The sequence below is a fragment of the Tyto alba genome, unplaced genomic scaffold, assembly GCF_018691265.1.
Source record: "Tyto alba isolate M040663 unplaced genomic scaffold, T.alba_DEE_v4.0 Super-Scaffold_23, whole genome shotgun sequence".
NCBI lineage: Eukaryota > Metazoa > Chordata > Aves > Strigiformes > Tytonidae > Tyto > Tyto alba.
In genome coordinates this window covers 10473575-10617753 of record NW_024881297.1, presented here as the reverse complement: position 1 = coordinate 10617753, position 144179 = coordinate 10473575, and the positions used below count along the sequence as shown (strand labels likewise).

Below are 144179 nucleotides of genomic sequence, written 5' to 3'. Positions count from 1 at the left end.
CAATCCAGGATAAGACATGCAAGCGCCAAAGCTTGCTTGGGACCCTGGAGAATCCTGAAAAGTTAGTCATAGTCAACACCTCAATTAACTTCATGGGTGGTGGTGCCAGTTTAATGATAAGAACACTAGTATAGTTCAGAAAGAGGTGGATCTAACTCTTCTGGTTACTTCCAAAGAAATTGCTTTGATTGCAGTCCTTCTGGTTGAAGCCAAGCTACAACGCAGACAGAAATGATGAAAATCAGTGGGTCAAAAGAAGAGAGAGACGAATGGAGTCAGAATCTTCTGGCCTAGAAAGCCTGTTAGAAAACAGAAATGCCCACTAAACTAGTTCTGCTTAACAATTCAGTTATACATACTCCAGGAAGCAGGACCCAGTGCCTCGGTTCTTCCTCCTTCCAGATGAGTCAAACTTCCTTTTCTGCCTCCGTGCTCTGCCTTCCCGACTGGTCCATTTTCAACAGGCAGCACTGAGAACGACTCTGCTGCACTACACTTACCTCTCACTGTGGCAAAACATCTCTGAAATCTCCAAGAAGTTTTGTAAAAGAGTTTAGGGACCAGACCCACAGTGCTTGTTTATAGGGAATAATCAGGGATTTAAAAATTATTATTATTCTACAAATTATAAAAGCCGCAGTTCATATACAGGCATAGATTTACAAAGAAGAGAACACTAAACAGAAAAAGCAAAAAGCCATCACATGAACTGCTAAGAAAACAGCCACAACATAAAGATTGCCACCTAAGACCTAAAAGTTAGTTCTTTTGTTTTTCAAAATCCACCTGCCAAAATAGATCACAGAGTAAATCCAGATCTGTTGATGTCCATAGAAGATCTGCCTGTGATGTCAGTGGTGCCAACATACCAACCCACAGGGAGAATAAAATCGGATCAAGTGTTACAGAGTCTTTCAGAAGGCAAATTCAGATGGCAATGGGCTTCAGTGGAGTGTGTGGCTGTCGCTCTGAGTTTTGAACTTCATTTCCCTGACAAATGAATACCCCTACAGAAAGCTCAAAACAAAAGATTTGTCAGATTATGGCACTGAGACATTAAAATACCACAAGATTAAATGAATCCTTTCATGCACCTTTTGAACAGGTAACAGAAAGTGCTGAAGTGTTCTCTATCTGAAGAAAAGGAAATGAAAGTGAAGACACATTTGCTGAAGTTTTTAGCAACTACTGAGTTGTACAATGATCTGGGAGACAGCTTTAAATCAGTTTGAGTATGAGCAGCTGTCTCACAGTGGCATCAGGAAGTCTAGGGAAGCAAAGAAACATCTCAGGCAAACACGTGAAGCTCTGCATGACTGTTTTTAACTCTGACCAGACTCCTAAAGTGCTTACTGACACCTCATTCAGAAATGTATGCTAAATGCTGCAGTCACTGTTAACTGCGGAACAGACAGAGCCAAAGGCTCATCTTTAGTATCATGACTGACTTAAGTAAAACCTCCCACAGATCAGAAAATGATCACTCAAATTAACAGGGATTAATTAACAATTAATGTTAATCCCTTTAGAAAGAGTAAACCCATGCAAATATAATTCCTTCCTTTGCCTATTTGGAAAGCTACCTGCTCAGAAAGAGCTTTCTATCAGTTACCTGGAATGGGATGATTAGCACAATTTCCCCAGAATTAGGTAATACTGATAAACATTGCACAACAACTATAAGAGACAAAATATTTTAAACAAATGAATATTCACTACATTGCAAACATTCAGATTAACATAATCAGGGTAGTAATTACCCCTCTTAGAAAATGACAGCAATATATGATAATGTTTAAAGTAAACAAACTGGATTTTGCCTATGTAAAATACTTTCACTGATTTCAATTAAACATAAAATTCCCCTGCATTTTCTGCCTTAACAACTATCCTGTATTTTCTACTACTATAAAACAAGTGCTACCTTGCATTTCAACGGCACAGGTAGGTTAGATATTATTACTTACCTCCTGCTTTTTAATGTGGTCATAAAAGCATGAGGTTTGGCCTTCTTTCTGTTGATTCATGGTGACCAAATATTTCAAATATTATTCTGGCTACAGTGCAGTTTTGCACACGCAGCATGTAAACTGCTTAGCACAAAAGAGAAAGGGCATCTGCAGGCCCATTTCCTGCCACTAACAAGTGAAAAGAAACAAAAAGTTTAATCCAAAAAATCAAAGAATTAGCTGAACTGTATCAGATGTGTGCACTTATGTACATAAGTCTAACTCCTGAAATTTTGCATAAATAAAAACTGCAGTTCTTTGTAATCTAGAAAATCCTTCAGCATCAAATGTATAAAACATACATTTATTAAAACACACTAAAGCCATGTGAATATAGACAGATCGACTTACTAAGTCTAAGAATATATCTGCAGAGGGTAGTCACATCTGTTAAAAATTCCTCAAATAATCAAGGACGGAAACATCTAGGAGGTGCTATCCAAACTGAAAAATTACATGACATGCTGTAGAAGATGCTATCTACAATATCCTATTTTGATTATCAAGTGGTCAGTACATCACAGGTATGAAATGAAAGAGCATGTTTCAGGGTTTTTCTGCATCAGAAAAAAATTAAGGATCAAACTAATTTTTTCAGTTTGCTTCTATCGAGGAACAACCATAAAAATATTCAAGGGAATATTTTAATAACATGAATGAAATAAAGCTCTGAGAAAAGGAATTAGAATCTGATTTTTAAAATCATTTGCACCAAAAACTGATGTCTGAACAATGTTGAAAGTCTGGGGTTTATTTCCTGATCATGCGAATTGCCTTACTTGCCAGCTTCAGAAGTATAAGCAGTTGGAATGAACAATAGCATCTGCTTATGGAGTTAAAAGTTTCACGTATATATCGTTTTCAGAATCATATCTTGACAATAAAAAGCTTCTTCTCACTCATGATTTCCTAGTGCGATACGATTAGCTCCTCAATGTTCAAGATACAAGATGTAACTTTCAAAGTTACACACCACAAAATGTGTTTACATTTTTTCAGACATATTGGTTGGTCACAGTAATTTTTTCTTCCTCTCTCTTGATTAGTATGTGTCCAAATGCCTCAGCAGCCCAAACATGAATGTGAATAGATAAGCTAAAATTTGAGATTTTCAGGAGTGGGGCAGTGCATGTTTTCACTTCTCCCCCTTTAAAAGTGTCAAATGCTTCCTGACACGCTTAGGTCCATGGAAATGGAACATATTTTCTCATTACATTAATTAATGGGTCTGCTTGGGTGGTATAATTCAGTATAAATTTCCTTTAGTATTCTGTCATACCTAAAAAGGATCTTATTTTTGTGATGTCTTTAAATTTTTATGACTTCTACTCTGTTTAGTCTGTGTGTAATCCTTCTTTTGAAACCTAATGTCCTAGAAAATCTGCAGGTTTTTCTCAAAACTGGCACACTCTCTAGTTCTTTTTCTTGCCTTCTTAGAACTCCATGCGAGTCCTTAAGGTGCAGTTCACAGCTCAGGGAATTTATGATTACATCGTCAATGTAAACTAAAGCACTGCGATATATTAAAACTGACAAGATGCTGTTCATTAATCTCTGAAATATGGCCAGGTGTGATGTAATGAAGAGAGGCTTCCAACTCAGAGAAGCCTAACTAACACAGCTCTGAGCTCAGCTTGATGGTGGCTTCCTTTACCTCATCTGGGAGAAGGACTGCCTGGGTGGGGACTCGCACTGGAAGCGTAACTTCAGAAAAATGTGGTTTGGGGAAAATGAGACAGGGTAATCCCTTGCCGTGCCAGTGCTTCTCAAACAGCTCAGCTTCTGCTTTCCTTTCATTTCCAGGTTAGAACACTAACTTGGTCGTGCTGTCATGAACCACAACTTCCCAAGGAAATAGTTTGATGGGCTAGAGGTACATTTTTATGTATGAAAAAGAGGAGCATTTTAAGTATTGGAGTCTCAACTAGTGGAGAAAGCAACATCAGGCTTGGAATGCAGAGCAGCATGCATTATACCTTGATCAAAACAAGGCATTAATTTGGTTGTGACAGTTTTAGTTTGGGTTGGTTTTTTGTTTTTTTTTTTTGGTTTGGTTTGGTTGGGGTTTTTTGTTTGTTTGTTGTTTGTTTGTTTGCTTGTTTTTTTAATGAATAGTTGCACTGTTTCAACACAAAAAAGGGCAAAGGCTTAAGAGACAAAATATAAGGGAAAGCTCAACATTCCCACATCATTCATTCAAACCTCAAAATAAATTCATAAATGTTATTCCTTAATTTTATTTCATTAACAATGTATGTAGAATATGTACTGAATAAAAATAAGACTTTGAAACTCATTCCTGCCACAGTAACGGAAGAGACTGTGAATGAAACTCCTATTCCTGAGTTGAAAAAGAAACAGCAATTTTTTCAAATATGGAAATAAAATGTGAAAATAAATCTTTTTACACTCCATGATTTAGCATTTTGCATTCATGCAACATGGAGGTCCACATCCTAAAACAAGTTATGGCCATTAAATGACTTTGCTCTCTGCAAATCATAACCAAGACAGCTATTGCAACAGCGCAAAACTGGTTGATTTTCACAGATTACTTGATTTCATCAATTTTATCCAGCTACAAATGACAGCTTTTGAGTACCAACATAGTTCCCACACTATACCCACCCTGGGAACAAAAGACAGCTCTTCTCAGAAAAATAGGGTTCGGGTAACCTTTGTACTGTCTTCTGAAATTTCTAGGAAAGAACGCAGAGCTCTTGCATTTTCTTCTGACCATGGAGATGTTATAAGGAGAAGGCTTCTCCTTTGAACTTCTCTTTCTATTTTTTGTTATTGTTGTTGTTATTGCTATATTAAAATCTCTCCTATTTATTTCAGAAGAGAATACTTCTAGCTCCTCCTAAGCTCCTTATCCATGGACAAAGTGAAAAAGACAGGATAGAATAGTAAAACTCTGTGGAACTGGAAGCAGACAAGGAAAAGATTAGGGGTCTGAAAAATGGCAAAGAAAAGTCAAATAGAATGAAGGATTATAAAGAAAGAAGGACTGGGAGGATAATGAGCCCTGAAGACAAAGTTAGGGATATGAACAGTAACAGTCTTCCTTCTATTTCATTGCTGTGAATCATTTGTGAATATGATAAACGTAAATACTATTTAATACATATCCCTAGCCAGGCATTTTACAGACTTTTTTTGCTGGTATCACTACTGGACACGGCACTGAGTAGTACCAGTAGCAGAACAGCAGTCAGGATCAGTGCCAGTGGCAGTTTCCACCCCTGTGTCAAACTACGTACTACTTGAAGCCACTTTCTGCACTACTGTGTTGTAGTAGCAACAATTGTGAGTCCCATATCTAGTTTGCACAGAACTATCCAGGCTCTTAGATAAACCTATCTATTCGCTCTTATCAGAATCCAAATCTTAGTAAAATAGGACTCTTCTGTGTCAACTATTAGAAGATATGCCCTCCTCTTTCAACTGTTTCTATGCTACTATGCAAGCCCCCAAATCATTGAACACTATCTTTAAAAGAGAAGTTACATAACTAAATAGATATGAATACACTGGAATTAGTTTGCAGAAGAATATTATATCTAAAATCTTTAATGTCTAATGTATTTACTGTATCTACACTCAGGACTTTGAACTATTTTTTGCAAATATTCTGGCATTTTAGTTGCAGAAGTGATTTAGGGGAAAAAAAACATTAAGCCGATACTGATGAACATTCCCAGAAAGTGAATCATACATTTAACAAGAAACCAGATTCTCAGAATTGTATTCATCCATTAGATCAGAAATTTCTCTTCTTGCCTATGTTATCTATCAGAACTAAGTTTGAATATGATGTCAAGTAAGTACTGCACTGATTTGTTGGTTATCTTTATTTTAACTATATATCTCTTATTTAACTACATTAATTGAATTAGATGTATAAAAAAATACAAAATTACTCACTTCAACCACTAAACTTGAGAATATCTTAAATCTTGAGAATGGCTTTGAACTCATTCACAAATAGACAAAAAGGTGATATACATCAAATAAAATATCCCCTAATAAAAAAATCAAAATCACTCAGCAGTGGTCAAGGTAGTGTCGCAACTTCCTGTGTTAACATTACATTCTTGCCCTAAGATAACATTACATCAATTCCTGCCTTGAAAGACAGTGTGACACAAGAGTTCTTGCTTTTGCTAGAGGTGTACCACTCATGTGCAGTTAGCCCAGGATACTTAATACAGAGCCATCTCATTCTTCCACTGGAGTGTTTTCTATTACAGAAAAGGCATTTGGTAAAGAAAGAAATATTTCTTGTCAGCTAAGTATTTGAGAAACCAGTAATTGTGAAACAAAAGTACTCCAAAGCTGACACGGTATTCACCATATCTTGACGTATCTTTTTTTTTTTTTTTTTTTTTAATTTAGATTTATCACACTTCAAGACTAAGAATGAAATTTAAATTCTCCTGATGCTTAGCCAACAATATTCATTAAACTACTGAACCTTGTAGGCCTCGTTCTATACTAATGCCACATTCATTAAAAAACACATTAGACCAAAGCATGATGATAAATATATGGTCAGTACATTCAGGTAAAGGTGGACCCAAAACCATTAGTGAATTAGTTAATTAATCCCAGGCCCTGTAGAAACTTGGATCCATCATGAAAATAACTGGTAGAACAAATCTTTAGATAGGATACATACTCATACTCTCCATCAGGAAAATATTAAACAGAAAATTTCATCCACAAGAATTAAAATTATAGAAACTGGTTGTAGCCTTAGTTCAAATAATCAGGAACCATTTATTCAATTTCATTAGGTTTTATTTGATAGACTGTAGATTTTTTTTAAGCTAATATGAGTCTGTTATCCTTCAAATATGAATGTGGTTTCCAATAAAATGACAACAGAAGCCTCTGAAGTTCATGTTAATTGCATACAAGGGTTTTTTTAAATTGTTCATAGCTGTTCATATCTATCAGAATGGATTTAGTACAATTCCATTTACTTTAAATCACCATTATCAAATGATACTGCAGGAATCTGAAAGCTTAGATACTACTATTTAAATTTTTTTTTTTTTGAGACACTAACCAAATACCAAATTACACACATAAGAAATAATTCAAGACTTATTCTGAGTCAGACTTTACTCTCAAAAGTTCACTGATTTATGGTGAATGAAATCTACCTCTTGTATTCTTGTATTATGTATGTATTTCCACAGTCTCTATTCTTCCCCTGCAGCAAAATGATTATGTATTTAACATCAACTATCTGGAAATAAAACATTAAGCAATAAATCAGAATACAACAGATTACTGTAACTATTTATGATAGTAGTCAGGGAAGGGATTCACTCTTGATGGTCTCTGAGACTGTAATAGCCTTCAACTTTTAAAAATGTGACTGCTGTCCCAGATCTCAGATGGAGAAAACCACTATGAATTACAGGTCTCTTGCAAGCTCAATTAACAGAGCTCTGCCAAAATCTTTTCAAGGATACAGTGTTTTCAGTATCGTTGGCCAACAAACCCAAATCTCAGGCACAGTTGGAAATGAAGATTTAATTAATTACCTCTTGATAGCTACCACAGCTCTTGTACAGATGCTTTATTCAGATAAATGAATAGCAAGTCAATACTGCCTCCTGCACCTAAAATCTACTGTTAATATCAGAAATAAGCAATATTCCTCAAGAGTATGGCCATTAAAACTAGCCTGTCTCTCTTCTATTTTCTCCTTTGCACTTAGCTACCAAAAAACTTCTGGGCCAGTTTTTATGTTCTAAAATTAAATATTCACACTCATAATTTGTACCTCTATATCACCTTCCATCCCAAGTTTCAGATAACTTTGAAAGGGCTAATTAATTCTCAAAATATATAATAAATATTACATCTTACAGAACCTGATTTTCAATGCTGATTATTCCAACCTCCGAAAACACACCACTTCTGTTACTAAAAGAACGTGGAGACTGAATAACCTCTAAGGCTGAAAAATACACACTGAGAGGGTGCTCAACAGATATGGCAAAAACATGATTGGAATTATCCAATAACTTTTTCTTGCTCTGTGTTATCTTAATCATTACTCTATACTGAGTTCTGTATGAACTTCCACTGCTCACAGACAGTTTTTGTTGTATAACCCCTCTTTATCTGAAAATAGTCCATTTTCTCTGCAGAAGCCTGTCCCACTCCACTCTGCAGGTCCCCCAGAGCAGGGCTGTATGACTTATGGAAAAAGATTTGAGATATTTATCCATCTGTGCTTGCACACCTCGCTACTCTTCACAATAAGTTTAATATGAAACCTCAGGTGAACCAGACAGCTTTTCTAAACATCTGTGGAAGTTTGTCATACGTATGCTCACACACTATTTGCTTGTTGAGATATCCAAAAGCTGTCATGGTCTTAAAAAAGCTAGCTTCTATTGAAACAGAATCCTTCTCTAAACAGAGTGGGAGGTTAACCAGTTTCATTCTATCTATTTCTATTCTTTGATTTTATCTTTTAATATTAATATTCTTAAGACCACCCATCAGCTAATATGTTTAACAAAACTTACTCCCTAGTTATCTGATCAACAATTGCAGTGAGGTGTAACTTCCTAAAAAGATGCATGCATTTTAAGGTAATTATTTAAAGTCCTTCTTATATCATGGATCATCATACTTGAATTTTTTTATATAAATATTCAAAGCAATATAGTGGTTATAAGTTCACATTTAAGATGGAGTGACAATTTAGCATGGAGTTCAACAAGATGCTTAATACCAACTAGTCCTATTCAGATTAGTTTGCAAATAGCAATCCTCAAGCTTTTAGAAGAGGATTTTTAAGCAATCCTCAATTAATAAAAAAATTCATCCTCTCTAAAACTTGAAAACTTAACTTGATGTGATTAAAAAAAAATAATTCCTATGCAATATACAAGGATTACTGAATTATCTAAAGCTAAAGGAATGTGAGAGGACTGTTTGTGGTGGACTTTATAGTGTTAGGTTAATGGTTGAACTCGATGATCTTAAAGGTCTTTTCCAGCCTAAATGATTCTATGATTGGGATTTTTTTTAAATTCTGAGGGAAAAAAAATGCACGAACAACTGTTATATCTCTTTATCCTACATTGCATATGCTATTTGTTTCAAACAAATTCCAAATGAAGGAAAGCTAAAATGGAGCATTGCTAAAGTTCTTTGAGGCCTCAGAAGATTGCAAAGAAAAAGGTGTTCACATTAAAGATCAGAGATTGAAATAGCTGACATTTCATTCTGGATAGAGTACTACAGTCTAAAGCATACAGACACATTCTGAATGTATTACTGCTCTGAAAACGTAGCCTCTACCGCATGGAAGGAAATACAGGATTAACAGCATTAGCTCCCAGAGCAAAATCTATGACTTGTAAAAGCACATAACGTATGCTATACATTGATTAAATAAAAAATTTTCCCTACAATTTAATTGTCGTATTGACACCACCATGTCACCAAGTCTCCTAAAACGTGTCACCGGGTGGAGGCGGGCACTGGGTGCTGCCATCCCGGGCAGGGCCCCCGTGCCGCCCGCCGAGCCCCCGGCTGACCCTGGGAGAACAGCTCTGCAGTGCCCATTTCGCACGCTGCACATCACCCGTTCCCCTGCAAACTTTGCTCTGCTTAGGATTTAACCAAAAGACTTCTCAAATACCTAGTACTCATTACCAAAAATGTGTACCCTAAACCAAGACCAAAGTTGGCTGAGCACAGAAAGTGCATAAACAGGTAACATGAAATCAGCATGTTCTCTGCTGTCCAGCTAAGAATGGAATCTACGTGAGATGTTACTCCAATATAAATATTCTTGATTTTTTTTTTCCCCTCTAACTAGCAGAAGTATACAACTGAGAAGATGAGAAAAGAGTTAAGCATCGCTAAACAGTGAGAGACATACGCATAACTCACATGCCTTAGGAAACAGCTGGGAAAATTAATCTGTAGAATGAAGAAGGGAGATGAAACCAAATAACATCCAATTTCAGCTATCTAGAAAAGAGTAATTTTCTGAGTCTAAAGGCTACTTTAACATGCAATTTTCCAAAGGATTACTTTATTTTTCAAAAAAAAACAGAATTTCAGAGAGCAGTACTAATTGCTCCTATAAATTTACATCATAAACCCAATCACCTTCATGTTTCATCAAAAACTATTTGATTTTCTTTTCTTGGATTTTAATACCAAAATATATAGATTCTCTCAATCTTACATTATAAGTTCAGAGGGAGTCCTTTTTAATAAAGTGTAATTGTATTAAGTTATAGGCATAGTCCAGCATAGAAAGCACTATAGGAACAAACAAAAATTACATTACTTCAAAAATATGCAAGCTATGAATCTCTCTCAGAAGCGTACATATAAGGCATATAAGATTCTTGAAAGTTGCTGTGTGTCCTTACCTGTTTTCTAACTGCAACAGAATATTTTGTGTAGTGGAAGGTACAGTACACAATAAACCTAAGGAATTTCAATAGAGGTAGGAAAAAAAGTCCAGAGAAATATAAAATACAGTTACATGTTGACATTTTCTGGCAGCTGTACCCCCGTGCGTTTGTAACAAGACCAGACCCATATAGACCTTAGAAGAATCACTTTAAGACCATTTTCCCCCTCTTCTTCAAAATGAGCTGTAAGTGAAAGCAACAGTGAAGAAGCAAAGGAACATAACCTACCCTGCATAAAGCACTGCATGAAACCATTTGGGACTCTTGTCCAACACATTACTGTTACGGTTGTGCCTTTTCAGAAGATGTGTAAGTACGTATAAATGTGAGTGTGCGGATGTGCATTCTCCCATGCATCTATACATTTACATAAGGAGACATTTGCTTTACCAGTCAGAGATTTACAGCACTGCACACGTTTTTAACACAGATCCAAGACAGGCCCGGTCAGCGCTCTGTTAAACTCTTCTTGTTTACGCTTTGAGAGGAGTAGTTTGTCCAGAGAGAAGAGACTAGGTTTGATGATAACAGGGAAAACCAGGCATTTGAGAAAACACCCAAGTGTTAGGATCACAAGGATGGGTATTGAGCATCTGCTGAGGAAAATTAACATCAGTTCGATTTTTATCATTGTGCTGTCTATACTATGGTAGAGCCTAAACACTCCATTTGATTTGCAGCAGTGTTATTCCAAACAATCAGGTTAAAAAAAAAAAAAAAAAAAAATCATTGCCACACGGCCAGATAGTTTCAAAGACTCCATTGGGTGAAAAGCCAGGGAATACTTTCACACTCTGAAGTAAAAAGAAAACCCCTGCAAAAGAGGGTTGGTTTTGTTTAGCGTGTCCCCCCTGCCAAAATGCACATGTTCTGGGGAACAAAAACTAGCTATCTTTGTCATTTCTTGTAAAAAGTAAATTAAGATGGTTATTTTTCTCTCCAGCCTTCAAAAGCCTATGCACTTTTGTTGCCAGGACCCTAACTTGTAGATTGGAAATGTAAAATGCTTTCATCTTAGGCAGATGCAGATATGAATATTTTATAATATCATGGCAGCCGCAAAATTATCCAACTAATCTCATGAAGATTAATTTCCTTTGCTTTCAGTTTTTCAAACTGTGATTTCCTCTTCTTATAAGTCTCATAAGCAGATCACAGTATTCTGGTACTTGATGCATCTTCAATTTTCTCCCATGAGAAGTGACACATTCCTCAAGTTTGTGAGAGCAGAAAAAAACTTCTAACCTAAAATGAAGAGCCAATTTTAATGAGGAAGAATCACCAAATTAATGATCACATCTCTAATGGTTTCCAGTACACACTTGTCTTGAGTTGTCCAGTACTGTCAGTCCCCACAGCCAGCGTGTGCTTTGAGAGACACCTGCGTGTACATGGCAGGAAACAGGGGCCAGGGCAGCCATTAATAATTAACGAGGGATGAGCAAAGCAACTGGTAACAGTTAACGCAAGCCTTCGCGGGCTGCTTTGAATGGGTTGCTCTGCATTCCTTCACAATGAACAGGGAAAGCTGTGATTGGCTCCATATGACTGGCAAAGGTGATGATAACATGACTTATGAGCAACCTGCCAAAAAAAGTATTTATCTAGTGATATATTATGTGTACACAACCAGAGATGCTCCTCTAGAGGCACATCACACGGTAGTTAAACACATAGTTTAGTAAGGTGATTATAAAATCACCTCGATACTCATGTAAGGAAAGACCTTTTACAGCCACAAGGCAACTGCAGATAGCAGAACTCTGAAGAAAGCAGTGGAGTTTACTTACTTCCAACCTTTGAAAACAAATCTCTATTAATCTCAGACCTTGCAACCAGTGGAACATGCCAAAGTAATTACGCAGGTATCATACTTATATCGACAGAATTTTCCGAGACGAAAGGAACAATTGCATTTGTGTCCTACTGTGTGCCACATTACTGCAATGCTCTCCTCTTGGCTACTTCTGATCTTTTCCAATCTGTTGTAGTCTGGATTCTCTCTTAGTAGTTGCACTTTTGGTTGTTTCCTCTTTCAAGTTAGTTACCAGATGTTGTTCCTTACCAATTTTTTCCCTGTCACGCTGCATCCTTCTCCTGAACTGCTACACCATTCCCTTCTATGTTTCCCCCCCACTATTCAACTCACAATCTAAGTCGAGATTTTGAAACCTGTTGTAAATTATATTAATTGGCAGTTCTTTCCTGCAGCTGTGTGCATTTCTTAAGACCACATACTTACAGGGCTTGGGGGGTGTGTCTTTTTTTACCTTCTTTGGACAAATTTTATACTGAACAAAGCTGCATCTGGTTCCAACACCAGCTGAAGAGTCATGCTGGTACCTTTCAGGGGTCCTAGCTGGGTCAGGTTTATAATTATTTTGTACAGTATTCAAGTGGAAGCGATATCCATTGGAAACTTAAAAGGAAAACTGGTTTATTCATAACATGCTTGAATACTTCATACCGTCATGGGTAGCTCACCAATTATTTCCTACTTGCTCAGTGCAAAAATACATTAACAAATAAAGAGATTTTGAAAATCTGAGACATGAGGTTGTCTGGAAAAAAAAAAATGAGGCTGCATAAGCATGGGCAAAGAATTTTATTAGCCCTGCAGGAAAGTTTCTCTTTTAATTTTAGAATCAATGCAACCTACATAGTTTAGAAAATAATTATTTAGAAAATAATACAGGTTACCTTAAAATTATGGTATTCATTTCCACAGTTCCCTTTTTAATATGGCCTCATAAATTAAAAACAAAATCCTAAAAATATTCAAAGAAAATGAGATTAAAACCTAGAAGTCAGACCACAGCATTATAGCAGGCCAAAATAAAATCCTGAATCTATCCAATATCTTTGAGTTCTAACAAAATCATTCAAAAAATGATACTATTTCTTTATATTTGTCCTACAAAATCAGTAAGAAAGAAACTGGGAAAAGAAAATTAGAGGATAACACCTTTCATCTTAGATATCTATTATAGTGACTTTTTCCATTTAAAACTGGAAAAAACAACTAGCTTTGTTGGAAAATGATAAAGTGCCATCAAAATAATTTCATTTATACATATATCTGAACCAGGAAGCTCAAAACCACTGTGACAGTATGACCGTAACTAGTAAGGTTGACTGTAGAAGGCACATTTACTCTGACATCTAATTCATATTCCACAGTAAAGTTGACCAGCATAAAAGCTAGATTGCAAGTCCAAGAGATATCTGTAGTCATGCACGTGCTCGTTATGTCTCACATATTTTCCAAGAATGTCTTCCCAGAGTAAAAACAGTTGCAGCCTTCTCCTGTCTTATGTTCCCAAACCTGAGATAGCTGAAGACAAGGAAGTAAAAGATACGGAGGAGGTAAGGGTCATAGATACGTGATGGGTTGTCCCTGGCTGCGTGCCAGGGTCCCATCAAAGCTGCTCTATCACTCCCCTCTGCAGTTGGGCAGGGGAAAGAAAATCCAACAAAAAACTCGTAGGTCAAGATAAGGACAGGGAGAGATCGCTCACCAATTACCATCATGGGCAAAACAGACTCCACTTGGGGAAATTAGTTTAATCTATTACCAATCAAATCAGAGTAGGGTAATGAGAAATAAACCAAAATCTTAAAAAACACCTTCCCCCCCCGCTTCCCTTCTTCACAGGCTTAACGTTACTCCCAAACTCTCTACCTTCTCCCCCTGCAGTGGGACAAGGAATAGGGGGTGTGTGGTCAGTTCATCACCCATTGTCTCTGCTGCTCCTTCCTCCTCAAAGGAAGGACTCCTCACACTCTTCCCCTGCTCCAGAGTGGGGTCCCTCCCACGGGAGACAATCCTCCATGAACTTCTCCAACATGGGTCCTTCCCACGGGCTGCAGCTCTTCACGAACTGCTCCAGCGTGGGTCCTTTCCACGGGGTGCATCCTTCAGGAACAGGCTGCTCCAGCGTGGGGCCCCCACGGAGTCACAGCCTCCTTCAGGCTCCCACCTGCTCCAGCGTGGGGTCCTCCATGGGCTGCAGGTGGGTATCTGCTCCACTGTGGACCTCCACAGGCTGCAGGGGCACAGCCTGCCTCACCATGGTCTTCAGCACGAGCTGCAGCGGAATGTCTACTCCAGCGCCTTGAGCATCTCCTACCCCTCCTTATTCACTGACCCTGATGTCAGCAGAGCTGTTTCTCTCACATATTTTCACCCCTCTTCCCAGCTGAAGTTGCTGTTGTGCCATCTTCTCTCCCCTTCTTAAATACATTATCCAGAGGCGCTACCGCCATCACCGATGGGCTTGGCCTTGGCCAGCAGTGGGTCCATCTTGGAGCTGGCTGGCATTGGCTTCACTGGACATGGGGGAAGCTTCTAGCAGCTTCCCACAGAAGCCACCCCTGTAGCCCTCTCGCTACCAAAACCTCGCCACAAAAACCCAGTACAAGATAGAAGCAGAGAATAAACCCAGTGACAGATATACCTGAGATCCCAGTCCCAATGTAGCCTACTATATTCAGTGATCAGTGAAGCAAATGAAGCCTTGCTCATTGCAAGATCTGTGTCCCCCCATCCCTGCTCCCCTTCTCCGCCACCCTGTAGCACTCTGGATCTCTCCTATACCCTTTCTCCTCTTTTATTCATTACTTTCTTTTGCTCATGTCTTCCCTGAACTTATTATTCTATACATTCCAGAACATTTTTCATAGCATTTTTAAAATTTTCTCTCCTATCCCTTTCACCCATGTACCTGAAGATACGTCACACCTCCCATGCCAACCTCCATTAGTAGCCGGTTGAACAGCAGCACATGCTACAGCTGGCTTGGAGGTGTGGATGTGCTGCCTGGCCAGTCAGTACCTGTTTGCTGACTGGTCAACCATGGAACAAATAACACAAACGACTGTCGAGCTCAAACAGATGCTTTTCCTTCAATGAGAGCACTAATGGTGGTCTCCACCAAGTTACAAATTTCCGCAAAGATTGTAGGAACATGGCATCCTTCAAACCTCTATCCTGCTGCCAGATGTATTTTAAATTAGTTAGTGTGTTCAAACGATATCTCATTTGGTAAATTGTGGAAATACTGAAAAATGTAGTGTGTACAAATGGTTGTCTCCGTGCATAGAAAAACACCTTTCATAAACGTTCTGGCTGCATTTCACATTCTGTTGGTCTTTACTATACACTTGAAGGTAAACAGACTGATAAGTACCTTTCTTTTCATGTCCAGTAGTAGAAGAATGATGCCACTTACTCCAATTCTTACAGCTCGTTGAGCTGTCAGACTCTATTGGCAATCTTTTCACAACTTTTAAGTGACAGTATACTAACTAGTTTATAACTGAATACTAAAACGCATCCAAAATAAAAATAAGTTAATCTCAGTTGAATTCATCTGTTTTAACAATAGATTTTATTCACATTTCCTCCAATAACATATATTATAAAATTAGGCCAACCAGTGCACTATTAAAACAAGTACCTATGTCACTGATTTAAAATTGCCTACACACTTTTTCTTTCACTTCCTTTATTACCAGGTTTCTAAAACAAAGTTCCTGAAAACAAGGAGTTTGGACAGGATCCTCAGTTTAAATTGATGAATGCTTGACTGCAATGAAGCTCCACTGTTTTATACCAGCAGATCTAAGAGTTGTGCACAAAATATTGTGGTTTATAAAGTAATATTGTTACAATTAAATTAACATGCAATAACACAGAAATTATATGCATTTTTTAGGATTACACATAAAACCCTGACAAGAACAACTTATCTGAGGCCTGTCGCTGTCCCAACATGGCTTTACAGTGATTCACCAGCCTGCTAGCCAATTTATAATAAATTAGAGAGCTTCAATTGCATCCAGTGTTCAAAAACTCTTGGGTTCAATTATCATTCAATCAACTAATAAAAAAGATAAATATTTTTATCTTTTAATAGAACTTGCATTATTGATTAGACTGTGTGGTTTAAATCAGCTCTGGAATTTCGACAAATAAATAAGAAGTGTTTTACACAGCCAGCTGCACATCAAAAGTAATTTTGCAACACAAAAATTTTCTGGCCAGACCTGCCTTTTAGACAGTTATAGATCCCAGTGGAGGCATGGGAAGACCAGAGTTCAAACTCAGTTTACTATGGCAGTTCTCCCAGCTCTGAATCTTAGCCATGTGACTGGCAATGCTTACTGTCACCACAGGGGAGTCTTAAAAGGGAAAAGTGGTAGCTCCGACATTCAAAGAAAAAGCAAATACTACCATACATAACTCATATAAGAGCAGAATGTTTCTTAGTAGAATTCCAAGCTATTTCTTAGCATTATGCAGGTATCTCATAGTTGCTTCAGAATGATAGCAGACACCAAATAAATATTATTACACAGGAAAGTGCATTTTTCAGCTTATCTGCCTCACTGAGCGTACCCTGAATGAACTACATACGCCTTGAGGAAAAGGTAAGAGACACAACAACTACGTCTGCATTAGCAAGCAGTGTGGTACAATTGATGTGGGTCTACTGAAGTAACTAATGCTAAAGCATCTACTGAAGTAGCAGTTACTATAGTGACAGCATTGAGGACCTGACATCCCTGCATATATGCACCTTTGGAGGCTTTCTGTTTCAGGGTTGCCCTAGTTTGGGGTTGTGGATGGAACACCAGTAGAACCTGGAGTGTACACTAGGTGCACTCCTGGAGCACAAGTTCCACTTGAAAGCAATCCAGCTTTTGTCCTCTACGACTTCGTTGTGATACAAACCAAAAAGGCAGCAAGTGGAGATGACTCTGAGGTTTGTTTCAAAAACATACTCATGATCTGAATTGTAATATACATGTACCTGAGGTGGAAAAGCACGAAAAAGTGTTCCAGGGTAAACAAACCAGCAGCTATTACAATAATTCTCAAATCATGGATGTATATCATCACAGCAAAGTATTCATGCAATGGGTGGAATACGTCCAAGTCCTATCTTACTGCCAATGCAATGTCTGGTACTTGCTTGCATAAGTGGCATTTTTAAATTTTTTTAGTGAACTCTTCAAGTTCTTTTTTCCCAAATTCAAAATGATTCAACAAGTTCTACCTATTTATGATCTATTGTATTTTTTACATTAATTGTAATGTAGGGAGATTTCTTTCTTCTGTTAGCTTCTTTCAGTGAATTATTTATACTGTATTCAGCATCATGAACTTAAACACACGGACTACCTGTTTATATCAATATAACTTGAGTATTTTTAACCAGTCTGGAGTCAAATAAGAAAAGGGAGTCCTAGCATTGTAACCCACTATTGTTCAGATTTACCCCTATAATACATTTCTTATATACCTATACACCAATAAGCAACTTATTGGTGTAACACAGAGGTTAGCTATAGAGAATTTTAAGGGACCAGGCAAAGATATAGCACTTCTCCATAACTGGGGAGTATCACAGATGAGGAATGACAGTAAATCTAAATTCAGGATGCTGCCATTATACTGTTCTGGCTGTTTGTGAGATCAGCCAGTCTATACCAAATAAAGCAAGAGCGTCTAAATCTGACCGGTGCACAATAAAAGCCAAGATGAGTATAAATGCTATTGTCATAGATGTTTGTTGAGAAATCAAAATACAGCGTAATAACGCAAATGGGATAGTGGGATTTGTGAGGAAAAACTGCACAATTCCCTAGGTGATTTCTATTTACATTTTTGAGGGAGCCAAGTATACAGTTTTATATGCCAAAAACACATGAAATATAAGCAGATTGACAAGATACTTATTTTGTAGCAGTTTTTGGGAGCAGTCACCAGAACTGACCCAGTACTGACCCAAACAACCTGTATTTAGGTTCCTCGGTTTTACTCATTCATACAAGTGGAAGTAATGACCTCTTCTCAGCTCATGCATAATGGTGATTAAGCATTTAATCCGAACCTGTGGCAAGCTAGTGAGCATAGCTAATCACAAATTGGAAGAACTGATGTATTCACAGGCTGACACCGCAATAAGAAACATCATATACTATGTCTTCTGTCACTTTTGAAACTCTACAAACTCATAAATGCAAAATCATAAACTATAATAGAAGATTACAGTTAATGAACAAGACAGACACTTTCTATCCAACAAATTATTGAGATTTTGTACAGGTATTTTCATAGTCAAATTTATCTAGCTGCTTTAAAAACAGATGGAAATAATGCTGTCATATGGCAGCCCATTTGTACAGCATACGAATAGACTTGGAAAACTCTCCCTGCAATCGTTTTCAGCTTTGCAATTTTTTAATAATTCAACATCCTTCTAAACAACAATACAAATGCTACTGACACATCTCCTCATAAAAAAAGTGTCTTCGACTCTGTATCAAAGCTGTCAGTCAGTGATAGCCATGACAATACGGCTTTGGTATTTAAAGATGTTTTCACTGTCAAGAGAAGAAAGTGTTAAGCTGAACAGAATGTTTCAAGAGTTTCAGAGAATACAGGAATTTTTTATCTTTAGGTCACTCTTCACCTCCAATCAGGCCATCACTAGCTGGTGCGACAGTGACTCCTGCAGAATGGATTGGTGTTTTAACAGTAACTAGCAGATGATCGATCATATCATTAAAGTTATTGCTATTGTTGCCAGCATTTATGAAAAAGCCAGCCAAGAGTTCAAAGATTGCATGGGCATAAAAAACCCCCAGAGATTATATTTCTTCAAATTACTTTTATAATATATTTTAAATCTACACTGCTGACGGCACTACAGTTGAAGTATAAGAACATTTAAACTTGTTTCAAGAAGCTAACTCCAGGACAAGAAACAATTCTGCTGAGGTATCAGCGAGCATGGTATTTGGTTAATTATCCTGCCAAAAAGCAGAGTGATTAACCTAGCTAAGCGCCAAGTATGGGGAACATTGTACAAACATGGCTACGTGTATTGAACCTGTTCTGTATAATCACCAGATTACAGGGCTGTCAGTCGGCTGTGTGCAGAGAGCCTAAATTCATATGCAAAATGATGGAAAAGCTGGCCTACACAAGATATGTGTACAGAATAAAATAATGAATTTTGGCAGGACATAATTGTAATTGCTGAGTCAAAACAGTTGTCATGTTTCTTAAAACAATTCAAGAGACATATTTCTGACATAAAACTTACATATAAAATCATAATTAGGCTATTGCTCCCTATGCACTACTGCCATTTATTTTTAAAAGAGTTGCAAAATTTATTTTCAAAGAGAAAAGCAGTGTGCCATTTTCACCTCTCAGATCGAGAAAGTTCACATGTCCTGAAGTTCTGAAAAAAACATTGCAAACATTTCAAATGGTTTCGTTGCATGGTTTTCATCTAAAAGAAATTTTCAACATTCCCAAATTGTAAAAGTTAGGAGGCAGGAGGTTCATAGGCAAGACTACTTCAAGTGCTTCACAGCTCTAGCTATTTGGGTTCCATGCAGTACAGGTTTTTATCTGTGGCAAGATTATATTTCAGTGATACAGCTTGGCAGCGGCACTAGAAAAAGCTATAAAGATGAGAGGGTATGTCACAAGGTCATAGCCCTCAGAAAGAATAGGACTATTACTCTACCACAGGTAGGCACCTACCAATCTGATGACAAAATAAAGCATTGCTATTATTTCTAAGAAATCAGAAATGTCCCATTAAGGAAAATGGAACTGAATGAATTTTTTTTTTCTTGTTAAGGTATTTTCTATAAAGAAAACATTGCTGATAGAGAAACCAAATTTTTCATTCAAAAGACATAAAAAGAAGAGTAGGTCATTCTCCACATATTTCAAATTCTATTTTCAGTGGGAAAAATATAGCTTACATATAGCGTACATCATATTCTCTCAGATTAGGAAAATCCCTACTTGGAATCAGCTCTTCATAGTTCAATGGTAACAGTCAAACTGAGCCTCTGTGTGAGCAAAGAGGCTCACCAAGGTATTCATAAAGGAAGGAAAGACAAACTTGTTAAAAAGTTAAAGTCAAAAGAAGGATAACATATTTTGATTCATTCCCCTGGTTGCAGCCCAGTCAAAGGGACTGCTGTCCTCATGGGGAGGGTGAAAAGACACCAGTTCTATAAAAGCCCAGAGGGCTAGAAGTGGATAACAACCAAAAGTGATGGCCTGAAGCCATCAGTACATTTCCTTCATTTACAAAAAGAACTTCAATATGTGCTTGAAATGCTTTGTTTTAATTTGTTAGCTGTTCTGCAAAGATCTCTTGATAATACAGAATGTTTCCACAATAGATGTTGGCCAGAACAAGTTTACTCTAGAGTTTTACTCTATCATTGAGCATTTACAAAATAAAATAAATTTAAATAAGTAAGGTTGGCCAAATTCAAACCACAAATCAGAAAACCACCAAGTAGGACCATCCTCTCTGCCAAAGCTTAATGTGACCTAATGGGAGAGCTGTAAGAGGTTAGAGTTGGTTTTTATGTAGCTTCATGTAATATTTGGCAAACCAAAGGGGCTGGGCCAGGACTCCTGATCCTTAAACAAACATTTGATGTAATTTTTTTTCACTTTTTCATCACAATAATACTCTGCATTCTGCCCTCTTATGACCTCAGCCCCCTTTCCCCAGGGTGGGTCGGATTTAGAACCTCCTTCTTCACTTACGAGTGCCATTTGAATCAGCCCCTTCCAGATGTGTTTCACCTCCACCCACAACAGGCCCTGCAGGTCCAGCAAAGTGCAGAGAGGGAAAGGACCGCGGGGAGAAGGAGCCGTGCCCTGGCAGCACATCAGTTGGCTTGCAGCTTCTCCCTGAGTTTATTATTCATAGCACTGGTGGGAGGGCAGGGGGCAGGGTGACTCACACAACATCTTGTCTAAATTGAAAACCAATACCAATCCACACCCCTGCAACCGAGAAGCAGAGCTGCGGTGGGTCACTGTGGTCAGTTTTGCTTCCAGTGGATGTCTGGGCCCCAGGGACTTGCTGCTCCAGGCTAAGCAGGTCACTCATTATCATTAAAACACGAGAGAACAGCAAGTATATCTTTCCTTCCAAACCCTTCAAAGAAGCGATCTCCACTGCCTGTTCTCTCCGAAAGAAGCTACATTAATGTTTGTGGCAAAAGTGAGAGGCCATGTGTAGTAGTCTCTCAAATTATTTTTTTATTTGCATGAAATGTATTGAGAACTGTATAAAAAAATCCCAGCGTTACAATTTAGTGACACTCCAGTAATATGTAAATTTAAATAACCACCTTAGCAGCGTTGATCCAACTAGAAAAAGGAATGTTACTTAGCCTGAACTCCACAACATTTCAAATGTAAGAGAACAACAAAATTATGGTCCTAACTATAGATTGAAAGAGTGCTGTAGTAAGGAAGAAATAAAGTGGTACTTTCTTTCAGGTACTGTTATAGAAAAAACAATAGTTTAACTGTATTGAATCTAATAGTAAGGCGTTTGCTTAACAAAGTAAGAGTTAACACGCTGCTTCAATCCTATTTTAAATTAAAACCCCAGTGGTTTTGCCACCATCACAGAACTTCACTACCTCAAGATCTTCAACAGCAATTATATGACTTTTTTAACCTGTCCCACTGTCCTCGCTTTCTCTCACTGCTTAACAATTCTGTATAATCTCGCCTTCAGTGTGCCCCTCAGTGTCATTTTTGATGACCAAAGACCTAATCCTGCTGTCAGCACAACCCACCCCGAAGAGGAGTAATGGCAAAGAAAAGAACTGCACAACCCCGGCACCTGGAATAGGTGCTCCCGGCTGGATGGGGAACTGGGATGGGGATCCATCAGCGCTAGCCCAGGGCTGCCAAGGAACCTGCTTAGTTGAGGAGCGATGGGACGTTCCCGGGATGCTCAGGGTTGTTTCGGTCCCCTGGAGCGAGGCCAAGGCAATGAGGACGGTAGGAAATGGTCCTGCCTATATGCTGCTGCAACTTCTACTTCCCAAGCGCTCCTTCCAGCCAGGGATTCAAGAGGGAGGAGACGTTCCGCTTCCTGCTCAAGAGTGCCACAGTGGCCCCAAGCGGTAAATAAGGAAAACTTCAAGCAGAAACCTGCAAGTCTTCCTGCCGCAGAGCCAAATCCTAAATTAAAGGAATGTGTGACAAAGCTGCCAAAAGTGTGACACTTGGCAGCTCTCCCAGCTGCCTTCTACTACTTCCCTTCTAGTCCCCAAAGTATCTGTGATGTGAGTAAGGGGCACGCTTAAGTAGCTGCTGGCCCTTTCCCTCTGCAACTGCTTGGAAGAGGACTCTTGGCTTCTTCAGGCGTCACTGGGTTAAGGTAGAGAATGTGGCTCCTGGGCCCTCTGCCCAATTCCCATTCAGATGGTGGAAAGCAGCATAGGAGATGGCTGGCTCTTACTGAATTGGGGAAAGCTTCTAACAAAATTAGGCTCCTTTCTTCACAAAGCTACACAGAAGAAAATAAAGCATCAGCCAAGAATCTCTGCCCTTGCTTTCTCCCAACCTTTATGTCAATAGGAGTTAACTCTCACTGAACTATATACCAGCTAAGGACAAGGATAACTCGCTCCCTTCACATCTGTTTTCCAACGCGGCATCCACCCCAAGGCACTGACCGTGCCTTCACAACCTTCTTTCAGTACCTTCAACCCCAGCACCGTGGAAGGGAGATATGCAGGCTTTAGCTGTTTTCCCTGCAGGTAGCACACTCACTCTTCACCCAAGTCACAAAAGCCATAATTAGAGAAAAATCTCTCCCACCTCACCCTTACTTATAAACTGTTTCCATCTGGCTAAAATTAAGTTAAAATTCTTTCTTCTCAGCTTAGATTGATATTTCTAATATTTCATTTCCAGAAAGGGGAAAACCCAGCAAATTACCAAAGTGTTTCATATTATGTTACACCCTCCATTGAACTGAATATCGCACTGTCTCCCTTCCACGTAAGGATAATTGTGGTTTATCCACTATCCTTAAAAAAGTGTGAGTATATGCCATCTTTTACCCTAAAAGTAGAGCACTGTACAAATATGCAGGTATTCAATCAACACAGCTAGCTATAAGCTAATGGAAAATGACTACACGCACAAAAGTCACCTCACAGAGGAGCAGAATAAAAATGGAAATATATCTCAATTACCAAAAGGATAATTTAATTATCAAAAATATAATTTTAGTTGTCACAGATACATACACACATTATTTCTAAAATGTTCAAAATATGTGGGCAATGCTTTCACACCTTACTACTATCATGAGGGGCACAGGCATGCAATTATTGATTCAGAAAGAAAAGAAGTGCTGCATTATTTCACATTAACTCTTGCAGTTCTTTGGAACGTCCCATCCCACTACTAATCTGACATGATTCTGTTGAATTTGAGATACTTAAATATGCAACAGCAACACCAAACAAATGGTAGCTCTTTATTTTGTATGTTTTTACAGACCAGAAGATACAGCTTGGTCTAGGAATTTATGTTCTTATCCCCACCAAGTCACTGGCTAATTGTGTGAAATCAGCAAAGTCTATTAATCCCTGCAATAACCCTTACTAATAAAAAACTACCTTTTGTGACCTCTGAATAAAATTTAAGATGATGTTATTGCTGCGGTGGCCTGAGGAATTTACAGATAAGTTTAAAATTGACAGAGCTACATTAGGGAAACAACTTCTATACTTCTGAACAATAGACAGATATTTATATAGATGATATAGATTAGGAGGTATATTGAGACCCAAATCCATTCTTTGAGTAGCCTATTATTACAAAGACCTTTGAGAAAGCTGTAGGCCAAAGTAAGATCATTTGTTTTTCAGGACAGATGTCTTTGACAACTGGTCACTTCACAGATATATTTTAAGCGTGTTTCAATATGAAATTCTTAATTGTATCTTGTCAATGTATTTTTAATAGAAGTTGTCTTAACAGGGAAATGTACAGAATCCAGTTTAGTATGGAAGACAGTAATTTATCTGCTGGAAAGTCCATTGAAGAATAACTGGAAAACCACACATCTTTCCTTTTTTAGAATTTTGGGTCTCAGTGCCAAAACCCAAAAGTTTCTATTCCTACCTGTCATCCCTAAAGAAGTAATTATACAAAGAAATTGTACAGAGTTTTCATATTCCTCATAGTTCTGCAAATGAAGCCACTTTCCATCTTCCTAAATTCGGAAACTTCACACAAAAGTTAAGGCTCCTGTTTTCCAAGAGTCTTTCTCCCAGTTAGTGACACAAGTTCCTTAGGAGCACAACTTTGCTGAAATGCTCAAGCTCTGTTTGCCTGCTTATGCATCTCAGGAGCTGTACCTTTTCGAGAGGGATTTCAAACTGGAAAATTGGCCCTCTCAATCAAGATCTGACCATTTGCCCTCCATAGAGGGTTCAGAGCCTAGTAGAAAGCTGCCTCACTGGAACTAGAAAATGGAAACTGGAAATAGGGAATCACTGTCTTTATGTATATATTTCTTCCCTTAGTATTCTTTGAAATATTTAGTCAAAAATTATCATCTGCTTATAAATTAAGGATGGTTTTTAAGCATAGGGTTGGGGTTTTTTTCTTTCAGAAATTGAATTTCCTCCCTTTTATAAAAAATTATTAAAAGTTTGAGGGAATGGAATACTGAGAAGTAATGCCTTAATACAAAGTGAAGATTACACCAGCCTATACTCAGGCCTCTCATGAATTGGTGTTTAATGTTCAGTGGCCTCCAATGTAAACTGTATTGTATGGGTGAAAAGCAGCATATCAGCACATAGTACAGATGCTTCCCCTGAACTCAGTTTGTTTCAGAACCCTAAAAAGCGCTACAGCTCGCCCTTACACCACAAATCACCTAAGCATGGCAAGCCCAAAGAGTATGAAAGCACTGGCTATCATTGCACAGCCTGCTATTGTATCACAGCCCATGAAAGATAGGGACAGAGAACAGTAATTTTTTACAACTGTACAGAACATTCAAATTGCTTAAACACCGAGATTTCACAGAACAGGATCAGAGAATTAAAACTGCTATTCTACACATCCCAAACAAAAGTAGTTCAACGACACAGTGGTACCATAATTGCACTAGGGGCCCTGTCAGAAAATTATTGAATAGCTGAAGCATTAGGTATTTTAAAATTTATTATATTTTGTGACCAAACTGGCAACTGCAGAGGGGTTGGGACTATATTACAGTGTAATAAAAACCTCATAAAACATTTGAACAAACTCACACATCTGCAGAGAGATGGGAGGTATTATGTAATGTAAGTCATTGCTAAAGTCACCTCTCACCCTCCTAGCTGCTTCAGGAGCAAGGTTCAGTATAAAGTGCCTCTGTGGTTTCTCACTCTGTCTCATTCACCCCCCACCCCCAACACACTCTCACGCTTGGATGTTATTTGCAAAAGTGACACCCTGGGTTTGGGGGTGGTTTGGTGCTTTTTTCCAAAGAAAAAGAAAAAAGTTGAAAATAAAAAATGAACCATTCTGGAATTATTTTAGTTTCAAACAAACAAGTGTAGAGGCACAGGAAGTCCAAATCTCATTTTATCTTACTCCCCATACTAAGGAAGTCTTGGATACAGGTCTTTCCTTTAACTCATATCTAACAACCTCCAGAGGATTTCACTGGATTTAATAAAGAATATTCAGTGGACAAATTCTTGACCTACATCCTAGGCTGGCATTCTTATTGTGTTTGTTCTTAGAAAATTTAACAACAGCTCTACAGCATTCCTTTTGCAGATTGCCAGAAAGCTTATGTCTCAATTATATGCAAATGTAGATGATAATGTGTGAGGTAGGATCCACAATTTCACTCAAGGGACTACCTCAAAACCAGTCCAACAATCAACAGTCCTCTGTCCAAACCACAAAAGACAATGAGAGATGAGTGCTTAGAATGTTTTAAAAAAATTATGGCCGCCAAATTGTTTGAAGGCAGTCAGGAATGTATACTGAGGACTCATTAGAGTTCCTCCCTGGCTGCTCTCTTCACTGCAGCATATTCAGATCAGGTCCCAGAAGGCCCTTGATGAAATATTAAGTTACTGAGCTGGAAAAAACAAATATCTTCAAAGTTTCATTTCTTTCATTCTTGATTTCATACTGACCTACTCTGAGACATGACACAACATGGGATATGGAACACTCTGCAATGCAAAACAGCATAACCACCACCTTTCTTACTATTGAAAATATGGTTATTTTTGCCAGCTGAAGGCTGAGCAAAGCTTTGTAAAACTCTGAAATCCTTTGTAGCCTGGTGGTTTATGTGAACAGATATTATCTTAGAATACTGAAAACTTCCATGCGCTTTGTTGTTAATTTACTTCTTTTCTCTTTAGCTTTTATCTTCTAACTTAATAAACACATTTTCACTTATAAAGGTGCGGACCAACAGCACCAATAGCCCAAACTCTGTAAGAAGTAAAGCCACTCCGTAAGTGGCATTATATGCTTATTCCTCCTCTCCTAGAAGGCTCCAGGGAGACCTTATAGCGGCCTTCCAGTACTTGAAGGGGGCTACAGGAAAGATGGGGAGGGACTCTTTGTCAGGGAGTGTGGGGATAGGATGAGAGGTAACAGTTTTAAGCTGAAAGAGGGTAGAGTTAGATGAAATATAAGGTAGAAATTGTTTACTCTGAGGGCAGTGAGGCGCTGGCCCAGGGTGCCCAGAGCAGCTGTGGCTGCCCCCTCCCTGGAAGGGTTCAAGGCCAGGTTGGACGGGGCTGGGAGCAACCTGGGCTGGTAGGAGGTGTCTGTCCCTGCCCGGGGCAGGGGGGGGTGGAACTAGATGATCCTTAGGGTCATTTCCAACCCAAACCATTCTATGATTCTGTAATCCCATTAGTAAGAGTATTCTAGCACAGGATAACGAGAAAGGAGATGAATGCCTGCTAAATTCTACATGTAACGGTGATTTCTAGGCTGCTAACTTGTTCCTGAAAAACAATTCAAACAACCTCTTCCCAACTTTGAAAACATTTTTCAGAGCTATCATGAGATAAAACAAACCATGTATTAAAAAAGCTGCTTATGACATCTAAACTCCAAATAACGTACCTATATCTCTCCCAGCTACTAGAACAACGAAAGGATAAATTTACACAGTACCTCTTGTTCACCAAGCTACCATAAAATCGTTTTGTGATCATGGGTTGAAGGAGTTCTAAACTTTTAAATGCTTTTTTGAAAGAGACTTTGAAAGAGGAGTTTCAGCTTTATCAGCTTATCTAATAAAACCAGATTAGCTCTTCTTTGAGACTCTTCCTCTTAAATCCCCAAGTTTGGGGTTTTTTTTCCAAAGTCAAGTGAGTTCTGTGATCCACTGAGCAGCAAACCATTACACCATATAGTGTAATGGATACAACTGGGTGCAATAATGTTTGAGTATGAGGGACATTCACAGCTTCTACTTTTGAGAGTTCTGACTGAAGACTTTTCAATGCCTGTGATTGGTAAAGCTCAATTACTCCTCCAGTGGTTTTGAAAGATCAATGTACACTTCAAAATTACAGTACAAGATCCCATAAAATCAGCTCCCGGTCTTACAATTTTGGGAGCTGGACTCTGTAGGGAATGTGTTATCTCTGCTCAGTCCTTTAGACAGATCATTGCCACTATGATTCCCACAAGAATTTTAAATAGTTCTAGACTAGTCACAGCTTCACCAGTTTATAAAGCATTCAAGGAACCAGTATGTTGGTTTGGGAGTACAAAAGCTTAGCAGTACTGTTGCCATCATGCTTTCTTTCCTAATCACCTCTTGGCATGGCTGCTAAAAGAGTGATTTATGTCAGTAGTTTATGATTGTCTCACAGCAGTTCCAAATTAAACTTCTGTCCAAGATAAAGGCTACATATACAAAACAATTTTAGCTTTAGCTTTAAATTACTTTTGTTGACATTAAAAAATTTGAAATGCCAGTAATGAATGAGATACTTTCTAGGGTCCATATAATTTTTCGGTACTGAATATTTTAAATAATCATTGCTAGTCTTCCAATGTACAGAACAAATCAAGTCACATAGACATGTTTACATGCACATATATATAGCCCAGTACCCTACCTGAAACCAGTCATGGTGAGTGTTTATGGGAAAAAAAAAAATAAACAGGCAAGCATAAGGAATACTTCTCAGACACATTCTCCCACATCTAGTCATGCTCAACTTCTAGAGTTTCTGGCTTATTCATGTCATTCTCCTTCCCTTTCTAACAGACCATTAGAAACAATTTGCAGCAGGAAATAGATTTACAGAGCACTACCGTATATAAAAATATCAAGTTCAACAGATAATACAATACAAAATTCCCCCTGAATTCAGTGGAGATCATTAATGTGTTACGGTTCTATAAAGGAGGTTTTAATTAAATAAATACAAAATAATTATGAGAAGTATAGTTCTAAACCTTGAACTCACAGCAACTTAATTTAAAACCTGATGTCAGCTGAAAAGTCTTGTGTTCGCTTCAGCGTGAGACAGATCAGATTGTAAAGATTTGGGGAGCTGATGCACAACACAACTACTACATCTTAATGAATTCTATAGTAATGTACGTTCAAGATATCTCAAAGAGTTGCTAACATTCCTAATAAACAACAGTGACAGTGTTTTCTTATCTCTGGATAAACTGGTATTTTTTTATTTAATTAAAATGAAGTTAAAGTAATTAGTCATTGACTTCCACTTTTGGTTGGAAAGGCTATTTTTTAAAAGTTTCAGTGCAAGTTCAGTAAGTACTTCATATGCCACGTAAGTAAAATTGCATCTTTAATAAAGCCTCTGATGGAAATGTTCATATATTTTTCTAATGTAGAAACAAGCTACTTAGAAGAATGTTTCTTTTCATTATTGTTCCCTGTTTTATCCCACTTCCTGGCTCAGACCCCAATATTCAGTCTTAAAAAAAAAAAATAATTCTTTCTTACAAGTTGCCAGTTAGAGCACACTTCAAAACATTTGCAGAATTTTTTCTACCTGTTGTCAAGCATCACATATAGCCACATGATGTTAGTGCCCAGTCATTAGAGATGCATCAAATGCCATCAAGAAGAAAACTTTTTTTCAGCTCTAACTTAACGTTTTCTCTAGTGCAAAAGTACCAATAATTTGATGTTTGAGTACGTTCTAAAATACGATTAGCATATATTTATCAACAAAAGCATGTGTTCACTTTTTGAAGTCAGAATATCAGTGAGTTGCATCTTAGAGCAATGCATACCCCAGTGCTTCACAGTAGCACAGCACACGCTGTTACCATTTATGTACTGAAAAATGTATATAGGGCATTTGTAACCCTGAATTGTGAAACACCATCAAAGCTGCCAGAAAAAGTCCCTTAAAAGTAATGTGACGTCACAAATAAAAACAAATATATAGATATTCAAGGAAAATAAGTTTTGTCTTAAAAGGTTTAATCTCCTTTAAGTGAGATATTTTGCACCCTATTAAGATTGCAGAACTCCTAACTTCAGGGCACAGACTATGCGTAGATTTCTTTCAAAATAAACAACATAAACTACATATAGAAAAATGGTCATCAGTGGTTCTTATCGTGCATTCAAGAGCAAAGAGGGACTATGCACAAATATTAGTGTCTTACTATTAAAGTAAATGCCATTTACAAAACTGCATTTTACTAATTGTAGAAATCACACAATGTAGTTTAAAAGACATTTTACAGTATTCTTGGAGGAAGTAAATCACTGTTCTCAGTAACCTGGCTTGTTCCACTGATGTGCAATAAGGAGCACAACAATGTACGACTGTTGTGCCTGAGCTCCTTGGCTGCTGCAGACTATAGAAATTCTGTTGTAGTCAATTAAGCCACTTCAATCGATATAATTATACCAGTGTAAACCTGGTATCAACTGTGAGAAGATTAGTCTATCTTAATACTCCTTCAAGGAGGTATAAATTGATATTATCTAAATTAGCATATAAAATATTAATATACTTCTATAGGCATATAAAAGATAGAAGCGAGGACTGGAGTTGATGACTTAAGAGGTGTCTTCAATACTGTAACTCGATCATTACAACACACCTCCCTCCCCCCAAAAAAGTTTCCATTACTATAATTGTCAAATGAAATTCTAAGTTAATATTTAATGACGTTGCTTTGTTTGTGACTTAGCAATAATGACAAGCAATAGGAACAAAATGAATTATGCATTCTAATTTAGGGTCCATCTGCTCAGTGGAGAACCAGACAATGGGAAGGATTCTACAACAATCTTTTTGAAATTGTATTCAAAATAGAGAATGCTATTCCTCCACAGAATATAGAAGGAGGATAAGTACCCCACAGAATAATGTACTATTCTATTAAATTTTACAGCTTGAAAAAATGCTGTAGAGTATTAGATATTTCTATTAAAGTTGGGTTTGGATTTTGAGGGGTTTGTTTGTTTAAATCTCTTTCTGCCTTCATATTTGAAATATTTGAAATTCTAGACTTAATGGCAGCATGTCAGCTTATATTAGTTGAGGACATGCCCTCTTGGGAAAAAATGAGTTCTGGTAGCATCACCACCTCAGTCTTGCAGTTTAAACTGTTCATTACTCCAGTTCATCCAGATTCCAAATTCTGAACTGTTAGAGAACAGCACTTCACAGAACTGAAGAAAGGAAGCAAACCTAGGTTTAAATAGGAAGTATTCAATCTCACTCCACCTACCACTACTAATTGGAGCTGTTTGGGCAACTGGTGACTGCCATGCCTGCATGCCACACATTTTTCACCAGCAACAAGTCTTACCAGAATTTGAGAAGAGGTGATGTAGGGGCCACTCTGGTACACACATCAGTGACTATCTACCTAGCTTTTATACCTGCATAAAATATGCCACAGCAGTGTCCAGCAGCTTATTAGCAGGCCTGATATCTGCTGAGTATGTAAGAAAATTAACATTTAAAAATTCTCTACCTATTAGTAGCATTACTCCACTATAAAATGAGACCCTGACTAGAGATTTGAAACAACAATGTTGAAAGTGATAATGAGAAAAGTCTACAACTACAAAAGCTTATCCAAATTATGCTTATAACTTTTTTGATATTAAATAAACTTGTGAATGAAGAAAATATAAGTCCATGTTCTGAATTCTTCACTCGTATCAATTAGACTAAGTAGTATTGATGCACCAAATTCTGTATGAGTGCTGCTAAAGCCCCACTGATTCAAGCACATAATCTCAGTCAGCTGGGTCTTCTGCAGCAAGAAAGTAGGTTTTTTAATTATTGAGAGACATGATCTATTTGTACATAAAAGAGCCAGGACAGATGATAAGATGGTAAATTCAAGCTTATTTAGTCCATATGGTCCAAGGAAAAAACTTATCTGCATCAAACACTCATATAGCAAGGGACTTAAAAGACTTACTTGTGATTAAATGGTTAACTGTATTCCCACTGCCCTTCAGAAGTGTGAGAAATCCAGGAAGAGAGGGTGGAGTAAGCTGAAAAGAAGTCAGTTGCTCATGAACAGTTTATCCAATTCAAAAGAAAAATGAGAATTATTTACAACAAAAAGGGAATAAGTGGAAGTCACAGTCTGTACTTAATCTATTTGTATGGGATTTCACATTGAGGAATGTATTGTTTACCTTTCAGGAGGAGCAGCAATCATTACAGTAATCTCAGAAATATATGAACTCTATTAATACACATTTTAATAGCACGGCCCATAAATTACCATTCCAATTGACAGCAGAGTTTTGTAGAGTCACATTATGACAGGGATTTCCTTCTTCCCTTATAACATATCTTTCTCCTACAAATAGGGCTGTGGGGACCATCCCCAAGATCCATCTTTGAGAAGGATCTTCTGTGCTTAGTCATCTGCTCATTTTTAGATGACTAAGCACCTGCCACCTTTCCTCAGGGCCCTAATCCAAAAACAGGTCAAGAAAACTCAAATTGTTCTCCTTTTCCCAGCTTACCAGAGCTTGTAAGACAATGACATTGAGCCTGAGTCACAATAAACATACAGATGCAACTTCACAGAGCTTTCACAGAGAAACAGAGCTATATTACAGAAGGTACTCACTGAAACAGCTCCCCAAACTTTATTTCTTTGCCATGCAGTGAAAACCACAGTCCCAAGCCGGCTATCTCAGTTCCTTAGCAATGTTTGGTGAGAGACAGGCACTTCAGAAAAGAGTCCTTGAAGGGAGCAAGTTGAGCTTGGAGCTGTGTAAGGCTTGTCTAAAACAAGTGCCGTGGAGATGGAGTCCTTTCATCCTCACCCACCACCAACACACAAGGCCCAAGTTCACTAACCCTTCTGATCCACAGTGGCTTGAATCCACATCTATCACTTGCATGGCAGATCTGACAGGATGCAAGAATAACAAAAGCTAAGGGAGGAAAATAGTTTATTGATTTTTTTGTGTTAAACTGACCCACCTGAGGGAAACATTCATTGAACCAGCACATGGACAAGAACCCAATTTTCCTCCATTCCTAGAGTCATGCCCAAAAAACTAGAGTATTTTCTTCTGCTCTTTTTCATAAACACACACCTGTGACTCATATTAATGGCTAACTAAAATCAGGTGTGAGAGATTCTATAGATACCCAGAGGAAACGAACCAGTGAAAATACAGGTTCTATGTTTTTCTGATACAGCCAGCTAACAGAGTAGGCTTTCTGGAGATCAGAAAATTGCATTAGGAAACAGAGAATGGCTCTTCGATAACATTTAAGCCTCTAAACTGACTCTGTGATCTAGGCCAGAGCTTTTGCATAGATATGAGAATAACTTAAGCTCCTGGGGCTCAAATGAGCCCAGTGAAAAATTGTTGCAGATTTTCTGGTACATATATTTCTTGGAATTTTGATCACCTAAGCTACATTCCAAAAGATGGAGAAATTGATCCACTGTCGTTATACCTATTTTACATAGTGTTTCTGTCAAGTTCTAAATTATCACAGAAGAGATAGCTTTAAGTAAACTATCTGAAGGGCCATCAGAAATCTAGCAAAACAGAGCACTTTTCTGGCACTCTTGGGTTTACCTCCCATGCATGATAAGCACACTGAGACAAGATGGTCAACTGAACAAAACTGATTTGCCATTAATAGAAACTCTGTTTTTTCCTGTCTTCTGAAGCCAAAAGGACATTGTTTCCTCTCCTCATGAAAGACTGTCATAATTTACCCTGGTAATAGCCTGGTCTTCAGAGTATCTTACATTAAACACGTTACTATTATTTTTAATATTATTTTTATAATTAATTATATTTTTGTATTGCAGAAATTACTTTAATTTTATTTTGGCTTCTTATTTCCCATATGTAACTTTCTATAACTGGTATATAGCTTCATATCTGCTATGAACATTCAACTAATGGAACAGGTGACTCACTCTTTTCTGTCATTAGATTAAAACTGATTAGTCATTTCATGTCAAGAAAGGAGTTGACATGGTGCAATTTACTGGCACCCATCCCTTGTCTTGGAGTTTCTCATCACAGTCCCTTCCTCATCTTATACGAGGATCATGGAGATAGGAGGTATAAGAGAAGGCAGACTCTGTTAGCTTTCTGCCACATAGCGAATATTTCTCCCATAAAAACACCTCCTCCTAAGTGCTCTCGGTATTGTAAGCCTCCTCAGTACAATGGAAAATATAGTCTTTGGTTTTGGTACAGATTGGTTTCTGCAAGTTTTGACAAGATTGTCCATCAAAGTCAAAGCTAAGCAGCTGTAATGTTCTGCACGTTATACTCTCTGAACATTTTGACTTCAGAAAATCTGATGCCATTCTATGACCTGTACTCCTTATTTCCAGATCAATAAAAAGAACTTTCTACTCGATAGCCATCTCTGCCACACAAAGTGTTGAGCAAAGGCTAGAAATTAGGTCTCTGATATGTCAATACAATATATTAAATGCAGGTTAATGAGATTGACTTTAGTCTTTAAGTTAAGTAATTGATAGACACGCAACAGTCCTTTAAGACTGTTCTGACAAACATTGTGTGCATTACTTAATGTTACTTTTAGTTGTACTACTGACTTTCGTGAGACTCATTCTGCTAAACGTGTATGAGTAACAAAAAATGCAAACCGTTGCTATTTAGATTAGCATGCCAAGACTAAGCAACTTCAAGCGTAAACCGAAGCATTCGGTATCCCAGCGCCTTTTGCATGGTCCTGCAAAGTTTTTTGGAAGAGTTAAACACAAAATAATCACACAAATCCTGAGGCTGTAAATTGTAATTAGAAGTGAAGTTCTACAGAAAAAGGAGCCTGCTTGATTTTCCCTCCCTATAATAACAAGAGGGAACAGTAAGTGTGCGATTGGGGAAGATTAAAAAAATAAAAGTCTGCTGAGTTTCTCTAACAGTCTCAAATGTATTTCAACAACTATTTTACTTTCTATTATTTTATATTACAATACAGATAACCTGAAAAAATGCTATGTTTGGAGACTTAATGAATAAACCATTGTAGAAAGTGCAAACGTAATTTTCACTACACACATCTCTTCTATCTTCTCGTGTATCAGCCAACACATCCCTTTACTATTATTTACACAGCATTCCTTGAGAATGACACAGCACAATGATTTCATGTTATCTCATCCACTCATAGAGTTATTAAAAACGTATGCATTACAGCAGTTATAAAAAAACCAAATTTTGGTCCTAACCCTTTGAGTGGAAGTGTCCTCAAGTACACTACCACTGACAAAACCCCCTGATTTTGAAAGCTCTTTTCTCAGCATTAGCAAAATGTAGCCTAACAGTGCCTTTACTGTAGTCTTGCATGAAAGTAATCACTTTTCTGTACTTTTCCTATGACAAATTTATTTTTCCTATATGCTTTTACTGTCTGGTGCAGTTGGCATGGCTTGACTGACAATGAGCCAGAAAGATGTGAGTGTAGGGAAAACTCGCAGTGCTCTCAGCTGTTGGCACAGTGGAGGGTAAGAGCACAGCAGAAGTGATGCATTCAAGCACAGCCCTGTGAGTATTACCTGCCTGCCAGCCTGTGAACACTACTGGCAGTACATGTAAATACAGATTATTCACACCCTTGTAAACTAAGAGAAGGTGTTGGAAACTAACTGCATAGAAAAATGTAACAAAATGGTGTAAGTATTCATCAACTGTAGGAGCAAGGGAGTGCTGTGATTTGATCCCAGGGTTTTAAGAGGTGAAGTAAGTAGATTTGCAAACTAAAATGAATCACAATTCATGCTTAAAGCAAAAGCTTTTGTTAAGGATGTTAACGGCACATCTAGTGTTTTACTGTGTATTGTTATGGTGGAGAGTAGAATTATAGCTCTATTAGGACACTAATTCATGTGTTGTTATTATTTGGGAGACCATCTTTAAATCATGATGCCATAGTGGAGTCTTACAGAGACCACCTTAATAATTCCATCTACCTATTCTGAAGGTAGCATAATGCCAAAGGAAATACCAAAGTTGGTGGCACTGAATAATAAATTCATATGACAACAACTCGTCCTAAGCCTCCAGAGTCCTGGTTCACTACTTGCTGGGCATTAGTGATTTGAAGGTATCACTACCTACATTTTTGAGTTTTAAGACTACATTCAAAGAAATTTTGTGAATTTTCATTCATGCATATGAAGCAGAAATAGTAAAATATTTCTCTACTAAACCTGTTCCTCTGCTTTCTAAACAAATCCTAGTTATGCACTTGCCTTCAGAAAAGTAACTTAGAAAAATCTCAGGAGTACTGAAAACACACATTAAAGAATTATTTTCATGCTTTGGAAAAAAGGGGGGGAAAATCCCATTGTCAGATGAAACAAAAAATAGTTCTGAATCAATTAAGTTGAATAAGAATACACTCATCATTTCTATGATTTAAGAAAGCCCAGTAGACATGATAATGACACATTATGGGAGGTAGCAGAAACATACAAGCAAGACAAGGTAATTACCCAGTCCAAAAAATGCTTATAAAGTTAAAGTCTCTTTCTTTTTACGTCAATGGTGTTCAGTAAGCTATAAAATCCAGGAGAAAAAGCAAACGCATACTGTAACCAGAAGATGACACAGTAAACCAGAAGATATCACAGTTCAAGAATTTTTCTCAGTAAATGCTAAAGCAGACTCGGACAGAAGAATACATCCATTAAGATCAAAAGCACTTTCTTTCTGGAATCAGTGATGACAGAAACCAAGATAAATATGACACCTATCTGACTAGCTTAGGTGTAGTTGTAAGCAGTGTTGGCCAATAACTGGATTTAACACAGTTTATTTAAGATCCAGTAATGGTTGAAAAGGAATGGCAGGGAGGAATATAAAGGAATCTTCTGCAAATACAGTCAAGTAGATACCAAAGCTAGAAGTGGAAAAGCTTTAGAAACTATGCTACTTGTGATATTTTTGAGAAGCGGGAAATGACAAGTAAGTTCTGTGGCAAGAAGTTTATTTTAATGGAACAGCAGTAAAAGAAATGACACAGTGGAAGCATTTTGTGTGGTCCTGTTCGTATTTTCACTGGATGGACAGAGTGCTGATTCCACCATAAGCTTTTATTAACAGCCAAATCCGACAAAATGTGATTTAAAGCTAAAATATATACATATATAAATTGTTTATTATTTAAATTTCAAAACAAGTATAGCATTCAGACTAAGAACTAAGCTCTTGCCAATATTATAGAACATAACACTACGAAGGTTATATATCAGTCTAAACATTTTCTCAGTGTCCTGTGATGGGAAAACAGTTAGGGTCTTTCCCTCCCCCGCCCCTTTCTCAAACATACTCCTCCCTCAAAAGTTTGCTTTTTGGGATTAGAGAAATGCAATGCTTAATTCTCAAATCATAATGTTTCTACCCTCAATTGGCTTCACATTCTAAGAAAATCCTGCCAACAACCAAATGTTCAAGAACTTAAACCACTGAAGAATGTAGAAATGGCAGCATCAAGTAAAAGTACAAGGTCCATTTAGTTCAACCACCTGTCCCTGACAGGAGCCCCTGAGAAGTATCCGCTGCGTCCCGAGATACTTTCAAGCACTTTCTGGTGCTTTGGAGGGTGCTCTGAACATGCAGCATCCCCTCCACTTCCTTGGTTTTCCATCTTTGATACTTTGAACCTTACACCACTTTTATCACATTTGTTGTCCCCTGTAGTCACTCTGTTTCTCCAAGCATTTGTTTCCCTTATCCCTTCATCCTTTTCCAAGCAAAAGTTCTTTGGTCTTGCTAGGGCTTGACACCATTCCTGTTCCTAAAAATGACCTGGTACAGACCAATGCCAGCAAGCAAATGCCTAAGGAAGAGTGTAAGAGGACAAGCATGTAATGATATTTCACCCAGTACTAAAGAAATCTCCAACAATTTATAGCCTATGTCTTCTGTATTTCATAATCTTCAATTGATTTTTCTCCCATGAATTTGTTCAGTCACGTTTAGAAACCACGCAAGCTTTAAATGTCTACAACCTGCTGCAGTCAGGAACTACACAGCTTAAATACAGCTTTGAGAAGAATATTTTATTTATTTTGAACTTTTTATCTGCTGATGGAGCTTGATATCTTCATTCTTGCACTGAAAAAGACATTGGGGGGGAGAGAAATAAAATCAATTCCTACTCACTCCATAGTATTCATCATTTTAATCAGTTAATTTCACAGTGCTCAGTTTTTAGCAGACTGCTTTTTAACAGGTATGTGAAACAAGAAATAACAACCAATGGAGAGATTGCCTTGAAGTAGCACTCCTCTATCCCAACTCACCCATCCAGATGGTAGTAGAAGTTAACATCAAATAGATGGGGAAAGACTTTCTATGCCTGATTATCTTCCAGGGTGAACTCTTCTTTTTTTTTTTTTTTTTTTTTTTTTTTTTTTCCCCGCTTTAATTTTGGTTTGAGTGCTTCAGGACCACCAGAGCACGAAAGACTCCACAAGAACAGATTTGTCTTTGTCAAGTACTTCCTTGCCTTCATCAGAGCTTTTGGGTTTAGGAGCTTTCGGGTTATCAGTTTAGAAACTTCTGATAGCCCTAATGCGCAGTATTAAGTCTTGTATTTGCTGGCCAGATAGATAAAGTACGTGAGGTTTGTATTTTGAGACAATAAAGATGGTTGGAACACCTATCTAGCAAAGAGAACATCACATGACAGAAGATACCTGCTTTTTAACAATTTTGAATACATTGGGCAGGTCACAGCCATACAGCAGGAATCAAGAACAACCAATTAGCCCCAAAAGGCCTTCAGGAATGAAGGCTGGGTTGAAACCCAGTGAAAAGCTGGGGGGGTAAGAAAGAAGAAAGAAAAGTTTAGTAGTAACAGAGCTTGAAAAATAAGAGTGTGAATAAGTCTGGCTCGCACAAGTAGTTAAGGAGAACTGGGCAGGAGGAGTGTACTTTGCTTCTTTTATTACCACGCGGTCTGCACACTAGGGAAGCAGATTCTCAGCATGGTGATACAGACAGTGGTAGGTTAAAACTAAGAGAACTCTGTGACCGTGCTGCTCTAGCACAAATCTCTGGTGTAAGCTATACACAAGTATAAAAGAACTGAGGTATTTCCAATACAAATGCCCCTGACAGACTATACCTATACAGAAAGCTACTTCAACTAGTCTGGGGAAGCAAATACATTATTTTAGAAACTCTTTGACTCTATAAACTCCAAATAAAAACATTAGTTAGCTACTACTATAGAGAATGAATTTTAACCCAAATGGTAAGGTCCAGAAAAAGTGACAAAGCATACTGTCCAGAAGATGGTATTTGGTGAAATGTGAAAAATTACCCAGGGTTAACTCCCTCACAAATCTCTTCCGAGTTTCTCAAAACTTAGCCAAATTGCAACTCTTAGCTGAAATTTCCCATACCAGCTGTCTGCCTCAGGCTGAATTTATTTTGGAAAACTCCAGCCAAAACTATTCAGCCATTTCTGAGAAATACTCTCATACAATCTTTTATTTGGAAAGTTTTAGCACTCTAATGCTTTACAGTAGAGTTTCTGAAATTAGATGGGACAGGAGAGAGAAGAGAAGATATACCTATAACCATTTATGAAAATCTGCCCAATTTTGGCCAAGCCTAAAAATGCACACTCCACAGAACAATCCTGAACATGATCTGGTGTGAAGCTATAGAGCAAAGTTATCCTTTTCCTACAACAGCTGTTTCCAGGTATTGTGTCCTTGGGCTGGGCTGACTACTATAACCAAAAGCAGAAAAATCTCTCCCCTGTGCTCACAATAAATCTCATCGTCTTGCTACTTCAGCAGGATGGGAAGGGGGCTGACAGGCAGAATATGTATCATGCGATATGGGAAGGAAGCATGTGGTATTAGTTGGGACTAACTGGAAAAGGAAGGAAAATCTTCAGAACTGAGCAGGGGGGATAGAAGTGGGAAGATTAAGTGATTTGGGGGAAAAAACTGAGGAAACAGGTATTGGGTGAGAAGGATTATGACTAAACAGGGTACAAAATGCTGCAACAGTGAATCTGGGAAAGGGATAGAGAGAGATGAGAGCTCTGGGGAAGGAGGATGGGAGCGTGGGGATAACTAAAGGCTCGGGTAGGAAAGCGCTTAGACTCGGAGATGAGTCTGGGCCCAGTTTGAAGACTGGGGAGGAGACAAGCACTGCAAATGGGTGAAGCAGGGTCCAGAGATGATGACTTCTAGAGTAAGAAATTTAGGGCTGCCACCAGAAGCCAGAGAAATAGACTAAGTGAATGCAAGCTTTTGTCCTCTAAATAGCTGAATTACATTCAAAGAATCAAAGCTGGTTTGTTTTTTTGTTTTTTTGTTTTTGTTGGTTTTTTTTTTTAAACAGGCCAACTCCTTCAGCTCTTCTGCCTTCAGCAACATCTGAGAACACTAAGTAAATAATGAAATGCAACAGCCATTAGCTATTTTGTTTAGTCGATTCTGTAAGCTAGATATTGTCCCGCAGGCAATATTACCTAGGTTTCTTGAATATTAGACTGTAGCTCCTTTTGTTAAATACTCCTTTTAGTTTAGTAGTGCCTTCAGTTAGAAGGACGTGAATTTTTTCATTACAAATCTCATTTCGCTTGAATTGACTAATTAGCTAATTTTACATTAGCTTAAAATTTTTTACCTCACGTTATAAACATTATTTTTTCAGGGGTTACTTCCCTTAATTATTAAAGAATAAATTGATGAAAGATACAGAATTGTTCTTACTAACCTTGTTTCAGTAACCAAAATCAATTCAAGGAACTGCATGGATATCCATATAGCGCTCTTAGTGACCTTTTTGCTGAAATGTAATGCCAGGCTCTCTGTAGAACCCAAACCGAGTGCTTTTCCTTCTCAACCTGCATTAGTTCAACGGCCAAAATTCAGTTCAAACAAGTAGCAGTGAAAAGTTTAAGCACTACTAATGCTAAAAACACACCTCCTAGCTCTATATGCAGCAACCAGCAAAACTACTGCATCCATGTCCATCCTCACTTTTAAGTCAAGTCACTCACCACAACCCATCCCACCGGCAGTTACTACCCCTCAGGTATGCTGACTACACGAGTGAATCATTCCATACATTGGAGATCAATTCCTAACTCTAAGGGGGGGAGTAGTTAAAAAAAAAAAATAAAATAAAAATCACCACACTGTTAGCTCAGCTGCCAGATCTAAGTCATCATTGGGCTTTCCTGAAGATGGGGGAAAGATGACCAGTCAACAGTGTGATGATGGCAGGCATCATCAGTCAACACTAGAACTGAATCTATAGCCATAAACCATCTCATAACTTAAGTGTCGTGAAGCTCTGATGCTCTCATCTTACACAAGTAATTTTTACCTTCCGATTTGAAAAGATTTCACCAAATGACATGTTCAATGCTACGTTGCATGTGTCTGGAATTTACTCCTAAAGGAGTTTTGTTTATAGAAAGAAGCCTTTGAGAAAGAAATTTTCAAAACTGCTCCAGGTCAACATGTTTTTATCTACATAACTGGGAAGTCACTGATCCCATTTAATTTACTTGAATTAAAGTATTAAATATTGGCTTAACTGTTCCCTACTATAATTAATAGTGGTAATTCACTTCAGTGGGATCAGAGTTCAGATATTTAATGCTTTCAGCGATCCCAAAGTTACTTTCTCATTTCATATATAATTATGTCTGGATTATATCCTCTAGCAGCATCCAGTATTAGCATCATTTTCATTACTTGGGGGTTTTCCCCCCTCTTCCATTAAACTAAACCACACTAATACTGTTGACTGGCTGCAAGAAATGTTTATTCTTCAGTGCAAATGGAGAAACTGTCACAAGTAATTGTTAGGCTGACGTAAAGCAGCTTGTTGAAATGTCAGCCCGGAACTCCAGCAAATACGTCATGTGAAGGATTACTTAAAATTTACTTCAATGAACAATGTTTAATGATGGCTTATACAATTTTATAAAAGCACCTTAACACCTTTCTGATCTAAAGCAGAACACTTAAGTATTCCAAACCAACACCAGACCACCCAATACCTTTGCCTGGAAGACTCAGCAATCCCAACTTTGGATGGCAGTGTACATACTCTTAATACTATGAACATTTTAATTGCATTTAGATTATCATCTTATGCTCCAGCAAAAACTTATTGCATTTAATTAGAGAAGTAAAATAATGCAGTAGTTAAACGTTTAAAAAAAACAGCTGGTTTTGTATATACATGCAAAGGAATGCAAAGCATTCTTGTAATCAATCAGTGTTTAATAACCATTTATCTATAACAACACAATTTAGGAATAAAAGCCCAAAGGTTATTACTGATTCAACAAGTCAGGGTCTTGAAGCATAGCATTCTACTGCACGTTACAACCACATACTCTTCAGAGACCCAAACCTGCATTTCCATGTAAGCAAGCATGTGTTGATGTCACTATGGGGTCACTCCAATAATCCCAAAGAATTCTGATACGTTCCATTTAAGCTGAGGAGCTGGATGGTAAACTCAAGTAAAATAGCCACTAAAAATGATCTCCGTAATTCATTCACATACCAAAACACAGTAACAGCAACAATGACGAATTATTCTTTCGGTTAGACCTGGCATAGCAATGAACTCTCGCTTTCTGTACCCAGATCCACCCTGAAAATACGAGTTATAGAAAAACCCACTGGTCATTTTGAAACAAAGACACATATGTATGGTTGACAATGTCTAAAATCTTCAGGATTTCCTGAGCAGCTTACCACACTAGGTTCTGACTCTCCTCCTTTCTTTATAGGATGTCATGCGATACACCTGCAATTACTAGGTCCAGTTGTCACCCTGACTTACTGCAAGTAGCACCCTGCTCTAGCTAGACCAACTTAACCTCACAAGGTGGTGGTATAAATTGCCCAAGCACCTGTTTCACTTGCAGTTCCTGACCCAAGACAAGTACAATTATTGCCAGCTATTGCTTTGTGAGAGCTGTGGAATTTCCAAGCCATGGCCTGCCGCCTAGAGATGCGGTTCACTTCGTGCTCGGTGAAGCGATGATTTACCTTCCCAATAACGGGTAGCTCTCCATGGTCCTTCAGCCTCTTCAATCATTTCACTTATTACACACAAATCATGTGTTTTTGCTGATCAGTATGGGTGATCTGGACATCTGGCACTCTTTCTAGTGTATAAACAGATTTCAAGCCTAAATCATGTTTCAATTACTTCCCTTAAACTATTATAACAAAGATGAAGAAAAACAGGTTCCAAGAGTAAGACTCACTTTGGGTTTTGATCTCTCATACTTTGTTCGTGTCCAGTTAAGCCTCTGATTTTCAGAAAACTACCCACATGCCAAGTGTTCAGTAAGCACCTAGTCTGATAGTCCTCATGTTGGATTATCAATAACTTCAGTGCCAAGCACTCCACAGCTTAGTAGCGTGCCTGTTTGGGAAGACTAGGGCAACTACAGAATTAGGTAGCAAGTGATGCTTCAAGCAGGTCACTCGTGTCTAAGTAAATAAGGGTTCAGTCAAGAGCCATCTCAAGTCTAATGTATGGAGTAGCTATACAAAAAAAAAAAAAAAAAAAAATAAAAAAAAAATCAACAGAAGTCCAGTATTCTATATTTATATCAAACAAGGCATGGAAAATGGCACGTACACCAATCTTCGAGCCAGACTGCAAGCTATTAATGATCTCATGTCAAGTATCCCATATAAAATGTAAGGTAGCTTATCCCTCTTTCACTAAACAGTACACTGTGCCTTTTTGGTAAGGGAAGAGCAAGCACTAAGGCAAGAACTGAAGAGCTTCAGTTGTGTACCTACAGACACAGTGTTGGCAAAAGTATTTGTGTACCTACAGACACAGTGTTGGCAAAAGTATTTGTGTACCTACAGACACAGTGTTGGCAAAAGTATTTCCCCAACAGACTGAACAAGCAGCAAAACCCAAAATACAGTTTAAACTTTAAAATAGAATTACATACAGAAATTGCATTACTGCAAAATTTGTCTTTAAAACAGTAACATTATCTGAAAATCTGCTTCATGGAATAAGAGAAGATAGACAAAAGAGATATGGCTTCAAATTCCAGCTCTGACCGATTCCCTATGCAATCTTAAGCAAAACATAAATGTTTTGCTGTTCTCCATTTTAGAAATCAGAAGCAGCAAACACCTTGTTTCTCCACCTAATGTCATCTGCCTATTTTGTTTACGCTGTGGTACTGAGAAGACACACAGACATGACTTAGCCAAAACAGTTACTCTCATTCATTTCAACAGGAGTTCCTCAAGATCCTGGTCACTCAAGGTTTAATCTAAAGACAGGCTTTTTCACTTACACTAGGGAATCAAATTTCTGCTCTACGAGGCAGAAAGATCTACTGTGGTATCTTTCAAAAAAGTTTAAAACCCCCTAAATAACACTGTTTGAAGGGATGACTCAGGTCACTGCCAAGTCACAATTTCTCAGAACAAATACTCTTCCATTTTGTCTCTCATTTATTTCAATATTACCTTAATCTTATACTACTCAATATTTATCAGATGTTTCTCATACATGAGAAGATGAGAAAGACTACTAAGCAACGACATCTTAGATGGCAAAACAAAAGGTATGGAAAACACAATCTGGTAATCAGGAAGTGGTATTTGCTATATAATACAGCTAATCATAGCAATTCACACATAATATACTAACAGTCTGTTATTTACCCCTTTTTATGGTACTCTAGTTTTCCAGTGAGTCCATTTAGGATTATAAACTGCTGCCTGCTTTTACAGTGAGGGACAATGCTCCAGCTACAACTATGGGTGGGGCAAGGAGGAAAATCCACATGGCACATGTTAAAACAAGATGATGCCTACCTTTCTTTTCTCATCTACCCTGTAATTCTGCTTTAGATACTGCAATTAAACATAAAAGTATACCCTGAACTTTTATACCTTGCCTGAAGTTAGAAAACCACCAACTTTCCAGCCATGATGTAACTTGCAATTCTCTTTTTCTTTAATATTAACAAGTGAAGAAAACGTAAAAAATGCAAAATTTAAAAGATTGAGGGAAAGTCATCATGGCATAACACTACTAGTCAGAATACAAAGATTTGAAAACCTAAGACTTAGAAGTAACTATAATTCAATATGCAAAAGGACTTAACCCAACACTGCTGAAATTAATGAGCACTATTCCATCAGCTTTAACAGAAAACAATTAAGTGCTCATCCACTTTCTAGAGTACATTTTCAAAAACACAAAGCAGGCTTTAGTATTGACAGAATAAAGGTGGCCTCCTGGCTACCACTCCTCTCCCTGACAGCATGAAGCTCTAAAGTTTTATAACACTTGAGAAACAAACAACTCTGAACCCCCCTGGTTCAGTTTCTTGGATAGTTGCTACTCGATAAACTAGCTGATTTTGATACTGCTACAAAATCATCCACTATAATCTTAGTCTCCAGCTGGAGAAGAGCACCAGTGTAAAGAAGGTATCTGGCTTTATAGACAAGGTTTGTAAAAACAAACTGTTGGGAAAGTCCTGTGATTTGGGACAGGGGAAAACAGCCAAAGCTTCTGAACCATCTTTCACATAGGGACATACCTATAATATACTGTTCAGACCATTGTTTTCATAAAAACAGTTACCCAGGAAGCATTTAACCTTTATTAACATAAAGTATGGTCCATTATTGAATACAAAAATACACCCTCTCCCCATCTCTAAAACCTTTAGATCGGACACATTGCTGATTTGAATTCAATTCTAAACTTTGAATATCTTTAGTTAGCAGTCAGCTTGCTAAAAACGATGCTAAGATTGTATGTTTTTATTTGTCAAATAGCAACAAAGTCTTTTCCAAGCATACAGCTTGCAAAATGTTCAGAATTTAATAAAAGCTCTCTTTTTCCCAAGGATCAGAATTATTTAAGATCAGTTGTCCTTGTAACCAGTATACCTTACTCTCTCATATTTGGAGAAGCAAGTCAAAATACTCACATAACTACCTTAAGGTTTAGGCACAGAGTTTTAATTCATAGCAAGCCACATTTGTGAATATCTGATTATTTTTTCCTTATCACTTTGAAAAAGCAGTCTTGTTTGCCCATAATGAAAAAAAGGTATTAAGCTAGCAACATTTTGACAACCTGTCTCTTCTTAGCATCCCCTGAAGCTAACATTTGTAAAACCACCTCATAGGGCAAACAGATCAATTGTTAATTTTACACTTTTTAGAAATCTAGCTCTGTATTCATTTCTGCTGAGAACCTGACAACTTGAACATACTAAAGGCTACAGATTCCCAGGACTTGTCTCCTTCCAAACAGCAGCCAATGTGTGCATGTGGGGAAAAATGAAAACAAAATAGTTATGAATGTAAGTTATTGCAGGATGCAAAGGAAATTTCTTTTTCAGACTGAGCTGGAAGTGTATATGAGACACAAATATATCAAGCTAAAATGTTATTCCCATTTTCACTAAAAACCTGCAAATTCATGATCAACATCAAAATGGTTCTAGTATTCTATTAACATTATTTATACATGAGTCTAAGAATGTTTATCGTTGTGATTTTTCACTGCAAAGGTAACTCATTCTGGCTTTTCTTTATGTTTGCAATTTTGGATCTCTAGCACACATTAGAAGCTAACTGTAATTTACAGCACTTGTTAACACATTCCAAAGCAGCATGTAGTAAGGCAATATAAGCGCCGTAACTAAATTAACATTACGAGACCTTTCTTTTCTCAAACTGCCTTTGCAAAAATTGGTATGCTTATCAATTTTGGTGCTTAGTCACATAAAATGGCTCTTTCAAGTGATAAGATTCCAGATAATCATGTCTGAAAAAAATGAACAAGAGGAAAAAGTAGCAGATAAACACAACATATGTGTAGTAACTTCCTGCAATGGTTTGGCAGACCAATGTGTTTATCCCAATTCAAATACCAAGTACTGTATTAATACACAAAGGCGGTAACTTGCTTTATTTTCAGACACGATCCTCTAGGATCTCATCACTTAAAAATCAGCAGCCTTATGTGACCAAGCACCAAAAATGTTAAAAACCAAATGTACTTGCACAGACAATAAATACCAATGCAGTATATTTACAATTGTTATGAAACAACATAGAAAAGATTTTAAATGAATTTAGAATGGCCTCTGCACTTGTTTTCAAGTAACACTGAAAATCAAAGAGCAAGACACAAACTGTAGTAATGAGTTTGCATTTTTACACTGCCTTTCAGGCATGGTCATATATTATTTTGTCAGCAGCAGTTGAAAGAGCTACTAGTTGTACTCTCCCTTTTAATCTACTCCCACTTTCATCATCATGACTTACTATTCACTGCCACAGTCTTACTTGCTTCCCCACAATACTAAGAATATACTTGTTTTAAGGAGCCAAGGAAGGACCAAGGACCTAACTGTTTCACAGATGCAGTTTAGCAAGCAGTCATGGAAGCATCTGAAGAGGCTCTACCACAGAGATTGTTTTTTCTACCTTATTGCCAGAAATTAAGTATTGGAAATATTCCTACTCATAGAAAGCAGACAAAGCACACGTTTTCCTTGCAATGTTCTTTACTGTAAAACACATTACAGAAACTCCATGCTATGAGTCTGAGATTACCTTGTGTTATACACTTGAATTCTCAGTACTTTAGAAGGTGCATTGGACCTCCAGATTCATCCCTACTGTTATTGTATGATGTTGGAGCATTCCTAACTCTCCTCCTGTTTTGAACAGCTATCACATTTAGATGACCTATACTCAGTATATCTATCTTAATGGCTATACTGTATTGAGTAATTTGGAAAAGTTCGGTTTTCTTCATGTCATTATCATCTTCATCACATTATCGGTCACTGAACCAGACTCCCCAGTGAAGTGGTCACAGCCCCAAGCCTGACAGATTTCAAGAAGCATCTGGACATCTCTTAGTCACACAGTTTAGCTTTAGGCAGTCCTGCAGGGAGCAGGGAGTCGGACTCAATGATCCTTACGGATTCTTTCCAACTTGAGATGTTCTATGATTTTATGATCTATACGAAGGCTAAACACAAGCAGACAGTCATTAAGCGGAGAAAAAAAAGTTACACAGAGAAGGGTACAATATATTAACATAAGCAGTGATGGAGAAATACTACTGGCAATGTCTTTAAACCAACTCTGTGGAAGAAGAATGCTCTTTAAAAAGAGCAACTTTAGGTAAAGGAATGAACAGTAATGCTACAGAACAAACTATTTCCATGCATGATCAGTAGGGGAAGAAATCACATGAAAAAAAGAACCATATTTTATCAAATAAATTATTGATTCCAAGCCACAGGTATGTTCTTTTAAAGCGCACTATTTTTCCTCACAGATAGTACAAAAGCACTCAAAGACTCCAAGGAAAACCAACACACAATGACAGACTACAACATACCGTAACACAAGATTATCTTTATTTCAAAATTGTACAAAGTATAAACATAGACAGACAATTACACTGAAGTAAACCCTGCTCTAACTATATGAATACTTAAGCAATGATACTGCCATTAAAAAATGCCTTTATTATTTCTCATTAAGAAATTTTATCTTATTGAGCGATACATCATGAAATCGATCGTTGTACATCTAGGGAATTTACCAATAGAGCTCTCTTCCACCGGGGTGTACACTTTGATTTGTCTCATGTGAGTGTCTCTTCCATTTTGGTGATTAGCTAGAACAGCAATCTGAATCATAAATGTGCGAATAGGCTTCTTATGGGTATCTGTTAAAGGAACATGAATCCAGCCGCTTGGTTCCACTAATTCAAGTTGCTGCCAAAAACAAAACAAAAAAGGTCAAACATTCAGAAACAGTTAACATACTTAATATAAATTATCACATATTAAACTTACTTCATAGAGCAGAGTCTTGCAAATCAGATTTTAGTTACTTTTTCAAATGAATTTGAAATAGTACAGTTGAATACTCATAGCTAATTTACTGCTGGTGTAATTGGATACAAATTAATTCCATTGACTACAGTTGTGTTTGCTTCTGCCTGTCAGAATCTACCCTTCATTTTGTGCCTTAAATTTAAAATAAAAATCAATAAAAAAAAAAAAAAAGACTTGAGTATAAATTCAAGAAAGTCAAAGTAGTACTATTTGGATCTTGTTACTGAAGTACACTGCTCAAAGATAACAGAAAATATGCACATTAAATTGTTTTATCTAGGCACTCTGAAGTAAAATATGCTATAATAACTTACGTAAGAAACTAAACCCACACAAAGTCTGGATTTTCAGATATCTCTTAGATTATTAGAGGGACTGGGGAAGAGGAAAAGGAAGCTGACAGAGGAAAAAATACAAGGTAACTCACAGCTTTTCTCACTTATGTGTCAAGACTAGCCAACTAGCTGCACAGACATTTAATCACATTCTAAGGTCCATTTTGACTTGGCTTTTATACAACAAACCAAGTATAACATGATTATTTTTTTCGTTTTTAATTTTAATCCTACAGAAACCAATGTCAAAGCAAGCAAAGAAATGCATTTCATTAACTAAACCACATCACTGACACATCAGCATGCTGAAATCAAGCTAGATGCTATGCAGAACTGTGGTAACAGCTTTTGTTTAAAGCTGAGTTGCCCAACTTCAAAGCACAGCTCAAAACACATATGGAAGAATACACAAGTAAGCGGAAGTCTTGAGGGAAAAGAAAAAAACCCAAAACAGTTGTCCACAAGCAAGTGGATTTCATGCAGCTAAATAAATAAGACTGCTGTTCTCAGCAGCCGAACTCCTCTAAGGAAGATCTGTGCTTTGGGCAGCTCAAAATTCTCATCTTTATACTGCATGACAAACGTTCTGTCAAATACCTTGCCTTTGCTGAAGCTTTCAAAAGACTCATCTGAGAGCTACTGTTTCAGAGACAGTAAACACCCTGAGGCAATGACCCACAAAAAAGTTTGATGACTACTTTAAGCTTAAAGAGAGAAAAAAAACCCTCTCACACCTCCACCTTAAAAAAAGAAAAATCCCCACAACCCAGAAGTGTCCACTGCTGCAGGCTCTCCAACAAATAATTTCCAAAGCATTCAATTCACTAAACCTTAGCAGCAAATCTTTTCACTCTAGGAGCCAGATACTTCCACAAACACACATTCGCTTATTTGTTGTAACCTTGTCCCTTTCAAAAAACCTTCAAATATTTTTTTTGCATAGCAAATTTCAGGTAACAGTTGGCTTTACAAAGTGATAAAAATGATGTATTGTTGAGGCAGGTTTACAAATGGGAAATTTATCATGGTGAAGTAGTAGTCAATGGTTTCAGCAAGTGTTCTTTCCATCTCCATAGTGAACAGAATGGATGAGAATCCCAGTAATATTTTATTCAACTAGTACAAAGGTAATGTGGCTATGATTTAGTGGAGAATTAAAAGGTTACTGCTAATTACACTTGTGTTATAACATTATCCTCATAGTTTACAAATTTTGACTGCCGACTCAAAGTGGAAAATTTAAGTTCCAAAGCTGTGATATTAAGATTTTTATGATTGGATCAGTATGAAATGGATTAGTTAATACAGTAAAAAAAAAAAAATGTAACACTTTCTGTAGGTTGACATCATTGGTTTCAGACAGATCCAATACAGTTCAGGCTTGCATGCTTTATTGGGAAATAAATTGCAGAGTGAAATAATGACTCCACCTCCAGAATCAAGAGAGCTACCAAGGGATTGGCAAAATTGGACTATTTGGACAAAAGGAAGCTGGATGCTTATTAAATTCACAGAGAAAAATCACATCTTTTATTTTTAAAAGAATTAAGGTCAAAAAGGTAAACACTGGAAAGGTGAGCATTTTGATCACATATTTATCAATGCTTTGTTTCATTCCTGATCAACGGGAGGTGGTCATATGCTTTATTTCTAGCATGTCATTTTTCAGTCCTGCTACAAAGGCGACCAACTTCTTCACAAGCCTTTCTACAGAGATGGGACAAGTAATTTTTACATCTGTAAAACAGGCAACTGCGGCATTAGGTTAATTAGATTAAAATATTCCCTAGTTCCAGATGTCAAATATCACATCCTTTGAGCCTGATTTTTACTGTCCCTAGTAACATACAGTGTTTAACATGAGGTTTAGCTCCCACTGAGTTCACTTGCAATTGTGTCTGCATTTCTGCAAATTGATAGGAGTTCTCAAACCAGCCACTAGAGCACACAGCGTGAGCAGCCACATAGGAAAAGTTGAGTGCATCATGTAAAAACACCATGACCAAGCACAGATCGCACACAATTAATCAACCAACATCCAACTGTCTTAGCCACAAAGCCTTTTTTTAATTCCTGAAATCTCTGCTTCGCTTATGCCACATGCTTTAACTTCTGCAACAGATGAACACACATCCTTTACTGTACAAATCCTGGACTCATCCTCAGAATAGACCTCCTTCCCCATTCCAGTCAAATAGCTGCCTCTTGGACAAAGCATGCAACACCTGTGAAGAAGTTGGAGGCTATATGATAATGTATTAAACACAAGAAGTCTGAGTTAGACTGAAATGTTTGAAAGAATGGAGCACTTGATTTTTGCCCTCTAAATAACATTACTGTTCCGTGACATTTTTTGAGTAATTTTTTTTTACATTGATAGTTCAGTAAATTGATTAAAACCTTGAGACCCACTCAACTAATGAAGTTTAAATACAACAAAACTATTATTATCTGAATACCCACTAGAAAAGGAAGTAGTATTTTGCCAGTATAATACACACATTTTCTATGACCAAAGGAATGTTACAAATCAGACAGACACACACACATGCTCCTAAATTCTTCTCCTCCACATCTGTCGTGCTCTTTCAGAGGAGTGAGACAGTTTCTTTTTCCAGAGGGCCCATGTCCTTCACCATGGAGAAGGAACGGGACATGGGAATAGGCGGTGGTGGTACAAGACAAAATGCTGCCCACTCTTAGTTCAGTGTCAGCACCCAGATCCAGCCGTCACAGTTCCTAGCAGAAGTGGGATGAAATATGCAGCTCTACTCTGCCTGAAGCATTCCCAGTGTGAACAGAATCTAAAGGAAGCTTACTGTGAAGTTTTAAGAAATTCCTATTAAGCCCATGCAAATGGCAATCTTTCAAAGCCTTGTAAACTGGTCTGGAAATTTGGGTGGATTTTTACAGGGAGGCAAAAGGCACATCCTCAACACAAAGGCTGAACTACTGCCAAATTTCAAATCCCTGCTTCAGAGCTTAGGGGCACTGGAGCATCAAAGAAGGACACCAGAATATTCTCACACAAGCAAAATAGCATACTTCTCACTAGCCTTATTCTTGGAACAGAACTGCTTTGGCTGAAACTTTCAAAAAAATTCAACCCAAAGCAGACAGCTGGCATGGAAAAATCTGTCTGAATTGAACTTTGGCAAAGTTATAAAGTAACGAAGAGTTAAGTCTTAAAATGGAAAGGGTCACGCGACCTTAAGTACAGGTGGCCCTAGCAGCTCTAGCTATAGTAAATACTATACTTTAAATCCATTTCAGTTGACTTTGTTGTCAACCCTGTTCTTTAAAAGCACTTGCTACTCTACGTACATACACGCACACACGTTTCACCCCAATCCTACAGTCCAAGTCCACTAGGAGAAAATACCAGACTAAGTTCCATCTGTATTTTTGCCTCTTATGTAGGTCATTAAGAATCAGTCACAACTAACTGGCTTCCAGAATAGTTTTAAAAATCAGCTATATTGTTAATTACCTGAGTGAAATTAAAAATTGGAAGTTTTTCTGTGTTTTACCAGAAAATGTTAAAAGGGAAATAAAGAATCAATACAAGTTCAATATTAGTAACTTAGGATAGTTTCTGTGGCTCTACACTAACCTCACATACAATATACTAAATTGCCAGGGTCTATAGGCTTTTGGGGGGCTTTGTTTTGGTTTGGTTTTTTATTTTGCTTCTAACACTATGCATTTTGTAACAATTGGTAAACAAGAACTTGAAAGTCGAAATAAAGGAACAAATGGATAAAAATTGAAATGGAAAAATCACTCACTTGCCTTTTGCTGCTGTTATGTACTCTTATCTATCTCTTCTGCTTTCTCTCCATTGCTTTCTTATTTTTCCAGTCCTCTGCATGTTACAGCTTTACCTATGGACATATACTCCACTCCAGTAATCCATGTTATTTTGAAAGCCAAAGGAGAAATAATGTTCTCGATAAAATTCTCCTCCCCAGACAATTTAATACCCCTGTTTCTTCACTTTATTGTATAGTCCAGGGGTTCTACAGAATTCCATACACATTTGGCAAGGCTACAATTGCAATTAATGGGTGTTCTACCACAGAAGATGCAAACCACACAACAAAATAAAAATATATAAAGAAAAAATATCCAGGCCAAAGCAACTTGAGACTATACTTCAGAAAGACGACTGAACAGAAGCCTAGAGCTTTTAAGAGGAAACTTGTTCTACACTGGTGTTGCTGGCCTCCTTGCAGGATAGGAAAGCACACATCCAAAGAAGGCTTTTCTATTGTACTTAATAATCCTACTGAAATTGAACATTGACCTCTTTTCCATACTCAGTAATATTCTGCTTAAATTCTGTGGTGTCTTCGAAGTGGCATATAACTCAAACTGCTACTTCCACTAGGCTTATAAACCCAATCCAAGCTGCTTGCTGTATTTGCAGTAGGCTATCATCCTTGAAACAATACATGATTTTTCTTGCCCTGTGAAGATACCTTTGTGAAGATACAGAAAGGAAAAAAAAAAACACTGTAAGTAGTTTCATATTCAAGATCATTACAAACACATCCAGAATGTATGCTCCCAGATTTCAGGGAAATAAGTTCCTCTGTGCATATATAAGAAGAAAGTGCAGCCTGTTTTCTTACCCTGGAGAAAAAAAAATCCTCTTCTCCACAGATGCACTGACGGAAAGCTGAGAATTACTGCTGCCATCACAGCTTCAGCATGATTCTGGTATGTCGGTACCTCATCACATTTCCATTTAATCATCTGTATATCTACATCTATATGGCAACATGTATTTCTAGTGGCTGCCTCTAAAGCAGGCTGTGAAACCAAACAGCAGTTGATTTTACTCCTCCTACTTTTCTCATAAAGCTGTTAAAGATGCTTCTATTTTATTGTAGGGTCATTGCTACCTTTGAAATTAAAAGTAGTGGCTAAATGATCTTCACAAATATATTTCTATCTATGCGCTTAGATAGTTCTTACCATAAAGTTATATAAAAAAACATAAGCCTTTCAAAGCAGGTGTTCTCAATAAATAGTGTATTCTTCCAAGCAGATGATTATAAAACTAAGTTCCAGAGGAAATAAATGCTATTTTCAGAAATGAAGTGTTTATCAATACACAGACTTTCTTCAAGTTGAGTGATCAAATATGGGAAAGTCTTTTCCCTGTTTAGCCATTGTTTTTTTTTTACAGCTATCCAAATGTGTTTTTACAACTGGCAAGGAGAAAGAAGGGTGGATACATTTCCAGTTTTCTCTTTCCATAACTGCCATGTCCTACCATATAGCTACCGGGATTCAGAATCAGTAGACTTCTGCATATTTCCAAGTATTGGAACTGTCAACACATGAAGTAGCAGAGCTTGGGCTTCAGCCATCACTTCACTTAGGAAGGAAGAGAACCAGTTAATAGCAGTGATGCACCAGTTCCAGCAGAAAAAATGAAGCTTGTCCAAAAGAAACTTCACAAGTTCCAAGTGAGTCAAAGAAGGGACACCACATTAGCAGCTTAACAAGAAACACAGAAACATGCTCAAAGGACCCACTGTGAAAAGCACGCTTCTTTTCTCTAACGAAGCAACGACCACCTAGGGAGGTGGCTCTGTGGTCTTAATCAGTCACCTCCTTAAACAGTCAAGAAATCTAACTTCAGTCCATTAGGTAGAAGTTTTCCATTTTTCCAAATAGTAGTTCCTGAAGAGTCTAGAGGAGCACAGTCCATCCCTCAGGAAGATGTGGGCAGACGGGAGACTAGTTGAAGAATAAGCTATATTAAGCAGTGAAACCTGTAAATTTGATACATCCCTATCATATCTACGCTTTTTGTTCAAATGAGCCAAAAGAAAGAACTTTTGAGAAGATTGAAAAAGAGAAAGGTCAAAAAGATCCTTGCAAAGAGTTTTATAGAACCTTCTTCTTCAGACTATTTTGCTCCAGATTAAAACAGTAAAAAATTAACCAATGCCCAGGTGTTAGAAAGTTGTATCCAATTAAAATAAGGACAACTAAACACACAAACCAAGCTATAAAAAGTTTACTGATACAGATTACCAAAATAAATATTTGTCACAGAATATGTATCTGAGTCTAAAAGTGGCACAGAGATCAACTAGACCACAGAGACCCTGAAAATATACTAGAGAAGTGCTCAATCAGCTCAGTGTAACAGGGAAACACTATGAAAAATGACAAAATATTAGGCCAAATTTTTGTGAATGCACTATATTTGACTTAATTTTGCACAGATCAGTTTTCAACACATTTTTGCCAAGTTTCTCTCAGAATCATTTGTACCCATATAAATAATCAAGTGCATCAAGTGTGCCAATTCAGTTTATGCAATGAAGCTGCAAGTGCCAGGGTATATATGTCCATATCACCCATAGCCTGTCTTCATTTCACTCATTTCTGAACTGCTGAATGAAGCGGTAAAAAGTCTTGCAAAAATTAAATATTCTTTAGAAAAAAGCAACACTTCTGCTTTATTATATCAAGCAGAAGCAGTTCACTGTCATCTTGAGGATCACTGTGAACATCTGGTAAAAGGCAGACATCTAAAAACCGGAGTTACAGCCTCTGACAGGGAAGGAATCAGCTAAGGCAATGTTATCTCACTACAAGAATCTCATCCTTTAAAATATGATTGACCAAGTTTTAAATACACTTGACAAGTTGTGAAAGACCAACAGACTGAGGGTGTAAAAAGGATTCAAACCACAGAAGATTTTTTTTTTTTTAAAACAATACTTGGTAAATTGTGTAAAACCATTAAGTTGGAGGCTAGTGTAATGCTTGGAACTACAAATGTAATGCTTCTACACAGGTATCACTGAAAACTTGCACATAGTTTTTACACGAGACATGTAACTGGATGGAGATCTGCACAGATCACTGACACAATGCAAAAAAACCTTATGAACAAACCTGTCTATGGTCTGACCCGAAATTTATTCGAACCATGCCCCGCCTCTCTCCTCCAGCCCATTCCCATCACTACCAACCTGAGCATCACTGAGTTTGTCATGGCTATCCAACAAGACCTGTGATACAGAATTGCCAGTAGGCATCCCCTCTGGGAACACAAAAATATGTTTGAAGAACTGGAATTCTTCAAAACAGTGTCATGTGTAAGTCCGATACTGCCTAGTGGTCTCCCACATAAAAGCCAACCTTCATCCATTCTGATTCCCTTATGATTTAACACCTAAATTCCTATGCTTTCTTAAAACAATGCAGGTTCAATCATAGGAGGTAAACTACACCACCTCTAAGGATCACAGTTACCGTAAGTAAACAGCTACTCTACAAAAGTGTATTGATAGGTTCCCAGCGTGGGTAACCAGCGAGCCATATACTCCTCACATGGTGGGTGAAGGATTAGCATCTACGATGCCCAAATAGAGATTCTTATACTGCCTTTCCAAATTTCATGTTTGAATTATATAAGCAGCACAACACATACTGACCAACGTCAGTGGGCTATATCACATTGCCACTTCATAGATCACAAAAACAGGCATGTTTCTGAAGTAAGCAGATGATGTTAATTGAGCTATGATGTAACCTAAATGTCATTTAGCAGCAGTGATTCACCAGCCAACTTGTGAAATTATTTCATTGACTGGTCTATTCTGATATCCTTTAGAATGAGAGGTACTGATTAGAATTTCCCCATATGGTAAAAAAACAAGGAAACACTTGAATTGATTTTGCTGATTAAAAAAATGTAATCTCTTCCTAGATGTACTTCATTGACTCAGAAAGAATTTCATTACTACAACAGGAATAAACTTATGAAGAATACAGCATTGAAATTTAATCCATGAAATGTTTAACTGGGAAAGGCAGGTTTTGTATTACTATTGCCCTCATGGTTTGTCTTTGAAATCTTCTGAAATCAGGTGAGGAGCATATAGGAGGACAACAGTTGAGTCTTAGACATGAGGGAAGTCTCTAGTGAGTAAGTATACACATAAGACTACTGTCAAATAAGAGAACATGGGGTACAACTGCACATGAGGCGGAACACCAAGAATTTTATGACCTGGACTCACAGGACAAACGGCTGTTTCAAGAATATCAAGTGCTAAAGAATCATTAAGTATCGATGCCTGCAAAAGGGCCAAAGCTGTGCTGAACTGCCCACATAAAAACCTCCTGACAGATGGAGTCACTTTGGTGGAGGTTGAGGCCCAGCGGGTCGGGGCGCAGGCGGCGGGGCCCCTGTCCGTGGTACTTAAGCAACCACCGCCCGGCCCATCGCGCTCCCACCGCCGCAGCCGCTCACCCAACTCACTGGGAACGCCGGTACAGTCAGGTACAGGCAGCTCGAGACACAAAGAAATAGCCTGCCAAGTGCTCAGGCACTGTGGATTTGTCAGCCACAACTGTCCTAATTGTCACTTCAGAAAATATTGTGTGCTTAACTCTGGGTGGCAGAAAAAGATCAAGAAAAAGGAAAACAAACCAAAACAAAACAAACTATCTTTGAATACTTCATCCTCTAGAATTTGGCTGAAAACAACTCTTCATTTCTAGAAAATGTGTCTGCAGAAACCATCAAGAATTTGTCACAGATTGTTTGCTAGGAAAGTCTCTCTGGAAAGAACAGAACACTGTTTTCACACTTCCTGTGCCATATACTCTTTTTTTTCTAGTATGTTCTGTGAGGGACGATGCATAGGCAGTTCAAAATTCATTACAAAAATATATGCCTCTATATATATAACGTTTCAGAGAAGGACAAAAACATTAAATAGGCTTGGACAGTTTGCTCTCAAGTCCCACATCTTTAAAATCCTATTCTTTCTGTTGAGTGAGGTCACTTGAACTTCCACATAATAGAATTTATGTCGGACACATCCATAAATAAAATCTCATTAGAGAAGGACGGCCTTGTCTGTGTATGTTTTAAATGCCAGCCATCCTATCCACCGGAACTTAAGTAAAATACAAAAACATTCTCCCTGTCTCTTTGGAAAGCAGAATGATCAAATTAGCAAATATAGTGACAACACAGTCTAGCATGGGGTTCCATATGTGCATGTATATGAATAAGGACTAAAACTCCAAAGCAAACCTTCAAACCACAGCAAGAAATCATCTAAGTTTAGTTTGGTTTCAGCTGAAACAGATTCCATCTTAACAGGAACAGAAGAAATAGTCTCCAACTGATACCATTCATAACAGCTGTGAAATTTTGAATCTTTGATTTAATGAAAAATGGTATTCACAATTTATTTAAGGATCACTCAAGAGTGGAGGAAGGGAAGGCAAACATACCCTAAGCTCACTATTATTATTCTGCTGGGACCTACGTCTCATTAACTAGCTGCCACAATAGACAGGAACGCCATACCTTTACAGGTGCGCTGATATTGAACTTTAAGAAGACTCCTGGTTATCAGGGGAAATCCTTCAGACCTACAGGGACTTAGCTCCAATGTGAAACTCAGTTACTTCCCTTGAGCTTGGCAGATAGCATGCTGAAGCTGAAAGAGCAACAAAAAAATTCTTGATTTTATGCTTTAGAGTGGTGGCCTGGCTGACAGGGTCAAAAATAGGTAATGCAGCCCAAAACAAGCTTTCTGCTTCACAGCTTGCTGACTTCTGGTACCTAAGTTGTTTAAAATCTAAGTTGCAGACATGCTGGAACAGACTGCATCTGCACAGTCTGGTCCTAAAAATTAATGGTGGAAAAGCTATAGTTTACTGCAAGTCCTTAAACTTTCCAAAATTCCAGCATTCTGAAAGAGGGATGAGATATTTCTTTTATTTTCTTTTTTTTTTTTTTTTTTTTTTTAATAAAAAACAGGGTACTATCCAACTGATATTATCAGTAGCTCAGGGTATTATAGATGCAGATGGGAGAAAGTAAACAACACATTTTTTAAAAGCCCACAAAAATTACTAGAAACATATAGCTAACACTGCACATTTAGAAAGAAGTGCAAATCTCATTTAGTGGAATCAAACATTTTGTACCTTTTGGGAAGCACTTCAAATCATAAAAGCTTATCTCACTGCAGTGTTTTTCCATTTTATGGAGAAGTAACTAAGGAGGACGCGCCATATACACAAGGTAACAGGTAAGTATCCCACTAAGTAGGAGCCTGGCAGGTGATGACCAATTAATACAAGTCATTTTTGGTATGCTGTGTGACAACACAGAATAGAACCAGAAGATTCTCTAACAATTATATGCTTAAAGGATCAACTGTTGTAAAAATAGAGCAAGCAATAGTATAAACATGGCAAATGTGATTCGTAGCACTGTTTCTTTGAAAACCCTTCTAGGAACTTTTACCTGATCAGAAGACAGAAAAAAACCCCAGGGAGACTGCTTTACAAAAAAAAAGCGTGAAACAAAACGAAAACCCCTACGATTTCCCAAGTTCATTCCAACAAATGGCACTATCTGCAAACTTTCTCGTCACAAGGCAAAATACAAAATAGTGACAGAACTATCAGAAACCCCTATCTGGTCAAGTACGTGGTCCAAGGTTTTCATAACAAAGGAAACAGGGCACAAAGTTCTTCAAAATTACTTAAGACAACACATTACTATCCTTTTTATTCAAATTCTTATCATAGCCATGAATTTGAGTTCCTCCTCGCCACCCCGGGCACTGAAAAGCCCTAAGATTCTCCGATTCTTGCACCAAGATCTAAAATCCTTAGTCCGTCTTCAAAGCAGCATCCCTCCAAAATAAGGACATCATCTCCTACCATTTCTAGGTGAGTCAGGCTGCTCTGAGGGAAGATAGTAGCACTTCGACCATGTACTGAAGAGAGGTAGGGGAAACCGGGAAGTAGGATAGCAGAAAGTAACGAGCTGATAGCTGCACAAATAGAACAGAAAACAGAGTGAACAAGAGCAGTGGAACATGCTACAGAGTCATCCAAAAATAAAAAACCCTCTTGAAGTTCAGGTGAGTTTACATTACAAATGGGACTGCTGATCGAAGAACAGGACAAAGTGTTAATATTGGCAGCTGCCTTTTATGAAAGGTGACAGAACATCACAGAATCCAACAAGAAAGGAGAGAATAAGCAGAATTTCCTGTAAGCAAAGAAACAAATGCTTTAACAGAAAATCCTAAAGTGGTTACTTGTTAAGCCATGACCTTATACAAGATGCCCTTGAGGCAAATAGAATTAAGAATTCAGAAACCAGGAGATAGAAGAACATAAAAGAAGAAGTCCTATCAATTTTTCCAAACCAAAACTGCTGGGTGCAAGCAGAAACAATATAAACGGACTGTATGGATGCACTGCACAAATGTATTGTAAATATAAGTTAAATGACTGAAAACACTACTGGGAAATAGTTAATCTTACAAAGGTGCAGAGATTTGAAAAATGGATGAAACCTGTACTTCCAATGTCTGCAGTTCCCATTCGTTCTAATGTATATAATGGAATGATATTATGTTTGTATGAAAGTGCAAAAAAAAAAAATCCGCTCATAATTTACCTTCAAAATTGTTTAGCTATAGCCAGGAAATATGTCTAGACATAGCTACAGCTAAATTATACAAAGAAAGTATTTGAAAAAAATCAGATTATGCAATGAATATTGAAGTGTCCGAAAATTAGCCACACTGAGTTAATCCCATAACAAATCTTCTTGAGTAACAGCAGAGATAGTCTAGTGACTATACTTCATGCCTTGCACTTTGCATCCCAGAGAATGCTGGAATGCTTCAGGAAATTAATATGGGAAATCAATAAGTATAAGAAAATGGGAATATCACGAGATTTTTAAAAAGTCAATAGTAGTAGTAGCTGCTAGCTTCAAGCACCGTTTATAAGTGAGGGGAAAAAAGTACATCTAAAACAAAAGAAAAACATCCCCCTCATGCAAAGGGCTCTTATTTCACATGGAAGAGAACTTGATTTCTGATCTTCTACACGGAGACAGGCCCACAAAACTGCATGGCTCTAACACTGTGCTACACAAAAAAATGTAGTTCCTGAGTGACTTTAATTGTTACGAGAAAGACTCCAATAAATTATAGAGTGCTACCAAATTTAAAAATCCTACTTATTCTTTACCAGCAAGAGGACAAGTTGTTGCTTTCTAAGACACAAAACCCGTGGGGTTAAGTGGAAGCATTTCTCCCGGTTCCACAGGAATGACTTGTTTCTGAGGAAAGAGAGAATGAAAGAGGGTTCCCTCTCCTAAAATAAAGGAATTTAAAGACCCTGAACCCATATAAATAATCCCCCAAATCCTGCAGAAGTATAGTATACAAACAAGTAAAACATTCTTGCATCTGGATAGGGACTCTGTGGATGCAGATACTCAGTAAATGTGAGTAGGACAAAACCCTGTAACTGCAACATTACTCAAGTTTGTTACAGCATGCCAGATTTCAATAAGCAAATGCAGAGTAACATTTCGCAAGAGCCAGAGCAGATGTAACGCTCAACTCAAGGAATATTTACTCATTGGAAACAAATGCAAGAGACTGTTGTGAAAACTATTTGTGTAAATTTAAGATGCAATGCAATGCCTCATCTGAGAACAATCCCAAATTCATAAACACGTCTCACTAGAGATACGTTTTCTTATGAATGAACTTTAAAAGAGAAGAAATAGGAATGTATCTGTCAGAGGTTCAGCTGGGGAGTTTTATGAGAGCCAGAATACACCTTCATAAATTTGCAAAGCTGGAATCAGTACTGTTGCCCAATGGAAGCATTTAACTTTACATCTACACACAATTTCTTTAACGTACTGAAACAAATGCAGTAGAGTTTTTACCTTTTGCTTGCGCTTTCTTACAAATGCACATGGCAGTGTGTCCTAAAAAACTCAAGGCTGGGTTTCATTGTTTAATGTGGAGGTTAGACTCTGGACTGCTTCTCTCAATCTAGGTAAATTCTATTTCTTGATTTTCTAGGAGTCAGATTCCTCAAATCACCATTCAAAGAATGTACAGTTCAAAAAGATATTCAGATGGAGCTATACAGTACTGGGCTAATGATCACCTTAATGCAACAGCATGTCTACTATACACAGCAGTCCGGAACAGTCTTAATGCTACATTCAACTGATGTAAGAATATCAGCTCCTCAGCATAAACTGTATGAGAATTGAAATAAAATTACATCATGTATGCTCCTGAAGAAAGAGAGGGCAGTGGAAAAAAACAAAACACAAGAATTACATAATTGAAAACGTGCTTCCCAATAGGCACACTAAGTCTTAAATCTAGAGCTACTGTTGGATATCATCTTACTCCTTAGAGATGTGAAGTCAGTAACAAGCTGATGGAATTGCATTACAAGTCTATGTGACTTCCTGTATATCTTGAAGTCCTGTGGGTACGTATGCTCTTCTGCTTAATTTAATTCCACTATGCAAGTAAATCTTTATCTCCTCATGACAGTCAGTATAAATAATAATAAAAAAAAAAGTATAGTAATTCCACAACAGAAGTGCTGGATTTACCCAAAGGGGATTTATGAAAACCCCTCCATAAAATATGGTGACCATCATAATCAAAACAGACCTCTTCAGAGGGAAGCCTACTTGAAAGTTTTACTAAATCATTTCTCTTGATACGGAACGGCAACTCTGTTTTCAACAATGAAAAAAAACCAAAATATGATGCGATTTAACCTTACCAATTATCCTCAGTAACATCATCTTGCTAAGTAGTAACAAATTAATCTCAATGTATGAGAAACAAATTAGGATTTTCTGCATTTAGTATAAATTATCCAAAAATCCTTTATACACACAGTTGAATTTGACCTCTGACAGATAGAGAGAAGACAATTTTTAAAAAGGACCATAATAAGAATTAGGGGCTAGACTCTCATGGTTCACTCAAAGGCTGTGACTGAGAACAGCATTCATAAAAAGCCTCAATAAAAACTGTATTTGTTAACATTCCTTTAACATGAGACATAAAACACTCCAGAATTCATTCTGAAATAAAATAAGAGTGTGAGATAAATCTAGTTTAGGAATTGGACAAAGAAGGCTAGAGAGCACAGGCACTCCAGACAGACACATACGCTACATTATTATTCTCATCCCACCCTCTGTTGTGTGTTCCTGCAGAAAATGGGAAAACCCTGAGAACGGTTTTTCTGATTCAAAGGCATGATCTTTGTTATCTTATTACAGAATAAGGCAGAGAACAGTCCTCAAATAAATAAATTATACTTCAGATCTACAGAAACATTTCCATGCACTACTTGAGATAAGGAACAGGATAAAAACACGTTCAATTCCCTCCCCCACCGCCCACTCCTCCCCTAAAAACTTAGCAAATAATACGAAGTAGACACTGTCTAGCAATGCTCTCAAAGCTCCTAGCAGACACGTGATCCCTGACCAAAATAACATTTCAGCAATCAAAGGAGCAAGACCTAAGCCTAGAAAGGACTGTCAAGATGACAGCTCAAAGCAACTGAATCTCTTGCTCAAGAACCCCATATTTGTTCTAGATACCTATCACTTGCCAGGTAGCATTTTCTTCTGAACCTCAAAGACTGCTTTAACTTGTCATGTGAACAGCATTTCTTTCCATTAACTACTCGCTTAATAACACTGTCAATTATCTCAGTTATCCACTAAACATTAAGGTTCAGGAATAAAAATTAAAAAAAAAAAAAAAAAAAAAAAGGATGACTGTAATGATCAAAGCCCCTCATACCTACATGAAATACATTTTTTTCATCTACTTTTGCCTGATGAAAATGTCTGTCTTCATTTTTAGAGATAAAGAATAAAATATTCAGTACTATGTCGTGGTTTGAGCCCAGAGGGCAACTGAGCACCAGAACACGTTTGCTTACCCCTTCCCCCTCAGGAACTGGAAGGAGAAAATACAACAAAAGACTCGGGAATCCAGATAAGGACTGGTAGGGATGACTCATCTATTACAGTTAGGGGAAAAAAGACAGACTCTTAGGGGAAAGAAAAAGAACATTAATTCAAACACTGACAGCAACAAGACTTATTAGACAGAGTAGGGTTGTGAGAAGCATTATCTCACTTTAAGAGCACCTTCCCCCCACCCCTCCCTTCTTCCAGGCTCAGCTCTGCTCCCGATTCCTCTGCCTCCTCCCCTGCAGTGGCACAGGGGAGGGGATGGGGGTGCAGCCAGTCCTGCCACTTCCTCCTCCTCCTCCGGGGAGGACTCCTCCGATTCTTCCCCTGCTCCAGCATGGTTGCCCTCTCACAGGGGACAGCTCTCCATTAACTTTCTCCGACATGAGGCCTCCCACAGTCCACAGCCCTTCCCAAGCTGCTCTGGCGTGGATCCCTCCCACGTGCTGCAGTCCTCCCAGCACCAAACTTCAACAGCGGGGGCTTCCCAGAGTCCTGGCCTTCTTTAGGCACAATAACCTGCTCTGATGTGGGGTCCTCCATGGGCTGCAGGTCAGCATCTGCTCCACCAGTGAGCTCCATGGGCTGCAATGGCACAGCCTGCCCTCTCACCACGGGCTGCAGGGGGTGGCCCTCTGCTCCAGAACACCTTCCCTCCTCCTTTCCTCCCTCCCCCTGCCCCGCTTTCTTCTACTGACCTCAGTGTTTGCATAGGTGTATTCCTTGCAACTTCAACTCCTTCTCCCAGGTTCCCCTTCTTAAATACATTATTGCAGAGATGCATCCACTGTTGCTAATTGGCTCAGCCTTGGCCAGAGGTGGATCCAACTTGGAGCTGGGGGAGCTTTGAGAAGCTTCTTGAAGGGGTCACCGCTGTAGCCCCCCTTTCCCCCACTACCCAAAACCTCCACCACTCACACAAACCCAGCACATACTGTTTATGCCTGCTAACACTACTTGTGAATTTATGAAAATTTCTGGTTGTTTGCTTTGGTGCTGGCCTGAAAGTATGGCACATCCAGTGAATTTTAAGAATCTGTTTGGGGTTTATTTTTTAAATCTTACTTAGCAGCAGCACCTGCCAACTTAGCCACAAGGCAATGCCTACTACAGTTAAATTGGATTGAGGACCAAATGGCTCCCAGTTTCTTCTACAATCAGGGCCACTTCCTCCCCCCACCTCACTGCTAAATTGTTAAAGAAGAGTGGTTAAGATAGTCACAGGATGTTCCCAGCTGCTGTTGCCTTCAAGTTGTTTAAATGAAACAGAAGATAAGGTGTGGTGTACCAGTTGACCAGCACTAGTTCAGATGACAGCACAAGACTTTCCTAGATCTTAAGTATCCTAGAAAGTTCCCATTTCTTCTCTATCTTCTTTTCTTATGCTTAACCCAAATTAAATATCAACTGCTGGATTTCCTCTTTGAAGGATTTTAATACTGTGCTAGTAGCAGCACCCAAAGGGATCAGAATCAATCTTTGATTTGACTTTTCTGCATGTATTTAGCACTTCTCACTGAAATTATCTAGTACTCCCTCTAAGGATTACTTTCCACAATTAAGTCTGTAAGGACAGTCAGGTAAACCAAAGTGATTATCTATAATTCACTGACTTAATCCTCCCAATCCACAGTTTGGGGGGAAAAAAAATAGCTCAAATGCCATTGCAAGGTATTTCCAACTGGCTAGCAACCTCTCCAGAAAGAAAAAAGCAGGAGTGAGCAAACAACATCTTGCTATCACCTTTGACACAAAAGAACTTGGTTCTAAATCTTTCTAGGAAGATGCTGGCAATTCAGTAATGGACTCCCACGATGTTGTTTTACATGTGGGATCCAAAAAGAGAGCAGATTTCTCAGGTCTGGGGAACTTCAAGGATGGCAAAGAGCATGGCTGTAGAATGTGGTAGCAGGGAAGAAAAAGAAGAGGAGATAGGTAAACAGCCCTCCAAAGCAATCTCCATGCAGTATGCAGGGCCCTTCAGTACAGAAAAACATAATTTCCTTTTCAAATACAGGTCTGCTGATATCAGAGAGCATTTCTCCAAGACCACCTCCCCATCATGATGTTCCCTAGAGATTAAAGAGTCGTCCCTTGTTTCAGACAATTCCTTCAATGGCACCTACCTTCTTGTTCTGCTAAATAACTGGTGAAGTCAGGTGTCTGGATTCCTCCCATAATTTCCCGCCCCCCCGTCCCACCACTCTTCCCTGAAAACCAAAAAATGAGACACACAGCAGGCAAACAAAGAAAGCAGATTTTCAGCTTCCCTTAGCTCAAACCTTGAAGCCTTACATGACCAGAAGCCTCTCTAAACATCCAAAAAACCCGTAACTGACAATCCACATAGCAATTTCCCCTTGGGGATACACACAATTAAAATTGTTACTAGAAGCTTCCCTTCAAATCTTCACAAGCAAGGAAAGCTAGAAGGGATGCATGAAGTTGTTACAGCAATTAACACTGTATGGAAATTCAGAGTGCAGGCATTCCCCCTGTCAATGATCAAAAAAAAAAATGTCTAACTGTGCTCAAACAACCTGTTGACCTAATTTCTGCAATGGACTGTAGCACATTAGCAAGAATTATAAAAACAGTAACATAAACTCTTCAGTAATTTGCTGTTTAACACAGAAGACCACACCTGGGTGGAAAAGCATTACCCTTTAATCTGAAAAAGAACCTATAGCTAAGAACTAGCCCATTACCATATTAATAACAGTAAGAAGGAAAGACATACACTTTTGTAATTACTTCACCAAAGGAAAAAACACACACATGTATATATAGTTCTGTGGTCATATGACATGATCTTAACCACAGCTGAGGGGGGCAGGAACCAAAAAAAACCCACAAGTGAAGTCAGTCTGCAGTATTTTTTTAGATAGATAACCAAAAGCATAATTTCTATACTGGCAAGCACATACTGACATCATTTGCCACTGGCAATTATGCCAGTAGAAGGACTATAGCAGTGTTTATTCAGTCAGGTAAATAGATAATTATCTTGAGTATCAAAGTAAACTATCACGCTTTACCTAGCTTGAACCTTATAATCTGATTTAAAATAATTTCCTTTTCTCTTAACTTTTATAAATCTAGCAAAAGAGTAGAAACTGTAATCATCTGTCCCTGCATTAAACAGTTCGCCTACTAAGGTCTCCAACAATATGCACAAGTGCAGAGGAATTAAAAACAAATGAAAAAATAGATGTTGCTTCGTGCTACAGTTTGCAATTGAATAGTACTACACATTTTGTAAACTATGGTTAAAACGAATTCTGATCAACCGAGGGGGTGATCTTATTGGGCACCATGAAGCCCTTCTAGATGAGTCTGCATGCTGAAACCCAGTAGAAGCTGTAATGCTGGATGCACTTGTACTGTTTTAAAATGTCAACTAAACAACATGTTTGCATTAAAAAGGGAGGGGGAAGGAAGGGAAGGGGTTAAAATACTGAAGTAAATATTTGAGTCTCTTCTGTTGTGTTATCATCTCCCCCTCCACCCACCCACCCACCTTATTCCTCACTCTGATGCTCAGTCTTCAAGCAGAACACTTAAATGAAGGGATAAGCATCAAGTTCTTTCTTGATATGGTTATTATGTTGCTAAAACCAAACCTCTGCTTGTTTCTCTTACTTCTTGCAGATAAACATTAATGCTTCAGAGGTATCTAGCGAGCCTATGCTGGTAAACTGAAATTAGAAATCCCTACAGACTTTGAAAAACCATTGACCAGCAAATATCCCAGTGCACTCTCCAAACACAGAACCTTTATTCCAACAGGAACTTTCAGTAAAAAATGATGTGTGAACAGCAGACACTGATGTTCACACAAGCATACTGCATACAACTCAGCAGGCGATTTTTCTGTTTTTTTTGGATTATGCCCTGGAGGTGCTGGCACAATGGAATTTCAATACCATAATTGCTTATTTCTCTGTGTGCCAGCCTCTGAAATAACAGGTAAAAAGAAAAAAATACACATAAACCAAACATTCTCTTTTTAAAATTACAGGAATCACAAAATAAAATGTTTTTAATTCTCTAGTTCAAACGTTGTAATTTATAACCATGACACAAATAGAGAAGAAGCACAAAAGAAGGGAAAATACAGAAATAACATAACGTTCCCAAGGTTCAGTTTACAAGGACCTCACACAAAGTTTTTTTTTTTTTTTTTTTGCAACTCTTACTAGAAACAGTATTATTTGCTAAAAATGCAGTAGCTGCCAAAAGCTATGATCCATCTAAAGCAAACATGTTTAAGATGGAAATAGAGTGTTAATGCTGAAGAAAGACAGAATTGAGTATACAAGTTTTCTTTAAAAAGTGTTGAAGCAACTGCAGTACAGTGTTAAGTTTGTTTTTCATCTTTCTGAGCAAAAATTGATTGCATTTGCAGATAAGCACCTAAATTAGAGAGAAGTACATTAAGACAATAACAGAAGTAATCAAATTTCAAACTTTCTAATTAAACCTCTTTTTCCTGCAGAAGGTTATTGGGAATTCAACACTAGCCTTGGTTCACATGATAGAACAATGGGAAAATTTTCCGAATGGTTGAACGCTAACCCTGACAAGTGTGGAGAGCCAACTACAATACATTATATGGTAGCATAACCTGCCACCCACGTTGCTGAGAGAACAGCTTTCAAACACATGCACCGAGCTGTAAAACCACAAAATCCCTTATTACACATTGTCCCTTACTTAAGGTGAAATACACTATTCCTCCCACCACACACACTTTTACAAATCTTGGTGCTTTTTTAAACCTTCATCTCTGAAGTTTATTTAGCAGCTAAATAGACTGTTTTTCAGACTTTTTTTCCAAATGCCATTTTTCCTGTTTTGTTTTCTAACCAAAATAAAATCATGTTTTTATAGTACACAGTGAAGCCTGTTATGTCTTTCGCTGTTGCCTTTTTTTTAATGCTACTTCCACCTGTGTGACATTATCCAACTTTTTAAAAGGAAATGTCTGATATATGACTAATTCATTTGTGAAGATTTATTTCTGGAGTGAAATATTTTCCTTTTTTTAATAAGAAGATACGTGACTCATCACTGGTAAAGTAAAAAATGGTTCCATCATGCTTTTGAGTAGAAGACCAGATATTCTGTTATTTACTCTGATTCTTTTCTATTGTTATGCAATTTGAATATATTCAAAAAGATAAACTGCCACAGTATGTGTGGTTATAGACACTGGCATTCATGTAAGACAACCACTGCTGTAGAATGACAAACATACTCCACCCTCATTACAACATGCTGTGGTTACTAGCCAAACATCTTTGCCTTTCCTGAAAAGGGTACATTATAATAAAAGCAAAACAAATCATACAACGAAACCTGAGATATGGTAAAAGTAGTAACAATTGTTAGAAAACATAACTCTGAACATGGCAAGTGAACTAATTAATGATTTTAGGAATGCATATAACCTCACCTAACAAAAAAAAGATCACTGAAAATTACTAGTGTATAAAACTTTCTTAGTTAATGATTCCCCCTCTACCCCCGCCACTGCACATGTCTGCTGCTTGAATCATTGCATTCCAAGATAGTTAGAGGATATACACAGTTTCTTCAGGGGTTTTCAGTTGCAACTTTGCTGGCAATGGGAATTTTATTTGCAAGTGTTTCTATTCTACTGACGAGGTCAATTAGTCCAACAAACTATTGGTTGTTCTGCCTGATAGCTCAGTGTATTTATTCAAGCAAGCACTTTTATAACCCACAATTGAATGCAGACAGTCACCCTTGTAAACACAACTGTCCACAGGGATTTTTCACTATGTTTTGGGCATGTAAAAGAAAAACACGCTTTTCTTCCCTTAGCCTGATAGCACACATAAGTTTGATTACGACTTGCATCAGGGAGTAAAGGGTGGGGGGGGAGGGTGCTACTGTTTTAAATATATATGATCTACTGTATGTAAATATACATATTTGGACCAATTCAGAGGAGCTAAGAGTCATTGAGTCATTTGATTGTTCTCTCTAGGAGCTCCAAAAACTTGGTAACACTATCAAAGAGACAGCATTAAAACGAAAAAAGCCATGGTTTAAAAGAAACAAAGAGATTCTATATGTAGCACAAAGAGTTAAAGGCTACATAAAATCCTTTCACAAAAGCCAGAAACACAGTGGTGTGGGGGATGAAATCAGCTGCAGAAGTTGATAGAGTTAAAAATTAAAAGACTATTCCACAGCTGTAGCTATAATTTTTGTAGGTCAGCAGCACAGCCATGCCACTGACAAAACAGGTGAGGAGGAAAAATAACAGACCCTAGTCTCACAGAACTTTTATTAACACATATAGGTACTCCCTTCATACAAAATCTTCTTGCAGAGGAGAGATCCTTCATTTTTACTAAATAGGAATGGTAAAGTGGCTAGTGTACATTGCTTTTCATTAATAAAATCTTCCCTGAACATATCCTTCAGGGATATAAAGAAGCTAAGGAAATCAGAAATCTTCCATGGCTGTATTCTACCACTTTGGGTATTATACAGATACTACAAAAATTGAAAAGCCTATTGCAACCATCTGGGAAGTCTGTAGTACAAGAGACAATCGCAGAGATAATCAATAAGAAAATATGGATTCCATAAAGCAATAAACTTGGTAAACAACACAGAAGTATACACAATATACTGAAGACTAATAGCTATTTAATCAATATTAGATACCACTGAAAACAAATACCTTTTCTGAAAAATGTTACCAAGAAAAGTTGAGTCAGTATAAAAAATTGACGAACAAATGGGAACAACAGGTTTTAAGAAGACTGGAAAGGGGAGTGCTTTGTTTTGGCTGTGTATGGTGCTTTACGTTGGTTTTGTGGGGAGGTTTTAGGTAGATGTAAATTACACCAGTACAAATCAGGCAACTCTAGACTGAATAAAAATGTCAGGCATTCACAATCTAGTACCAATGAATATCACAACTACAAGTTTCAACCAGTCAGGAATAAATTGACCACAACATGATGTGGACTTTGACTTGGGATATTGCTTCAATAGCACAGAAAATCTGCACAGATTACAAATAAATCAGCCTTCCAATAAGATGACTTATACTATTACTATTCTACAATAGTATTATTATCCTACATGCTTCAAAAGTGTTAGAGAATATGCTCATCTGGTTTCCTATACTATTCCATACTTGCTGTAAGGCTACAATTCCATACCTAATTTTTAAAGAAATACTAATCTAAAAAGTTCAAGTATTTCACACTCAGTCTCACACACAGAGCACTATCTGCAACCTGCTCCTGTGCACCAAAGGAAGGACTGAAATTTGTTTATTATGTTGTAATTAGAATACTATAGTGGAGGCTTGCATTAAAGCCTGTGAAAAATTCCATGACCTTGAAGGATGGTTTCCCTGCATGGATAGCATACTACTTTTTCATCTGAAGTTTTCAGCCATCCATAGCAGAAGCTTTTTTACAGAAGTAAAATATACAATGAGCAAGCTTTTCAATAAATTTCTACAAATCCCCCTAACTAGGACTTCGTGAACAGAAATGAGATGAAACTATGTAACCAAATACTCACTACAAGACAGGTATTACACAGCACAACATAAATGATTAGTATCAAATCAATTAGTAAGTTATCTTGCCTTTTTTCATTGGCAGTGGAGACAGAAGCTCTTTCACTTTTACATGAAAAATAATACACGTCTTCTAGTTCCTTTTCCATGCTGTAACTCATATCAAATAATTACAAAAAAGGTTATAATTCCAGGGAAGGCTTTCATGGATATGTACAATTTTGTGCTTCAATCAGTTCCTAGCCTCTATACACTTGAGTTCCCTCAAGGAAAGCGCTGTACTTCATCAAGTTCCTGCCTTACATGGAGCTGTTGCCACTTTTTTTCACATGGCTTTTCCTCTGCTTCAGAAGGTAAAGTCAGACTGACAGTATTAAAAATACAGGGCCTCTTTAACGTACTCCTGCCTAATTGAGTCCCTCTGTGGCAAGAAAAGGTTTCTCTGTAGATTTGTTTTTGAATGCTGGGATACAAAACAAGGAAAAAAAAAAAAAAATCTTTACATGCAACACATGCCCCAGCATAAAAACAGTGTTTAGTTTTCCTCTTTTCTCTCTAAGATCCAATAAAAGAGATGTTTGTTTCTCTTAAGATACCATTTCAGAAGGCAAGATATAAATGGTTAACAGTTTTATGATGTGTGAACCAAAATAATCATCCATTCTTCAGTACTGTTCTAGATCTAGCATGGATCTTGCTATTTGTACACACATACTTCATATGCACAAAAGGCTATTCTAGTAACTGCACTTCTCATGATTGCATAGTAAGCTCCGTTCCAACGTATTACCATTCCAGGGTATAAAAAGCAGGAAAAGGACAATCCTGTTCATAATTTCCAGTTTGAAGCATATATTAGTTGATTTCCATAAACACGGGAGTGATGAGCAAGTCATGTCATCTACAGAGAAGATGACACTGGCAGGGAACAGGGCTGTTATGTCATTAAATTAGCCTTTCTTTTGTAAAGAGAGGTTCACATGAACATGCCAGTTGGCAACTCACAAAATATCCCATCTGCTGGAAGGTAGAAACATGGAGTACCAACTGCAGCAAATGGATATAATCCTGTTTCCTAAACTTGACTCCTACCCTTGACATCAATCACAAGGCTTCATAACTAACCAATACCAGGGGAACCTGCTTTGCAGATTTCCAGTAATGGTAAATTTTAGATTTAAGGAATAGGTACTGACTGCAAGGCTGATGAATGAAATCCATACCCAACTGGAATAACAGCAAGATAACTATCAAAATGAACAAGCTGATGGATGACCTCATCTGCAGAGCATCCCAGAGACAAACAAGAAAGACTACAGTTTGAAATCCTATAAAACTAAAGCTTACTCAGTCTTTTCTTAGCATCAAGTGTAGTTTGCCGAAAGCAGACTGTGTATCTTTAATTGACGTTCTGAACCCAAGGAATAACTAGGGGTCAGAAATGCATCTCTTCACATACTGAAAAACAAATACAGAAGAATGGTTTCTAACCAAAGTACTTGAAGAAGCCTAGTCAAACAGTAACAGGCAGTTTCTAACGAAAGTACTTGAAGCCAAGTCAAGCAGTACCAACTCAGTACTCCATCTTCAGAGGAAAGCAGTTTAAAATGTACCTTAGAGATGTTTCATCAGACTCAGAAGCAGTGCATTTTCATGTTTCATTGGCTTGCAACAGCCCTATGAGTTAGCACCTCCTTTCTCCTTGATATCCAAGTTTACTCCACATACAGAAAACAGGTTGAGATTGCTAACTGCTGAATTTCAGAAAACGTCTAGACAAGTCCAGCCTCTTCACTACAATCACTGGATTCTGTAGGAGTAAAGAGATTACAATAGGGTCCGACTTCCTTAACTACCTCTTGGAAAAGCTGCCCAGTTGGGGTATTCCTCTGGTTGAGAATTCCCTGCCCTGGTGCAGAATCTCTTAAAAAGAGCGGCGAAGCTGCCCTGTCCGTGGTGCTCAGTGACGGTACCTGCCGCCCATGAGTGTGCCTGTGCTGGTCATGGCTCTGGAGCACCTGGGCACAAAAACACCAGGCAAGACCAAAAGGGCTAGAAAACAAACTGAAAACAAAACAGGCAGCAATTCAATCAAAGACAACAAAAAGCTGAAACAAAGGACTCGTACTGTTGCCAGCAAAGACATACTAAGATAACAGGGCTTTCACCTGAGTCTTCAAAGTCATCTACAAAACTGAGGCTTGTTGAAAAGGTTAAGTAGGCTTTTGTTTCAAGAGGAAGGCATACAGCAACTGAGTTAAAGCAAGCCTCCCACAATGCAATGTTTAATATTCAGTATCATTCTTTAATGCAAAATCTGAAACATAGGACCTCCAGTGACAAAGTGTCATTTTCCTACAGAAGGGCTCTCCATTGCTGCTCAGTGACAGAGTACTGCATACCTAGAAAGGCAGCTAAGCAGGGGAGCTGCCCTTCTCCTGCAGCAATGCTTCAGCCTGGATGGCTCCCGAAAGCAGCCAAGAGAAAACACCTTGCTTACCTAGGTTACACAAAGCCACGATGCTATCTGTTTGCAGATTTGCCCTACTGCATGAAGAGAGCACATTCACGGCCAAAGGCTTCCTTTCCCTGCCTTCAGTGGGGTATTTCTGACAATTTCCTTTTAGTTCTGAACATTAATACATCTTATCTGCCATGTGGATTATTAATACCCTTAAGCAATCTGAATAGCAGAGTACACACAGCTATGTCATGCACTAGCAACGGTTTGGTCCTATCAAAGTTCGCCAGTTTCTCTGAACTACACATCTAAATGAAAAATGTCATACTCCAAATCAAAAATCATGGGAAAGTCCAAAAAGTGTGCTGGAAGAACTAACTCTTACTGGAATAGAAAGGAAATTACACCTGTCTAGTTGCATCTTACCCAGTTACAGCCAAGATATGTATGTCACATTTGGTTGTTGAGTTCTCTACAGCACACAGCAGAAAAGAAGACTTTTTCCAGAGGGGTTCTGACTTTTAAAATAACTTTAATTTGGGGATTGAAGATCAATGGCTTCTCAGATGTGAACTAATGAAACAAGTAACTATTTTGAGAAAGTCTGACCCACACCTTCCCAGTGTCTTTTATATCCAAAGGTGGAGAACTGGCTGATACAAGAGTTCACAGGTGCCTTGCTTTGCTGTGTAAAGTCCTTACATTAATAGGCTAACTGCAGAAGCCATTGAAACTACTAGGTGAATATAATCTGAAATTCTGCCGGCACTTAGTATCACACCACTTGATTTTTTTTATGGCAAGATGAACTGCTGATGACCTAAATGTCTTAGACAGGTACAAAGGCAAAAAGCAGGTGAGCATTATTTGAAGAGACCAGAGATCTTTTGCAGCCAACATTTCACTTGCATCCTTTGCACTGGGTTATTTTTGTATCCTGAGAAAGTATAACAACTTAAGTCACTTACTGAAGAGTTTGAATGCTACTCCAAAAATGTCTATCTTGTCCATCCAGACTGGTTGCACCATTGTGTGGGAGAACTGAGACTGGAAGTGAGAAAATATTTGCTCTCCAAGCTTGACAGCTGTGATAAAAAGGCACTTAAGTCAGAGGAAAAGGCTTACTGCATACATCTTAACTGTAGTTCCCTCCATCTGAGCAAGGGAATAAAACTGCCAGATTATGACGGCTGTTCTCACCCATAAAATGGGGTACAAATAACTTGTTTCTCAGAGGGAAAAAACTTTTACTCAGAAATTAATTTCATCTTAGGTTCCAAAAAAAGACATGTCTACCTACTAGACCACTAACTAAAGCTAATCTTTTAAGAGCACATTGCATTTTTTTGAACATTAAACCATCAGGAAGAAAACACACGGAGGCATCATAGGACTTTCATTAGACACTATGAGCTGGGCAAGGATCCATGGAAAAATATAAAATTATTTAGCTGCATTTTCCACCCAGTTAATCAGTCCTGAAGCCAATGGAATCATTGTATAATTAAGATTTCTCTAAAGAGCTCATAACAGTTCACACTGCTTTAGTAACCTGCTTATGTGTCAGAGAAGCTCAAGAAAAGAGAAAGTTTCAAGACTGAAGGAAAACTTAAGGAACATAGTTTGAGTGTCAAGCAGTTTAGGAAATATGAAAATTGACAGCAGTATTTAACATTACAGTGGCAACAAAGTTAGTCGCTAGTATTTTACAGCATCAAAGTATTGTATGTCATAAGTAAGCAGCTTGACCATATTTTCTTCTCAGTTTTGAAGTAAAAAAAGTATACGAGCATGTGGTATGCATAGAACTACTGCTCTCATGCATCACTGTACAGTCATATTAATATACTATAAAAAAAAATAACAGTAACTTTTTTCATTTAGAAGTTACTTTAACTAAATATATTACGCATAGAATCCTGTGTTTAGCAAGAAAAAAAGCTAAATAAATATTGCCTGAGAAACTGCATAAGACTAACATGCTTATTATGCATTTTATTGTTTCCATAGATCTTTAATAACACATATACCCTCCAAAGTGGAAGTCTGTCACTGTATAAGAAATGTAAGTTATTGTGGTTATACATATAATGCTGTACTAAACATTATTATAAAGGGATAATCATTTAGTTGCTGGAAAAGGAGAGGACAAGCACAAAATCACTCTAATTAAGGACAATAATGACATCTAGTGGACACTCGGAAAACAGACCCACAGCCTAACAAGGAAAAGATCCAGGTGCTGTTACTGCTATACCAGGTGCAGCTCCCAAATTGCGACAATACAATTAAGAAGGTCAAAAGACAATTTGCAGCTAATGAAAGTCAAAGTAATGTGATGATTCATTTCTTTCAAAAGAATATTTAATTTAAAAAAATAAAGACCCTTCAATTTAAGGTTTAGGATAAAACTACTGGTCAAAACTTGAGAAAACATCACAAATCTTTGAAAGGATATAAAGACACATAGCACCAACACAATAGAGGCATACGTGTTTACTATACTTTCTATCCCCACTATATCTACAACCTTCTATTTATAAGTTGCTCTTGTTGGGACTTCAAACACTGAAAAACAAAGTGAAAACAATAAAAATCCCGAAAGTAAAAATTCAAACCACTATTTAGCATCTCCCTTTTCTCAACATTACAATCCTTCTGTCATTGTAAAACCAGCCATATAAGGGAGGTAACTTAAACCTTCCCAATACATCAGCCAGTAGCTGCTGAACTCCTGAGAAGAATCTGAAACATGAGGCTACTATAACTCAAAATTAGTGAATATACCTGCTTATGAGTAACCTGATTAGTTTACAAGGTGGACTTCTACAAAGATCATGTATTATTTTAAATCCACTTTTACAATTTACCAAAAGGCTAGCAAAACTAAGCAGTTAAAGCAATGCAAATCTGATCTCAGTCGTTCCATCAAAGAAACTTTTTTCTGACTGGAAGTGCCACCAAGAAAAAAATGCTGTTTTTGACCATTACAACTTTTGTAAATAAAAATATTAATAAAACACCACAAATCTATGTCCCATGCAAAGTCTTAAGCATCACACATCATGTCTACAGAAATGGAAATTAGATTTTTCCATCATATTATTAAAAACAAAAATGCAACATCCCTTCCAAAATTTCTACATCTTGGTGACTGCCCAGTATAAAAAAAAACACTGCAAAAGATTAGAAACTATACTCAAAAGTAAAACATCATTTAAGAACACACCTGATTGTAATTTACATTAGACTTCCAATTTCAATTATCTTGCTTGCTTTGTCTACAGTTTTGGAAAAGTTAGTGTTGCACTTCTGCTATCTCTCACCATCAGTAGTGGCTACTGTCAGCTATTGGCAAATAGGTAACAGATTCTCAGTCATGAAGATTCTCTAACCCGTAAAACAAACAAATCTTTGCACAACTGAGGATCAGGCCTTGTGTCACAATTTTTTTTTGCCAAGGTCTTGAAGTCAGTTTTGAATCAGATGCTACTAATTAATAAGAGTACACGTAGCCTCCCAAAAATGAAATCCAGACTCCAAAGATACTTAAGCACCATACACAGCCATAACTAAAACCTGTAGTTTTAAATTCTGATTCCTAGTGAGACTCAATAGCTGACCAACCCATTCATGAAAAAAAAAAAAAAGGATGAATTCAAGTTAAGTCTAAAAATGCAAGTATTTAAAAGCTAAGTCTCCCTTTTGAGGTATGTATTGTAGAGGGTTTTCAGATATTTTAAGTGAGATAAAAATTTAACCAATTCTGAACAGCCCTGTTTTGGAAAACTCCTCTCTTTATTCCATTACAGGATCTATATATCAAGTCCATTATAACCATGTTGGGAATAGGGCCTGATAAAAAACAGGAAGCACCCTAGAGATAAAAACTAAAAGCAAACATCAAAGAAATCCACCCATTTTCCCCCTCCAAGCACAATGCCATGTTTTACCTCCAAACCTGATTTTACTACATCAGCTGTCCTAAAGAGAAGACTATTTTAAGACAGAAAACAGAGCATCATTGACCTACCCGGATTTCCTGGAGATTATGAAAATTATTTCCTACTCTGACAGAGATTTTGCTTGGCGTGTAACTTTCATCAGATTTGTAGTCTGCATAAATACATAACGTCTTCACTGTTGTTTTTCTTCTGCAAGAAGCAAAAAAAGCTATGTAAGCATTGCAAAGAAAAATATTCAGGATGGGTTTGTTGCTAGTTTGTAATAACTAAGGATTTAAATGTTCTAAAACTTAATACAAGTGTGTCTACTGATTTATAAGAACCCCACTGTTAATGTGGAAAAACACACAGTTGCTTTAAGTTACACACACAGACTTGATTTTCACTGTTCTCCTTTGTCTGCCTTCAGAAGAGTCAGTATACCAAGAAACACAACAAAAGGCCAAGATGACAAATAAGCACTTGTATGTGATGAAGCATATGTTTAGCTTATCAAATATGGGCTCTATTACTATACCAAAGCGTTCTTCAGAAAGCAAATAAAAAAGGTGACAAACATCTAACCTCAACTTAAGAGTCTGATGAAAGAAAAAGGACTGAAAGCATCCTACACAATAGAACAGGAAAAGGTTTCTCAATCAACCGTTAAGTCATATAGGACTACTTTAAAGCAGTCATCTACCCTTCAAATTACACTCAAAGACGGAAAGTCGGGACAAAAATGTCACCCTAGATAGATAAATATGAAACTGTTATATATTACATACTACTAAACATTTCTTTCTGTTGCTTATTTAGATATTTAGTAACCACAACATTTGAAAATTTAATTTTTACAAATGCTATCTAACTGGCTTCTTACCAGCTGAGCAACAAGGATTAAGCCAGGCATCCTTGCACTTCCACAACTCCTATCTTGGTGAACGGTAATCAGTAGTTATACAAAACACCCTAACCCATATGGAGTAATTTTAATACCTAAATTGGATGTTCACCAAATGAGGCTGTGATCCATCTGACTGCCAGTAAGTTTCTAGATTGTCATCTCGTAACTGATCCACTCCAAATCCTAAGAAAAAGAAAATGTGATAGTCTTGAATGCAGACATCACAGACATAACTCTTCTTCATCTGTTACAAACTAAAGCACGTATCCTAAGTTATAACATATAAGGAAATACTTCTAGATATCCAAGTTGTGCCTACGTTTTTGTAACACAAAACCAAAAAAAGGGGAATCTGTCAAAGCTCAGTACTTGAGTATCTTCGCATGCCTATTTTCTACTGAAGTCTGAGAGGTTTGAAGCCATTCAACATGTCCTGAAATTTCAAACAGTTATGTAGTAATTCATACTAATTGCAAGAAAAACACTTCATGGGTAGGCTTTTCTACATATTCTATAATCTAACTGTTGAACTATAAGAAAATCATTAGCAGAGACCATTCATTTATTATAAAATTTTAGCCAAATATAACATTCAAGTAGTCTCCTGAAATATTTTTACTTTTTCAAGTTAGTAGCTAGAACAAGCCATAGATACAAAAAAAAAAAAAGACAGTAATCCTGAGAGTTAATGCTGTCACATTTGAAGAAACAACCCCAAACCTTCATTTTTCCTGATCCCTCATTATCTGTCCTTTCATTGATTGCCCACACTAGCTGCAGTTTTAAATCAGCAGTTGAAGTTTAATAAAAATGTAGTTTAATAAAAACGGCAGTAAAAAATTATCTTCACTCTGAAGCAAATAAACCATATGATATTTTTCTTCAAGTAAGATACCAGGATATCAGACCAAAGACATTCAGCCTGAGCATATCACTGTGACATAAAGGGATCATTGACTCCAGGCTTCAGCAAAATACCAGATCAATTCCCAACAGATATTTCTGAAACAGCAACTCAACCTCCTCAAATGAAAAGAATACAGATTTTCAGATATTTTGAGCAGGTATAAGGTAACATCAATGGCACCTCAGGACCATTTATGATCGTTCCATTTTACTTGCAGGATTTTAGGGAGCTACACTATAATGGCAGAGTCCACACAAAGTTTGGACAGAACATTTAGGCTGCCCAGTTGCATGGTTTTTCTAAGTTAAAAGTTTAAGATACTCAGGCAAAATACCAAAGCATAGAAACAATTACACAGCGCTTGGGTGTGTTTCTGCTCACTCAGTTTAGTTTGTTCACTGTACAAATGAAAAAAAAAATATGTTTTGTTACTATGAGGTACTTCCTCATTCTAGGATTTCTGATCTAGTTATAACTTTCACATTGCATCAAACACGGAGTGCATCAAAATTATTTGTAGTGGCTACCCATACAGCTTACACTACAGCAGTTTTACTGCTACGCTCTGTATGTATGTCTTCTTATAAAAGCATAAAGCACTACATATTCTAAGAAAAAAAAAAAAAAATGTACATTCAGCTTCTTACATCATTTGTTGTGATTTTACCTGGCTTACAGGATGAAAGAGACCAAACTGCTTGTGAGCCTATTTCTCTAACAGTACCAGTCCTCTCTAACTGCTTTGGATCAGCACCAGGTGGTGTCTTGTTTGGGGTAGTCATTTCTAGTAAAAGAAAACAAGTGAGTTAGTTGGTGTAATTTTCCCATCAAGCTAAAAATAAAGGGTTGTTTGTTCACAGAGACACTTTAATTCTTTGGCCTCGCACTTGTATAACAGTCTATGGAATAGCTGGTTTATACAGATATGTATACATTTTTGCATGCCTGTAGAACCTTTCCTTTATATATGTAATAAAATAATACATATCAGTAAGAAATCAAATATATCTTTAAATAAGAGGTTCCACATACATGTAAATTTTGTGTCCTTAAACATTCAGTACACGCTTGAAACACTCATAAGACATATTTGACTTGTATCATTCTAATTCACACATACAGAGTTAGTCAGGGTTTCAGGATTTGGGTTTTTTTTATGGTTTTGTTTGCTTTTAAGAAATTAAAACAGACCCTGTTGATTTAAAGGCTAGCAATACAACTTCATTTCCCCACCACACACACTTCAGAGTTTTCTTAATCTGCCAGTTCAGAAGCTAGAGCAAGCCTGTCTCTCCTGGATACTTCTTAAAAATAGGAAACAAGACTTTAAACAAATCATACTGTCTCTAATTTGGTAGGAGTTGGTTATTGCCACATTTATCCATGGTCCACTTCCTTAACTTCACAACTTCATCTGGAATCATTAAGCTGTGATTTGCACTGCTACAGTAATCACAGTCTCAACACCCGGACTACTGCTATACATATTACAACATAATCATGCTGTATTTTACATAGTATACAGCACCTTATCACATGCTAGAAAGTAGCTTAAAAGATTTTATTGTCAAAAAAAAAAAAAAATTCAAAGAAACAGAAGTTCAAGGAACTACATTAAAGCTTAAAATGAAACATAAAGCACTCAAGAGTCAGGGAATGAGAGCTGACTTCTAATCCTCCGTTAACATGTACGACATCATATTATGCTCTGCTAATCTCAGAAAAAGTCTTCCAGTACCTCACCTAGATAGCAAATGAGATACTGAACTAGGCTGGTATCCACAGGATCCAGACCTTACCCACTACAGAAAAAAAATCTGACGCAGTAATTGCATGTCTAGTAAAATCTAAGTACTGACAACAGCAAGTGTCACAAAAGGCCACAAACTGAAAGCCTTGCTTAGACACCATCCTCTCAGAAAAGCGGGTTGAATGCTACACAGCTAATCCTACAGATACCACATATACTCCTATCATTCACAGATAACCTAATCCTTATACCATCCAATTTAAAATACCTCATGCAACAACAGGTTTCAAAATCCTTACCCATGCAGAAAAGTTTCATTCAAAAAAAATACCAAATTTTAACTAAAATGAAACAAGCAATCCATATTGCCGTCCCTGTAACAAGACCCTAGCACATAAATCTTCCCTAGTCACTGCATTTAAATATAGCATTATCTAGTTTAAATTTTTTATCAGGTAATTACAATAGGATCTTTAAAAATGTGGCTGTTCTGTTGAATTGGCTACACCATAAACCTGTATATCTGTAGAACAGATTATAGACTAGAACAGAAAATAACTTATTCTAGTTGCTACTTAATACAGCTTTAAATTTATTGATAGTGACTTCAATAAAACACAATACCACAAGTATTCTAAAGAGATAGGAATTTAAAGTAGTCTTGGAAGAAGACTTATAAAACACTTAGCTCACAGCTACCTGAAAAGCAAACATTTTGCACAGTATCACAGAACAGTTTGGATTGGTGGAAGGGACCTTCAAAAAAATCACCTAGTCCAACACTCATCTTCCACCAAAATTCAAATTATGTTTATTAAGCACTGGGTAGACTATATCCTGGATTCATCAGTTTTAAAGCTCAAATCACCTACTAGTCAAAACTGCGCTATTTTGTTACTTTTGTGACAATGAATCAACTAAGAGAGGTTGAGTTGCATTCATTTTAATTCTCAGATTAATTCTAGAATTCGATAATGCTGTTCTTCCCACCTCTAAAAATATACATAGAAAATTCAACTTCACAAAGCTAAATTATTCATTTGATACAGAACATCTCTTTGGCATCATCACCAGCAAGTCTTCACACTCCTCTATCTTTTTGACTTCATGAAAAAATTAGCAAAAACTTCCAAGTCTGATAGTCACATCTTCATTCCTAAAAACAGCTATTGCCAGATTAATGAAAAAAACAATCTTAAGACATAAGGAGTATGCAAATATCCCATCAAAACCCACCAAAATAACGTAAATCACAGAAGTTACAGTGTACAGTCAGATTATCTCAGAAAATTGATTTCACATGCTTTTTAGAAAAATTACTAGAATTTTAAAGTATACAGAATCCCTTATGACAAAGATGTTGAGATTTCTTACAAGCTTCAGTGCACACAGAGGGAAGTTCTAAACACTGCCAAGATTTGTATTGCACTGGTTCACCAAAGTTTGAGGCACGCATTTCAGAGTTCTGAAATACATGGCAAGAAATGACATTCAAGTTTCCTACTGTCTTAAACTGAGCTTGTTTCCTTCTATCTAACAGGCAAATCAATGCAGGATCCAGATTTCAACTCCAAACCACTGCTGGCAAATAAGTCAGCCACAAATTGTGCATTACTGATGTGAAAGACTGAAAATCTTTAATGTTTGAAGTAATGAGTTGAACTAATCAAATCAGTTTTTCATGACATAACTTCTGTTTAACCAGCTCAGTAACATTACATTCCGAATAGCTTTGCCACACCTTCCCAATCCTCCAAGAATTTTAAAAACAGAAAGCTGATAGAAGTACTAAGGCAAAATAATACAGCAACAGGTCAGCTCACTCAAGTAACACTTTTGGACCTTTTGCTAGCAGAAGAACAAGTATCTCATTTTGGACAAGACACAAATACTTAACACATTAGAAGTAACTTAAGTTACCAAATAAAATAAAAAAACAAACATACATTTTTTTTAGCCCAATAAGATAATGGAATGATAATTGGTTTTTCTTATTTTTTTCAAGCTGTGTAAAAGCACGTAATCTGTCTAGAAGCCCTTCTCCCTGACATGTGCTGAAAAATGAAAAGAGACACTCGGTCTATAGAAGCACTGACTGGAAACACCTCCAATTTTCCAATTGAGTTATCCCAAGAGATCATTAATAAGGAAACCAACAGCCTATTAACAACATTGACATATTAATGTCTTAATGACACGATCAACACCACACTTCTGTTTTGCCACTTTCCACTATACGGTATGCATATCCTTTGGTCGAGACACGGCAGCAGAGGCTAAGCTTTTTTCCCCTCCTCCTTGAACGCTTTATCCCTTGGCATCTTCCTTAGAGAAGTTAGCTCTTTTCCAGAGAGCATCCCTGTAAAGTAGCAGCCATCCAAGATGTTTTAACAAACATACAGTTTATAAATAGGGTGAAACGGATTTAAATGGTTTGTCTTAACAGTTTTCACAATCAAGAGACAGGTCGTTCTCAGTATACCAGTGGAAGACACTTTTAAGAGGTGCATACCTAAAAGCAAACCCTTCACTAAGCACACACATACTCTCCTGCAACACACTAAAGAGGAGGTAGAGAAGGGTACATCGTGGTCCTTTCCTACTAGAGCTACATAAAAATCCAGGCCCAAGGACACATTTGCAGATTCCAAAGCAGTTTTCTTCAATTAATATTTCTAATTCCACCATGTCCGTACGCAAGAATTGTTTCAACATACACCCATAAGGACCTCAGAGACCACCGTCCTCAACAGATGTCTGCCCAACCACTTCTCTGGCAAAAGAGATTTCACAGTCTTTGTGGACAACCAGATTCAGTGTTTCATAAACCTAAAAGCCAAATGTTTTGCTTTAACATCCAACCTGAGCATTACCTTCTAGAAACAAGCATTATTACCTCTGTTGCTCTACAGAGAATTTGAAGACTAGTTAATCACCACCCTTTACATAGCAACCCTTTCACAGGCATGAGGGCACTCATCAAATTCGCTTAGTTTCTTCTGTAGTGTACCTATGCCTTTCAAGTTTCCCCTCACAAAACAAGTTTTATAAACCTAATATTCCTGCAGAGTCTAGAGATCTACATACTATGGTTAAAAAAAAAGACAAACAGCTGTACGATTTTAGCTAAGGCCCTTACTCAACAATGCAGAGTAATCACTTTCCTTGCCTTTGTATTTAATCACATCTGTTAACATGCCAAAATAATTTTTCTCTAGGACATCAGATTATCGATTAATGTATCATTTACTATGCACTACAGTGCTCAAATGCTTTTGGGGGATACTGTTTGCTGTTCAGTAATACCCCTTACACTAATTATGCCTTTGATTTTTCCTCTGTGTTCTCTTTCACCCTCAGTTCTTGTTAACTGAGCTTAATTACACTGATTCCCAATCTGCTATCAATTTTAAGATCATTTTGAGTTTTGACCCCAAATTGTACAGTGCTTCCAATCCTTTCAACTTGGCAACACATCAATTTTGTGTTCACCATTACAGAAAACAGTGAAAACACATTCAAAACAGAACTGCCTAGAAGGGCACTTCATGACATCCCTGTTTAAAAGTGAATTATTTACAAGTTAGCTTCAAAAGCAATTTTTCAACCAGCTGTACAAGTTCTCACAAAAATTAGTTTTAGACCACGTTTCAGTAGCTTGTTTTTAACATCAACTCAGACAATGGCAGAAACCCTGTAAAACAAATCATTTATATTCCTTCCTTACCAACTGCTACTGTTAAAAATAAAGTTTGATCCAGACTGTTTTTAACAAACCAAACTAGTCCATTTTCTGTTCACACATTGCCTTTAATTGTCTTCTACTTACTGACAAATTCTCCTCACAAACCACCTCATCAGAATCTTTCAGGGGATCAAAGCTCAGCTAGCTTTGCTCTTTTTTCAAAATTACTATCCTGATTGCATTCCTATCATATCATTTTATTCCGTTTTAGCAAGTATCTAACTACAACTTCTCCAGCAAAACCAAACAAAGAATGCACTGACTACGCCAGCATTTTTGCAACATCTATGATTTATAACACTGTCTTCCCTGTTCTTCTTAACAGAAGGGGATTTCATACCTTAGATTCCCTGACTTTCGTACTTGCACTACTCATTTTACCTCACAAACCCTTTTTCCTGCTCTCCTGTTTCATTGGACAAACCCTTGTTGGTTTAAGGCCTTTAAAGATCTGAAGACATATCTAGAAACTAGTCCCTGTCTATGCTTCCTATATTTTATTCAGAGGGAGAATTAAACAGGAACATTGAACATCCAAATTACTAATGTTTAGTTAATATTTAATAATGTAAGTGTTCAGCAGCAACCGATTTCAACAACTAGCTCACCTGTACGTTTGATCTCTCATTCTCTCAACACAATTTTAAACACCTATTATTTTTGACTCTGCCTTCAGTATATTGCCTTAAGCCTATTAGTGAAAATTACTTCAGTCTTTCATTTTCACAAAGATAAATATATGCCACTAAAAATTAGGTAATTAGAGCAACTGCAACAGAGAATTACGTTAGGAGTTTTTATACACGTTTCCCTAATCAATCTAAATAAGTACACTTTTTAAAAACGTATTTTTGTACAAGCTCAGATCTCCAAAGCTAACTAGTAAGGATATAAGCTGCTCTTTCAAGGATTTACATTATCCTTATAAGAACTTATATATACATATATATATATGCTTATAAGCACTTATTTACAACTGCTTATATTAAGTGAAAGCAGTCTTTTAAAAACCACAGTAACTCGAGGATGAAGCCAGTTTGACAAATCAAGCTCCTCTCAGGCGGGCTCCTTGGTAGCCCTCCCCTCCACGGCTTCGTCGCAGGACTTTTCATTCACGGTTTTAAGGACAATTCATTCGTTTTACAACAGCGTGTTATGGCCGGGTCCCCCGGGCCTACAAAACACTTCAATCCTGGAAGCAAATCAGCAACACCTACTCAGGAAACCCCCAGCCCGCGCTCTGAGGGGGCTCAACGCAAAGGCAAGAAGGCGGCGCTGAGGGGGGAGAAACCTAGGGTAGTGACCCGGGTTAGGCAGCCCCCTCACACCTCACCCCACGCCGGTGGGTGCCCCCCGCCCGGGCACGGCCGCGGCACCCGGAGGTGAGGGGCGGGAGAAGCCGCCACCCCTCCCGAGCCCCATCCTCCGGCTCCGGTGGTGGCGGGCGGCCATAACGCGCGCTCCCCTCACCCCTCCTTCTCTCAGCCCCGCGGACCGGCGTCCCCACCTGATACCACGAAGCCGCTGCGGCGGGTGAGGGGGCGGCAGGGCTGGCGCTGCGCGCGTTCCCCTCAGCGGGCGGGGAGGGGGGAAACATGAAGGGACGGGCAGACGGACGAATGACACACCTCTCGCGAAACGCGCCTTCTCCGCTGGCGTCACCCGCCGATGGCGTCACCCGCCGTCGCTTCCCCAGCGCCTCCCTCCCTCCGAACGGCCGCGGTTTCTCGATGGCGCGGCTCCTTTCCTTCCCCTCCTCTCTATGGTGCGCGCTCAGGCCCCTCCCTGCGGGGGCGGCGGCCATTTTGGCCGGGCGGCGGCAGCACGTTGAGCGCGGGGACGCGGGCTCTCCCCGCTACGGCCCGGCCGGGGAGCGGGGGCGCCTCGCTCGCCCCCCCCCCCCCCTCCCCCCATCTCCCGGTAAGCGGCCTCCGAGGGGGCGTAGGGAAGGGCTCCCCCCCCCCTTGCCGGGAGCCGCCGCCGGCGGCTTCCCGTGCTGCTCGGCCCCCGGGGGGGGGGCGGGGGGGGCTAGGTGGCGGCCTCTCCTTCTCCGGGCCAGCTGCCCCTCTGTCGCTGTCCCGGGGCCCACACGCCCCACGGAACCGGGGGCTCCCACTCGGCGTGGGCAGCAAACGCGGCCCGTGGGGGGCGGGAGGCCGCCCCGTCCCTGGCTGGCGCTGCCCGCACGTTGCGGTTCGTCATCGCTGGCGAGTTGTACGTCATTTTCCAGGGCTTGTCTCTTTTTTTTTTTTTTAATTTTCTTTTTTTTTTTTTTGGTCATCCCTACTGGGTGAAGAGAAAAGGGTTCTTTCTGCTGCCGGGTTCGGCCGCGGGAATCGCGCGCGTGGGGAGGCCCCGGGTGGGCTCCCCGCGCCGTGATGGCCGGGGTGTGGGGAAGGGAGAGCCGGTGTTCCCCTCCTGTGAAAGCGGGGGCCTTTGCTGGAGGAGAAAGCCGGGTTTTGCCTGATTCTGGGGAAAGTTAATATCCACGTGCGCGCTTGTGTGGTGAGGAGATCAAGGCTCCTTGCAGGTTTGATAAGGTCATGGGGTAAGGCTGCTTTTTGCCAGGTATACGTAAAAACAAAACCAAACCTCGGCAGGGCTTTTCTCTAGGGCCACGGTAACGTCTCCTCTCTGCAATGCTCTTGGTTATTTCACCTGCAAGTTTCTGTGACAGTTTCCAAGTTCTAATTTCAGTTTCTCTGCTGTGGTGTCCGAAACCCTAATCCTAAACAAGTGGTCGTGAAATAATTTTTGTAATTTTCATGTGGTAGATTGCTAATTTATGGGTTTATTCCCATGCATTTTACTTTGTTTTAAAAGGAAATGTTAAAGATTGAGTGATAATTGGTAGTGTTCAGCACCAGCTGAACACACCCACTCGTTATGCTGCGTCAGTATATTTGACCATATGCTTTTCATATTAACATTGTATTTATTTTCATATTCATGTTGTGCTTTATGAGTAATGTAAGTTAAATACAGTAGGGAAATGTGGGACTTGTTTCAACTTATTTTTGTACATTGTCTCGGTTTCTAAAACATGTCAAAACCTTAAGTATAGACCGGTTCTTAATTCTTAGTAGATTTTGTTTGTTCTTATAGCATTTACTATTGCTTCTGCTTTAACGCTTGTAGTGATCTCTTGTATGCAGTTTGAAAGTCTGTTCTTTCATTTAAACTTTCTTTGGATATTCTAGTTCTTGTTATGGAGTGACTGTAGTCCATTAGCAATGGATTGAGAGATAATTCTGGAGGTAATTACTTTCAGGGGGAAGCACACATACTACTTATTCTCACTTTCCACAGCATTTATCTTTGAGGTCTGATGGAATACAATTTAATAAAATGTTAACTGTTTTTCTTCAGAATGACTAAAGTATGGCTCAGTTCTGAACACAAATCTCACGTTCACATCATTTAATTGAATTGTCTCTGGTTGTGTTTCAGTCTTCATTTACTTTTCTTTTTAATGTTTCTTTAAGTCTGAAAGAGTCAATACAATTACCAGCCCTTGAGCATAATTCACTTGACTTACTAAATTCTAATATATCTCTAGTGCCTGTGAAAGAAATAAATATTGGTATTTCTTAAAGCACGTACATTACAGTTGTTCTACAAATCGGGCATTACAGTTGCCTTTTGTGATGGATAGCAAGGTCTGTTTGCATGTTGGTTGGGGTTTGGTTGGGTTTTTTTGTGTTTTTTTTTTCTGGTGTGTTAGCAGCATCTGTGCTAGAGACCCTAAGAACACTCTTAAGATGCTTATGATAACATGTTTTATGTCTTATTTTTAGACATCTTTTAGTGTTTGTATTAAGTTCCATAATTGGACTTAATGGACACCTTTTGGCTTCAATAAATGATACTGTCAAAGTCTTCAGAACTGTTTTTTTTTTGCTACCAGTTGTTACTCCTCTCATTCTTTCACCTGTGTCTCAGTCCCTCATTCTGGAAAGATTTTCTGTTGTCACTCCATCAGAACTCAGTAATTCAAAATAAGGCTTTACTCTGTAGTTAGTAATAGGTTAATGTTTTCACCCTTTCTTTTTGTTCTGGTCTTGGTTTGGAAAGCAGAAATACAGACATGAACTTAAATGCTTCTGAATACCAGTTTCTCCTGCCCTTAAACTGCTGACTATACTTAACAATTGCCGGTATGCTGTATTATAGCATATGCATAATGTCTGTGTTTCTGACTTGTGTTCAGTGTCTTGAGAGTTCTGCTGTCTGCACCTTGAAATCAGACAATTCTAGTTGGTGTGTTAAGCTAAATGCCACCATAATAACTGCATATAAATATGTAATAACATTAATTCAGTCAGGTTTTGGATGATGTTGCTAAGTTTTCACTAGACTATCAGTTTCAAGTAGAAATTCTAATCTTGTGGACGGTTATCATAGATATCAGGACAGTCTTGGAAATATTGCAGAAGTGACAGAAGTCACAAATATTTTTTAACTGAAAAATATTTAACACCCTTGCAGAGTTTTGGATAAACTGACATTCCATCAGGTAAATGGGAACAAGGAGGCAAGAGTGTATGTGTCTGTGACAGTTCATTAATTCTATTCCCCGCTCCGCCCCAAGGTACTTTATAAATGCTTGGTGCACATAATTCTGTGGCCCCTTCAAAACTCTTCAGCACAATGGCCATTTTCCCATTCAAGTAAGTTAGAAGAAAAGGGAAAAAAAAAAGTCTTAGGCTGTTTTCTTAATTTAGCAACCATGATCTGATTCATCAGTGGGTAGTAGTGTAAATTTTAGTCTGATTATCCCACTAAGATTGGGTGGAAAGCTTGCTGAGGTAGGTGGCAAAAACACATTGTTTAAGGCCATATTTGCCTTGGTCCTGTAGAGCAAACCCCATCCATACTCCTGCCTTGGTGCTTTAAGCCAAACACCAGGCCGAGAGTGAACGTCTGAGGAGTTTGGTCTGCTATCTGTACAGCTCAGGCAGCAGCCCTGACCAGAAGGTTGGGCAGGGGAGGCAGCTTTGTCTTCTAGAGCTTGCTTTTGTAACCCACAGGAATATTTACATACTAGTCAGAGCTAAGATAACTGGCAGGGAAAGCCCTGCCCGGAAGATAAGACAGCGAGGTCTGTCTGCTCAGGGTACTGGGCCACACAGGCCTTGCTGGAGAAGGGGCTGCCCCACATTAGGCACCTCCCTTGGGAAACCGAAGAGAGAGTGAGTAACTGGAGGACTTCTATGAAAAGCACTGAGATATATTCCCAAATAATATATCTTTATTTGGAGCACTGACAAAATCCAGTATCCGTCTCCTAGAAAATTACTGACACAAGCATCCTCACCGTTTTTAAGAATAAGACTTTCAGTTTCGTGTTTTATGTGTAAGAAAAATTTATTAAAGTGAGAATTGCAAACCTCTTATTCCATGTCTGTTGGCCTCGCCTATGGATGTAATTGCAGTGTTCAGCCCTACTTTGTCAGTCTGGTCTGACAATACAGAACTATAAAATTGTGTTTGTTTTGTTTCTGTTTGGGTTTTTTTCTTATATTCAGTCATTTATTTGAAAACAACTGTGTCATAAGGAAGTTTTGGCCTAGCAAATGTTAAAAGATTAAAGAAAAAACTGAAATACTGAAAGTAGAAACTGCCACAGCAGGGTTGGCAGCATGACTAATAATTAAATTTGTTTATATCTGATGAAGAATATCTTCAGACATTAATTTAAAAATACTTTGAAAATTGAAAAGAGAAATACGACTACCACTTAAAATAATAACTATGGTAATAATGGACTTAAAGATACAATATCATCTTAATTTCAGACCTCTGCTCCCTGTTAGGTGGCAGTCTCTTTTCCTTTCTTTCATATTGCAGTAGTATCTGTAGGATTCCTTCCAACTAAAGTTTGCGGGTGGGTTGGGGGAAGGATGGAGTTTAATGTGATAAATGTGCCAAACACTTATTTTATTCTTGCTCTCAGGAGATTGAAAGTCACAACTTTTCTTCATATAATAGCTGTATGTAGTAAATAGTCTCTAAACCGCTGCAGGATACTTTAGTTTGATGGAGCAAAGATGAACTGGACATCCAACAGAAAATACTTTCTGTAATAAGAAATGTTGCAATCCTTGGAAGGGTGTACACATGCAGACTGTAGAAACCTGAAATATCACAAGACTCCTTCCCAGTTATGTCTTTGAACTACTTATATATATTGTATTGAATTGAAATGATTTTGAATTGACATCATCACTTTATTTAGTAGCGTGAAACTGGAAATGCTTTGTACTTTATTTATGGTCTTTCTTTAGACCTAAAGAAAAATTAATTTGTCGTCTACAATACCTTGTAACCTTCCGAGAGCCTCCTAATTCAGTTGACTTTGTTCTGGAGCAAGAGCGAGTGGAGGGAGTTGTCCTTAGGTGTGTGTTGCTCATAGGAAGATAAAGTCATTATTATTATTGTTACTTTCAGTACTAAGTGTGAATATGGTAAAGGAAATATAGATGCACTTTAAAATCTATTCCACCTTTTTTTATCTATGAAGACTGAAATGTAAAATTCTTTGTCCTTCCCTCCCTTCTGCTGTAATTATTGACATAAATTCCCAGTACAATCCAATGTTTGTCAATGTGCATAATAAATATCTAAGCAAGGGAAGAGACAGTTATGTAGAGGAAAACTAGTAATTTCAATTCTTTGAGTGCATTTATTTGTGATTTTGGGAATACTTAACTGTCTAGTACTCCAAGACCTTACTCTTCTAAAAATAAAGTAATTTTATAAAAGAATCCCACTTATTTTTATTGGAATATATTGTAGTCAACGATACCATATTAAGAAAACCAGAATGTAAGTGTGGTTATTGGAATACTAGTGAAACTCAAATTAAAAAGAATCACGTATCATCATGTATGTCTGTTCACATTGTCTAGATTACTTTTCAATATACAACTATAAATGTTGACTTTGAAAACTGCCTTATATTTTACAGTAATTTAACCATAGAGTATTGGCATATAGTTTGCAACATTACAGTTATGATGAGATTCTTGGAGTAATAGTTGTGGTCACAATTTGACTTTACCAGATGCTGTAGCATGAATGAGGTTACTTTACACAAGGCAGCTTGTGAAACTGAAATTTGCAGCAATGTAGATTCTTCTGTTCTTACTATGACGTGCTTTTATTGGAAACAACTATATTCTCAGGTATAATCACGATTTTATTTTACGGTGGAGAAATAGGAGTGGAATGGAAAGCTGATGTTCAATATTTGTGCAGTTATTTACACATCAGTACCCTTACTACTTGTATCTGAGACTTTGCCCTGTCTTGCTTAAAAGAGGAGAAAATCAGATTATTTTGCATCTTTTTATCTCTGAACTCTGCTAGTAATAACTTCAGATACATATATTCTCTGTGCTGTCAGTAATTGTGTTCACTTTTGGATTTTTTTTTTTTTTTTTTTCTCCTTAAGATCTGGAAGACTCCCACTATTCCTCCTCATAATTGGTGTTTAACCCTAAATTGTGCATTATGGCAGACAAATTAACAAGAATTGCTATTGTCAACCATGACAAGTGTAAGCCAAAGAAATGCCGTCAGGAATGCAAGAAGAGTTGTCCTGTGGTTCGCATGGGTAAGAGATGTAATTTAACAAAGTTTCTAAACAATTGGAGAAGTTTTAAATAACGTTCTACTAGAAGGAGTTAGGGTTTTTTACAATTACTAGTTTTTTGTTTATCATTCATGCATCATTTCATAAAGCCTTTAGAAGTATCTCTGAAAGCATGAACGATTCTTAGTAATAGTGCCACTTTTGAGTTCTTTGGATGATCTGAAGCTTGCATGAACGTTAACCAGTTATGTGTTCCTCTGTGGAATTTAGTAGTACTGGCAAGAATTCTGATTCATTAGAAACTTTCTTGAGTTAATCTTCTTCTTTTTCACCAGGAAAACTTTGCATAGAAGTCACATCACAGAGCAAAATAGCATGGATCTCAGAAACACTTTGCATTGGTTGTGGTATTTGCATCAAGGTAAAAGTTTAGACTCCTTTACTTAAAATAAGATTTCCTTATTATGCTATTATATTTAGTAATGTGTACTGTAACTTCCAAAAGCAGTTTTGTTTCCCTGATTAATCAGAACTTCTTAATTGTTATTGTTTATAGAAAGTAAAGTACCTCATCGGTTTACTGAACCGGCTGGGGTGCATGGCCTGGGTTGTAACTTTTTGTTTGTGGCTTTGTTGATGTTTGATTTTGTTTGGTTTTGTTTGTTTGTGGCTATAGACACCTAGCAGTAGAAAGATGGTTTTGTAAAAGAGCTAGAGAATATATGCAGTGTGTCTTACTTGAATTGTAGGCTGACTAAGTTGCTAACTATTTACTTCGACAAATGTGGTATAGAACTTCTTTGGAAAGTTGACTGTGTAAATGAAAGTGAAGTAATTTGGTAAGAGTTATTTTCAAAATATTTAAACACACAGCTGGATGTGGTACAGACCATAGCATTTTGTTAATAAATTGTGGGCACTATTAATCTATAAATTTATTTCAATTACAGAAATGTCCTTTTGGAGCCTTGTCAATTGTTAACTTACCCAGCAACCTGGAGAAAGAAACAACGCATAGATATTGTGCCAATGCCTTCAAACTTCACAGGTATTTTATTGTTCAAATCAGTGTAAAAGAGACAAAAAAATTAAGTTTTAGATAGTCTAAACATAGCACACGTCAAGGTGTTAGTGGTTATTACCTCAGTAGCTTCCTTTTTGAATATTAACCTTTTTCTTATTAAAAAGTATTATAATAAAATTTTATTGCTCTTTTTACAGAGCTCCTGTTTATAAAGAACAGACTGCTCTTAAATCTTTCTTATGAGCTTCTATTTTTAAGGAATATTGATTTAATTGGAATTGTATATCGGCAAGTTAGCGAAGTAGGCTGAAATAATCAGCAAGTCTGAAAACAGGTTGTAACATTTACATTACCATCACATGTTGGTCATCTGATGGCATTAATATAATCTGGAGTTATTGATGTTGTATACAGGTTGCCTATCCCTCGTCCAGGTGAAGTACTGGGATTGGTTGGAACCAATGGTATTGGAAAATCAACTGCCTTGAAAATTTTAGCAGGAAAACAGAAGCCAAATCTTGGAAAATATGATGTATGTATCAGCAATAAAATAGAGTTGGCATTATAGATAGATGTGGTTATATTTTTTTCATTGAACTTACACATCTGTGAATGTGATAGAATTTGTGATTTATGATAGAATTGGCACTTTCCCTATTACCCACCAGTGACCTGCTCCACACAGAAACCATAGTAGCAGGATGTTGTGAAAAGCTTTTTTGCAAATTCTGTATCTTTCAAGAAAGATAAGGATACTACTTACAATTGTAACTCACTGTCTTTAAGTCACACTTAAGGGTTTTTTTTAATACTGGTCTTTTAAAATGTCAGCATTTTTTTCCCCTACACAATTTACCTGTTCCCCATCAAGGGATTTAGGTAGCTCAAGTTTTGGAGTTTCTTCTAAGTTGAACATTGTTTTTATCAGAACAGCTCTAGTGTCTATGAGCACTTACCATGTATCCTTGTGATCTCTTAGGCTTTTTTTATCTTTGATTCTTTTGAAGATCACCTGTTGTAAAATATGTTGCTCTCTTAAGTTGCAAGGTATTTTCCACTGTACACTTCAATGCCGAGTTCTGAAAATCCTTTGTTTCTGCATGTTGCTAGATACTTTGAAATTTTGATGGTGTTTTTTGAGAACCAGACATAGAACAACTTGTGATCTGCTGGCCTTCATGGAGATCATGATCCATTTTCCTATGTATTTACACTAAGTCAAACTGTGCAGCCAGCAGGCAAAATAATTTACAGTGGTTTGTTTACCTAGCACTACTCAGGAGAGTGAACGTTATTAGATAAAAGGTATAAATAATAACTAACTAAAATGACTCTTTTCATCACAGTAGTTCAGTTACCACCACCTCACCTTCAAGTCACACAGTGACAGTTGAATTTGGATGCTCATTTTTGTCCTTCAGGAAGGACTTGTAAGAACAAGGGTGTTCAAATTTTCTTCATCAGTTTCTTTACCTGAAATAGTAGTGTTTTAATAAAATATTAATTTCATGGCTGCCACTTAAACCTGCAAAGAAATAATAATTTCGCAGCTACATTTTCTATTCTCTTCCAAGTTTGGTTTATATTATTTTGTGGACTTCTTGTTTCAGGTGATAGTATTGCAGAAATAACAAAACTTTTGACTTTCTGAATGTGTACTTAATTGAATTACCATGCCTCCAAAATCAGACTTCCCTGTGAAGACCCAAATCATTATGACCACAGAAACACGTGGTATGAATTGAATCTTACGTGTTGCTTCTGCTCGAAAACTTATGAAGCATTTCCTCTGTGTATTTGCTTGGTTTGGAAATACGGCTGTGTCACTCTGTCTCCATACTGTTTACCATCAAAATAATTAACTTGGCACCATTCAGAGTAGTATGCTGTCTAAAACAAAACTCTACCAGTTGGGAATTTTTCCTGGGTGATTGCTCTGAACAGTTTCTTATTTTTTTTTTATTTTTCTTTTTTCTTTCGTTTTATTTTTGTTGTTGTCAATTTTCCTTTGTTGTCTTCTGTTTTCTGGGAAGTGAAGCAGTGAAAATGGCCAAATTTTATCACATCTTTTCTGCAAGTTGATTTTATCAGCCCCACCTTTTTCCTTTGGATTAGCTAGATCAGATAGCTAGTAGGTGCAGTTACACTAATCCATACCATTATTTTCCCTTTTACTTGTAGCATCTTAACTGTCTAAGGACACTTTTGGATATCCTACGTGCAAATTTAAAACGTTTTTTCTTGAAAGGGATAATGACAGTGCATCTGAAAAAAAAAATACCTGAACTTCTGATCTCCATTTTGCAATTTTATAATTTTTCTGTTTTTTTTTTTAATGGAAACTTTGCAAAGGCAACATAAGTTGGGTTAATTAGCTTTTACCTCAAGCTCTTTTTTAATCCTGCAAGCATATTCTATTTGCTGTATTCATCAGAATTTAAAAATTTTATTTTTTTAATTATGTTTTTAGACTAGTATAAGTAAACACAGGCTTCAATTTTGTCACAGGATCCACCTGACTGGCAAGAAATTCTGACTTATTTCAGAGGATCTGAATTACAAAACTATTTTACCAAAATCCTGGAAGATGACCTGAAAGCTATCATTAAACCTCAGTACGTGGACCAGATCCCTAAAGCTGCAAAGGTGAGAAATTTCATGAGCTAGCAGAAAGCTGGGGGCTTCCCCTATAATATTTCTCTTGTGTTTAAAAATTTTTATTTAGCAGCATAATTCAATGTCAAAAACCTACTACTCTGTGAAATTTTTAACACTGAAATAATGTCTGGGTTTTTATTGTTCATCGTGCAGGGAACGGTGGGATCAATTCTCGATAGGAAGGATGAAACCAAGACACAAACTGTTGTATGTCAGCAGCTTGGTAAGTAATTTTGTAAAGTCAAACTTCAAAGCATTTGAGAAATTCATGTCTACTGAAAAATGAAGGTGCTACAACTGTGATAGTAGATTTAAATTATACCAGTTAAAAAGACAAAAAGAAGAAAAAAGTAAAGATGCTTTAGTTTGAGGCCTAGGGCTTGCTGTAGACATATCTCAACCAACGCAAAGAATATTTTCTAGTGGCAAAGGCCAGCTAATTGATACAGGCTAGTTAACAGAATCTAATGCAGTTTCTGTTTCATGGTAGAAAATTTTTATTTTCAGATCTGGAAAAATTCCAGTTACCATCTGCTGCTCTTACTTGCTTATAACTCTGGCATAATCTTAGCATCCTCTCTTGTGAGAACCATTGCATATAGACAATACTCTCCAAGTACAAAAACCATTATTTTATTAATTACAAAAGAATAGCTGAATATAGCTAACTGTAATGGGAATAATAGTGACTTCTGAGAAAAATGGAGTTAAGAACATCTGCAATAGCCCAGCCCTTGTGATTTTTTTTTTTTTTTTTTTTTTTTTTTTTTAGGAGTTTTGAATTTAGTTCTTATTACATTTAGGTTTTCATTCAGTTGTTAATAAATTAACAACAGGGCTCTTTTCGGTAGATCCGGGTGGTAAAGGTGGGGCTGCATTGTGCCACCAAGAACTTGGTCTTTGGGTCCTGCTTAACTTGTTTGTGAAGCAGTATGTTCTTCAATTGGATATTCTGATGAAAAAGTACTGTCTTCACCCATTTGCTATAACACTTGGGGGACTTGATTTTCCTGAAAATCACAACCCTTCAGCCAGGTCTAACAAGAAACACTTTTAAAACTGGTATAGTTTCTTTCTAGGACTAGAAATATTTACTAATACACAGTGAAAAAACGAATAGAAAGGTAATCTTTCTGCATGGTAAGAAGCAGCTGTACAAATTGATCATCTAACGCTGCAGAGAAGCTATAACTTGCTGTGACTTAAAAATAGCATTATGATGCTTCTGTATAAACTGAACACTTATTTTACTTCTTTCTGTTTTTTCCTCTGTGTAGGATGTCTGCTGTGATTATATGTGTTTCTGTAGGTAATAAAAATAGGAATTGATGTGTTGGTTATAACGTATCTAAAGTTAATCACTTGTTTGCAGACTTAACCCATCTGAAAGAAAGAAATGTTGAGGACCTTTCAGGAGGAGAACTTCAGCGATTTGCTTGTGCAGTTGTTTGCATTCAGAAGGCTGATATGTATGTTTAATTTACTTCTGTTACACATTGCTTCTAACATTCTGCCTCAGGATGTGGTCCTCTAATTTACATTTTGTGTTAGAAATAATGTTTTTGTTTGGAATATTTAAACAAAAGTATTTTTAAAGAATAATTTGTTTTTACCAACCCATGCTTACTCTGTATATAACCTCTGGGGTTTTTATACATTAATTCACCTGACTGGTTGTTCTTGTTTGTTTTGTTGGGTTTTTCCTCTTGGAAAATGTCCTTATTCCAGTCTCCTACGGTATTTTTGCACTTTTCAGTTCATACTAAATTTAAGCTGAATCAGAACTGAGTGCCTGGGATTCCTAACTGATGGCTGATTTCTTACAACATTTGATAACTTTGTCAGAGCTTTTGGCAAAGTAATACTGGACTCGAAACATTTAACAATTTCACATGACAGTCATCGGAGATTCAAGGCGGGCGTCAGTATATAATTCTCATGTTTTGTCCCTCTCAATGTAAATAATGGTAGTTTTTTATTTGTGCATATTTAATGGTTGAAATGTTGGTATTAGCTTTGAATATGTAGACAGCTTGCATTCACTAAGACTTCATTCTTTCTTTTGGGGCCAGCTTCATGTTTGATGAACCTTCTAGCTACCTAGATGTCAAGCAGCGCTTGAAGGCTGCCATTACTATTCGATCCCTAATAAACCCTGACAGGTAAATACAAACTTTAAATATTTTGCTAGACTGTAATAATAGGTGGCTGTTTACAGAGGGAGGAGACATTCAGTCTATCTCCCTAGAAGTGCTGACTTTGCAGTATGGTACACTAATAGATATTTAAAATGTTCTAAGTCAGTAATACTCTTTTCCTTTGCATTTTGGAAACTTATTTCCTATAGTTTCTGTGCTATTTCAGTATTGGGGTAAATTTTGTCATAACAATGAGAAAATAGAGGTGGTTATTTTTCACCTGAATATTGCTGTTCCATCCCCTTCTCACAAAGATTTTTTTATTTTATTTTTTTGTCTTAAAATGTGCTAAGTATTTTTCGCTCCAGTCAATCAGTATCCTTCGACTTCCTGTATATAAAGAAGCTGCCAGTTTACACTGAAGATGGACTTTGAACTTGTCATTCACAATATTTGTTTATTGGACAGTTTAAAAAAAAAAAAAGCGTATCAGAGGTTTGAACTCTGTCGTTACTCAGTATAAAGCTAAGAAACCATATTAAATAAAAATCATAGCTTTTGCTTATGCAAGACTAAAGTAAGAAAGAAAAGTGTTCTGTACTGAAGTATAAAAGCATCTCTCTGGCTCTATTTTTCAGGTACATTATTGTTGTAGAGCATGATCTAAGTGTGTTAGATTATCTCTCTGACTTTATCTGCTGCCTGTATGGTGTGCCAAGTGCTTATGGTGTTGTTACTATGCCTTTCAGCGTAAGAGAAGGTAATTCTTGCCATGTTTCTCTTTCTTAACATACCCCAAAAATTATGTGGAAGCAAAAAAGGTACCAAAATGCTAGGTGTCTACTAGTGAGCATGTCTTCTTCCCGTTACAGTTCAGTAACTAGAAAAACTACTGGTTTATTTTGTACAGAATTTCTGGTTTACATGATCCTAAATTTATAACTGAACCCAGAAGTCTTAATTATGAAATGCCCTTTGTCTCTTGCTACGGACACGATTTTGATACTTGCTGGTTTTGTAAACTGGGGAGTTACACAAAAGACCCTATAAATAGTAGAGGCAGGGCAGGAGACTGCACAGTGCAGAGGTACGTAGTGTTCAATGCATCGACCACACTTCTGGCACTGAGACTCAGTAATAAATGTTTTTGTGAGAATGGGTCCAACAGCAGTAGTTTCTTTAAACCCTTCACACATTACTAATACTAGCTTTTCAGGAAGAGCTTCTGTAGCCTTTCTGTAATTTTACTAAGATTTTTTTTCTTCATTCAGTTTGTATAACGTGCACACTTTCAGATAGGAGGCTTTGTTGCCTCTTTTAACATGCCATTTATAATCCAGTGTTCTGATCTGATTGGAATCTACAGACAAGAATTGCAATTCATCTTGTCTTGCTTTGTTGTAGACCTTTTTTAATGATCTTTTTTCCTCCCTTCATAGGCATAAACATTTTCTTAGATGGCTATGTTCCAACAGAAAATCTAAGGTTTCGAGATGCATCTCTGGTATTTAAAGTGGCTGAGACAGCTAATGAAGAAGAGGTTAAAAAGATGTGTATGTACAAATATCCAGGAATGAAAAAAAAGATGGGAGAATTTGAACTGTCCATAGTAGCTGGAGAATTCACTGATTCTGAAATTATGGTGATGTTAGGGGAAAACGGTAAGTGCAACTCTTGCTGGAAACTGCTTCGACAGCCCTAAGTATGTTCCTGAAGCCCTTTCTCCATCTGGGAGCCAGGCCTCAAAACTCCTGGGTTTGAGTCAGGTTGAACTGCTGGTTTCCTAGTGAAGCTGTCGGGCCATGAGCTCGCTTTCTAAATAGCGGGAACTTGAAGTTCTTGAATGTTAATGGTGCCATTGTGGTTCTGTTCCCCCGTTTTAAGAACTTAGATTGGCAGGATGAGAATTGGCCTGGGGAGCTTAGCCCCGAGCCTAGACTATTGCAGCTGCAGATGTCTCTTCCGTTAGGAAAAGCAAGTAAGAGCGAGAGCTGCTTGCTGGAAGTGAATATAGGTATTCTCAAAGCGGTCTAATTTTAAAACGTGTTCTTTATTAAGTCTTTATTCTTTTGAATCAATGACTTAATTGTGATAGGTCTAAATTACGAAAAAGTCTGAAGTAATATGTAACTTGCATTTTATTTTAGGAACTGGCAAAACGACATTTATCCGAATGCTTGCAGGAAGACTTACGCCTGATGAAGGAGGTAGTGCTTAATACCTTAGTTGAAACCTATTTTGAAGATACTGGGAAAGCTCTTGTTTTCCTTAAAATCTTATCTTTTTATAGGTGAGGTCCCGGTTCTAAATGTCAGCTACAAACCACAGAAGATCAGTCCTAAATCTACAGTACGTTTAAGCCTTACTTATCAAGTATTGCATTTGCTACAAAAAGCATGTTCTTAGTACATAGGTAGAATTTCTTTATGCCCAGAGCAAAATGCTCTATTAATTCTATTTCTTCCTGTTTTTTTGCGGGCTGGTGCATCAAACTGAGTGGTGACATTTTTCTTTTAATAGGGAAGTGTCCGTCAGCTACTGCATGAGAAGATCAGAGATGCCTATACACACCCCCAGTTTGTAACTGATGTAATGAAACCTCTTCAAATAGAAAACATCATTGATCAGGAGGTACTCGTTGCCTGAGACAATACCCTAATGTCTTTTCTTTAATTGTCTGCCTGTACCTGAACTAATTTTGGCCTTATTCCCCCCCTGGCCCAATAGGTTCAGACGTTGTCCGGTGGTGAGCTGCAGCGTGTCGCATTAGCTCTTTGTCTTGGTAAACCTGCAGATGTCTACCTAATTGACGAACCTTCAGCATATCTGGACTCTGAACAACGTCTCATGGCTGCTAGAGTCATCAAACGGTAAAGTATACGTGATGGGGAAAACAGCAGAAATTTTCAGTAGTCTTACAATAAGTTTACATTCAGCTCTTCCTTTTTTATTTCAGTTTCATTCTCCATGCTAAAAAAACAGCTTTTGTGGTAGAACACGATTTTATCATGGCTACCTATCTTGCTGATCGTGTGATTGTTTTTGATGGTATTCCTTCCAAGAACACACTTGCAAACAGGTAAGAGACTTGTTTGGATTAGTAAGCAAGATAAAGGACAAGATAGAAATAAATTGTTTATCAGAAGCAAGGAGGTGAAGCGTCCCTGCCTACGGGGATTTAAGCTGCATTTTAAAGTGATCCAAGAGCATCCTGAGGGTTCTGGCTTTTGTTCTGAAGTGAGGAAAATAAAATGGGATTGACCCACACTTAGAGGCTGCCTAGACCCAGAGTTGGGGCATAGTTGGAGAATGTAACTAAGCCCTCAAAAACTAGACCAGCTGGTGGCTGAAACTAGCCTCAAGCAACTGCACACCCATTAAATTACAATTTGAGGAGAACAAATAAGTGGCACCAATTGTAAACTACTTATGAAAAGAACTTTCAGAAGTATTAAAAGCAAGCAGGGTAATAAGGGTACATGTATGCATATCTTGTGAAGTGCAAGGCTTGACAACATACAGTGTACGCAATCGAAGAGTTTTACTCTTTCAGAGCTGTCCCTTTTGATAAGTCTGCTTTTGTTCCTGTAAATGTTTTCGTGTAAATTACAGAGACATTTGAGGAGCAGCCTTATTGGGCTTTTGGAATGGTCATTACCCAGTACTTAACACAAGCCAGGTGAAGTAAAAGCCCTGGTGTAGCAATGCGTTTACAGTGTTTACAGTGCGCCGCCAGCCTGGTTTTGATGGTATTCCTATGAAGAACGCACTTTTTTGAATTAAAGTCACGATCACATACCCATTTCTCAGCATCAGTCTGTGTTACGATCCTTGTTACATCTTGCTAATGGTGCAACTGTAGTTTTTTTTCCTTTGAATGTAACTAAGTAAGTGTGCCAGCACACACAGGTGTGGATACAAAGTAAAAAGAGGACGAGGGTAGCTCTGAAGAGGTGTAATGCCAGGCTGAGGTACTGCTGAAAGGTAAAAGTAGTAGTAGTTATGACTTCCTATCCCAGACCTGGTTTGACTGAAATGAGCACATCCTGGTATGTCAAATACAGCTCGCTGTTGGTGTTACCAGACCTGACTGGGCTCAGGATGGAGATCAAAGCTGCCTGTAATCTGCACAGTATAGACTTTCTGAAAATTTAGCTGGAATGTTCTTCTCTCTTCACAGTCCACAGACTCTTTTGGCTGGAATGAATAAGTTTTTATCTCAACTCGAAATCACTTTTAGAAGAGACCCCAACAATTACAGACCAAGAATAAACAAACTCAATTCAATCAAGGTAAGAGAGAAGCACCTTTACAACTAAGAAGCTGTGACTGTTTAATATAAAGCTGGGTTTTAAAATAAGGAACAAAATTAGGACTAACTTGGTAGTTTTGCTGTGCTGGAAAACAGCACGTGAAGCGAGTAGTAAGAGTAATAATGAAAGTAGAAGGGAGTTTAGTTGAGCATCTTTTATTATTTAAGCTCTGTTCAAGTCTGCCAAAGACTATTTCAAGTAACACTGACCTTTTTTTTTTTTTTTTCTTCCCAAGGACGTGGAACAAAAGAAGAGTGGGAACTACTTTTTCCTGGATGACTAAATATGGCATCTGAGCATCTTTATAACTGGCATATAGAAATGCATATTGGAATCTAAACATTTATGGATCAGAAGGCTCAATCAGGTTTTAGAATCTTTTGGAGCTTAAAATCTCTTGCTGCGTGTAACATCTGAGACCAGTAGCAGTGTAAATCCTAGTCCGAGTAAAACTGCCACTTTCTATATTTTGGTGACACAGCCCTATTCTCAGTGTAATATTTTCAAAATAGACCACCTTGAAATTGTGCAAATGAGTCTCCTGATTTTTCAGAATATAAGGGAGGTTTTCAGTTCAATATATCCTACTCCTGTACCAAGTACTGACTGCACTTCCACATTTTAAAGATCTTTGAAGCTGTTTTCAGTATGAGGGAAGCTTACCAAGAATGCCAAGCTACAAAAGTAACTCCTATTTTAAAAAGGTTGAATCTCTCCGCATGAGGGTTTCATCAATAAATACCCTCCTAACTTACAGCTCTTCTGTGACACAGTGCAAACATTCTTGAATCACTAATTCAAAAGCGTGTTTATAGGATGTTGTCACGCCTTTTCTCATACTATAGAAAAGTGACCCACAAACACTATAAAGGAAGATCATCTACATCTTTTTTAGACATCTGTCCCTATGCATCTTCTCAGACCCAGTTAAATAAAATCGTAAAGAAAATACTAAAATCCTTTCAATCTTCTCTAATTTAAAACTACACAGTGAAAAAAGGTTAATGGCTGTTTTTTTCCAACTCATTCTTCCACCTCTAAGGGCTGGCACCTGCCCTGTTTCCATGGAAAGGTAAAGTTTTTGCAAGGTTAAGATGCAAGAATTAGTTTTACCTAAAGCAAAAGCTTTGACCTTTACTATAGACAAAAACAAAGGTAAGTAAAACAGCTTGTTACATATCAATTTCCATATACAGTAAGGTCCTTCAGGGAGACAGAAGGAAAACCAACTCTATTTAAGGGTTCCTACTTGTGTAAGTAAGTTTTGCAGACATATAAAACAACTTTTGGCTATGTATCTTAAAAAGAAGACGGGTATTTCCCATGCAGTGGTTGTCTCTTCTGCCTTCACTGGCATGTACAAAATGTTATAAGAGAGAAAAGAATACATGGGGTTTTTTTGCCTCCTAAGTTAGAGGAGAAAGCAGTGGTTTGTCTTTCCTAAAGCCCTTATGTGTGTCAGTAACTTGGGTATTTTATAACCCTGGCAGTCCAGGTGTTGCACACATAACCTGGCTCTGAGTGCCCAGAGAAGCCCGTCTCGGTTACGCCAGCAGAGGCACTCCAGGAAGCACAATACAGCCTCATACCACCACCCTCTGTTTAGACAAAAAACTTCCAAAGGCTAACTGAAACTTAGTCAAGTCATACAGGTGAATACAAATCCCTTTGGACTCGAGTTCTGCGTCTTCTGTTAATCAGTGCCAGTTAGGGTAAGGAAAAGATGTGGTTTAGCCAATAGCTGAAGCTGTGTAGCTCAGTTCGTTACATGGTACCTGTTGTCCCCTACCTACCCCTGGGGTCCTGCAGCCTAAAACATCTTGCCCCAGATAGAAGGTCTACAACTCTTTCAGCAAAACCAGAGGAAACCGTACTGACTTTAGCAACACTGAAGGTGGAGAAAATACAACATCTGCACATTTCAGTCCTCAACTGTCTTAGAGTAGCGAGGCAGGGCCTAGGCCCAGCTTAAAGTACTTCAATTTTTAAAAGTAAACTCTGAGGAAGTATACTGCCTTTGTTCTTGCAACAAAGCTCACGCTTAAAAGCTTGATCCAGTACTGAATGATTATTTCAGTGACTGCTGAACAGATCTCCACGGATCTGACTAGGGCTACAACTAGAGTTACATTTTAGAACTTCCCAGGAAAGATGACGAGAAGCCCTTTTAAGTCTCTGTAAGTAGCAGGGGTAAAGAGAAGACCACAATGTTAGCGGTTGTTTAACAGCTTGGTGCTTGCTTAGTTCTCAACCTGAAAAACTGCAGCTTGCCTCTTTTGAAATCCTGAATACATTTCTGAATGGAAAAGTATTTAGCTAAAAAAAAAGCCACAGCACAGTCCCTCTCCACTACCACTCTGAATAAGAACTAGAAATCCAGGTTACATCCCCGGTCAGCTTGGAGCTTGTTTCCATTTCGGCTGCTGGCTCCAAGTGGCTCGATCAGAGCAAAAGCATACATTTAGTGTCACTGCAACAGTTTCAAGTACGTAAATATAATTTATAAAGAAAGTGAAAAGACAAAACATTTATTTTAAGTAAGGTTTTATACATGGCATGCATCTGAAAAGAAATTCTTTATCATGTAGCTATCACGCAGGTTTCCTGATCGGGGTGTAGAGTCTCAGACACGAATGGAAGGGTACCATCACCTACACTGGTATATACAGAGATAGAAAAATATACACAACAGTTAATTTTACAGAGCAACAGAGCTGAGTGAATACTGTGCACACTGCACTCTCCCAGTCTGGACAGCTGAACATCCAAACTGCAAAGGCAACGGGAACACTGCAGAGATCATTATTGGGGTCAGAAGAAACAGCATCAGAACTCTGACACAGTGTAAAAATATAAGGCAGAAGCCACTTTCTTCTGAATTGTAGGGAAGAGCAGAGCACACCAAGACTCCAGCTTGTTTTTAAAAGTAGTTCCAGCAAGGAGTTGTACATGCAAAACATAAACTTGCATCAACAGTGCAACAACAAAAGAATACTGAACAGTAGCTCAATCATAAAAACTTAAAAAAATGTAACATGTACTTTATGCATCTCCTCACAAAGTATCTAGGATTTGTCAGTGCATTAGTGTTAAAGTGGCATTAAAAAAACTTCTGCTATTATAACAGATGCAGAATTATTTTGGAAATGCATAGCATCTACATTTTTATTGTCTTTGTAATTATTCAGTTGGCATAGGCACCATTCTAGTCACACCAGCATTAAGAATTCATGGTGGAAACAGCCGTTCTTATCAATCCATACACAGCTATTCTTGACTGCTTGTCTTGATTTTGATTTCAACAAATGCTTTTTAAAATTCAAAAATATACCCTATGAATATGAAAAGAACTATATACAACATACCTAAGACACAGGGTTAGCTGGCTGCCGTATATGTAACACACTGAAGAGAAACATTCAAGTTTGACAAGATTTTTTTTTTTTTCTTTTTCTTGAGATGAAAGGCCTTTGGGTTGGAAGCATATCAAAGACAACAGTGCAGTAGGCTGAGAATTCCTTTAGCTCAGTTCAGAACTAAGGCATTGTATGATAAAATATACATTTATATTTGGTGCAATGTTACCGTCAATTTTAGGATCTAGGTCACGTCAAATGCTATAATTTGTCACTCTAATAAAAACGTACATATCCATCTTCTATCACAAACTCAAACCTTTGTGGGGAAAAAAAAAAAATTATCAAACGCTAAACCTACATTGTTTTTTTCTAATTTGACGTGGAGGAAAAAATGCTAAGCCAAACCAACTCTAATCCCCCCCCAAACATACGGTAGGAGTTCACGTCCTCCTAGTCTTTACTCGCCGAAAGTTAAACATATCCTTGAACTTCACTAAAAAAAAAAAAGATTAAGATTCTAAACTGCTATTTCAAATTCCTTTTTGCGGTTACAGATTCGCAATCATCCATTCGTTCTATGCTTGATGCCCCCTCTGATTCTCTCCCAGCGCTGCCCTTCTCCTGTCATTCCTATATGGCCTCCCTCTGAAGTTTCGCTGATACTGGTAGCCGTCGTCCCTGGTTCTGCTGGGAGGTCCCTTCCAGGCTTCCTCGTTTCTTTGGAACTGGTATCCTCCCCTGCTGGAATAACCCCACTCGAGTCTGGGCCTTCTGCCTCCTCCGTAAGTCTGGTTATAAAACTGCTTGGATCTACCACTTCTCAGCATATCGGAAACTTCACTCTCATCTTCTGAGCTCTCTTCCCTCGTCCTCTGTGCCCTGCTTTCCGTCTGCAGGTTACCAGCACCCTTGGAATCTCTACCTTTATCGGCCTTCTCCTTACGACTGGGAGCGCTGGTTTTCAGTTCATTTTTCAGTGGTTCCGCCAACAGTGGCGGAGCGCTGGGCGCCGCTGCCTGCCTCTCAGTCCCCTGTGTTTGCGGAGAACGGTTTTGCTGCCCGGCTGTTTTTTGCTTAGCAGGAGAAGCCGAACGACAAGTTTGCTCCGACGGAGGTGCCCTCGCTGCAGTTTCTTTCGGGGCGCTGCAGTCGCTGCCTGCACCAGCCCCAGGGAACGGGACGGTGTTCGAGCCGCCGCCGTTGGTCTTCTGAAGCTGTTCCGCAGGGTCTGCCGCCGCAACGGGAGGGCTGCATTCTTTAGCCACGTACACGTTCGCAGGGATGCTAACCGTTGCCTCTTTCTCCTCGGGTGACATGACAACGTTAGGTCTTGCTACTGAATTCTCAATGAAACCCTGAACTGGGTACCCATACCAGAAGTGAGGAAAGAACGGAGGTGCTATTGGAACAGCTCCGAGGAAGTGATTGTGTCCGAAGGGCGGCTGCGGGAACATGTTTTTCCCTCTCAGGGACTCCTCATAGTTTGCATGAAGAGCTTGCACCGGATTCTCCGATTCTACACAGACCTGTCCTTGACTTTCCGATACCTGAGCTGTAGGTATAATCAGGGGCAGCGATGGAGACCTACCATCCACCGGTGGAATCTGGCCGTTGGACCTGGCCTCGCTCTGAGCAGGGAAGTGCCTGGTCGTTCGCACAGTTTCGTTTTCGTTCTGAGTCGGCGGAGCCTCCTGGAACCAGGGGCTGGGCGGGTACACGGGAAGGGACACGTTTGGGTACATCCTGCAAGCAGCTAAATAGGCCTGGTGCAGGGGGTACAAGTAAGAATGGGGTGCCCACATGGGACAACTGTATGCCTGCAAGGGGAGGGGGGGAAGGAAAAGAAGGAGGGGAAAAAAAAAAAAAAGAAAAGTTTAGTCTTTTGAATGTTCAGACAGACATAATAGCACACAGGTCGTTTAACATTTGAAACAGTTAAATGACAGGAAGTAAAGGTTAATTTTATTTACAGCTTTGCAATGACTGCCCTCAATTCTAAAGAGTATCTAGGGCTCCAGGATGATGTTCTCATGTTTTGTTTTCCTTCCAAATGCAGTTGCAATGGACAATAGTTTTAACTAGTAAGAAAAGTTGGTAACAATTTCTATATAGTCAATTTAAACACGTGATGCTCTTAAGTCAAGTTTTAGCTATGCATGTGAAGACACACATTTCCAATTAATTTTCCACAATCGCAATTATTTATCAGCAATTTGCCCTGCTAGGTCCCTTTTCAAAATTCTAAGGGATAACAATCAAAACAACAGGAAGTCATACCACGCACATATTTTCACTTAAAAAAAAAAACCCAAACCTCTACACCAAGGCCCAAAGTGAGATCATTTCCCCGAGGAGAATCTGTAAAGATTGAAACCCATATATATATTCACACAACCCACAGACTGGCTTTCTTAGAAACCCTTTCATAAAGGAGGGGCGTAGGTTTCGTTAGAATATACAACTCCCTTTCCAGCTACTGGTGGGAGTCACACAGTGGACACACCCCATTTTCTTTGCTGTTACTGAACACAAGCAACGTTCACAAACACTGAAGTCCTCCGCCTCAGGTGGTGACCCCTCTCCCTTTCCTCTACTTCCATGTTAACTAACACACAGGCCTTACAGCTCCATTGCTCAGAGTTAGAGTTTATAAACACAGATTCAGTGTTTGTACTGCGATACATAGCAACCGGCCCCAGAGCAACACTGTAGAATGTTTTTATAATACAACGTCCCAAATATACGTATTTCAGGCCATACAGAATACCACGCAAGGCTGCCGGAGGCACAAGGCTGTCTAGGGAAATATTGGAGTAGGTAGAAGGCAGAACCCAAAACCTGGAATGGTCTTGTCTGTGCCATCTGTAGAAACAGTCCCTGGTGCAAACCATCCCGAGCAGCCAAGCCAGACCTCCTCGCAAGGGGAACAGCTGGCTCCCCCTGAACAAGCATCTGGAAGGGTGTGGGTAACAGCACGGCAGTGTCTAGGGCCAAAGCAGTGGACAGGGTAACCCTGAAAGGAGTTCCCAGGTCTACCACAGGATTTGGTCACCAGCTGAGGAGCACAACTGCCCCCAGAACACGGTACTTCGACCGGTAGATGGTGCTGAAGCATCAAAATTACCAACTGTATCCTTGCCGGTACTTTGTGTTGTTTAGGAGAGTCCCAAATACACATAGGCTTATGAAACAAACGCTGTTTGAATGTATTGCAGCAACACTTGCTAATGACTTACGGATTTTCTATTAGGCAAAGAGACTTGTATTGGGTACACAATTGTCAAATCTAAAGTTGCTTTATTCCCTCTTTCCATGCACCAAAGAAAATCGTTACTTATGGCCAAAGTCATGTGGAACAAGTGTGAGAGCTCAGCACCTTTTCCAAAGTATTTTGCCTGACAGAAGGAGCAAGAGAAGGTAAAAAAAGAACATTTTTATGTGCAGAAAGGAGAAAGTAAAGAAACAACAAGTCCTCACCAAGGAACAGAAACTGTTGTCTTTCTGGACGAGCCTCTTCACCAAGCAGACACACAGATTTGCACCATGTAAACACATCAACTACTATAATAACTGCTTAGACAGTTAAAAATAAAATACTGTTGTCCTTAACCTGAGCAGAAAGGACAGACATACAGGCCACTTAAGGGAGTGTCCACAGGGAAAGACATACTAGGCATTTGCACTGCAACAGCTTTGCCAGTACACAGACACGGCCCAGGTCGGAATGCCTTTCCTCTTTTACTTCACACTGCCTCCAAAAGAAGGCATCTTCAAACTCACAGTGGTTTACCTGTGAATTTGTAAAGCACAATCTGTTGACTGTGTAGCCACGGTTGGAAGCCAACAGTTCTCACTATCACTCTTGAGATAAAATCTATTTCTGTTGACTTGAAATGCGATGTGGACCATTGTTGGGATCCCAGTTAACAGAAGACAAAGTAAGAAAGTATTTCAAATTTAAAGATGAACTTGAAGTGTACAGCTGCAACAACCAAACTTCTGTACTCTAAGTACTATGAAATACAAGCAAGTTTTATGGTATAACAAACACAAAAACGTAAGTAAGTTTGAAGAGTTACCTTCACACCAAGATTGAAGAAAAATCTAAGAATATTCTTATCTAGGAAAAATACAAACAGAAAAAGGTCTGTGAAGACATAAAATATTACACTTCATCTGACCAAAAATTAGTCCCTGCATAAAATTCTATTTCAGTAGAGAAACACTGCTATTAAGTTACTTCTTGTGTGTCTTTGCCTGATTTGTTGGGTTGTTTTGGTTTTTTTTTTTTTGCCACAGTAAGATATCTAGAACACAACTGTAGTTTAAATTTCAGTTTGAACAGTTTGTGGAACTGAAATGCTAGTTTTTAAAGAAACAGTTCAGTAAACAAATATTTCATATTTGTAGTATGCCAAAACCAGTATATTCCCAGACCGGCAAGGAAATGCTCAACAACTTCCAAGCTTTTGATTACAAGAGAAAACCTGTTACTGTAAAAGCAAGCAGCTCTCCAAAGAAAATCCATTACATTCACAAAACCCCAGGTTATGGTCGGTCAAGCTAAGAACCACAAAATGATTCAGATTTCTAGGTCTAACCACCTAAAATAATCGCAGTGTTATCAACACAAACCGAAGAGTTACAACTCTATTCAATGCTCCCTCCCACGCCTTAAACCATGGAATGACAATTAAGTCTTTGGACACAGACTAACAACAGGACCAAAGAAACTGTCTTTACCTACATTTAAGAAAATAAAACCTATTAGGAAAAATGGTATAAAATCCAGACCTTCTTTCAGCTTCTTACCTTTAGGTAGGTCTTCCCCGGAATTGCACAGGGAGTAAGAGGGTGCAACAGCTCTTTCTCCCTTTTCACTAAAAGGGAATCCAGGGTATAGTGGATCCTGATAAGGATTCAGAGTCTGAGGCAAAGGCATTAAAGGCTGGTTAACTGCTTGTAGCGACAGAGGAACTCCAGCAACTGGAGCAGATGTTACCTGAGCCTGTGATACAATAGAGTCAGGTCCCGTTGCTGGGGTTGGCATCAAGGAAGAAGCAGGTATTTGGGCTGGAATACCTAAGGGAAAAAAACACACACATACATACATATATATATAGCTCTACTATATGCAATCACAAAAGAAAATGGCAGCAGGAAAGCAAGTTTCAAGAGACAGAAGAAAAGAAAAGAACAAAAAAGGTATTCAAGAAGACAGAGGAGGAAAACAGAGAATTGAGGATGCATCCCTCTTCCACCTTCAGGTAGGGAGTACAGCAAACTATACATATGGGCAAACAAAGGTCTACTAGAACTCTCACTAGCTTTAAGAAGTGAGAAACTATATTCCTATAGATTTTTGCATTTGGAACATGAAGTCATATGAAACATCGTCTCCTGGAGGCATCTTCAATTTAGCAAGACAGTTAAAGTGTTTTTAAGGGTTAGTTGTTTCTGATTTATGTTAATATTTCTTCAAACCTGCTGGTCCATAAGTTGTTGGCTCGCTTGGCCAAGCTGGTACAATGGCTGGTACAGAAGGCACTGCTGGAGGTAAATGCACCTCAGAAAAGACTGGTGAGGGTGTGGGAGTTATGCTCGGTAAGCATTCTGTCAGGTTCTATAAAAACAAAGAGATCACATTAAATTATTCTGAATCACCGTTGTTGGTGACCCCTAAATGTGTCTGACTTCTACCAAAGAAGGCCTGATGAATCCATATTATTCTGACTACCACCATCACCATAGCAAACTACGAAGTTGTAACATATCAGGCTGTATAGGTGAGATCTGTGATACATTACATCACTGGGTGAAGAACTCTGAACTGAGCTCTATCTAAAACGTGCCTGTACCACAGACAGCCATCAGTGTTATAACCACCTTCATAAGCATTAAATTTAAGTATCTCCCAGTCAAAAGAAAAGCCACCCTCACAAACGATTACCAATAACCTTGGGGAAACCTGAAAAAGCAAAGGTAAAGAATTTAAAGTGAAAAGCATGGTTATCTTAGCAGAAAGATATGAATCCCTCTCTCTGAAGAGAAGGGATATACTTTTACTTTTCTATCAAGGGGTGTCCTTTTACATTCTTTATGTTGGACATAACAGATTTCTAACTGAAAATGCAAAATCTTGGCATTATCACCATAGAAATTACTATGTAATTAAAAGCCAGTATTATAATACATACGTGGCTGTGGTGAAGCTCCCCTTTGTCTGAAGTCTCCTGACTGGAAAACTTTGAAATCAAACAAACATTTCTTACTTGCTCAGCAAGAATCGGAGAGTCTGTTTTTACTTGTTCCAAAGGAGATGAAGCTTTTGGATAACTCTCATCTTGACTATTCTTCTAAAGCAAAGTTAGAAACAACAGACACAGCTAGTCTAATAGTAAGACTTATTTATCAAAGAGGCATTTAAAGATACTAAACCACACTACAAAGTGGACTAAGCACCCAATCACTATTACACTAGTGTAACATTTTGCTCGTTGAAAGGACAGCAAAGGTTAAAAGCCAACAAGAGGCCATAAATCTTCACTGAACTTCAGAGAACATGGTCTGTTAGCACAGTGGCTATTAGTAAACATCAAATCTTCTGTGGTCCCATTATACTGAAAACACAGACTGTACTAAGCAATTACAAATCCAGAATTGTAAGTGCTCTCGATAGCCCAGATTTGAGAACTCAAGATGGCAGAGAAAGACTGTAAGCATGGGTGGGTTACAGGGGCTGAAGAAAGCTGACAGCAATATAAGCCTCCAACCTTAGAAGTATTTCACTAAAAGCTGTAAAGCAGCAGCAGCAATCACAGCTCTACAGGCAGCTATTGCTCTGCTAATCATGTATCAGAGAAGCAATAACATTAAAAAAAAATTTGGTCTTTTCTTTAAGATTACCTCAGATGAATTTGGCTCAAGCTTCTGACTTAAGTGGATCTGCCTTGAATTTGACTCTGTAACACCAAGACATAACCTAGTAAATGAACCATTACACCATTTATGGCTATCACAACTTAAGCCAGTTAAAGTTTGTCTTTCCAAAGTTAAACCTTAAAAACAAAGCCTACCTCAGCATATATTACTTCAGAAAAATTAAACTTCAATTTTTTATCAAAGCATCCTAAACCAAACAGTCGTTAGAGCAGTAACAGAGCAGCTACTTCAACCTGGGTTTTCAAAGCTCTACAGAAGTTCTTTACTGATGTTTGTTAACCATTTTGGTGATACTTGAGGGAAGCAGGAAAGAAATGTAGCTGTCTCTTTAAATACATATCATTCATCCTAAATCCCTCCTAGGAAAAAAGAAATAAGTTTGTATTTTGCTTAGAATGGAAATGTTTTGCATTTTCATATTCAAGTGTTAAGATAACAGAAACTTAAAGTCTTGTCTACATTTGACTGAGTACAACATAGATCAGTTTAAAAGGTTTCAATGGTTCAAAAGATCTAGAAAGTTTTCAGACTGATGCAGAGAGGTTAATTTCTTGAGCACCAGCAAACACGTGGTGGGGGAGACGGTGTTGAAAAACAGTCATGGCATAATCTTCATATAATAAGATCTGTACCAGTTCTTCACATTCTAGCTTACATTCAAATCTTGTCACCACTGCTTATCAATCAAATTCATGCACATAAATTTAACAGTAGCCGCTAAATAAGTTACATACTTTTTAAAATTTTAATATATGCACCATCATAACTAGACAACAATGCAAATTAAACCAGTATAGATTATGAGAATTACTGCCAATTTCCCAGGCACCAATAGGAATCTCTAAATACTCAGAAGGACGTACAGTTTATTCCCACAGGATTTTTAACTCAGTCTCAGAAGAGGCAACGCAATCCAGAATGTCACAAAAAGCAGAGAAAGCTGTACATGCCATGCGCTTCAGCAAAACCTATCACGACACTGTAATAAAGAGCTTTCTCTACATTCTTCCTGGCATTGCTGATGAAACAAGTTTTCAAATTAATTCAAGTCTTCAGCTGTTTGAAGAATGAAAAATAGGTAACATCAGTCCTTGTGAGGCCATTCGAGAAGGCATGACGTGTTGTAAGAGGGACTACAGAGACCAAGTACCATAAATACACAACAGCAACGCCTCTGCTGTTGCCAGAGGTAAGGGAACAAAAAAAATTCAAAAAACAGAGGGAAGGAACAGCTTCCAAGAGGAGGCTAAAGGGTTGCAGTTTTATTTAGTCAGGAAAAAAAATGCAAAAAAATGAAGAAGCCAAGATCAAACTCAGCGTTTAGTTATGGCAAAGATGACAGGACTAAATAAATAAATAAACAAAAAAACAATCAGTTGCATTTAGTAAAGGTTTACTAACTACCTCCTAACAGCTACAGCTGTCATCTATTATTGCCATGTTGCACTTCCTCACAGAAGAGGAAAAGCTTAAAGTCAATGAAGAGAAGCTAGAGTGTTACAACACACTGAGGGGGAGGGAGAAAACCCAAATAAATTTTGACAGCGTGACAGCTCTTTCTATTGTAAAGGGGGGAGTGTGTTTCCAACTCTTCGGTACCCCATCTTCCCTCTTCTTTCTGTACCACTGTATGCTAATTCTTAACACCGGATACTTTTACCTGCTTTTCTATTAACTCTTAATACTCCTCCCACAGGCACTTTCTGCCACACCCACTAGCATTTCAACAGGATCTAATTTACAGGAGCCCTAATACTCTTCGTTTCTCTCATTCCTCTTCCCATTTACTACAAAAAATCCCAGCAAGGAGCCTGCTCTCTCAGCCACATTCACAAAGCAGGAAAGCAAGGACTTTCTTCCCAAACAACACCTTTCCTACCTTGAGCCCAGATTAGTTTGGCACTATTACTTATGATAATTTTCCCCTCATTGCCTAAAGAGATGCCCCATCTTGAATAAATTTCGAGGCTGCTAACAAAAATAAGGCAACAAAAAAAAAAGCCTCAATCTTAACCCATTTATTTTTACCTTTATCCTTCTGCTCTTCCACCTCTGCCATCCATTTGCTGTTTCTTCTCTCATTATTTGATAACTTTTTCTGGTTTAAATTATCCACAGTCTGTGTAGCAGCCTGACAGACGGACTGATTCTACAGAAGTTTACAAAAGCAAAAATATGAATTTATATAAGAAGTCCAATGACACTCTGCCATCATCTGATACGATACTACTATGCTGTCACGACACACAGTACTTATCTCTGTGATAGGCAGAAAGGTGCGGGGAAAACCAGTCTTGATCAGTATTCAGATTCACCCACTCTTTCATTCATTGCTAAATTTTGCAAAGTGTCCTTTAAAAGCATTCATGCCATTAGTTTACACGACAAACAAAACCTGCTTCATTCAGACAATCTCCACTTTAAAATCTCATCTGCCTTCTGCAGGTGGCCAAATACAGCAAGCACAGTTAACCACAGCTCGGAGAGAGTGAGCAACCTCTGTCCGTCAGGCTTGTCTTAGCCTGCTCTCTGCTGTGCAGAGGAGCTGTACATTTCTTCTCGATTACCCCAATATATGCAATTACTGCTCAAGAACTGAAAGACACCATGCAGGAAGTCACTTCCACAAGGCAAGAGATTTAAGGCCCATCTTTCACCTACTCATTCTTCCAGCCTGGTTATTGTTTCTGTTTGCCCCAGGATTTAAATCCAAAAAGCCCCAGACATCTCTAGAGTAAATTTATGTAGTCAGCAGCTCTTTACCGACAGGATCAGCTCAGTACCTGGATGTACCGAGACTCCAATCCACTTTCTTTAAAAATTCCATCAAGAGAATAATCTCTCAAAATCTAAAGGCTACATTTTGCCCTCAGACATAGACAAGTCCACTGAAGCCAGCTCAGCTCCACAACAAAAATAGAGCAAGTCTGACAAAGAATTTGCATTCCTTATGACACCATGCAAGTTCTCACATCAGTAAGTTCTCAGGCTAAAAAAAAAAAAAGTCACTTAGAAATAAAACAGGTTTTATGCGAGACAAATCAGAAACAATCACCTAGTCACTTCCGATACTAACTCAAGCACCACAGTGCCACTTTACTGAGCGACTTCTCAGGTAAATTAAACTGTACTTCAGAACTAGTTCTGACCACACCTTGAAGTTTGATCCCACTATACAAGAAAAATGCAACATCCAAGTAACTGTAAGGGAATGCAAAACCTTCCAAAGGCAGGAGGAACATGAAGAAAGAAGCCCACAGATTCCGAAGCTCCTGTGTTTACCCTATCTACATGCCTGAAGAACTGTGAACGGTAGACATCAATTATTCTCAGGGGAAATACATATGTGTCTTATCTTGACTATATAAAGCATTGTAGATTCACATATTTCTATGTAGAGAGTGAGTGTGAAGAAAATATCCTTAAGTTTTGAATTGTATTGTAATACAAGGAACAAAAAACAATTGCTGAAGGTTCACGGACAAGTATGAAAAATGTGCTATTGATTACAATGAAAAAAAAACATACATTAGAAAGTGCAGGAAAAGCTTGTTCATCCCTCTGCTGGATCTCATAAAGTGAACGAGATTCTTCTATAGCCTGTTTCTCCCTGCGTTCCTCTGGAGATAGGCCAAAGTAGTTACCATCTCTGCTGCCATGGTTCAGATCCTCGGTTCTCTCCCGGTCTGGTTTTCTGTAAAGGAAAAAATTAAACAGGATCACTTTGGCAAAGAAATTCACCAGTATCAAACACAGCACAAACTCATGGTTTAGAAGGAAGAAAGAAGATCATCATGTAGCACTGATTATGTGACTCCCACATATACCAGATCCGTTTCTGCCTATTGCAAGCTACCCATACACATGCAATTTAAGGAAATGAAAGAATGTATTTTGTCCATGATCTGTTCTGTTCAATACAATTTTGAAAGACTTTACAACAAATGGTAATCATTAAGATCATAGTTAAAAAACAAACGCCTACATCAAATGATCTAATCCATTTCTGTGCCAACTGAGAGCTGACCACACCCCATCTGCTATCTATGAACATGCAAGAGAAAGCTGGGGAAGATTTCTGTGAATACAACAGAAGGGAAAATGCATTATGTCTGAAGCATCACTACACAATATTGACATCACTGTTTCAGCTTTCTAAACATTAGGATACCCATGTATTTCGGTTAAAGGTAGAAGAAAAATGCCCTTAAAATGGTGCATGTGGCAGACTCTGAAGACACCCCAGCCCCATTTATTCCACAAGGAGTTACAATACAGAAGAGTGACAGAATAGACCACAAAGAGTTTGGCTTTGTAGCCAAGTACAGAATAGCCTTTTAGATAGGATAGAAGAGTGGCAATGAAGAAAACAGAAACACTGCTGCAGCAGCACAATGCATCAAAAAGTCACCAGAACAAATGCTGGCAAAATGCTGCTCTGTACTCCTTTAAATGATCATTCATAACATGAAGCAGACCTCTACAACAGGTTCTGCAGAAGCTGAGGGAAGATCTTAGCCATGCACAAGAAGTGCTTCATGCAACATTACTTCAGCCCCAACCAGAAAAAAACAAACAAACAAACAAACAAAACAAAACCACACACAAACAACATCCACTGTCTAAGAAGAAACTGGAATTCTGTGTATGGTGGTTCCAGGGGAGATGCTGCCATGCAAGAAAAAAAAAAAAAGAGGGAGTTCACAATGGCAGCAACTTTGAAAAAGGTTTAAAAACAAACAAAAATATTTTCCCTGTGCCTGTGTGTATTCTTAAGGACTTGGAACACTTCTTAAGAATTCAACATCAACGTATTTCAAAAGATCATGTTGGAAGCATCTGAAGCAAGCACCAGGGCTCCAAGAAGCTCAGCTACAGTTCAAGATAAGGAAGATGTTATTTGCAGATTTACCTTACAGTTTGGGAAGGATTCCTGCCTGGAGCTTTTTGCTCAGCTGAGGTCTGATGAGGTTGGGGTCCAGAACATAAGAACTGATGCTGCCTGGTTCCCACAGTATGCTGAAGTCGAGGAGGTAGTGCTGACTGGGGTTTTATTGACTTGCTCTGATTCTTTGGCCCTCTGCAATCTGCATCTAAGATAAAAACGTGAAAACAGGCGTTATTTTTTCTAATCTTTATTGTCAGATGTTCTGTCCCAAAGAGCTTACAAAAGATTCTGTCACACAAAGACAGGTACAATCCTACCAGGCTGAGCAGCATTCTGTCCCCATGTTGAGAAAAACTTTTTTATCTTCTTCCCTGGCACAGTGTTCCAGCCCTCCATAGGAGAGGCCTGTGGAAGAGGTTTAAGGCTCTTCAGTGAGACAGCATACCTACAAAACAAGGAATTATGGAAGGAAAAATATCTTAAAGATCAGACTGGGACTTGCATAAATTAATACCACATGTTTACTAAGTCTGATGGATCTTCCAATTTTTGCGAACACTGCATTCAAAGTCTTTTGTTCATTATGACTCCACTCAAGCCATGTGTAGAAGAACAAGAAACCTTTTTTTTGATCTGTGTGTTTTTAAATAAAACACTATGAGAAGTTGATGCAAAATTATCCAGTAAAGAACAATCAGCCATTTGTGAAGTAAGTAACATAATGTCTTCAGGGCAGACAGAAAGGGAGAAGGATCAGAAAAAGTAATACACTCAGATAAACTCAACACTGCAATAGATGTCAAGATTGAAAAACATTCTATCAGTGGTTTATATCCTCAGAGCAGTTATAGCGTTTTTTTAATTGAGGATGCTGGAGGATGTCCAAGCAACTGTTTACATTATTTGAAAGGAAGACGTTCAAATCTATAAGACGACAGTTCAAATCACGTTAAATCTCAATTTAGAAATGGAACAAACTGCGAGACAATCTTCTTGCAACATTTTCTTGGAGATTAATGGGCATCTTTTTCCTTCCTTCATTTACCTGACTGAAAGTCCTACCTCTTCCCAAACTACACTCAACTGTGGGGTAATATTTGCCTCAGCAGAGTTACAAAACTTAAAAACTCAACAAGATGTTTCAAACACACCCTCCCCAGCCCCCCCCCAGCAAAAAACAACAAACAAAACCCCTCCCACACACCCAAATAACCAAAATCACCACCACTACCACCCCAGAAAAAAAGAACAAAAACAGCCAACCAACACCACAAAAAAATACCACAGCCCCTAACAACTTTAAACACGTTTGTCCCAAGGTAGGGCAAAGAGGACACTGATCTAACCAGGAACTTGACACACTCTGTATGAAATTAGGCAGAGCTACAACCAACAGAGAAGCTAGGTGCTTTGATGGACCTGTTACAATGAAAAGCTTGCCACAAATCTAGCATCTAACTATTAAGTACAACACGCAACACTTAATTAGCATGATGTCAATCTGTTTAGGATTGAATCTCATGCAAAAAAAAAAAAAATTATGAAATAGTAATGTTGTTCTTGTTTTACTCTGCAAGTAATATCCAGACTACTTAGCCCTAAAGAAAAAAGTCTGAAGTGACAATCAGTGCAGAACCCCTTTTTCCTTTTTTTTTTTATTTAGTAAGTTGTTTTCTCAACAATTTTGTGGTAGTAATTCTTCAAGTAAAGAAGCCGATACGCTTCAGTGGCTGAAATTAACTCTTAACTAATGTAAGGCTGCCATTACCAAGGTTCAGTTTGGCACTCTTTTCCAAAAGAAATGAAGCACTTACTTTGCTCCAAGCTCTTCTACAAATACGACAACTGGCCCATTCTCTGAACAAACTTCTTGAATATGGGCATTATAAAATTTCCCATTGTGGTCTAAGCGCACCTATAATGAAATAAAAAAGCTGTATTAGCTTCAAAGAAGACAATGAGAGGACATAACTCTTTAAAATATCAGCCACGTTAAAAATAGAACTTTTCCCCCGGGGAACAGAAGACCTCCGAAATAAACATCAAGTAATTCAGTAAATGTATCAAAAGCAAATCTTCAATCCAGATCACTTCTTCAAAAAGAAATAAAAATACTATGAAAAAAAAATAAAAACCACACACACACAAAAAAAAAAAAAAAACACAGAACCTGGAAAGCTTGCTGGGTAACACTACTTAATGAAATACGGCTTGTAAAACTACATGAGAAAGTTAAGAGTAATCAGTGTGTCAAGGCTTTTCAGCTGTACTGAAAACACTTTCTCTTAGAATGAAACCCAAAGTTTTTCCTTGTTAAAATCTATGTAAAGAAAAGAAAAATTAACTACTTACTTCAGTGAAATGTAGTTTAATTAAGAACATAATAAACACCAATTATTTCTGAAGTTATTCTTCAGAAAGTTTTTTAAAATAACGAAAAAAAGTTCAGACACGATCATAGTGTTACTTGTTTGACTGACATTCCATGTTCTTAAAATTCTTCCATTAAATATAAAATAAATTTCATAACGTTCTGCTACAACACCTGGCTTTCCAGTTATATTAATCTGGTCAAATCCACTTTTCGCTATTTACTCCATCTTCCCTTCCCATGCTTTTATCCCATATATTTACTGTTTTGCCACATACATTTAAATGGTGACAAAGACAGTATGTTAATTACCAGAGTTTTTTCTACTACTACTATCTGTACCCCTTAGTAAACACTATACAAGACAGCCTTAAGGTCTTAAATACCAATTTTAAGCCTCTGCTATTAAGCAATAGATAATCAACTCCGCATTAGGGTTTCTTGTTTGTTTTGTGTGGAGTTTTGGGGTTTGTGGGTTTTGTTTTGTTGTTTTTTTTAAAGTTTAGAGATGTGGTTTTCCTGCAATATATTCACTATGCTTAATTCCATTACACCAATAAAAAAGATACAACCTGAAAGAGCCCCCATGCTACATGATAAACCTAATTGATTATCTTCACGTTAATTATTTTAATAGATGGTCAAATGTCCTAAAAAGAACCATATTTAGCCAAGTACCACCAGTTTAGTTAACACACCAAGGAGATTAATCTAAAATTTGAGTACCATAGAATGGCAAATCTTACTTCTTTGTAAGCAGCAATACATATTACAAATTGTAATAGAATTTAAAGAGCAACTGTTTAACACACTTTGAATACTTCAAGAGGAAGAATTGCCCAAAACTTCAGGATCTGCAGTAACTAAAGCGAGCTACATTCCATTACTTCAAAGTAATGCAATTAGAACAAAACCAATTTACAAGTAGTTATCATTATCTCCAGAGTTGAACATAAATACTTGGAACTATGATGCTTGTTTGGGTCTCTCCAAAGAAAAGCCTATATGACAGAAAACACTACAATTTTGTTCTTCATTATGCACCTGTATGCACGCAAACCCTTTTATCATGCAGTAGTATGATAAAGCAAGTACAGCCATCAGCACAAGATGCAGTGGAGGTAACAATTAATTTTATAAAACAGACCTACTGCATACTTTTGTACATCACAGGAATAACCAGGTAGCTCGGGGAGCTCACCAAGAAAAGAGCAGAATTTAGGCACAACGGAGTAAACTGCCCCAAATGCACCTACTTCTCACATACAGGCTAGCACTCCACAAGGCAAAGACTCACGGAGGTAAGTCTGCACAGATTTATTTGTATACTTAACGTTAACATCCACAGTCATCTTATTAAATATACGCTTGAAGTTAACCTTTAATGCAGTAAAATTGCACTGATCAGATGTTCTACTACATGCCTTTTTTACATGGATGCTTTAAGTCATGAACACCACCAATAATTAAATGAGCATATATGCAGTGAAGACCCAAGCCAAGAATACTCAGAAAGTAACGATTAATATATCAAAATAGTTAACAGAGGAAAAATTGGCATCTAGAGCAAAATGTTAATGTCTCTATGAACTATAATTCAATACTACTTACTTTACATTTATCTCCAACTGAGTATTGCATGCCAGCAGCAATAGAAAAATCTTGTTTTTGCTGATCTGTAAACACATTAGCAGTAATACACTGTTAGTTTAAATACACCAAGACAATTACTTTCTTGATGTAGTAAAAATGCAAACCAGAAGTTCTGGCACTAAATCTGCACACGGACCCGTGTGAGGAGGACCACTGCCTAAACCCAAACTGCCATTTCAATCACTGTTCTTCAAGAGGGCATCACTTTATACATCAGTTGCAGAAGTTGGAACTTTTAAGTATTCGGTTACTTACCCCATTTGGATTGGAGCCAAACATCATATTCAACATTTCTGTAAACTGATGGATTGAGTGATTTAAGAACTTTTTTAGGTAAGACCAACAAGGTAGGATTCCCATTGTTCTTAAGGCGCTGTATGAAATAGAACAAAGTGCTAAATGGTCAACTACATAAAGACATACAGTTTTCCATTTTTCAATCACAGTGCTCAAGCTTTAAACTGAAATAAAAAGAAGGTGAAAATGCATAAAGAGCTTTGAAAAATAATTCAGTGGTGTTCTTTTAACCATACCAGAACAAAATTAAGAACTAAGTGGCATTAAAAAGGGCACTACCCACACTTTGGCACATCAAAATCAAGTATTACTTTTCAAAGAAATCTGTAGTTTTTAAGATATTACATATGTTAGGAAAACTGGAAACTCAAGATTCTCTCATGAACATTAAACACTGAAAAATATAGCAGTGTACAAATTATTAAGAAAATAAATCTTAATATATAAATACCTTGTTGCCAGAAAAAGACTTCAATCCATTCATATCACTAACTGTCGTAGCTTTACTTCTGCAAAAGGACAGAAGCAAGCTGAGGTAATAGAGTATTAATAAGGCCTGGAAAGCAGGTAAGAAACATCTTGGAAGTGGATAAAAACACCAAAACTATCACTCTACTTATTTTTCCATAATAGACAGAACACCTTAATCTCTTAAAATTAAAAAGCTAAGTCTAAAACAAAAACTACATTTCTCTATCATATAAAGCTGAAAATAAGATCTTTGTTTATAATTTTTATGAAATCTAACCTACTTGTACTAACTTAGCCAACACTTAAGAAAAAAAAAGGAGGGGGGCACACAAGGGAAACAAAAAATTCCTCTAAAATTTTTGCAACTACACAAGGAAAATATAGCAAAACCAGACAAAACAAACAACAACAACAAAAAAAAACACCAACAAAAAACCCCACCAAAACTCAAAACCAAAACCCAGTCCATTAGTTAACTGGCATCAGGCACTCAATTTACTCTTATTTTCTACACCTGACATTGCTGGAAAATTGCTCTCCACAGAGGAAAAACAAGTATTTTTCCCTACAGCAGTTGTAGGCAACTGTCAGCATTAACTTCTCCCAAAAACAAAATAAACTATTACATTTAATAACAACATAACTGATAAATTCACATTTATAAAATGAAAAGGATCTTCTGGAAAACTAAGTAATGAAACAAGCTGAAGTCAGATTTAGGACAAGCAAAAAATTTAAGACTTCATAAACACAGCAAAGTGTTTGTAATTTGGGTTAACTAGGTCAAAAGTCACACATACTAACTCTTGCATCAGAAGACATATGGTTTAAATCAAACACATTGAGTCTGATAGTCTCAAGTGAGTATATGACCTTCATTTACAAAGGTGCTATGGAGGTTAGCAGTATATTTTCTTATAAATCCCAAAGATACAGAGTAATGCTACTGCATATGAAGCCCAGGAAAGCTCCAAGTACAGAAAGGAATAAGGAAGGTTTCCACTCTCTGACATTCAACTACAATAATGTTCCCCGAGGCAGAAATACTTTGTATTTTAATTGGAAATGTTCTCTAGTATTTTTTTTTTTTCCAAACAAGAAAGGAAGCTAATCCCTTTCCCAGAACTTGGTTTTATTTCTGTGGTGATTTCCATCGTCTTCCTTTCTGTTGTTTTCAGCTTGAGATAAAAATCAGCTCCCAACCTCTCAAAGAATTTCTTCTGCCACATGCCACACAGACTACAGCAGAGCCCCTAGAAAGGGCTTTAATGACGGTCAGCAGGAAGAGGGGACATGATGCACTAATATAGCATAATCTCCATGGCTGTAATGGAATTTCACACAAGCCAGGGTTTTAAAACCAGCATTAAACAGAAGAAAAACTGCCACTATGTAAACGCAAAAATGGCACTGTGAAAGACTTACTGTGCAAAAGGAATCAGTAGGCCAAAATCTCAAAGCTAGCTAGAGCATCCAGGTCCAGCAAAAGGAATACAAACCCACAAATACAATCACTTCATAAAGATCAAGGAACAAAATGGAGCAAGCTACATCTGTCTTTCTCCATTAGCTACCTCTCAGGCAGGCATTTCAGCCCCCAGATGTGGAAGCAACACAAGCTGGATTAGATTCCTGTAACTCTACTCAGTTGCAAGAGTAAGCCAAGTAATTCTCAGGGAGTTTACCATGCCAGACTGGCACACTGACAGTTCTCCCAAGGGATTTTGCTATTTTAAACAGGATGTTGCAACGGCAATATTTCATTATGTAAAGAGACCCAAAGCTAGACTGCAGGAAAAACAGAGGAACCAGAACCCTGTCCTTAGGTACGGTGAAGATTACACATTTCATTCTTTCATAGTTCTAACCTTACCTCTTTGTGTTTCTCTTCTCAGTAATTCGTAAAGGTTTTCAACCCTAACTGTTAGATTCTACTACCCACCAGAAGTTCAGAAAACACATTTAATGTGTATTGCTCACAAGCATCTTCCATTAACTTTTAAATCCCATTTACCTGTAGTTGTCATCTTCTGAATCTGAAGCAGATACTTCACTGCTACCATTACTTTCCTCTGTCACACCAACAGCACTAAGTTCTGCTATGATTTTCTTTACATCTATATCAAATACTTTCTCATAAAGCAATTCGTACAGCAGAGCTGGGGAAGAGGAGGAGAAAGTGGAAGGGCAAAATCAATTACAAGGTAAATTAAATTTTATACCACCATTACAGATGCATATCAAATTACTTCAATCAAAGCAAGCAAGTATTTTGATGTGTTGACTGAAATAGTGAAGGCATTAGAAGCAAAACCAGCTGCAGCTACTGTGGCTTAATGGGCATGCATGAAACTACTAGAAATAAGGTCTCCTGACAGGCAAACTTGGCTTTAGCCTTGTAACTGCACAAAGGCAGAGATTTCATGAAGAATTAGAATCCTTGTAGGGATTGTCACAATGACCCATCAAACCTGATTAGGACCTTTGGGCATTTCTGCAGTCTAGTAAAGAAAACAATAATCCATGAAGACAGTTATTTTTTGCACGTTGAACCCCCATAATTTCTATGACAAGTTACCCATGCAAGGCTAGTTTTAACATAAACAATTAGTTTGCTAACAGTCTGAAACACAAAATTAAACTCAGAATGCTGACCAAAGACAATGCAACGAATTATAAATCAGTACACCAACATTTTCTGTTTACATTAGACCACACAGATTCAAAGAGGCAGATAAATCTTCTCCTCTTGGTATATAACCTGCTTTCAAGAATCAGAACACAGTAAGAATTCATGCTCTTGCAAAATCATACAGTCATTGACAATTCAAATGGAAAACTAAGCTACTAAAGAATGGCTATAATAAACTTTCATACAGAACCTTTTCCTGAAACCTGATGGTGATCATATGAAGATTTTTGGTTAAAATATGCGCTTTTAATTAACCAACATAATACTTACACTGGCACAGAGCAGCCTTTTCTGAATACTCTATGGGATAAACAATATCATAGTGGTTTCCATTTGAGAAGCACAGCAATACCTATTAAAAAAACCCACACAGATACTTAAGTTTTACATCTCACTTGATTTTCCATACAAACACTACCTTTTAAATTCAGTTTAATGTACCAAAGTGCTTTTCATCTCTCAGGATCTCAAAGAATCAGTAAAACTACGAAAATGTGTAGTGGATGTCCACTAAACCAAAAAGAATTTGACCAAAAGTCAACAAAAATTTAAGCCAGAGGTAGCTATTTGAGTTAGCACTTGTAAATATATTTTTACAGAATTTTAGATTACTAGGAAGATATACCACACGCCAAGTATGGACTATCTATTTAAAAAGAAATGCCGCATGTATTAACAGAAGAGCATGTTATGTAATATGCACAAAAGATTGTTAAAATGGAATTCTCAGAACATTTCATTGTGTTTAATAGTAAGACACACATGAAACTACTTATTGTTTATAAAGTAGTCTTAATTCAGCCTTTCAAAATAGCGTTGTTGTTTTTTTTTGTTTTTTTTTTTTACCTTATCAGAAAAGCCATTTTCAGTTACATGTGAAGGAGAAGCATTTGGTTCCCGGTATATTATGAAATCTTTCCTGAGAAAAAAGTAGCAGTTAAAAATTCATTTAAAAAATAATATCAATAAAAATTGGAATATTCAAGTCAAGTTCAAGGAACATACATGACCACAGAAAACACCTAGTGGAAAAGAATACTGAAGAAAATGAGTACAAATACCACTGGTCAAAAGAAGGCTTATCTTTATGAAAGAATTATACTAGAATAAGATGTGCTAGCACAACATGCACAGACCAATGACCAGTAAAACAAATTTCCAGACACTGCTTTCTGGAGCCATGTCTAGAAAGATGGCTCCCCAGTCCTGGAGAAATTCATTACACTTTGCCATTTAGAAACACCCAAACAAAGAGGAGGTTGGTTTTATGAGACCGGAAACAGTGATAGGTTTCCAGGTGAGCAACTGCTTAGGCTAAATCTGTACTAGCAGATTGATTACACGCGTGCAAGAACCCTTCTGGGCTGGGAGGCCAGCTGACAGAACGGCCCCTGTCTGTGCTCAGAAACTCTTCTTGCCTCCCAAACCAAGTTCTCATGCTCAGAAGGGTCTGCACAAGGCTTCTACCCCCAAACGGTGGCCCAGCTCTGCAGCGTGCTAAAGAGCATGTGAAAGCCCAACAGACCATCAGCAGGGACTGACTGAGGACCAGATACTGTAACAGAGCCTCCACCACCTCGGAAAACCATGCCCTCCATGTCTCAGTTTTATCATGTGGAGCAAGAAGAATCTTTTCTTGCATTTTAAAACGGATAATATGCTGCAAAAAAAGACATTCAGAGGGCTCAGTGGCCCTTTCTCTTTGGGTTAAGACTCCATGAAGTGTGTTGTCTAACACCGTGTTGTGTTCGTTGTACTCAAATTGCTGGATTTGAAGTGGCAAAGAAACCCCTCTGTTGTCTCTTCAACTGAGAGAATGGAAAGAAACTTTTGGGGAAGCTTGGACCTAATCAGCAGATGGTGTGCCTCTGCACTGTTGGCAGATACTCATCATCAAAGGTATCAGCCTGGTAGAGTTTTTCAAAACAGGCTTAGAAAATTGTTATTACTGCAAACTAAGTTTGGGTACCTCATTACATTTAAATGGATTAAAAATACCATAAATGAAGAGTTGAGCTACTACAGTTAATTTACATTCCACATTTATAATGTAACAAGCAAAAAAAAAAGAATTAAAAAGCATAAAAAGTTGAACTGGATACAAAGTGACAAATACAGGAAAGTCCACAACTCATACTGGCACGATATGCCACTTGTTTTTTTTATTTTCTAAAAACTGTAAGGTTATCAATCTTTGCTACCTGTTTTCCTGCTATAATCGGTCTCTGCCACGATCTTAAATTTAATTACTTTCTCTCTTATCCATAATCCTCCCTTTGAATTCTTTCCTCAGCAGCCTCTCACTTCCTTCAATATCTTCCTTGCTCACACAAGCAGAAGTTTTATTAATCTTGCAAAATGATTAAGTATATTCACAGGTGCAGTTTTTGGATTAACAAAACAAACCAAAACTTTCTACAGCAACTCAAGAAACACAATTCTGAGAGGAAAACAATTTCATAGCTCAGAGACCCACCCACTTCAGGGAGGCAAAAAAAATTTCCTAGATAGCCAAACGCGACTTGTAGCAGATCTGAGGAGTAAAAATCACAACCAACCTATTCATGCTGCATTTCTATCCAATGCCTGAAAAGTCGGAAATTCTCTCGCTTCTCTACTTAGCACAGAACAGAAAATTCATATTTCTGCTTGACTTCAGTCTGCCAGCATGCAGGAAGGGAAGCAACTCCTTCCCCCTACCTCCATCACCATTCCCGCTTTCCCAGAATCTCTAAATTGCCTTTTTACTAGAAGCCTGTCTTCCAAAGACAAGTGTGGCAGTAACAATTCTTGTGTGGTCACCGCTGCAGTGAAATACTACATACAGTTGCAAACATGCCACAAGCCTCCACTCACTTCCAATCAAAATTTAAAAAAAAAAAAAAGTACTATTATGAACCAGGATTTGTCTCTGTATTTGTTTAGCAGCTGCGGTCCTGGATACCAATGTATCATGTAGCATTTATCAAAATAAACTGCTTCTCTTCCATAAGAATACATTTCTCATGGCCAGAAATACAACAAACAGAAGATCACGATCACCCAGTTCCAATGTAGTCAGGCATGCAGTTTTGTTGACCTAAATTATGTCCCTCTACACCCTGGCTCAATCTAGCAATCAGACCTCTCCAAGCCTCCTAAGCCAAGCTTTACTCTGACTTTCAGTTCAGTTCTCTTCCACCCACGCAGCACATACCACTCCAAACCGTCCCATTAACCACATAAAATGCAAAGATAGAACTTCATGCAATTCCCTGCATTTAGCACTCAAGTACTGCTTCCAGGTACTTATCTAACTAGTTTGTTTCTTTCCTCTTATCAACTGTCCCATCAAGAGTCAAAATACAAAGAAAGTCATTAATTTACAGTAAGCATTTTGTAATACAGAATTTTTAAACTGGTTTACAAACAGCAGAAAGAAGATGCTGTACGTTGCTTGTTCCCTTGCACAGTAATTTAAAAGCAGTTATTAATATTTCTTCACAAAGTACTATGAAACAGTATGCTGCATATTTATTTATAGGATTATATTTAATAAAAACACATCAGCAAAACTGCTTATCACCAAGGAGTGTTTATCTATGCACAAATACCAAAACAGTTCTTAAGCATAGATCAAGCTATGGCCCTTGACAAACTTGTACTATTACATCTATACTGATACAGTGGGAAAAGGATAATTTATACAGAAAAGAGAACAAGCTACAGCAGTACACCAGTTAGTCTTCTATCAATACCTACAACTTAGTACCAGGGGAGGTGTGAGAACAGCCTTCTAGCATGCAGCCTACAATACTCATATCACTAAGCTACATGAGAGCATCTGTACAGAGGTAATAAAGAAATGGGTACAGCCCACATTTTAGCAATAGTGTTAATATTAAAGCCTCGGTGAGAAACAGAGAGAAAAGCAATTTTAATAGAAAAATTAGGATATGAAAAGTAACAAATTTATTTTAGTTACATATGTGAGATGCATGACATTACTACAAACCTGTATTCAGATCCTCAATTAAAATTTATTTTCAAAACTCACTTTTCTATTTCCTTTTAATACCCTGACAGCTACAATTTTCAAAGTATAATTGTAATTTTCTGCAGAACTACAGCATAACATACCATTCCATCTTTGCTATTCCAACAAAACAACTGATCTTAATAAAGCATATTTAAAAGTTTTCTTACTTGTACATAAGAGAAAGGGCACTTATTTCTACTTGTCCAACCCATTCCTGTATTGGGGAAAAAAAAAAAAAAGTTCAAACAAACACACAATGATTATCCTTCCTCATGTGTAGATCAAGAGAATCAAGAAATCACTGTCAAAACCAAATATATTAAGACGGAGTCTGGAGTTTAGCCATGACATTTTGATTGTATTTGAAGGTTTTCTGAAATAACTATTCCTCTAAGCTAGTTAAGGGGTACAAGCTAGGGGATTTTTTTTCCCCAAGTAGAAATGGGTATGTATGAAAACCCAGAGAACCAAAAATAATCACATAAATGCAGATCTACCATTAAAAAGTATGATTTATGAAAGGTGATACAGTGGTTTTATTCTTTTCTTTTGTTAAACAAGCAGCAGTCTAGCGTTTCAAATGTGATTTTTGGAAAAAGTGAGTGTCAGATTTACCAAGTGTTTTTAAAAATGTGACTCTACCTTCAAAACTGTCTGGGGTTTTATGAGCCTTTAGCTATAGATGAACTGGAAAAAGAACCTTGAGGCTTAACTCTCATGCATAAAACAGACAATTTCCATACAAATATCTTGACCCAGTCTTGTGAAGTGCTCCAACACAGAGTAGACAGACCACTTCCAAACAGCCAAAATAAACAAAAACTTGTGATAGTTAGTTTCATTTCTCATGCAAAGTATATCAATACCTGAAGAAAGACCACAAATCTGCCCTTTAAAAGCTATTAAACAGTGAAATGTCAGTAACACCATAACCCAAACTCAAATAATAGAAAAGTAAAAGTTGTTTCTTCCATTACCAGCCTAACTGTTGTACTTTTTTTTAATTTCTCCTTTTTAAATTCTTACTAAATTAAAAATTGCTGAAATTAAATTTGGGGCAGGAATTTTTAGCCATTTGATTTTTATTTTCCAATAATTTTTTTAATTCCCACTATGATTTTCAAATATAGAATATCGTAATATTCATTTCTCTGATCATGTAAAAAAGATACCGTATATCTTTCAAAAAGATTTTTTTAAACATTAGTAGGCTTATACAAAAAAGACTTTTTCTATACACACAGTGCGGTGCTGTGAACCATTCACATCAGCACAGTTCAGTGCAGAGTAAGTTCTACTGGAAAACACCACGATTTACCATTTTGCTCAGCACATAACCTCAGGGTTTGACTAATAAAGCTTTGCAATTAAAAATCCCAGAATGAACAAAACAAAACAGAAGCAAAATAGGTCAACACCCATTTTCTTCCTCCTTCCACCATTCATTTCAGAAACTGAAATAAAGAACCATCAGGTTAGCCATTCTAACTAGGGATGCTGTAGGCATGGCTGAGGAAAAATAAAATATCATGCTTTGATTTCTAGGAAGGGAAAATTTAATAAAATTTACATACAAGTGCTTAAAAAAAAATTATTAATTTTGCAATGTTGTAGTAGATAGTCCTCTTCTCTGCCCCACCTCAGCTCACACAAATGGTTAACTCCCTAATAAAAATACTAAAATTAAATTAGGCAGGAAAAAAAAAAATTTTACTTCAAATTACTATCTTTGTAAGAGCCTCTGGCTACTGTTCATAATATCCCTTACATAAGCAACTGACTTTTCATCACCTAAACTTAGACCTTTATTCAGGGCTGTCCTCAAGAAAAAGCTAGACACACTACGCTTCTTGGCATTTGCAGAAGCTAGAAATGTTTGGATACAATTTTGAGGAATAATACGTTTAAATTAAGACACACAAAAAATTTTCCAAATCATTTTACAATAGAGAGTATACATAGAGAAGTATAGTTAACGTAATTCAAAGACCTCTTAAGCTCAGTCAAAAACACTTGTGAGGAAAAAAAAAATCCAATTACCCATCAAATTCAAAAGTACTGCTTTCTATTATAAATCAAGTTTAACATACCTGTGGATTTTCCAAACATTTTAAATACTCTTCAAATGGCCCTTCTATGAACTGTATTTAAAAGTAAAAAAAAAAAGTAATAATTAGTTAGTTTTATTAGCATAGCATATGGAATCCCCAGTCTGTGACTCACTGTATCAATGGGAATGTACCACTGGAAAATTAAGACTATCTTGCCCTTGAAGAGCTTACAATCTAAGTATAAAGTGTTGTAGAGATGAGGGAATAAATGGTCAAACATACAAGTGTGTATTCCAGAAAATAACCACAGTTTTTGGAGTAATCACACAATCCAAAACAAAACACCAAAAAAAATAAAAATACCACAGAAATAAATCCAACAGCCAAATGGGAATCTTAAAGAAGGCAAAGATGCTGTCAAGTAGATATTTATGGGCAATTCATCCCAGGCGTGCACAGCATCACTGGAGAGAGTATGTGTGGGCTTATTCAAGTAAATTGTTAAAAGACATAGGCAACAATGGACAATCAGAAATGGGAGCCACATCTCTGCAGTACTCAAATAGTGATAAGATACAGCATAAGCAAATCATAAAGCACTTTTTCCTCTTTTCTGTATGCTGTGGTTTAAACCCGGCCAGCAGCCAAACGCCACACAGTCACTCACTCACCCTTCCCCACCTGGGGAATGGGGGAGAGGATTGGAGGGGTAAAGGAAGGGAGACTTGTAGGTTGAGATAAAACCAGTTTAATAATGGAAATGAAATAAAATAGAAAGCACAAACAGGTAATGCACAATGCAACTGCTCACCACCTGCTGACCAATATGCAGCCCGTTCCCAAGCAGCGATCCCAGAAAAGCCAGGATCACAACACCACAATCCCAGAAGCCATGTTGGTGAGCCCACCCTTCCTGGCCACCCGTCCTCTATACACTCAGCGTGACGGTACAAGGTATGTAATATTCCACTGGCCAGTTTGGGTCCGGTGCTCTGGCCGTGCTCCCTCCCAACTTCTTGTACACCTGCACACCGGCAGGACATAGGAAGTTGGAAAGTCCTTCCTTTCTCAGCAACAACTGAAAACATCAGTATATTATCAACATTTTTTCTAATGCCAAATCCCATGATGAATCCAGAACACTATTCTAACAAAACTATTCTAGCTACCAAGAAGAAAAATTAACTCTATCCCAGCCGAAACCAGGACAGTGTATCACTTCAAATAAACTGCTTTTACTTTCAGTGGAAGTATGCAAACAATCAGGTTACACCATAATCGCCAAGCTAAGAAAATAACCTTTCAGCTGCACTCCTTAACGTCCACAAAGAGGCCAAATTCACAACTGTCAGGGCCAGAGAAAGATGCTGCAGTAATTGAGACATGTTAACTTCAGAGTGTTTCAGCCATGCTGGCCAACAGAGAGGCTGTATTTAAAAAATGCTATTTAGACACAATATGATTGATTTAGTTAAAATAAAGATCCACAGGGGTCCACATAAAGAAGTAATTCCCATTATGAACTTAAGCTACAAGCTGGATGGCGTCTTTACCCATACTGATTAAGAAACAAGGTAATAAGGAAAACAGTGGAACAGTGAGATTAAAAGCTCTACTTGTGCCATTTTGAACCTGGCTGGACACTGTCGTTCATGAGAAGAATCAGAAAGTCTGGCCAAAATTTTTAACTTAGACAGAAGCAATCAGGTATGAAGTTAAAAGGTGGATTGGTAAAATATGATCATAGACAGCAGTTGTTCTGTGTGTCAAAATTAAATGACCTAAAGATAATGCAGAGAGGAAGAAAGGAAGGGCACCATAAAGTTCTCAGAGGAAACCTAACGGTTAAAAAAGAGAATAAATCTAAGACAGCAGCAATCAAAGACAACATTCAAGAAAGGATGAGGATGAAAATTAAGATGGTGACACACAGTCACCTGAAACTTCAGTTATAGCCGTATCAGTGGAACAAGACAGAGACAGAAACCCAAGCTGAAAGGGTTACAACAGACAAGAGAGAAGATGAACTTCAGTGAGTACTGCCACTACAGATCAACAGAGCGTAACTACTAAGAAGGCAGATAAGTAAATAGTTGAACTGAGAGATGAGGGGAAGAGGCATTTGTTGTTTGGTTGGGTTTCTTTTTGCTTTTTGTTTGGGTTTGGGCTTTTTTTTTTTTTTTTTTTTAAGAAAGATGAATTAACAATGCTGTATTTCAGATGGAAAACACAAAGTGCAGTAAGAGATATTGAGAGCAATGGAGATCAGCAGAGGTACCTGAGGAAGTAGGAACACTAGGAAATGAGAACAGATATGAAACACCTATTCTGAAAAATTACAATAAACTTTTAAAAGAGAATTTTCAGGAGGACAGCAAAGATGGATAGAGGAAAGGTCATTAGCACTTGATCAAGTCTGAGGAAAAAAAAAAAAGAACAAGGCAGGGAGTTTGGAAGAGAGACACTAAGATAGTATAGCCGACTAGGGTTGACAAAGCAGTTACCAGGCTGAGAAGATGCCAGAACTGCAGAGGGGAAACAACACACATTTAGAGTAAAGAAGGGCCATGGTATTTCCAAAAACTAGACAATAACACAAGAAAATAGAAATAGAGAAGCAGATATTGGACCAAGTGGGGTAGTTCTGGAAAGAAAGGGATTAAAAAGTCAGCAGTGAAAAAATAAAATAAAATGAAATAAAATAAGGAGGGAGAGAGATCTCAGAGTTGGTAAGTCCTCAGACGGATTGGAAACAAACAGTCCTGGCAAATGGAAAAAGTCAAGTCAGAGCTGCATTCTCCCAGAGAGATTCACTGTATTTCGTGGCATTCATTCTTGACAACTTCCACATTAACAGTGATCAGTCACATCTGAGCATAGGGCAGTTTGTCAGAAAATATAGCAAATACACACACTCTTATTCCTGCTTTCCTTCTCCTCCCTATGCCAATGTGCATCTAAACCAGCCTTTTTATTTTGGATCTGAAGAAATTTCGAGCAGAAAAAGAGAACTGAGTAATTATCCTCCAGTAACAAATGCTTACACATACTCCTGTTTTGGCTATCCTAGAAATTAGATAAATGGTATATAAACTAGAACACATGAAAACACAAACAGGAGCACCATTATTTATTGTTGTTCTTTTAAAAGAAGGAAGAAAAAATGAAGGATTTTGTAATGTTAATACTGACCACATTGGCCAAATATAGATCAATATAAAAATATTTTATGTCCATGGTTGATGAAGGAGAACTTCTGTTACAGATGTTTAGAAAAAAACCACAGTGGTAATGCATAATAAATTGTAGACCCTGAAACAAATTTCACTAATCTCATCAGTCAAATCCTCTGTACATTGTAAAAGCAGTTAAATAGCACAGTAACAACATTTTAATACCTTTATTAAAATAGGCATTATACTAAAATAAAATCCAGATTTTGGTAGCTCCACTACAGACTACTAAAGTTTAAGAAAGTTTGGTGGGTTTTTTTAACAAGTATTAAAAACTCTTCCCACTCCCACTTCCTTTCAAGTCCAAGCAGTATACAGGTTTTCCTCCAGCCTTATGAAAATTAGTTAGTATCACATATGTCAATTAATTTAAAGAGCACTCACTTTAAAAAGCATCAGCTAGTCTATAGATATGATGAATACTGTCACAAACAGCAGAATATACCTTAGAAAATTGAAACTAATAAAGTAACTTTTTTTTAAGTGCTCACAAAGAAAACAAAAATACTTACTGCTTCAAATTTCTCCCTATTTTTCCGAAGATAGTCTACACAAGCCATCCTAACATCAATATGCCGAGACTGAGAGTGTAACACCTACAAAGGGAGAAAGAAAGTGACACTGGTTCTGAGGAGTTTTGATGACAGGTCACAAATAATTAATGAATGTTTTCTAAATACAGGCTTGGAAATACTCTAGTTTTATTTTTAAGAACATATAAAATGTATACTCATTCACTAACATGTTTATGCAGGTGAAACTTCAATTACTTAATGAAAAATTAAGTAACTACAGAATTCACAGATATACTAAATTCAAACATTCAATTTTATGGGGATTGACTGAGAGAAATTAATAGCATTTGTTGTCATTCTTTAACTGACTTCTTTGTAAAGGACTTGAATTAAAAGAAGTTACCACAGAAGTGGATGAGGAAATCAACTACCAACATGCACTCGTTCACATGAAATCCAACCAAATCTAAGAGAGTGCGCATTTACTTCCTCTTGACTTTAAGCGGTGTAGGTCTGTTGCCCATAACTGTTTTGGAAGCCAGGAATTCAGATGCCAGTATGACACCTGCTTTCTACCTCCTGTTCAAGTCTCTACTGGAAAAAATACTATTTTCATCATAGGTTCAGAGTTACCTCTCATGTGACTTTGCCTGCATCCTCACTACAACATAGAGAAGTTCCAGTCAACTTACTTTGCAGCCTCTCTTGCAATCTTTGCACACTACCCTCAATTTAAAACACAGACTCAGATCAGTTTTCTGCATGAAGAGTGCAGAGATTAGGCTAAATTTGTGGACAAACACCTGAATTAAAGCCCTTCCCTTCAATAAAATAAGAATAGTATGTTAAAAATTGAATTAATAGTTGAAAAACAGTTCTATGTACACTGGAGTGTGGGAGAAGCCTTCTATATATATTAAAAACATCAGAATATCAATGTATATTCATTGATTAATTCCTTGAAATAATAAACTAACTCACTTCAGATCAATAGCGTTTGCTTGCCTAAACTTATAAATTCAGTGGGAAAGTAATTTTTAAAAAAAAAAGTGAACTGTGTATAATTAGCACAGGAATCTGCGCTCCCACAATCAGAAGCACCAGAGCTCCCACTGCTGTTTGTTTGTATTTAAGACAAGATGACGCTGTCACTTTTTCCTTTAACATTAACACTGAAATGGGGGAGGGGAATTCAACAGGAAGAACTGAAAATAAATTACTCACTTTCTCTAATTTTATAGTAAGTTAATTAACAAAATTAAGAGCAAGGCTTTTCAGCTCCTTCCACTAAATTCCGTTTCCTAAATAGTCTCATACAAGGCAGTTGTACCCAAATGTTGAATTCTTGCACTGAAAAAAGCTCCAAGGCAGCGCTGGAAGGTCAAAACCAGGTACAATTTCTTGATGACAGAAGAAGGCTGCGCACAAAGAACTTCCCCCTCTCACCCCGGCAAGCCAGAAATTATTTTTTTTTTTTCCCCTGGCACACCACTGCATAAGCTCAACCTATACTTGTCTGCGTTTTAACACCAATTATCACCCACTAATGAGATCCACTTCCCATGCTTTCATGCGAAGCAGCTTGGTTTATGTAAGCAGTTACCTGCTCAGCCACAGCCCTGAAAAGACAAGATCCATCCTTGGCAACTCTCTTTCTGTACAAGCCCTGAGATCGCAAGTAGCAGTCCATGGAAGCGTCCCCGGGGGCCTCCATGCCGCTGCCTCGCTGACTCTGCTCCCCACCGTCGGGTTTGCACGCCGCCTCCATGTTTACCGCTTCACGCCGTGGAGAATCGCTGCACCTCTCCTAACCCCACATGGCAAAGGAAACCCACCGAGCAGCTCCGGGACCGGGCCAAGGAAACGGCAGCGGCGTAGGGGGGGGAAGGAGAGCGCCGCCCGCCCCCCCCCCCGGCACTCGAGGTAGCAGCAGCGATAGGAAAAGCAGCCGGTCTCACGTTAGCAACTTGCATGTGGGAATCGCGGGGAGAAACTGCCAAGTTTTACTCGGAGGTCCGGGCTTGCAGCTCCATAAAAACCCGCTCGGTTCGAGGCTTCTCTGGAGGGGCGGGCAGCAGCTCCCGGGCCCGGCTCCGATCCCGCTTCTCCCTCGGGGCGCAGCAGCCGGCCTGAAAACAAAAGAGAAAGGACATGTGCTACCGCCGCCGGGGAGAGCAGCGGAAAAAAAAAAAAAAAAAAAAAAAAAAAAAAGAAGCGTAACCTGGCGTTTATTTTCACTTTCAGCCCGGGCGCTTCTGGGAGCTGTAGTCCCGGAGGAGGAAGAAGCGGGAGAAGCCCCGGCGAAGGAGAGGGGGAGCAGGGCTTGCCTGGTAGCCCTGCCGGCACCCAGGCCGGCTCGCTGCATTCCGCAGTAGCTTTTTAGTTTTGTAACAAACCCCGGGATGTCTGACACTTAATCCATAGATAGGTGGGGGTTGGAGGTTTAGTTTGGTTTTTGTTTGATTTGGTTTGGTTTTGTTGGTTTGTGGGTTTGTTTGGTTTTTTTTTTTTTTTTCCCGCAACAGATTAGATTGGAAGATTATTTTTGAAATCCATCCACCTGCGGGAAAAGATGTAAATAAAACTGGTGTAGTAAAAGGAGGCTTAATTATAAAGGGATAAAACAAACATGGCCACTCAATACTTTTACTATACCACTTTATCCATATACCACTCTTAGTGATAAGAAGCAGCAAACATTTTTATTACAACTCCATGAATAAATTTTGCTTGGCATTCTTAAACAAGCTTTAAAATATTTTGGTGCACAACATGTGACAAGAAAGGGAGCTTTCCAAACTTGAATGGCTTTTTTTTTTTACTGTGGTTGTGTAACTTATCTAAGAGGGAGAGCCACAAAGCTCTCAGGAGCACTAGCAATAAATAATATACTACTAGTAACTGAGCTTAAATTAATAAATTTAGATGCAAGAGAGGCGAAGACAGAAGGAATGAAACCCCTGATTTTTACTTTCAGCCAACAGTAGTAAGACCAGGCAGGGCGGTGACTTGAGCCAAGATCTGTATATAATCACAACTGACTGAGTTCCAGGGGAGGCTGAGTCTAGTGTTGCAGCAGCTCTGTACAAGCAGTATCAAACCCCCTTTTCTAAGAGAAGCCCAGATATGCCAGAAAGGAGTTGCTCTACTGGAAACAACAGCAAATTCCCAGCGATCTGTGTAGACAAGAACAGAAACTGAGAGAAGTGAAAGTAAAGCCCTGACAGCATCTAGAAAAGGGGAAACATAACCCCCATTTTTAGAAAGGGGAAAAAGGAAGACCCAGGGAACTATAGCCCTGTCAGTCTCACTTCTGCATCCGGCAAGATCATGGAACAGATCCTCCTGGAAACTGTGCCAGGGCACATGGAAAATAAGGAGGTGATTGGTGACAGCCAACATGGCTTTACGTGCCTGACAAATTTGGTGGCCTTCTACAACAGGGTTACAGTGCTGGTGGATAAGGGAAGAGCTACTGATGTCATCTACCTGGACTTGTGCAAAGCATTTGACACTGTCCCACACAACATCTTTGTCTCCATATTGGAGAGACATGGCTTTGATGGATGGACCACTCAGTGGATAAGGCACTGGCTGGATGGTCGCACTCGAAGATTTGCGGTCAATGGCTCGATGCGCAAATGGAGAGCAGTGACGAGTGGTGTTCCTCAGGGGTCGGTATTGGGACCAGTGCTGTTTAACATCTTTGTTGGTGACATGGACAGTGTGATCGAGCACACTGTCAGCAAGTTTGCCAGTGACACCAAGCTGTGTGGTGGGGTGACACGCTGGAGGGCAGGGATGCCATCCAAAGGGACCTGGGCAGGCTGGAGAGGTGCGCGTGAGCAAAACTCATGGAGTTCACCAAGGAAAAGTACAAGGGGACTGAGCAAACCTCATGGAATTCAACAAGGAAAAATGCCCAGGGGTCAGGGCAATCCCAAGCACAAACACAGGCTGGCCAAGGAGTGGACTGAGAGCAGCAGCCCTGCGGAGGACTTGGGAGTATCATTGGATGGAAAACTCACTACGAGCCAGCAACGTGCACTCACAGCCCAGAAAGCCAACCCTGCCCTGGGCTGCATCGAGAGCAGTGTGGCCAGCAGGTCGAGGGAGGGGATTCTCCCCTTCAACTCTGCTCTCGTGAGGCCCCACCTGCAGTGCTGTGTCCAGCTCTGGGGCCCCCAACATCAGAACGACATGGACCTGCTTGAGCAGGTCCAGAGGAGGCCATGAAGATGATCAGGAGCTGGAGCAGCTCCCCTGTGAGGCCAGGCTGAGAGAGCTGGGGGTGTTCAGCCTGGAGAAGAGGCGGCTCCGGGGAGACCTTAGAGCAGCCTCCCAGTGCTTAAAGGGGGGACAGGAAAGGTGGGGAGGGACTCTTTGTCAGGGGGTGTGGGGATAGGATGAGGGGTTTAAACTGAAAGAGGGCAGACTTAGATGAGATATAAGGGAGAAATTCTTCCCTGTGAGGGTGGTGAGGCGCTGGCCCAGGGTGCCCAGAGCAGCTGTGGCTGCCCCCTCCCTGGAAGGGTTCAAGGCCAGGTTGGACGGGGCTGGGAGCACCCTGGGCTGGGGGAAGGGGGCCCTGCCCATGGCGGGGGGGTTGGAGCTGGGTGATTTTTAAGGTCCCTTCCAACCCAAATCATTCTGTCATTCTATGATCTGAACCTCCAAGACCAACAGCTGGTTAGGCAGCATGGGAATGCTTGAGAAAAGGAGTGTGAGGTAAAAATATTATTGAGTGGCTGGCAGGAAAGCTTGAACTTCTCACCAGAAGATGGTAAAGGTTATCTAACAAGACTGAACTATAAACCGTTGCTGCCACTGACTCAGCTGCAGAGTCCTGCATGTGAGAGGTGCTTCTTCTGTAGATAAAAGTGATTTGGCAAGATGCTTTCGAGACCTATCAAACTAGTGTCCAGTCACAGAGTTTCTTAGGAATATTCCATTTTTCCTCACCTTATTTGTCACAATTAGAGACAGAACTATCCTCTAACATGTTCACAAATTTGTCTTCCCTCACATTTGAGCCTTTTGTCATTGTGATTCTTACAGCTCATTAGAAGAAGGGCAAATGCCTTTCATCACATCTGTTAGACTTGAGAATGCCTGTACACACAAGGTCATCCAGTATGTGACAGAACATAAATGTAGTTCTTATAAATGAATACACTGAGAAAATTATAGTCGTATAGTTGTCAGTTTCCTAAAAGCCTGCCCGCTTTGCAACTGACTCCTGAAGTCAATCAAGCAATGGTGACCCACACATTATTTTTTTTTCCTAAGTAGGAATTGGTATTCAAGAAGCAATCTATTTCTAAAAGGGTGAAGTTCTCACTGAAGATACCTAGCATATACATGCACAGTTTCTAAGGCATCCACCAAAAGACATCTGAAATACCTCAACATTAAAATAAATGCTCCATCAAGATAAGAACAGCCAAATTATAACTCATGAGTTATTACAGATGTTCTAGTTAGCAAGTAGCTTTATTAACTTTCAGCCAGCACTTCTACCACAAGCAGCAGCTCCAGCCACTAGTTCCTCCTCTGCACTAATCTCTATTGCCCACACAGGCGCTTCTGCTGCCTATACACTGAATCAGCTCAGGAAGCTGACTCAAGCCAAAAAAAAAAAAAAAACAAAACCACCAAACAAAACCAAAAAACAACAAAAAACCCCACACCGACTTTATTTTTAAATCAAGATTGGGTTTGTGATTCAGTTCACGGACTGCCTGTGCCAACACCTGGGCCAGCGAAGGGGGGGGGGGGGCAGCCTGTACCCCCTCAAAACGCGACCGTGGAGAGGGACCCGCTTTCACCCGGCTTCACGCCCGCCCTTTCCCGCCGGTTCTCACACCAGACGCCTCCCCCCAGCCCGCCAGTCTGGTCTGGGCGCCTCGGCACAGGCCGGGGACCGGCACCGGGGCCGGGGCGGCCCCTCGGCCTTGCAGCCCGGCGGCCTCCCGCTGCAGGAGCGGACCCACGAGCGCCCCGCCGGCCCCCGAGCCCCCACGGGGGGTGTGGGGCCGAACTCCCCCCACCCGGCAGGGCTCACACCCTCCCCCCTCAGCCGCTGAGTGGCACTTACCGGCGGAGGGGCGGGCGGCCCCCTTCTCCTCCTCCTCCTCCTCCTTCTTCTTCTTCTTCTTCTTCTTCCTCCTCCTCCTCCTCCTCCTCCTCTCCTCTCCTCCTCCCCCGAGCAACGGCCGCAGCGGCGCCGCCCCCTCCTCTCCTCGCCTCGCCGCGGCCCCACCGCTTCAATCTCCCGCGGCGGCCGCCCCGGTCGCGTCGCTCCCCGATGATGCGGCCGCCGCCAGCCCCGTCCCGCTCTCGCCCTTCCGCCTCACCGCCTCTCATCACTCTTCACCCCCCACTCCCCCCCCCCGCCCGCTGTTGGTTTGTCCCACCGACCACACCTGTGCGGGCTGCCTGGGGCTCGTACCATTTGCCGCACAGGGGGGAATGAAAGAAGGAAGGAAGGCGGCCGGGGAGGACGCCCAGGTGCTGGAGGAAGGAGGGTTTCACGGTGGGGGGGGGGCTGTTTCACTGTGCTTCGTCGCTGGGCGACATTTAAGGAGCCAGGTTGGTGCTGGGGCGAGCGGCAGTCGCCTCATGTCGTCACCCACATGAGAGCCGCCATGGTAGCGCCGGGGAACGTCTCCCTTCCCCCTACCCAGAACTGGCGCTCTCTGCCGCCAAAGCCGGGGGGGGAAGCGCTGAGGGGGGAGCCCTCGGGCTGCCCTCAGCCGCTGCCACACCGCACCGCTCCCTCCACACGCAGTTTAACCTAATTCTAAGCACTCTCCACTCCCTCCCGGCTGTGGGATGCAGGGAGAAATGTTTTTAAGAGTTTCTCTGACAAGTAGTTTTGGTGGGTTTTTTTTTTGTTTTTTGGGGTTTTTTTTTGGTTTTGGTGGGGGGTTTTTTAGTTTTGTTTGTTTGTTTGTTTTTTTGTTGTTTTGTGTTTTTTTTTTTTGTTGTTGTTTTTTTGTTTTGTTTTGTTTTGTTTTTAATGATTAACAGCCGGGAGGAGCAGGTGTGGAACAGGAGAGGCGGCACCCGGCAGGAAAAAAATCGTTAAACTCTGGCCTCGGTATGTGTGGTGCTGTTACAGTAATTGTGTTTTCAGATCGCATCGCTTTTTCTCAGAAATGTTATCGCGGACGTGAGGAAATATGTAAAATGTCTGTAAATTCGCGGTGAGAAGGTTGTGAGAAGAATAAGTGAGTGTGCAACAAATTAAAACTTTATTTTTATTTCTTTTTTCCCCAAATTCAGGCTAGGAAGTCATCCCTCAAACACATGATCAAGCCAAAGTATTCAGGGGGAACTAATAAAAACATAAATATTTAAAGCAACCTTGCATAAATATTAATAGTGGTGATAAAGCCCGATGCTTAAGGGGACACAACAACAACAAAAAAAAAAAAATAGAAGCGTGGTCTGGTTAGAAAAAAATCTTTTGAGGTTACCTATTTGGTTAGTAGCCCATTATGAGATTCCTGGGTTTGTCTGAAATGATCGGTTTTGGTTAAAATAGAATATGAGGTTATATAAACCATTAGGTTTATCTGGGAAGATGCAATTCCATTTACCTTTTCTGTGCGTGTTAAATTGAAATTAGGATGTGAACAGTACTTTTGAAGACAGTAGGCTAAACCACAATCCAGTGGAAGTAATTTATCCCTATCTGTTCTTAGGTTTCCGAAGTTACAGTGCAGTATACATTTAAGCTGGTAGTGCCTCTGTATGCCTGTGTTTGTGCAGTGAAGCACACTGAGAAAAATGACCCGGCTGACAGCCACGTGTTCCCCTGCATTATTTTTCAGTGAGGTGAGGTCTTCAAACCATTGTGCACTTGCTGCGCAAACACCAGCACAAGAGAGGGAGAAGGTGGGAAAGAGAAAATAGATGAAGAGGAGATGACAGGGTTTGGTTCTGGTGTAGTGCTAGGCCAGATCTTTGTCAAACTTCAACATGAGAGACAGAGGATGTTAGAGTTGGCCCAAGCCCCTCACACTAAATCTGAACAGCCTGTTCAAAGTCTTAGTTTAATTCTTCCATGGTAAAATGGGTTGCCCATCAGACGCATGCATTCTGACAAGTCACAATTACTTGGTTTTGGAGTGTTTTGTGAATGTTTACTATTTCTTATCCAGGTTGTGTTCATACTGACATCTATAAAGCAGTTGTGCCCCTCATGCAGAAGCTTTAAAAAGTATATATATATACAAAATAATTGAACAGTAAGTAAGATATTCTGTTAACTGTTGAAAATAAAAACTTTTGTTAACATCAGAGGTTGCATAAATAGTTCAGTCCAACATTTAATTGAGTCAGTAGGAAGATTTCTGTTGCCATTAGTGGTTGATGGGTCAGGCTTAAACACAGAGGGATAAGAGCATCCTCAACATGAACTGTTTTATTTATAGATCTCTCTGTGTGGACAAACTTGTTCTTAATTCTGCTGATGAAGAATAGACCATCTCCATCTCGCAGAATAGCAGTGCAATCATAGCAGAATACAGTAAGGGTTGCATTACTCCTGCATACTATTTATAGCTGACTGCATCTTTGTGCTCTATGCACGAGTCAAAGATCATAACCTCCCAGGATCTCATTCCTTCATTACATCTCAGGGAGCTACAGAAATGCAGTCTACTTGAGTTTGAAATTATTATTCTTCAAAAATGTAGTAATCATGTAGCATTTTG

The 144179-nt window shown here is 38.4% G+C and overlaps 3 protein-coding genes across 15 annotated transcripts; 1 reads left to right on the top strand and 2 right to left on the bottom strand.

Moving 5' to 3' along the window:
* Window positions 1–48252: 48252 nt before the first annotated feature.
* On the bottom strand, window positions 48253–87042 carry ANAPC10 (anaphase promoting complex subunit 10). Of its 6 annotated transcripts, none has more exons than XM_042797069.1 (5): window positions 86865–86961; window positions 80409–80525; window positions 78927–79017; window positions 78017–78137; window positions 48253–48637 (listed from the first exon to the last, which is right to left on the bottom strand). In XM_042797069.1, the coding sequence occupies exons 2-5, from the start codon at window positions 80521–80523 to the stop codon at window positions 48407–48409; spliced, it is 558 nt and encodes a 185-aa protein (XP_042653003.1). In that variant the 5' UTR covers window positions 80524–80525; window positions 86865–86961; the 3' UTR covers window positions 48253–48406. The 6 variants fall into 6 exon arrangements, 5 of the variants coding, with proteins under 5 accessions (XP_042653003.1, XP_042653002.1, XP_042653004.1 ...); XM_042797068.1 differs by lacking the exon at window positions 86865–86961 and adding an exon at window positions 86744–86862; XR_004408420.2 differs by lacking the exon at window positions 86865–86961 and adding an exon at window positions 58454–58586 and having other exon boundaries at window positions 48531–48637.
* Window positions 87043–87044: 2 nt separating this feature from the next.
* Window positions 87045–103499, top strand: ABCE1 (ATP binding cassette subfamily E member 1). Its single transcript, XM_042797067.1, has 18 exons — window positions 87045–87156; window positions 92693–92854; window positions 93169–93254; window positions 93784–93881; window positions 94272–94389; window positions 96366–96503; window positions 96669–96738; window positions 97888–97984; window positions 98588–98677; window positions 99292–99413; window positions 100093–100314; window positions 100801–100860; window positions 100944–101002; window positions 101174–101284; window positions 101381–101523; window positions 101610–101732; window positions 102834–102945; window positions 103202–103499. Exons 2-18 carry the CDS (start codon window positions 92752–92754, stop codon window positions 103247–103249), a joined length of 1800 nt encoding a protein of 599 aa, XP_042653001.1. The 5' UTR covers window positions 87045–87156; window positions 92693–92751; the 3' UTR covers window positions 103250–103499.
* A 1979-nt stretch (window positions 103500–105478) lies between these two features.
* OTUD4 (OTU deubiquitinase 4) lies at window positions 105479–141831 on the bottom strand. 8 transcript variants are annotated; one of them, XM_042797063.1, is made up of 23 exons: window positions 141554–141824; window positions 137060–137585; window positions 135454–135537; window positions 131748–131798; window positions 129825–129871; window positions 126486–126558; window positions 125910–125991; window positions 124962–125106; window positions 122928–122985; window positions 122435–122552; window positions 122138–122202; window positions 119970–120070; window positions 118473–118600; window positions 118180–118360; window positions 116796–116961; window positions 115296–115416; window positions 113232–113287; window positions 112523–112681; window positions 111810–111948; window positions 111328–111407; window positions 111138–111252; window positions 110405–110445; window positions 105479–108142 (listed from the first exon to the last, which is right to left on the bottom strand). In XM_042797063.1, the coding sequence occupies exons 2-23, from the start codon at window positions 137222–137224 to the stop codon at window positions 106901–106903; spliced, it is 3417 nt and encodes a 1138-aa protein (XP_042652997.1). In that variant the 5' UTR covers window positions 137225–137585; window positions 141554–141824; the 3' UTR covers window positions 105479–106900. The 8 variants fall into 8 exon arrangements, 7 of the variants coding, with proteins under 7 accessions (XP_042652997.1, XP_042652994.1, XP_042652996.1 ...); XM_042797060.1 differs by having other exon boundaries at window positions 111138–111407; XM_042797062.1 differs by having other exon boundaries at window positions 111138–111407; window positions 112598–112681.
* Between the last annotated feature and the right edge of the window lie 2348 nt (window positions 141832–144179).

Bases quoted from the DNA above. Each gene is read 5' to 3' on its own strand.
- ANAPC10 (XM_042797069.1), bottom strand. From the start codon at position 80,523: ATGACTACCCCAAACAAGACACCACCTGGTGCTGATCCAAAGCAGTTA. The intron at 79,018-80,408 runs GTAAAATCACAA...TCTTTTTCTTAG, and splicing joins TCTTTCATCCTGTAAGCCAG to GATTTGGAGTGGATCAGTTA. The intron at 48,638-78,016 runs GTAGGTCAATGA...TGTTTTTGGCAG, and splicing joins ATAATCTCCAGGAAATCCGG to CAACTTGAATTAGTGGAACC.
- ABCE1 (XM_042797067.1), top strand. From the start codon at position 92,752: ATGGCAGACAAATTAACAAGAATTGCTATTGTCAACCATGACAAGTGT. The intron at 96,504-96,668 runs GTGAGAAATTTC...TTCATCGTGCAG, and splicing joins AGATCCCTAAAGCTGCAAAG to GGAACGGTGGGATCAATTCT. The intron at 101,733-102,833 runs GTAAGAGACTTG...CTCTCTTCACAG, and splicing joins AAGAACACACTTGCAAACAG to TCCACAGACTCTTTTGGCTG.
- OTUD4 (XM_042797060.1), bottom strand. From the start codon at position 137,224: ATGGAGGCGGCGTGCAAACCCGACGGTGGGGAGCAGAGTCAGCGAGGC. The intron at 125,107-125,909 runs GTAAGTATTATG...CCTCTTCCCCAG, and splicing joins AAAGGCTGCTCTGTGCCAGT to CTCTGCTGTACGAATTGCTT. The intron at 111,949-112,522 runs GTATGTATTATA...TTGTTTTTATAG, and splicing joins GGGAGCTTCACCACAGCCAC to AACCTGACAGAATGCTTACC.